The sequence below is a fragment of the Prunus dulcis genome, chromosome 1, assembly GCF_902201215.1.
Source record: "Prunus dulcis chromosome 1, ALMONDv2, whole genome shotgun sequence".
In the NCBI taxonomy this organism is placed as follows: domain Eukaryota; kingdom Viridiplantae; phylum Streptophyta; class Magnoliopsida; order Rosales; family Rosaceae; genus Prunus; species Prunus dulcis.
Genome location: NC_047650.1, coordinates 30,217,779 through 30,350,871, shown reverse-complemented (window position 1 = coordinate 30,350,871; position 133,093 = coordinate 30,217,779). Strand labels below are relative to the sequence as shown.

At 38.9% G+C, this 133,093-nt stretch overlaps 25 protein-coding genes, 4 non-coding genes and 1 pseudogene across 41 annotated transcripts in view; 16 read left to right on the top strand and 14 right to left on the bottom strand.

Moving 5' to 3' along the window:
* Positions 1–3,580, bottom strand: part of LOC117617954 (protein ACCUMULATION AND REPLICATION OF CHLOROPLASTS 6, chloroplastic-like) — a 3,628-nt gene extending 48 nt beyond the window's left edge. Inside the window, exons 1-6 of the mRNA XM_034347598.1 lie at positions 3,074–3,580; positions 2,275–2,499; positions 1,856–2,116; positions 783–1,761; positions 336–472; positions 1–243 (exon numbers count right to left, since the gene is read on the bottom strand). The exon at positions 1–243 is cut by the window's left edge and continues 48 nt beyond it. Coding sequence (XP_034203489.1) covers positions 1–243; positions 336–472; positions 783–1,761; positions 1,856–2,116; positions 2,275–2,499; positions 3,074–3,580 — 2,352 coding nt within the window. The remainder of the gene's footprint in view (positions 244–335; positions 473–782; positions 1,762–1,855; positions 2,117–2,274; positions 2,500–3,073) is intronic.
* LOC117612985 (protein ACCUMULATION AND REPLICATION OF CHLOROPLASTS 6, chloroplastic-like) overlaps positions 1–3,687 on the bottom strand; it is a 3,875-nt gene extending 188 nt beyond the window's left edge. The window contains exons 1-6 of the mRNA XM_034341622.1: positions 3,074–3,687; positions 2,275–2,499; positions 1,856–2,116; positions 783–1,761; positions 336–472; positions 1–243 (exon numbers count right to left, since the gene is read on the bottom strand). The exon at positions 1–243 is cut by the window's left edge and continues 188 nt beyond it. Coding sequence (XP_034197513.1) covers positions 1–243; positions 336–472; positions 783–1,761; positions 1,856–2,116; positions 2,275–2,499; positions 3,074–3,580 — 2,352 coding nt within the window. The 5' untranslated portion in view covers positions 3,581–3,687. The remainder of the gene's footprint in view (positions 244–335; positions 473–782; positions 1,762–1,855; positions 2,117–2,274; positions 2,500–3,073) is intronic.
* A 117-nt stretch (positions 3,688–3,804) lies between these two features.
* On the top strand, positions 3,805–3,877 carry TRNAE-CUC. Its single transcript has one exon. It is a non-coding gene; the product is annotated as a tRNA-Glu (tRNA).
* Positions 3,878–5,283: 1,406 nt separating this feature from the next.
* LOC117612970 (probable LRR receptor-like serine/threonine-protein kinase At4g36180) lies at positions 5,284–9,044 on the top strand. Its single transcript, XM_034341600.1, has one exon. The coding sequence runs from the start codon at positions 5,529–5,531 to the stop codon at positions 8,955–8,957; it is 3,429 nt and encodes a 1,142-aa protein (XP_034197491.1). The 5' UTR covers positions 5,284–5,528; the 3' UTR covers positions 8,958–9,044.
* Positions 9,045–10,252: 1,208 nt separating this feature from the next.
* Positions 10,253–13,710, bottom strand: LOC117612993 (1-acylglycerol-3-phosphate O-acyltransferase-like). Its single transcript, XM_034341632.1, has 9 exons — positions 13,342–13,710; positions 12,801–13,037; positions 12,235–12,281; positions 11,964–12,082; positions 11,715–11,875; positions 11,213–11,322; positions 11,030–11,129; positions 10,792–10,915; positions 10,253–10,670 (listed from the first exon to the last, which is right to left on the bottom strand). Exons 1-9 carry the CDS (start codon positions 13,548–13,550, stop codon positions 10,545–10,547), a joined length of 1,233 nt encoding a protein of 410 aa, XP_034197523.1. The 5' UTR covers positions 13,551–13,710; the 3' UTR covers positions 10,253–10,544.
* On the bottom strand, positions 10,545–13,523 carry LOC117617947 (1-acylglycerol-3-phosphate O-acyltransferase-like). Its single transcript, XM_034347587.1, has 9 exons — positions 13,342–13,523; positions 12,801–13,037; positions 12,235–12,281; positions 11,964–12,082; positions 11,715–11,875; positions 11,213–11,322; positions 11,030–11,129; positions 10,792–10,915; positions 10,545–10,670 (listed from the first exon to the last, which is right to left on the bottom strand). The coding sequence occupies exons 1-9, from the start codon at positions 13,521–13,523 to the stop codon at positions 10,545–10,547; spliced, it is 1,206 nt and encodes a 401-aa protein (XP_034203478.1).
* Positions 13,711–14,609: 899 nt separating the features above from the next.
* On the bottom strand, positions 14,610–15,917 carry LOC117612998 (V-type proton ATPase 16 kDa proteolipid subunit). Of its 2 annotated transcripts, none has more exons than XM_034341645.1 (3): positions 15,730–15,914; positions 15,350–15,635; positions 14,610–15,050 (listed from the first exon to the last, which is right to left on the bottom strand). In XM_034341645.1, the coding sequence occupies exons 1-3, from the start codon at positions 15,809–15,811 to the stop codon at positions 14,918–14,920; spliced, it is 501 nt and encodes a 166-aa protein (XP_034197536.1). In that variant the 5' UTR covers positions 15,812–15,914; the 3' UTR covers positions 14,610–14,917. The 2 variants fall into 2 exon arrangements, with proteins under 2 accessions (XP_034197536.1, XP_034197543.1); XM_034341652.1 differs by having other exon boundaries at positions 14,615–15,050; positions 15,350–15,631; positions 15,726–15,917.
* LOC117617937 (V-type proton ATPase 16 kDa proteolipid subunit) lies at positions 14,918–15,811 on the bottom strand. Its single transcript, XM_034347575.1, has 3 exons — positions 15,730–15,811; positions 15,350–15,635; positions 14,918–15,050 (listed from the first exon to the last, which is right to left on the bottom strand). Exons 1-3 carry the CDS (start codon positions 15,809–15,811, stop codon positions 14,918–14,920), a joined length of 501 nt encoding a protein of 166 aa, XP_034203466.1.
* Positions 15,918–18,510: 2,593 nt separating the features above from the next.
* On the bottom strand, positions 18,511–27,361 carry LOC117612963 (lysine-specific histone demethylase 1 homolog 3-like). Its single transcript, XM_034341592.1, has 9 exons — positions 27,127–27,361; positions 24,836–27,011; positions 24,257–24,398; positions 21,862–24,078; positions 21,620–21,713; positions 20,683–21,173; positions 19,777–20,493; positions 19,598–19,672; positions 18,511–19,217 (listed from the first exon to the last, which is right to left on the bottom strand). Exons 2-9 carry the CDS (start codon positions 26,683–26,685, stop codon positions 19,152–19,154), a joined length of 5,652 nt encoding a protein of 1,883 aa, XP_034197483.1. The 5' UTR covers positions 26,686–27,011; positions 27,127–27,361; the 3' UTR covers positions 18,511–19,151.
* LOC117617929 (lysine-specific histone demethylase 1 homolog 3-like) lies at positions 19,152–26,685 on the bottom strand. Its single transcript, XM_034347562.1, has 8 exons — positions 24,836–26,685; positions 24,257–24,398; positions 21,862–24,078; positions 21,620–21,713; positions 20,683–21,173; positions 19,777–20,493; positions 19,598–19,672; positions 19,152–19,217 (listed from the first exon to the last, which is right to left on the bottom strand). Exons 1-8 carry the CDS (start codon positions 26,683–26,685, stop codon positions 19,152–19,154), a joined length of 5,652 nt encoding a protein of 1,883 aa, XP_034203453.1.
* A 10,084-nt stretch (positions 27,362–37,445) lies between the features above and the next one.
* On the top strand, positions 37,446–42,593 carry LOC117614330 (protein DECREASED SIZE EXCLUSION LIMIT 1). Of its 8 annotated transcripts, none has more exons than XR_004583854.1 (16): positions 37,448–37,638; positions 38,001–38,120; positions 38,215–38,445; positions 38,553–38,615; positions 38,707–38,778; positions 38,887–38,943; positions 39,039–39,250; positions 39,634–39,692; positions 39,781–39,874; positions 40,002–40,068; positions 40,401–40,483; positions 40,577–40,668; positions 41,094–41,200; positions 41,348–41,411; positions 41,640–41,836; positions 42,058–42,593. XR_004583854.1 is itself a non-coding variant. In XM_034343109.1 (16 exons), the coding sequence occupies exons 4-16, from the start codon at positions 38,339–38,341 to the stop codon at positions 41,736–41,738; spliced, it is 1,176 nt and encodes a 391-aa protein (XP_034199000.1). In that variant the 5' UTR covers positions 37,449–37,638; positions 37,763–37,909; positions 38,001–38,120; positions 38,215–38,338; the 3' UTR covers positions 41,739–42,370. The 8 variants fall into 8 exon arrangements, 7 of the variants coding, with proteins under 7 accessions (XP_034199003.1, XP_034199002.1, XP_034199000.1 ...); XM_034343109.1 differs by adding an exon at positions 37,763–37,909 and having other exon boundaries at positions 37,449–37,638; positions 41,640–42,370; XM_034343110.1 differs by adding an exon at positions 37,744–37,909 and having other exon boundaries at positions 37,449–37,638; positions 41,640–42,370.
* Positions 42,594–46,062: 3,469 nt separating this feature from the next.
* On the top strand, positions 46,063–48,275 carry LOC117619303 (aldehyde oxidase GLOX1-like). The gene has a single exon (XM_034349226.1). The coding sequence runs from the start codon at positions 46,312–46,314 to the stop codon at positions 47,914–47,916; it is 1,605 nt and encodes a 534-aa protein (XP_034205117.1). The 5' UTR covers positions 46,063–46,311; the 3' UTR covers positions 47,917–48,275.
* Positions 48,276–50,593: 2,318 nt separating this feature from the next.
* LOC117615970 (aldehyde oxidase GLOX1-like) lies at positions 50,594–52,854 on the top strand. Its single transcript, XM_034345163.1, has one exon. The coding sequence runs from the start codon at positions 50,794–50,796 to the stop codon at positions 52,432–52,434; it is 1,641 nt and encodes a 546-aa protein (XP_034201054.1). The 5' UTR covers positions 50,594–50,793; the 3' UTR covers positions 52,435–52,854.
* A 2,215-nt stretch (positions 52,855–55,069) lies between these two features.
* On the bottom strand, positions 55,070–56,174 carry LOC117615573 (histone H3.3). Of its 2 annotated transcripts, XM_034344675.1 has the most exons (4): positions 56,031–56,174; positions 55,829–55,935; positions 55,641–55,717; positions 55,070–55,544 (listed from the first exon to the last, which is right to left on the bottom strand). In XM_034344675.1, exons 2-4 carry the CDS (start codon positions 55,898–55,900, stop codon positions 55,283–55,285), a joined length of 411 nt encoding a protein of 136 aa, XP_034200566.1. In that variant the 5' UTR covers positions 55,901–55,935; positions 56,031–56,174; the 3' UTR covers positions 55,070–55,282. The 2 variants fall into 2 exon arrangements, with proteins under 2 accessions (XP_034200566.1, XP_034200565.1); XM_034344674.1 differs by having other exon boundaries at positions 55,829–56,104.
* A 10-nt stretch (positions 56,175–56,184) lies between these two features.
* LOC117615575 lies at positions 56,185–57,489 on the top strand. Its single transcript, XM_034344676.1, has 3 exons — positions 56,185–56,690; positions 56,821–56,991; positions 57,240–57,489. The coding sequence occupies exons 1-3, from the start codon at positions 56,595–56,597 to the stop codon at positions 57,321–57,323; spliced, it is 351 nt and encodes a 116-aa protein (XP_034200567.1). The 5' UTR covers positions 56,185–56,594; the 3' UTR covers positions 57,324–57,489.
* A 2,584-nt stretch (positions 57,490–60,073) lies between these two features.
* Positions 60,074–62,730, top strand: LOC117615600 (protein BASIC PENTACYSTEINE6). 2 transcript variants are annotated; one of them, XM_034344706.1, is made up of 3 exons: positions 60,074–60,279; positions 61,013–61,191; positions 61,348–62,730. In XM_034344706.1, the coding sequence occupies exons 2-3, from the start codon at positions 61,123–61,125 to the stop codon at positions 62,290–62,292; spliced, it is 1,014 nt and encodes a 337-aa protein (XP_034200597.1). In that variant the 5' UTR covers positions 60,074–60,279; positions 61,013–61,122; the 3' UTR covers positions 62,293–62,730. The 2 variants fall into 2 exon arrangements, with proteins under 2 accessions (XP_034200597.1, XP_034200598.1); XM_034344707.1 differs by having other exon boundaries at positions 60,107–60,279; positions 61,115–61,191.
* Positions 62,731–63,037: 307 nt separating this feature from the next.
* On the bottom strand, positions 63,038–63,119 carry LOC117616897. Its single transcript, XR_004584240.1, has one exon. It is a non-coding gene; the product is annotated as a small nucleolar RNA R38 (small nucleolar RNA).
* A 130-nt stretch (positions 63,120–63,249) lies between these two features.
* On the bottom strand, positions 63,250–63,339 carry LOC117616905. Its single transcript, XR_004584248.1, has one exon. It is a non-coding gene; the product is annotated as a small nucleolar RNA snoR20a (small nucleolar RNA).
* Positions 63,340–63,501: 162 nt separating this feature from the next.
* On the bottom strand, positions 63,502–63,579 carry LOC117616904. Its single transcript, XR_004584247.1, has one exon. It is a non-coding gene; the product is annotated as a small nucleolar RNA snoR64a (small nucleolar RNA).
* A 2,473-nt stretch (positions 63,580–66,052) lies between these two features.
* On the top strand, positions 66,053–70,012 carry LOC117613887 (transcription factor RF2a). The gene is made up of 5 exons (XM_034342497.1): positions 66,053–66,241; positions 66,424–67,705; positions 67,794–67,926; positions 68,033–68,117; positions 69,423–70,012. The coding sequence occupies exons 2-5, from the start codon at positions 66,468–66,470 to the stop codon at positions 69,683–69,685; spliced, it is 1,719 nt and encodes a 572-aa protein (XP_034198388.1). The 5' UTR covers positions 66,053–66,241; positions 66,424–66,467; the 3' UTR covers positions 69,686–70,012.
* A 1,011-nt stretch (positions 70,013–71,023) lies between these two features.
* LOC117615590 (protein RCC2 homolog) lies at positions 71,024–76,165 on the top strand. Of its 2 annotated transcripts, none has more exons than XM_034344692.1 (16): positions 71,024–71,676; positions 71,797–71,858; positions 71,943–72,010; positions 72,177–72,298; positions 72,784–72,901; positions 73,004–73,055; positions 73,203–73,320; positions 73,443–73,473; positions 73,570–73,593; positions 73,756–73,880; positions 74,347–74,428; positions 74,756–74,878; positions 74,970–75,023; positions 75,124–75,193; positions 75,358–75,391; positions 75,527–76,165. In XM_034344692.1, the coding sequence occupies exons 1-16, from the start codon at positions 71,475–71,477 to the stop codon at positions 75,901–75,903; spliced, it is 1,662 nt and encodes a 553-aa protein (XP_034200583.1). In that variant the 5' UTR covers positions 71,024–71,474; the 3' UTR covers positions 75,904–76,165. The 2 variants fall into 2 exon arrangements, with proteins under 2 accessions (XP_034200583.1, XP_034200584.1); XM_034344693.1 differs by having other exon boundaries at positions 71,074–71,676; positions 72,784–72,889; positions 75,527–76,143.
* A 3,340-nt stretch (positions 76,166–79,505) lies between these two features.
* LOC117638061 (protein IQ-DOMAIN 32) lies at positions 79,506–84,407 on the top strand. The gene is made up of 6 exons (XM_034373151.1): positions 79,506–79,879; positions 80,617–80,991; positions 81,076–81,279; positions 81,983–82,063; positions 82,167–83,796; positions 83,976–84,407. Exons 1-6 carry the CDS (start codon positions 79,799–79,801, stop codon positions 83,993–83,995), a joined length of 2,391 nt encoding a protein of 796 aa, XP_034229042.1. The 5' UTR covers positions 79,506–79,798; the 3' UTR covers positions 83,996–84,407.
* A 965-nt stretch (positions 84,408–85,372) lies between these two features.
* On the top strand, positions 85,373–90,404 carry LOC117614105 (zinc finger CCCH domain-containing protein 6). The gene is made up of 4 exons (XM_034342798.1): positions 85,373–85,789; positions 88,750–88,959; positions 89,089–89,213; positions 89,301–90,404. Exons 1-4 carry the CDS (start codon positions 85,730–85,732, stop codon positions 90,229–90,231), a joined length of 1,326 nt encoding a protein of 441 aa, XP_034198689.1. The 5' UTR covers positions 85,373–85,729; the 3' UTR covers positions 90,232–90,404.
* A 467-nt stretch (positions 90,405–90,871) lies between these two features.
* Positions 90,872–92,079, top strand: LOC117620682. The gene is made up of 2 exons (XM_034350832.1): positions 90,872–91,372; positions 91,771–92,079. Exons 1-2 carry the CDS (start codon positions 91,016–91,018, stop codon positions 91,798–91,800), a joined length of 387 nt encoding a protein of 128 aa, XP_034206723.1. The 5' UTR covers positions 90,872–91,015; the 3' UTR covers positions 91,801–92,079.
* Positions 92,080–92,143: 64 nt separating this feature from the next.
* Positions 92,144–95,305, bottom strand: LOC117620676. Its single transcript, XM_034350819.1, has 7 exons — positions 95,085–95,305; positions 94,378–94,989; positions 93,919–94,106; positions 93,302–93,540; positions 92,988–93,187; positions 92,642–92,767; positions 92,144–92,549 (listed from the first exon to the last, which is right to left on the bottom strand). The coding sequence occupies exons 1-7, from the start codon at positions 95,238–95,240 to the stop codon at positions 92,451–92,453; spliced, it is 1,620 nt and encodes a 539-aa protein (XP_034206710.1). The 5' UTR covers positions 95,241–95,305; the 3' UTR covers positions 92,144–92,450.
* A 105-nt stretch (positions 95,306–95,410) lies between these two features.
* LOC117620689 lies at positions 95,411–97,059 on the top strand. The gene is made up of 3 exons (XM_034350843.1): positions 95,411–95,669; positions 95,756–95,821; positions 96,710–97,059. The coding sequence occupies exons 1-3, from the start codon at positions 95,622–95,624 to the stop codon at positions 96,755–96,757; spliced, it is 162 nt and encodes a 53-aa protein (XP_034206734.1). The 5' UTR covers positions 95,411–95,621; the 3' UTR covers positions 96,758–97,059.
* A 281-nt stretch (positions 97,060–97,340) lies between these two features.
* Positions 97,341–101,627, top strand: LOC117620667 (annotated as a pseudogene). Its single transcript, XR_004584832.1, has 2 exons — positions 97,341–100,237; positions 101,009–101,627. The product of XR_004584832.1 is annotated as a probable pre-mRNA-splicing factor ATP-dependent RNA helicase DEAH5 (transcript).
* A 222-nt stretch (positions 101,628–101,849) lies between these two features.
* Positions 101,850–103,905, top strand: LOC117616576. Its single transcript, XM_034345933.1, has one exon. The coding sequence runs from the start codon at positions 102,184–102,186 to the stop codon at positions 103,447–103,449; it is 1,266 nt and encodes a 421-aa protein (XP_034201824.1). The 5' UTR covers positions 101,850–102,183; the 3' UTR covers positions 103,450–103,905.
* A 52-nt stretch (positions 103,906–103,957) lies between these two features.
* Positions 103,958–110,149, bottom strand: LOC117616575 (auxin response factor 5). The gene is made up of 14 exons (XM_034345932.1): positions 109,058–110,149; positions 108,738–108,850; positions 108,387–108,485; positions 108,219–108,275; positions 107,963–108,115; positions 107,774–107,858; positions 107,509–107,599; positions 107,050–107,214; positions 106,807–106,929; positions 106,469–106,544; positions 106,200–106,335; positions 104,802–106,123; positions 104,520–104,710; positions 103,958–104,432 (listed from the first exon to the last, which is right to left on the bottom strand). The coding sequence occupies exons 1-14, from the start codon at positions 109,167–109,169 to the stop codon at positions 104,291–104,293; spliced, it is 2,865 nt and encodes a 954-aa protein (XP_034201823.1). The 5' UTR covers positions 109,170–110,149; the 3' UTR covers positions 103,958–104,290.
* Positions 110,150–121,864: 11,715 nt separating this feature from the next.
* On the top strand, positions 121,865–123,091 carry LOC117614104 (auxin-induced protein 6B). The gene has a single exon (XM_034342797.1). The coding sequence runs from the start codon at positions 121,959–121,961 to the stop codon at positions 122,409–122,411; it is 453 nt and encodes a 150-aa protein (XP_034198688.1). The 5' UTR covers positions 121,865–121,958; the 3' UTR covers positions 122,412–123,091.
* Positions 123,092–133,093: the final 10,002 nt, after the last annotated feature.

Here is a 133,093-nt window from a genome sequence, read left to right as displayed (position 1 = left end):
ACAAGACATCTCATATCTGGTGGTGTACGTTCTGTTGTTTGAGGCATTGTGCTCTGGATGGAGGACATCAGTTAACTGGGCCAACTCTTCCAGAGTTGCTTCCACCACAGCACGCTGCCCATCTAGCGATACAGTAACACTGTCAATGCTCAAGTTCAACAGGGTGTAGTCATAGGACCAATTAAGCTGTGCAATCTCAGTCGCGCGATCTGTCCATATCTTCAACATCTCACCGTCCAAAACCTGGCAGTTTTTGCAATGTCAGGACAAGCATTATGGCTGGTGACCAGCTCGATGATATGGTTTTTCATCCACAAAACTACCGAATTTCTTACCTCAGACAGGCTTTCCACAGAATGATTAGGCCCGAAAGCCTGAGATTTTATGTTCTGCCATTTGCGAACTAGACCTTCTGCAATTCTTGCATCCATTTTGGGTAATTCCTCTGCAGATTTCTCAACACCTGGTAGCCCTGCATGGTTACATGCATTAATTTTCCATCTCCATCTTGCATTAGCTGTAAAACTGTATGCTTATGCTGTGAAATGGATTGACCCAAAGGAAATCAGAAATATGCCAGTACCGCTAGCTATCAGGAGATTCATAAAAGCTCTTTAACAAAAGCTGGTGAAATATTACAAGGGACTTTTTCGATTGAGTGAAATAACATGTTTCATCAAAATCAAACATGCGGAAGTAGAAAAAGCCAAGAGACCAAAAATATCAACGTTTCAGACCTTAGTAGGTGGAAAGAAGGCTTTGTTAGTTGTTTAAAATCATACCTGCACTTGCGACATCAGATGCAGTCACTGAACTAAGTTCTTTGTGCAGATTGGATGAACCTTTCCTACCAGGTAAATACCTTAAACCACCAGCTAACGTCATTAGTCCAATTACCACACCAGCACACATAATCTTCACACTCGCATCTTTGATTTTGTCAGTAATCAATTCTTCTTCACGTATTCCAACAGAATCATCTCTTCCAGAAACCTCAGCTACATGGACAGAATCATCTCCATCAGATTCTTCCAGAGACTCTCCAGTTTCTACAGGGAGAGGAGAATAATTCATCTCATGATCTTCTTGACGTTGCACATTCTCATCCCTGTAACCCAGAGGAAACACCTTCTGCAATGCCTGAAGTGCACTGGCCTTGAAATTATCAAGAACTGCAGTAGCCTCAGCTCCAATCCTCACTATGGCTGCAGCAGCAGCTAAGGGTGAACCATTAGTGCCATCCAGCCTTTCTAAGTATCTCAAGACTGTAGGATCATCATAGTAGTCTCCCAGTCTGAACTCTATGTCTTTGGTGTCTCTAAACCTGGGGAATACCACCTCCATCAACCACGTCTCCAATAGCTTGCAAAGTCCAGGAAGATCATTGTCATTGTCATTGTCATCGTCATCCTTTGAGTTCTCCAAGACAAAGTCTACAACAGATGGATTTCTATATGGTGAATCATTACTGTCTAGGCCCAACCATGAACGACTGTCATCAAGGTCCCCTAGAAGAAGTGAACAGAGTCCCCTCTCCAAAGCAAAGTCTATCTCACTGTTTTCTTTGGTTATATAGTTGTCAAGAGAATGTCCTACAGCTGTTACCTTAGACTGCTGAAGTTTCTGGAATAGGTTTTCAGCATCTTGAATGTGATGAGGTTTTTTACCAACAAAGGCTTGAGCAACAAGCGCAAGAGCCACCCCATAAACTTCAAAGCTTTCTGCTGGGATATTACTGGGGGTAGCTACAAATAAATCAACCTTTTAAGAGAGAAAAAACACAGAAAAAAAGTTAGAAAAAGAAAAGAGATTAGATGATTGAGCATAAAGGAATTGACAGTAATAAGGGATCTACCTGCTCAGCTGCAGTCATATGCAAGAAGGTCTCGTTCATGAAATTTTCACGAGTGAATCCCCCAGCAATTGCAACTGCTCCTCCTCCTCCAACAGACCACAATATGTTGCGCACACCGTGGAGGCCCTCTTCCCTTCTTGATCGGTACTCATCACCAAGGGGTAAGGCTAGAAGTTCCAAAATGCAGCGTGGGGTGATCTCTTCCAGTGTCTCGTCAATTTGTGCTTGAAGATCAGGTGCAAGGCTACTGGCACCTTCCTCCTACATGTAGAAGATCAGTCTTAATGAAGCATGAAAGGATGTAATGCAACTGAAACAATTATCATCTTATGCATCTTAACCTCCTCGTGCATAAAAAGCCACTTAGTAATAGGTACCCAAAATTAAGAACTTAGAGAACTTGCTCATGAAGAAATTACCTGCAAGAGCTTCAAAGCCCTCTCCAGCACTTCACAACCTCGAATAAAATCAGGTGGGGATAATTCCATTGCATCCCTGGACATGTCAACGTAAGCAAGTGCCATCACCAAAACGACATCTTGCTTGAATGACTTGGGCAGCCTCTCTCTTAGCAAACTCTCCCCAATTTGAAGAACAAGCTCGGTCTTTCCAGCTTCTTGCAATACGCACAGAGCTCCGGGAACCTACAAATAGCTCAACATGAGTGAATACCACATTTTTCTATTTGTTTACTTAGAAAAAGCAGTAATGCGGATGAAACAAATTTTAAAAATCAAACTTTAAAACCACATTCTCTTAGGGCCTGATAACCATTTCAATTTTAGTTTTTAGTTTTCATTTTTTGTGCTAGAGTACAGAGGAAAAAGAGGGAGAATGGAAGTGAGAATGAGAGTGAAGATGGGATTGAGAGGGAAGATGAGAGGAGAGGCTGGGAGGGAGGCGCAAAAAAAAGTGAAAACTAAAACTAAAAACTGATATCTATTTGAAATTGTTTTCAAATTCAAGATTTTGTTTTCAATTTTGTTTGCCCTCCCTCTCTCTCAATCTCATCCTCACTTCAATTCTCACTCTCATTTTCCTCTCATACTCTAGCACAAAAAATGAAAACTAAAACTAAAATTGAAATGGTTATCAAACAGGCCCTTAATTTCTCAACAATTTCTTTCACTTTTTCACTAAATTCTCACAGCAACCAAAGAGAACAAAGCAGAAGTGAATTATGGACTGAAAGTAAGAGTGCTAACAACACAATTAAACCTTGTCCCAAGGAACTTGGGTGAGGATGGTTCCGTCTTCGTCTTCAGCAAGACCCTGATTGTACTCTCTCCTGGACCTAGGGTCGGCTAGGGTTTCGCAAGCGGCCAGAAGGATCTGCCTCCGGCTGAACAATGCTTCTTGAGTGAAGCCGTACTGCGGTGGCTTGGAAGCCCTAGCCTCGTAAGCTCTCCTTATACCGTCCCCGAGGAAATGTTGCTGGGCGCCCAGAACCTGGTAGAAGTCGATGGGGATGGACACGTGGCGCTCGGGGGAAGCGATATGGGGAGGCAGATGAGGAGGAGCGAGAGTGGCGGTGGCTGACGATAGGGAATGGTGGTTTTGGTGGTCTGAGGAGGAGTCGCCTAGGAATTGAAAGTCGGCGAGGAGGCGCTCCGCCCATTTGCTGGCGAAGCAGGTGGGATTGAGCTTTTGAGGTCTTCTTTGGTGTCGAAAAGGGACAAGACTTGGAGTGGAGAAGCCAATGCCAAAGTGTTTCAAGTTCTCCATTGCAGAGAGCGTTCACTGCGCTTAAACCCTCTTCAGCTTCTTTTCTGGGTTTGAAATCCCAACTTTTTATTTCCGTTTTCCTTTTTATCGTTTTTTGTTCACTGTTTGCAGTTTTAAACGTCAGATGATATTGTAACCATCCGGTGTACGATAACGCGGTAAACCCTATTCTCAGCAAGGTCAGGATCAGTTATATGTTTCCATCTGCCAAATAATATCACAAATCCGTTGTAGTCTAGTTGGTCAGGATATTCGGCTCTCACCCGAAAGACCCGGGTTCAAGTCCCGGCAACGGAATTTTTATTTTTATTTTTATTTTTGCCACTTACTACATGCCCACCTCCAGTCCAGATAATCAAACGATTACGTCTTTACATGGGCAAGTCATTTTATAGTTAGGGCCTTATATGTAAGATCTTATCTCTTAAATGTTGAATTAGGATAAAAAAAAATAAACTTTTAACATTATCAATAAGATTTAGTTAAAGCGTGTTACTTGTTTTTTTGTTTGGATAAATTACTCAAATAGTCCTCAAATTTGTACGCGATTTATATTTTGGTTCCTAAATTAAATTATTAGTCCAAATGGTACATAAACTCTATTTTAATCGCCCATTTGATCCAACCGTTACATTTTCTGTTAAATGTAACCAAATTTTAGGGGTAAATACGACTTTTCATAATTAACAAATAAAATAGGGTTAAAATAAATACAAAATTAGAAAATAATTGAAGAAAAAGAAAGGAAAAAATCATGAGACCCAAACCCCCTCCCTTCGATTTCTTCTCCCCTATTCCAATTACTGAGTTTTTATTTTATTTATTATTATTTTTTTATTTTAACGTACAAAATGATCAATTTGCCCTCATATTTAACAGCAATATTGACAGAATGTAACGGTTGGATCAAATAGGCGATTAAAATAGAATTTATGTATCATTTAGACTAATATTTTAATTTAAAGATCAAAATATAAAACGCATACAAGTTTGAGGACCATTTGAGTAATTTATTCTTTTTTGTTTTTACTTATATGAGGAGATAAAGAAAGAAAGAAGCATCCAAAAATGATTCACTTTACAATTTTGCAGCTTTTCTGAAAGTCATGATTCAAAGGGCCAATAATTGGGTATTGAGATTATATTTTATAGTTAGGCAAAGCCAAGGAGATTTTTTATATAAAAAAATTCAATCATCTTAACCAATGAATAAGGAAGAAGATCCATCTTATTTATTAAAGGGGAATTTGATCAAGCTGAATCACTTTATGAAGAATAATAAATAATAAAGAAAAACTGATAACAGAATAATTATCCTTCCTTACCCCACATTGTTTTATAATATAGTGAAGCGATGAGGCCATTCCATTGGCATATAGTCCAAGACAAGGAAATAAATAAGCTAAAGTGAGAAAAATCAATTTCCCAGGAAACCAGTCAACATGTCTTTTGGGGGGTTGAGGGTGACATTATCAAACTCTCCCCACATTGACAAAAACTCGGACAAGTTCGTGATTCCGGACCCCATCACAAGTTAAGAAGCCGCAGCAGAGACCTGACAGAAAATTAAAAACTCTCTTTCTTTTCGTTCGTTATATCATAAACAAATAAAAAGACTTTCGTCCCTGAAAAAAAAAAAAAAAAAACAAATAAAAAGAGTTTTTTGGGGAAAAGAGGGAAAGAACCAAAAGGCAAAAGCAACACCTGACGTTGGGCGCAGAGGAGCAGTATGATATGGCGTCGTTTCTCTCAAAACCTCTTTCCCTTCCCCCCCTTCTTCATACGCTCCCCAAAACTCCCACCACCACCACAAAAACCCCACCACAGACAAAAACGCCACTCAACCCACACTGCTTCTAAATTAATCAATAAGTAAAATATATTGCAATTCCCTACAGCCATTTTCACTTCTCCCCAGTTTTCTTTCTCCCTCTTCTCTGTCTCTCTAATGGCAACGGCTACTTTCTTCTTCTTCTGCTTCATCATAACAACAATGGCTATTTGCTTCTCATCCACCACCACCTTAACGTCCGCGCTACAATCCGAGGAGATCCAGGCGTTAACGTCCTTTAAGCTTAACCTCCACGACCCGCTTGGCGCTCTCGACGGCTGGGATGCGTCCACGCCATCGGCCCCCTGCGACTGGCGTGGCGTCGTCTGTTACAACAACCACGTTTACGAGCTCCGCTTGCCTCGTCTCCACCTCGGCGGCCGCCTCACTCACCACCTCTCCACCCTCCGCGACCTCCGCAAGCTCAGCCTCCACACCAACAACTTCAACGGCTCCATACCTGCCTCTCTCTCCCAATGCGCTCTCCTTCGCGCTCTTTACTTGCACGACAACTCGCTCTCCGGGACTCTCCCCGCGGCGATTCTCAACCTCACGAACCTCCAAATCCTCAATGTCGCTCACAACTTCCTCTCCGGCAAAATCTCCGCCGACATTCCGGCGTCCCTCCGGTACATTGACCTTTCGTCGAACACATTCTCCGGCGACATTCCGTCCAACTTCTCCGCCGACTCGAACCTCCAGCTCATCAATTTCTCATTCAATCAGTTTTCCGGCGGAGTTCCGGCCACCATCGGAGCCCTTCAGAACCTTCAATACCTGTGGCTGGACTCGAACCAGTTGTACGGAACGCTGCCCTCGGCGATTTCCAACTGCTCCTCGCTCGTACATTTAAGCGCGGACGACAACGAGCTTAGAGGTTTGGTTCCGACGACGATCGGAGCAATGCCGAAGCTTCAGGTGGTGTCGCTGTCAGGGAACGAGTTGTCAGGGTCGGTCCCCGCGTCTTTGCTGTGCAATATTGCCAACTACGACTCCTCGCTCAGAATCGTGGAGCTTGGCTTCAATGCGCTCACGAGCATTGCTAAGCCGCCAAATATCGCAAGGTGCTCGAGCGTTTTGGGGGTCCTGGACCTCAAATCTAATCGCATACGGGGCCCATTTCCATCTTGGTTGACGAACTTGACAACAATTATAAGAGTATTAGATCTTTCTGGAAACTTGTTTTCAGGTGCATTGCCTGCTGAAATTGGCAATCTTTTGCGGTTGGAAGAAGTGAGGTTGGCCAATAACTCGCTGAGTGGTGAGCTTCCTGGTGGGATTGTAAAATGCAGTTTGCTACAGGTTCTTGATTTTGAAGGAAACAGATTTTGGGGTCAAGTTCCTTCCTTTTTGGGAGGAATTAGAAACTTGAAGGTGTTATCTTTGGGCGGGAATTTTTTCGCCGGTGCCATTCCGTCGAGTTTGGGGGCACTTTCGGAGCTCGAATCATTGAATTTGAGCAACAATAATCTGACTGGCAAAGTTCCAGATGAGCTCGTGATGCAGCTAACCAACTTGACTATTTTGAACCTGAGTAATAACAAGTTTTCTGGTGAGATTAACGTTGGGGAGTTGAGGAGCTTGCAGGTTTTAAATTTGAGCAACTGTGGGTTTTCAGGAGGCATTCCTGCGACTATTGGAGGTTTGATGAAGCTTGAAACACTGGATTTGAGTAAGCAAAAGCTTTATGGGGAGATGCCGATTGAGATTTTTGGGTTGCCGAGTTTAAAAGTGGTTGCTCTGCAAGAAAATCACTTGTCCGGGGATGTTCCTCAAGGTTTTAGTAGCTTGATTAGTTTGCTCTATCTAAACCTCTCCTCCAATGCCTTTGCTGGTGATATTCCTGCAACTTATGGATTTCTCAAGTCATTAAGTGTTCTATCTTTGTCCGAAAATCGTATTTCCGGTGCGTTCCCACAAGAGCTTGGTGATAGTTTGAGTCTTCAAGTACTTGAACTTCGTTCGAATCAATTAAGGGGCAAAATTCCAGGTGATATCTCTCGCCTATCTAATTTGAAAGAGCTGGATTTGGGTGATAATAAATTGACAGGTGAAATCCCAGAGGAGATTTCCAAATGCTCTTCTCTAACTTCTCTGTTGTTAGATGGGAACCAACTTTCAGGTCACATACCAAACTCGTTACCTAAGTTATTGAACCTTACAGTGTTAGACCTTTCCTCTAACAAGTTGAGTGGGGCCATCCCGGAAAATCTCTCGCTCACCATCCCTCGCTTGAAGTACTTGAATGTGTCTAACAATAACCTTGCTGGTGAGATTCCGAAGCCACTGGGCTCTCAGTTCAATGATCCTTCTGTGTTTGCAATGAACAGGAATTTATGTGGGAAGCCATTGGATAGAGAATGTGCAGATGTGAGGAGGAGAAAAAGGAACAGGTTGATTTTATTAATTGGGGTGGCTGTGGGTGGAGCTTGCCTTCTGGCATTGTGCTGTTGTGGCTATGTCTACAGCCTCTTGCGATGGCGTAAAAAGCTTAGAGAAATGGTGGGTGGGGGGCAGAAGAAGCGCAACAGCCCTCGAACAAGCTCAGGAGGAGACCAAAGGAGTCGGGGAAGTGGCGAAAATGGAGGGGGGCCGAAACTTGTGATGTTCAATAGCAAGATCACGTATGCAGAGGCAGTAGAAGCAACAAGACAATTCGATGAGGAAAATGTGTTAAGCAGGGGAAGATATGGGCTGGTATTCAAGGCCACATTCCAAGATGGAATGGTGCTTTCGATTAGACGCCTTCCTGATGGTTTCCTTGATGTAGGCGGTTTCCGCAAAGAAGCTGAAGCGCTTGGCAAGGTGAAGCATCGGAACCTAACAGTTCTGCGTGGCTATTATGCAGGCCCTCCTGGTGTGAGGCTCCTGGTATACGATTACATGCCTAATGGAAACCTAGGCACTCTTCTTCAGGAGGCCTCTCACCAAGATGGGCATGTACTAAATTGGCCAATGCGTCACCTCATTGCACTTGGCATTGCTCGGGGGTTAGCTTTCCTGCACTCTGTCTCAATCGTACATGGTGATGTGAAGCCGCAAAACGTTCTTTTCGACGCTGATTTCGAAGCCCATTTGTCTGAATTTGGTCTAGACCGGCTAACCATAGCCACACCAGCAGAAGCCTCCTCATCTTCTACACCAATTGGGTCCTTAGGCTACGTGTCCCCTGAAGCTGCATTGACCGGTGAAGCGACGAAAGAAGCCGATGTCTACAGTTATGGGATTGTGTTGTTGGAGATATTAACTGGGAGGAAGCCGGTGATGTTTACTGAAGAAGATGAAGATATTGTGAAATGGGTGAAGAGGCAATTGCAGAGAGGTCAAGTTTCAGAGCTGCTGGAGCCAGGGCTGCTTGAGCTAGACCCTGAATCATCGGACTGGGAAGAGTTCTTGCTGGGAGTGAAGGTGGGGCTTCTCTGCACGGCTCCTGATCCGCACGATAGACCATCCATTGCTGACGTCGTCTTCATGCTCGAAGGTTGCAGAGTCGGCCCTGACATCCCGTCCTCAGCCGATCCAACCTCACTGCCTTCACCAGTCTAATTCTTATTTATTTATTAGAATATTAATGTTCGGGAAAAGAATGACGCATTAATATTTAAAAGGTTTGATTAATTCCAATTTCTTTAATACTTTTGCTCAACTACATAACTTTCACCTGATGGCGGCAAGGGAGAAGGGAGGGACCCTCCGCTCCGCTCCATAGTCAAATTAAGATATTCCATTTATTTATTTCTTTTTTCCCGCTAAAACACTAATGGTAAATCGGGATAAGCCACGTGTCAAGTTCTAAAGAGAGAGGAAGTAGCCGTTACGATATGACGTCGGCCTCTTTTATCGGGAAAGGCAACGGGGCGTCAGATTCTTTGGGCCGTGCACGTCGGATTGATTAGGGGAAAGTGTTGACCAGGACGTGGCCCCTGACCAGTCCAAAGCACTTGATGTGAAACAAGACTATTTTTCTTCCTTTTTTATTTCTTTTAAAATAAAAATCTTGGTGGTGCTTATGTTTTGGGGAAGCAAATAATTTGATGGTACACGGGAACTTGAAGGGTTCTGGGTTGTGGGTCCTACACCCACACCCACACTGCATCAGGAGAACTGGTCAGTAGTAACTCACAAGTTCAGAAATGATAATAGGAAGTTGCAGAGTACGTGATGAGAAAGCAGGAAGCGGAAAGTGGAGAAGTTTTTTAGGGTAAAAATCCTTGTGACTTTTAAGTGCCCAATAACTGAGAACGATGCCGCATTCAGTCGGGGTCATGAAAACGAACAGACCATTCATTCAATTGCAATGGTAGCAGTTCCACTCACTGTTCAATTGGAAGACATGTCATTTTCACTATTTTTGTTTTTATTTTTGAGATACGATTTCCCCACTCTTTTTTTCTCCACTTACACTCTCCCTTTGTTTTTTAATACATTTTAATCAATTTTGTTCATTATGTTTCCTATTCTACCCTTACTCTACATCAATTTCTTTTTACTTCGCTTTTATATTAGTTCTTTTTCTTTGTACTTAATTTTCCAACTTCACTCCATTTTCAGTTTTTTTATTTTTTTTATTTTAATCGAAAATTAAGTTTTTTTTCCCCTTTAATATTGAAAATGGAGTGTAAGTTAAAAAATTAAGTATAAAGAAAAAGAAATAATACAAAAGTGTAGTAAAAAAGAAATTAATTTAGGGTAAAGATAGAATATGAAAAAGAAAGAACAAAATTGATTAAAAAGTATTAAAAAGCAAAAGGAAGTGTAAGTAGAGAAAATGAGAGTGGGGAAATTAGCTCCCTTATTTTTTTCATTTCAAACATCTCAATAACTACTCACAAAAAGACAGCTGTCCACTTAAATATTTGTCTACCAGAATGAAAGGTTAGTGTCCACTTAAATGTTTGTATATCAACTATAACATACTACTGACAGAATGTGTAAAGAATAGTGGTAAAAGTAAATCTGCCGTTGTTGATGTAGAGACTTACACTATCTGTAGGTATTTATGAATACACGAATATCACAAATGCACTTGAAAGAATTGAAAGATTTTATCTGTGAAATTTCCATGACTCCTATTGACTACCGGGGACTCTTTACTCTGTACAAAGAAAAGGAGAGAACGACTAAATAATCTTTTCAGGCAGATGTCAAACCTTCAGGTAACGATTCAACGTCAGGGTCAGGAGAAAGAAATCTTCGGCAAGCATACAAAACAGCTGAATGGAAACGATCCGGTTGGTCTATGAATACGAAGTGCCCAGCCTGCAGTTATTTATCAGAAACATGTTATTAATTGAAGCCAGTTTATCGTGTAATCGAATTAATAAGAAGCAAGAGAGTAGAAAAGAGAGGGAGAAGGAGCAAGAGAAAGTGAGAGAGTCACCTCAGGAACCCTAATTATCTCACACGGAACCTTCATATGCTTGCCAGCTTCTTGAGCCCCTTGGTAGTTCATCCAGTCTAGATAGCCATAAATGAAAGTAGTTGGCACTTTCCAATCTGGTGCACTGTACATAAAAGAGGAGGAATACATGTTTACCCTTCACTAAAAGCAATTTTATTACAACAATCTTCCCACTCTTCTATGATATTCGGAAAAGATTAGTATCATCGAATCGAACCTGTGAATAAGGGGACTCCTAGCAAACGCTCCAAAAGAAAATATATACTTTAAGCACAGCTCCCCACTAGCTTTGGCTGCTAAAGTATGGTATACATAATCTTCAATTGGAAAAAAGCAACCATCAGAATCTTGGAAGTAGGATATGTATGTTCTATACACAAACAACTGTATGTAAAATAACCTGTTAACAGTCCGGATTCCTCTTCAGTAAGCGTGGTCCCTGTTGAATAAGAACCGAATCTAGTACTGGTGTAACTCCGAACAAGATTTGGACCCAAGGGCCCTAACCCTCTGCATGGTAAACATATACAAACTTCAGAACTAAAGACGGAACAATATGAACCACTTCTTTCCCTGTTTCATCTCTAACTCATCACTAATCTTTGGACGAAATGGAGACATGAGATATAAGGTCTTAAGACCTTCTGAAGGAAGGTAGGCATACATTAACATAGATGCAAATGTACACACTGATTGTATGGCTGCAAACATGCAATGCTTGCAACACGTGTTGTAAATGTTCAAAGTGTGCAAATACCAGATGAACAAGAGACAGAATCCATAACTAGAGACAGGTGCAATGGATAACTTAAATGAATGAAATGGATACACTTACCATGCATAATACCATTGTGCAAATTGTATTGAAATTTGGGAGAGGGAAGACAAAAATATGTATTTACCTGACTAACTTCTGAGGAGTAAAATTAGACTCCCACAAATGGTTGAAAATTGCTCCTTTCCATGTTGCTTTGAACTGGGTAACCCACTGAAATTTTGTGTCTGACTCGGATGAAAACCCAGCAGGCCCCACCAAAATCAAATGCTGAACGTGCTCGGGATGCTATTACATAAATATAAATCAAGATCACAAATACAGAAACTGCCACAATCATTCCTAGATTCAAAGATCAATATGGAATAACAAATACCTTCAAAGCATACTTAGATGCAATGTACCCACCAAATGAATGCCCAAGTAATATAAAGTTGCTGAGGTTCTTGGCTTTTCGCCATTCTTCAAAAGAATCAATGAACCATGCTTCAGTTTCTGCATTGCCAATTGCAAGTTCAGAAACAAATGGAACATATTTCATTGGCATTCTTGCAAAATTATATCAAAAAACTTTTGGCAATTGGCATAGTGAGTAACATTATAACTTGTGGCACAAATATTAATATCTAATGACAGTGTAAAACTACCTTCAGTGCTTTTGCATGTAAAATCAGGCCTGCTTGAACCGCCCCAACTGTAAAGAAGATTAAACCAAGGATTTGAGAACCAAATGTCTCACAAAATAGACCCCAGAAAGCACTACCCAACATGGTACAAAAAGTTAATAATGTTTAACAGTAAACTTAAAGGGAAGCTGTGTGTATTCATGCAGTTTTTGACGTCGGAAGGAAAAGAAACCAAAGCAGGCAAAAGAGTAGCTAATTTTGATGTAACTCTAAAATAAAAGCCTGCAAACAGAACATCAGGGAGGGAGGTCTTTTACATACTAACATCAACAGAGCTAGAACAATTTGTATCCCAATAAAGTCCATAGTAGTTACCGACAACTTCGAATTGTAAAAGTTATGTTCCCTCATCATGGTGGCATAGATGTTTTAAGTTTTAAAAGTACAACCGAAAACAAAGAAGGTCGGCTGCAAATTACGGAATGAACTTAAAGCATGACAATGTTAATAACAGCTCTGAAAGAAGGGTTACAACAAAACAAGGGAACATAGAATAAATTCCAAGCATCAAGATAAAAATAGCTCACCCAAGTTGATCAATGGCAATGACCCTGAACCGACTGGCGAGGGCATCAAAATTTCTAAAGAAGAAACCTTGAGAAGCACCATATCCGTGAATCATCACAAGAGTAGGAGAACCCTCTTTGCTGTCAAATGAAACCGTGTTGATACACCTTTCTTCATTGCTTTCAGATCGAAACCACCTCACTTTGGAGCCAGGCGGTCCAGATCCTATATTCACCCGTTCTTGAACGTAAGGGGTCCTGCAAAATTCAATAAATTCGCACAATTTATCAAAATTCAACTTTTGAACCGTTCAAAAGATTGAAGAAGTTGCAACGTCAGAGCTTGATCAAACAGAACTCGTAAGAAAGTTGAGAAATTAGGCAACTTCAACTTCAAATTAGGGTTGTTAGGAAAGAAATTCAGAAAATTCATGAGGGTCATGAAACTAACAAAATCACTAGTTTCCATTTCAGTACATTTCCAACCAAAAAACAGACAAATCTGCAACCAAATGAACATGGAGGGATTGAAAGGAGAGAAACATATGTGGGTTATGATTACTTGACAAGAGAGAGGAGGCGCTTCTCGGCGGCAATGATCTTATCGGTGGAGGTGGGGATCCAACGGAGGACAGAAGGCCAGATGGATTTTGATTTTAATTTTGCATTTTCTGCAGCAACAGCAGCAGTAGAAGAAGCAGCGGAGGTTTCTCGTTGGGCGGACCTGCTAATTTCGTCGGCCATTCTCGACGAAAGTCTACGCAGGTTCATACGCTTTCAAATGACTTGTAATTTGGATTTGTCTGCGATTATAACCAACGACTTGTTTTTATATATGCCCCGCTTCTTTGCTAATTTTCGCGACTCCGACGGAGTCGGGATAGAAGAGCTTCGATTCTTCGAAGGCGGCCTGGCCAGTGCCACGTGTTAGGATCACTTACGCAATCAGTGACTATAATTCAATCAAATAAGAGGGGACCATGCCGTAGGCAACAGAAACGAACTTACCAAGTTAGCTTGTTAACGAAATGCGGAAAATTTAGCACCCAAAAAAAAAAAAAAAAAAAGGCGGAAAATGTGTAAAAATATTTTTTGGGTCCAAAGTATAAAACCAAAATTCCACCTATTTGTTGAACGTTGAAGCCATGCCGTTGGGTTCTGCTATAGAAGAACACAAGAAGAATCTTGGTTGCTGATTCCTGTTCTTGAAGATCCATCATTTGGGTTTTGTTTTCCAAAAGTTATTTTCTTTTGCGGCCCAAAATCTTGCAGTAGTTGAATGCTGGGCTCGATCCAAACACTTTAATGCACTCTTATGTTTTGTTTTGATGGACTACTTGCAAGTTCCAAACAACTTCGAAGTGACGGAATTTGTCAACTATCCTGTTTTGTTGATGTATTTAGTTGGTTGCAACTTAGTTCTGGGACGCAAAAGAGACAAAAGCATCATATTCCTTAGAAAACCATCCAACAACCAAACAAGAACAAAATCAAATCTCCAATTCTGATCATCAGTCCTTGAAAAGTCAATCATGTTCAACAATAAATCAAAGACACCCGATCCAATTTTGCATCTCAATAATTTGGATGAGAGATTTAAGTTTGGAGAAAAGGTCAACCAAGAGATCTGAGATCAAGGATGTAGGAGCAGCTTCAACTCCCAAAAATGGCAGAAGATTGAACTGAAGATTGGGATACAAGTCCCACTTAAAAGTTCCCTCTCATTTTCAAAATTCTGTTTTAGATTTTACTAATCAGGTTAGTTACATCATATGGAACTTTAGATTCAGCATAATGCCAACAAATCCAGAGAGGTAGAATACGAAGAAATGAAATTAACACAATGATACAGGCGGTATATATAATTTCCAACAAATTAATGTCAATTCGATTTCTCAATACAGGCATGGACTCATGAAACACAACTCAAACTTATTCAGAAGTACAACTAATTGCTAGCCCTATATCTACCTTTGGCGCATAACCACTACCAATTAACCTGGTAGACATCGACGGATCACTCACACCATACAAGAATCTGTAATGCACCTCCCAAAAAGAAACTACAACTTCAAACAAAACAGTAAAGTAGCTCTTAATAAATAGCAGCAACCCAACAAAACCACCTAGCACACCTTCTAGTCGGCTCTTGACTGACCCGATCGAGAAGAGAGAATGATGCCAACAATGAGACCGTACAGGGCAAGTGCTTCGGCAAAAATGAGAATGAGGATCATCCCAACAAAAAGCTTTGGCTGCTGGGCGTTGGCTCTGCATAGTACAAAAACACATTCAGAAGAGGAGACTTCCAACAAAAACGTGACAAGACACCAAAATTGGTAATGCAATACTTTCAAAACAAATGTCGTGCAAAACTAAAAACATGGTAGTAAATACTACGCTTAGCACCGAACAAACTGCTAATATCATGAACAATTCAAGCAAAATAAACCACATCAAACTCGGTTCTCAGACAATCAAATCGATATTCGCACTCTCAAGCATCTTAAACCAATACAAAACCTTTAATAACGGAGATTTGTATGTATGCGCAAATGTAGAGAGTTTACCTAACACCAGCATCACCGACAATGCCAATAGCCATACCAGCAGAGAGGCCAGCAAGGCCACAAGCGAGACCAGAGGAGAGATGGGCGTAGCCATCGAAGAGGTAATAGGATTTGGCCTTGGGATTGATGCCCGTACTGATGATGACGGCGATGATAAGGCCGTAGATACCCAGCACACCAGCCATAACCACCGGCACGATCGACTTCATCACCAGCTCCGGCCTCATCACTCCCATCGACGCCACACCTACTCCGCTCTTCGCTGTTCCGTATGCTGCTCCCATACCTGTAGAACATGCAAAGAACGCACTGGATCAAATCCCTGCGTCCGCATCAACAAAAACCCTAGATGGCTAGATCTGAACCAAATGAAAACATACATGAGAAGACAAGGGCCGCGGCGGCGCCGAGGAACCCAAAGAACGGTGCCGTTTCATCGCCGCTGAACGTTGAAGAAGACATTCTTCTCGATTTACGGACAAGATATTCTTGATCGGATCTGACCTCTGGAGTGATGGTATTCTTTTTTTCTCTCCTCTCCGCATATGCCTTTAAGCGTATGTGTTTCGCTTTCAGCCTCACAGTACGTAGGTCACGTTATTACGATTTTACCCCTGCTGTTAGAGGGCTCACTTGCGAAGAGGTGGCTGCATATCACATTGGAGAATGCTAACAACCTTCTCTCTAACTTCTCTTTTGGACCTTCTCTATATTTTACTTGACATGTGTCATTCTCCTTACACTTAAACTAATGTCATTAATATATTATACAAGCTAACTTTTGCTTTCTAACTTTACCCTTATTAAATGTATTCAATTTATCCAAAAAAAATTCACAACTTTCTTACCATCTTATTAATTATTTTTAAAAAATATATGTGATTTTTTCAAAAAAGAGGAAATGTCCCCTTTTTATTTAAACACAAAAGAAATTTTTTTTTTTCTTTCTATCTAAACCCTTTGTGTTAAAAATAAAAAAAATTGGACATTTCCTCTTAAAAGCATATATTTTCTTTAGAAAAAATAATTGATGTTAGAAAAATATCAATAAGATGATAAGAAAGTTGTGAATTTTTTTTGGATAAATTGAATACATTTAATAAGGGTAAACTTGGAAACCAAAAGTTAGCTTGTATAATATATTAATGACATTATTTTAAGTGTAAGAAGAATGACATATGTCAAGCAAAAAATAGAGAATGTCTAAAGGAGAAGGTTAGAGAGAAGGTTATTAGCATTCTTCTAAAATATTTTGGGCAACAATATAAAATTCTTGCGTCATTAATGAGTCATTCTATAATAAGTGCCTCATATATGGTCTTTAAGCAAGATTTTATCTCTTACTCATTGAATTAGACTAATAAATTTAATTTAACAATTAAGAAATAAGACCTCACCAAAGGGCATTAACAGTATGGCTCAAAAATAGGCTTTGTCAATGGCCCTACACAATTTAAGATTTACCATCTTAAAAGTTAGAAAATGCTTACTTGGGCCCAATTTTTGGGATTTCTTGTTTTTTCATATTTTATTATTAATAATTATTTTTTTGACACAAATAATGTTCTAAATTACACTAATCGCCGGGGAGAGTGACTCAAACTTGGGAATAAAAAGGTAAGCACTACCGTAATGAACTAGCCTAACCCACCGCTGCAACACTTTTTGGATTCTGAAAAAGCTTTTAACATTCCTGTTCCAATTTTTGGGTACTTCAGATGCACATTTCAAATGAAATCATTAAACCTTATTTAATATTTTTATGCAAAACATGTTTATTATTTTAAAACTCAGCTCACTTTTTCTTTTTCTTTTTTTCAATTTACGGTTGATTTTCACGAGAATTCATTTATTACAAATTACATGGCTATTGGAAGACTCCTGCAAGTTGCAACCCCATACGAGTTATTCCACACAAAGCACCAAATGATTTGCCATCCGTCAGCTGCACTAGTTGTGAGACCAACAGGAGCAAATGAAGGTTTTTAAGTGAAGAAATGGCATTACACAACTGAAGAATGAAATGATGATAATTCCGGGAGAAAAAGGTTTTTGAGTGACATGCTAGGAAACAGCAAAGAACATGTTTCACCTAACAGTATTATAAGATTACAATATGCAATAGGACGATCATCAGAAGACAGTCACTAAAGAGTAATTTTTTTTTAAAAAGGCACTAAATAGCTATCTTGAAATCATCGGGGCTGCATATAGAATGACAAATTTCAACCTCATCCCAGATGCACAGGAAGAGAGGATCATTATATTTATATGTGATGTCTTCCACCACTTGGTAACGACTCAAATGAAATAGATCCCATTACCAACTTTTGAAAATTGGGTTGAAGCCATTGAAGAAAAAGCTCATGCCAATTGTCAAAGCAACAAAGTATTAAACACATGCATGCATTCCATGGCTATGCTAGCTCCAGTAATGCCATATGGATATTAGGACTCGTAATTGAGAGAAACTAGACCTGAATCTCCTGGAAAAAGAACATCTAATGTGTGAAACAATAACATCCAGGCCATGGTCATCTGCCAACAGCTAGGCATATTAGACATAAATCAGGGACTGGATTGATCAGAGAAATGTCAAACATGTAGTTTTACACCAAAATATATTAGCATCAACATATAAGGAGATATAGAGGGCATACCTCTGTCTTCCTCTGAAGAACCAAAAATATTTTTCCCAGCCTAGCAACAACCAAAAAGAGGTGTAATCAGAGAGACTTCAAATAACAAAATCGATAAAAGTGTAGAGAATATCAACTACCTTCTGATTGTGAGACGTTCATGCAATATATGACAGATGAAACCTGGCATTCCATTGTGCAAATCCCAAACATAATTGAAGCTAAAACTGAATACAGCCTCTGTATACATGCATATTCTTAGATGATAACAGAACATCTATCACAAAATACCTCCACTTATTTTCTGGATGTCCATGTAATACCCCAATAATATGTATGCTTTCAAGTTAATCACTACTTTGGAAGTTGGAAAAGACAAGTTGAATTAATAGAGCATGCATTATGCACAGACAAGCCTCCCCAGCCAGGTTGAATTATACACTCAGAGAAGACAAAGTTCATAAAGCAGATATTTCAGCCCAGAAAGGCTGCTAAAATGCAACATGCAACTCCTCTGCTCGATTTAATGGAGAAAAAAAGTGAAGTTAGTGATTTCTGTTAGGTGAAAGAGTAATCATAACATATCAAAGTACTTTGGCTACCATGGAAAAATGTTCTGTATTCTTGTTGCACTAACACAATCCTACACTGTACACATTGGAAAAATTGATTTAAAAAAAAGTCAGGAATAATTAGTCTCCTCGTTGAGGATCGCTGAATGAAAAATAGGGTCTTAGGTCTTAAATTTCCAGCCCTATAAATACATCCTCGATGTATGACAAGCCAATTTCTGAGAGCAATCTGCTATCATCTCCATACCACATTGATGCCCGAAACTGAAATGTACAAAGCAACTTGCTTCGAGCTATACTCCCATTTGCACCAAAAAATGGTTACCCCTGTTGCACTGGCCAATTATAAGTGAATTTCAAGAATCCACCAAATTTGATTTGAAAGGCAACAAACCATGCCCGTTCTTCCATTGCACCTTCAAAATCATTAAAAAGCTTATTGGCAGTTTGAATAACAAACCGATTCGATACCATCTGTGCCCCACCACTGCCTGCTTATGCTGTGAATTCATCCAGGAACAACAGAAAGACTTCTGCATGTGTTGTACAGAAGTCCATGCAAAAACACAGGTCAATCATCCCAAAGGACAATCAAGATTTCACAGCGGGCTTCACTGCCATGTGCCTCTCGATCAATTTGTCCACAAATGCACGAATCTGCATGTGTTTTAAGGCATTGAAGAAAACTTGGTAAGAAGAAGCCAATGATAAAACATCACAAGATACCATAAAAAGATAATAGCAGCAACATTACTTATAGAAAAAACTTTCTTTGTTTGCCAAAAAGTTGATGTACAAAAATTTCAATTAAAATATTAAGGTGCCAATGATATTTATTTGTTCTTTTCTCTACTGGCTGAAGCAACCCAATCTCAGTTGGAAAAGGTTTCAAACCTCAGCCAGGAAATTCACTTTAGTGACAGATAAAGCCCATGTGGATGACTGCTTTAGTCACCAATAGAAATCACTGAAAAAACCTCATTGGATTATATGGATAGACGAATATGATGTTTACCAACACACTAATGGAAGAGTACCTTGTTTCTGCGCTTGAAATCAAGAAACCCAGAAACAGCCATGGCTTTCTCTGCGTCTGTGGCCTGCTCCATGACCTGAAAATTGAATTCCCTAAAATGTTAAAGACTAAAAAAAAAAAAAAGGGGAATAGTTGCGAACAGGAAGGAAATAGACGTAGAAGTGATGGAAAATAACTAACCTTGGTAGCACTTTTCTTCATGATTGACTTGTATCCATCTCTATCTATCTTTTTAGCTTTATAAAGGGGCATAAGCAATGATGCAACATAATCAACAACGGCCTGTTTGATTTGGTCTGCTCCCCGATGATGATTTTTTAATGACTCCTTGTTTACAGTAACTTGCGAAACAGAGCTCTCATTTACTATCCCTTCATGCTTCCAGCTGAGTTTTTTTGAAGTCGTATTTGAATCTTCCTCGTCATTTATATACGGTGCTGGATGGAAGAAATCAGGGTCCGCTGCAGCTGCTTGAGATTGCCACATCTCAATGGCATGATAGTCCTTTATCCCGACACTACCAGCTGTATCAACCCATGCTTTTGTATAAATACTGCTGTCGACAGCAGCGCTCTCCCCTGAGTGCTCTCTGAAATTCAATTGACTAGCAGTCTCATTTGGATGGCTCCGCTGGGAGAGGTTATCGACTGACATTCTTGAACTATCAAGATTGACACAAGCAGCGGAGAAATCAACAGACCAGTTCCTAACTTTGCAGTTCCTTGAGTCTATTTCTGATATACAGTCTTGTCTACCCAAATCACCGCCAGACCACTTCCTCCTAAAATCATACTCATCTATTTGAGGGTACTGATCTCTTCGAGCAAACTTATGAAATGAGGGGATCTTAGGAAGATGAAGCAACGTACTGCTCTTGGCTTCTGAAGATGCATATGCCTACAGTGTACAACAATATGTCAACAACTGAATTCCTATGGAACAAAATGCACAAAGAGAAGCGAGAGGTAGAGGGAGAGGAGGAAGGGAAGGGAGAGAGAGAGAGAGAGAGAGAGAGAGAGAGATTTGCAAATGAGAAAAGCAGTAATATTTCCCACTACATTGACTAGAGCACGAAGAGCGACAAACCTCGGCAGCTGCAAGTGCTGCTGCACGGGCTGCTTCAGCGGCAGCAATGGCAGCTCGTTCTGCTTCTGTCATAGCAAAGTTGTTCACCTCTGGCTTAGTATCTGGTCTGCCTGTTGAACCTCGAGACCTTGATGAATTGATTTCCAATTTTGAGGAATTTACTGCTTCAATTTTGATGGCTTTGCCATTCACTTTCTTAACAGCATTCAAAGGCAAATGGTTTGCAGTGGATGCTGAATCCTGCAAGCTTCCTTTGTGCTCCAGAGCACCATGAAACGTATGTAGAGGTGGCTTTCCAGAAGATGGATCTCTGATTGGTTTTCTCTTAAATGAATCTACTGCAGCTGCTTGCCTTGACAATTTCAATCCACCATTAGAAGCTTTTTCCTTGCGAAAAACTTCAAGCCACACACTGACCAGCTGACTTGCTATCGCACGTATATCACGGCTAGTATGTACACAAACTTTTTCTTTTACAGTTTTACCTATGCCTGCACCAACAAATAGAGAGATTAACTGACTTTAAAGAAACACATTTTCAACAACACATTCTTCAACAAGAAGAAAAGTTGACAAACTTATTTTTATGCAAGGATTATGCATATGTATCTGCATTCACATGTGTGTTGTATACAGTACACGTGTATATTATGCATATGCAATTGAAACTTGCAATATACATGATTTTCAGATCTTGAACTAGACTCTGCAATTCTACACCCGTGAAATGAGCATGCACTAGTTTGACAATGGAAGCACAGATAATTCAAAGCATCCAGTTGAAACAACCTACAACCACCATGGTTCAAAAGCATAAAGAAGCAGAAAATAATTTAACTATTATTTTCAACACACACTCGCATTTAGCTCACTGGGCACACTTCTTCATGCACATAGGAAAGCCAGTAGATATATATCCAGAATAAGGAGATGATACCAGACAAGCGCACAGCCAGTAGGTCTGTTGAAACAAGCACAAGGAGCCTAACACAATGCCGCAATAGTTGAGTTCCGGCCTTCCCCATCGAGTCCTGTTATAATTACAAAATTTATATCCTCAGAAAATTTGTCTAAGTAAACAAACATTAGATGCTGTCAACGGCTAAGAAAATATACATGAACATATTTTAAATTCATCTTCATTGAATGATAGATAATACAGTATAAATGCAAAATTACCAGTATCCACGAGTTGAGTGTAGTCAGCCCTTCTTTGGTTCCAGCAACGGACTTCAAGGTTTCAACAGGAAGACTCAACAACTCTTTGACCAGATGCAACCTTCCTTTAGTGGTTTTTGAGTTAAAGAACATGTCCTGGAGAAGGGCTTCCCTGTTCTTGTAAAGGACATTGGAAAGTTCAACTGCATCTAGTCTCCTTGTTATGTCCCTAACTTCATCCCTTTCAGAGTCTGACTGTCTCTGTATAGCCTCAATTGCCTCTACTTCTGCTGTGTGATCATTTCCAGTAGTCAGTATGTCAATTATGCGCACTGCCTCCCGAAGTCCACTCATCATTGCACCACCAACAGTGTCAGGATGCTCCTTGCAGGTAGCTTCACCAGCAAAAAATAAGCAGTTCTCAACAGGCTTCCCTAATATATCATAGTCTTCTCCAGAAGCTCCAACAGCAACATATGAGTAGGCACCATAGCTGAAGGGATCCCTACCCCAATCTGTCACAACTGATGCAACAGGGTCAGGTACTGAAGCTTCTCCAAACAATTTGCGAAGAACCACTAATGCATGGTTAACATGATCAGAAGAGCTCATATTTTGGCCATCAATAGCTGCCTTACCAACCAATAAAGCTATGAGAACAGGAGCCCCAACAGTTTTCCTGATATTCCAGAACATAAAGCACTGTCCCCTCAGGTCTGTTTCCTCAGCAGTAGCTCCAAAGTAATCGACGGAGTCATCCCAAAAGACATCCGGAAATTCCAAAACTACTTTATTAAGAACTCCAAACCCAAGCTGCTGGATGGAAGAATGTTTCCAATGGGGCAATGGTGGCGAAAACTTTATGGTTTCTGCTTTTAAGCACCCAAGAGGTACTGTAATCAAGACAGCATCACCTAAAAAATCATTGCCATTTGATGTGGAAACTTTGACTTTGTTACACTGGTTAGTATTTAATCCAGCATTCTTGATGCCATATGAAATATCAGTAACTACATGATTCAAGTGAATGCAAAGTCCTTCTCCAAGAGACTCAACAACAGTGCTGTAACCCCCTTTAATCATACAATGAGCTCCTCCAAAGCCACCATAAACATCATCTTGGTTCCAGTTGGGGAGAGATACTTCCTTCAGCAGAGCAGCACAACCATATTCCAAGTTAGCAAAATGCCAATCCATAACCCTTCTCTCAAGAGGACTCAAAAGCTCTTGCTCATGCAGTTCTTTTTCTTTAACACTAGTCCCTGTTTGTGCCATACGCCGCCTCTTAAGGGCATATTCTAAACCTTCCTCTAGAGACATTCTCATGGCATGTTCCCCCTCCTGGGCAACAAGCAATACCATGTCATCAAGAAGGCTGTTGAACTCTGCTTCCAAAGCTTCATCCAGATCGGCAGGAACTTTTGCACCAGTTGTTATATCATAAAGAGGGCAATCACTATTTAATACAGTCAATTCAAGGCCCAACTGAGCGCAAACTAATGAGGATGGATCTGGTCGTCTTTCAGTTGCCCAATCAGCCTCAACACCAGTTATAATGCTAGCACCAAGATCCACTGGAACTGATAAAGATGACCGGTCTGTGTAAACACGACCCCCTATTCTACTCCTAGCTTCCAGTATAGTGACGGAAAAACCCTGGCGTTGCAAGTGGCGTGCAGCAGTTAAGCCAGCAGGACCAGCACCTATGACAATGATTTCCATTCTGACTTCTGGACCACATTGCGGATTACTATTCCTCACTGCATGATCATGTGATGCAGACTGAATACTATGCGATACATTCTTCATCTCTGGAGTAGCAACAGGGACAGCTCCACCACCCAATGCCTCACCAGTTGGATCACTACTTGAAAAATCCATATTGTCTAATCTATTTTGTAGCCTTGCATCACCACTACTGTTTTCCTGGTAAGCAGAATTGCAATCAACATGGTTTGTTGCATTCGATAATGCCAATTCCACAGCTGTAATAAGTCCATTGTCATTTGTGGCTCTCCGCGTCACGTTTTCGTTCTCAATTAGAACACCATTCTTCACATCAACTGAAGTTTTTGAACTCTTAACCTGGCCAATGATAAAGGAAACTCCATCCTCTGAATCAGCAACTGAAACTCCAGAAATTTCCTCGAAATTTTTTTCTCTTAAAATTTTGTAGTCATGTTTAGAACCAGGTTCTGCTTTATCCTTCTCGCAAGCAATTCCAACATTTATATAGCCCTGTCCAAGTTTTGATACATTTAAAAAACGAGACAAGCTGATACTATATGAAATGCAAGTATAAGAACTAATGAAAAAAAGAAGAATAGAAAAAGAATGAGGATACTGATCAATCTTGGCAAGAAATGAGGGTACAAGGGAACATACAAAAAATCCATAGATTACGTGACAAACTTACACTGAGATCAAGAAATGCATAAATATCCCTAATTAGGGAAGCACGAGGTGGTTCACCAGCACAAGCCGTATCTGTTACCCCACAGTCTGTGAGAGGCAAAATTCGACTAACATCTTTACTCCACAGAGCAAGGATCTGATTCCTGTATTGCACCAAGGAATAAATTACCGAACTACATAGAGCTTATCAAGGCAGACAACTAAACCACAGGAAATTAATTTGGGATCTTCATTGAAAAATGGATGAGAGTTTCATTCAAATAGAATAGAAGACCAGAACTCAAAAAATTGGACAAGATGACTTAAAGAAGGAACAAATCTGAAGCAACTGCCAATAATGCAAAAAAAATAATAATAATAAGCAGCATCAAAATTTTATAAGAAAAATCAGACCCTCTAAGGACAAACGGAACTTTTAACATTAGTAGGATGTAACAGAAAACCAAAAGATTTAAATATTAGCAAGAGTTTCAAAGTAAAATAAAAAAAATTAGCAGCTAACATTAGTGTCTAGTAAGATACAACTCAAATGACACACCCGGTGTTATTTTACAGGAGGGTCTCAGAATTAATAACTAACCTGCATTCCAAATAGTCTTGAATCCCACCTCTACGCTTCAAGATCTCCTTGAATTTGATCTTCTCAACAGGACCAACTGCATGAGCTTTAAGACCAGCAGACACTGCTGCAGCCTCACCACTTTCAGCCTCTGTACCAATACTTGAAGAGGAATCAAACTTCACTCTTGTTCTAAATGAATTGTCACTATCCAGACCTTGATCATTTATCAAGACCTCCCAATCAGCATCCCCCTCATAAGCCATGTCTCCATGCCTACGCTTTCTAACATTGCGCACTACACGCTGGACAGCTGATAGCTTAGTGTCTTTGTTTTCGACATCAGGTAGAGATACTGTGTCTTCTGGGCAACTCTCATTTTCATATGTACACAGAGGCGGAGAGGCTCCATCAGCTTCTTCATCAATGATGAGATAATCATGATTTGGACCATTTCTCTCTTTGGATGCTTCATCAGAGGATAGATCTTGACGTATAGCAGAGCTGCCCTTCTGGATGGGAGCAGTAGATTTGTTTGAATGGACACAGGTTTCAAAGGATTCCTCTTGGTGATTCAACTGGTTAGCATAGCCAAGTTTTTGGGCTCTACTAGAAGTGATATCAAGTGAAGATAACCGACTATCGGCTATTACAGCCTTTTCCTCCGGTAAAGAATGTGAAGCAAGGCCTGGCTCCTCAGTGCAAGAAATTAGACCATTACAAATATTGTGAGTTTCTTCCATCTTCAGTGTGCCAGAAGCAAAGCTACACAACGGATGTTGAGTATGCTGGGAAAAGTTTTGACATCGATCAGAATCAAGCTCATCTTCCATCTTCACATGGTATGTCAAGGAATTCTGTGGTAGATGTGATGAGGACACCAAGCGTTTGTCCTCGGACATATCCAAAACATCCTTCGACTCAATGCAGAAGGCATCAGTAAAACCTCCTTTGGAGTCACGGTCACCAACCCCATGTACATCTTCCATCTGTTTTGGACAAGGAATCGAATGATGCCTTTCTACATCATACTTCGTCAGAGTACTTAAGTCTACCATAGAGCAGTGCTTCAATCCGTCCTCAAAAGTTTGTGTTTTATGTGTCAAATGTTTGCTGTCTCCATCATTAACTTTATCAGAGTTGCATGGCCCCTCTTGAAAATTTGAACCATAAGGATCCACTATGGCTTCATTGTTCATCACAGGCATGGTGTTTCCTGTAACACCTTCCGAACTAGGGTTCAATCCATCCTCCAAAACCTGAGAACCATTATTTTCTTTAGGACTCGAAGAGGTACGAGACTTTTTAGTAAAACCAGATTGTGCCTTCCGGAAAATTGCTGATAATGAATCTTCTGGATGATGATCCAAAGAGCTATTAGAACCTTCCCCATATCCCCGAGACTCAGAAACTTTGGGTCTCTTTCCCTTTCCCTTAAGCTTGTTTTCTACCTCCATATCGATAGTCACATCAGATCCATCATCAACCATGACCGGACCTTTCTCTAGCACCATTGACACTGATTTTTCATCCAACCCCCCATCCTCCACAGGCCCATTAGAGGACCGGTCCAAAGACTGTACAACATCCCTTCCCCTAATAGTTCCAGCCCCAGAATCTTTCTTAGGACCCTTCAACTTCTTCCTCAAACTTGCCAAGGTATCATCCAGCCCCCCCAAATCCTCTTCTTCGTCCTCAACCTTCCTGCTCCTTTCGCTGACACCCTCTAACCGTGGCTTAACCTTCTTAGGGTTTCGCTGCCTCTTCAACTTCAACAGTGACCCAATTGGCTCATCATCATCTGAATTAATATTAGCCTCGATTAACTTAGATCTTCGCTTAAATCCAGACTTCTTCTCCTCTCCGTCCATTTTGTTAACCGTAGCTTTCAAGAGAATACAGTCTTCCGTAACCCTAGCCCAGCTTCAGTGCCCAAATCGGGGAAACCAATCATCACCTTCCACTTCTCTATTCTCAAAAAATTAAAGCTCATGTTTCGCATGCACTCTCCCCAAGCAATTCAACTACAATAGCGAAAATTTGAGACCACGCCTAGAAATCCCAATACCCATCAAATCGCAGATATTCACAAATATGATGCCAAATCAAATCCTTGATAAGTTTCTGCCAATGAGTACGCTCTTATCCACCTTCTGTCAATGGCTTGTCTCTACTTTAAGTCCTTTATCGATAAAATCTAACATTGAAAAAAAAAAAGGAAAAGGAATTAAAAATACAAAATCTACCTAGGGTTTTTAATATAGATACTAAGCCCTAATGAGAGGAAGGGAGATGGGTTGGGGATGTCAGACCTGTGCGCGCCGAAGCTCCAGCACGGTGGCGTTAATGGATTTGTCGAAGAGTGTGAGGTGCGCACGTTAGCTTCTCGCCGTAGAACTGGGAAGGTCGGCTCTATAAAGTGCGCCGCGGGAGAAATTAAAAATTGTGAAATAAAAGGAAATATAAATTATAGAAAAGAAAAAAGTATTGACGAAGGCTTTTTCGCGACACGATTTGTGCGTGCGAGCGACGAAACTTTGGAAATAAGAAGAGACTACGGAGAATGCGTTTGGAACCACTAAAAACGTTTCATATAAATTCGAGTCGAATACTACTTTGTTTGTTTTTCTCTGTTCATATTAAATTTTAACACGCAAGCAATGATTTGCAAATAAAGAATTTGAGTTATATTTAAAATCCTCATAAAAGAAAAGGGGTTATCTTTGAATTTTTATATATTTCAGTAAACTATTAAGGTATGGAAAATATTTTTCAAAAGCCATAGAAGGTACTTAAAAATCTCTACTATTATGAAACCATGTTGAAACTTCACCACCACCCAAACAATTGGAAAACAACATATTTCAAACAAAACAAAAAATCAAGAACTAATGTGAAATTTATATTTAAAGTTCACAAGGGTATTATGTTAAAAAAAACCATTGTGCAAACTCATGTATTACTTTGGATCAATATGTCATTAAACTAAGTCTTACGTTTGAAACCTTCATACCCATTCATTCATAGTTATACGTATACATTGGCGTAATACCAACTCATATGAACTTCCGATCGTTAATAATATAGTTTAGGATCAATAAACCCTAATTATATGGTCGTGACACTTTTGGATCAATAATATTTCAATCATTAATTACTATGCATTTTTTTTAATTTATACAAAAAATCATTTATTCTCATGTATGCTTTTACCTATTAGGCAGAAGTACAAAACTTTTACTATATTTTTTCTAGCTTCAACTCCCCTCAATGATTTTATAAGGGTCAGTTTGGCATTACTGTGTTGTGAACATAATTGCTGTCAAATTTGCTGTGAGAGAGTAGTTTGGCGTTTGGTAAATTTTTGTTAAAAGTGTTGTTGGTATTGATTTTACTCATAATCAGAAAATGATTGCCAATTAATCATTAAATCCAGCTCCGCTTCGAAATTGATTCATGCATAATCAGAAAATAAAAGCACCACATTAGCTGTTTTTCCTTATAGCTTTCTCTCACAGCAATTTTTAACAATAAGTGATTTTCTCACAGTTTACCAAACAGGTTGGGCTTCCCAAATTTTTTAAAAAATCACTTATCACCCCAAATAAGCAATGTCAAATGGGCACTAAATCTTTTTTTATACAAGAGCTATCCGAGGGAGGGAGATTTGAATACATGACCTTAAATGAATGGGTAAATGCTCTTAATTACTTCAACTATAAAAAAAATTTAAAAAAATCTCATCCTTTTTTACTAGGCATGGATCCAATTAATGGGCTTTTTCAAATAGGGTGTATTGATCATAGAGATGGCATGTCAGTTCTCCAAACAATTCTAAGTTGTCACATTACAAAACATATCCAAATAGTCATCTTTTTATTGGGCCTGAAAACCAAACAGCCCATTAGAGCACTTCCACTCATTTGTCATGGCAAAGGACAAGGGCAAGGCAATAGTTGTTACTATTCACGTGAATAGTAGCAGCACTTGCAAAAGACAAGGTGCGTTTCCACCTATTGCCATGGCAAATTGCAAATACTATTCACTTTTAGTTTTTTTTTAAAATAATAATAATAACCTAAACAATTAATTTGGAGAAGATTTTCGGTTTCCACATGTCAATATTTATTATAAAATTCATAACTCATAATTCGAATTACTTTTTCGGATAAGATTTTCAAATAAGATTCTCGGTTGTCACGTGTCGATATTGATGATAAAATACAAATCTCAAATTTCATATAAGATTTTAGGATAAGATTCTCGGGTGCCACGTGTCGATATTTATTATAAAATACAAATCTCAAATAAGATTTTCACCCTCTAAAATCGCCCCACGTGTCATCTCTATCTTATAAATCTCTCTATAAAACCATAGGCTCAACTCATACCTCTCACACCATATCTTCTCTATCTTTTCATTTCTCAAATTTTAGATTTCATACTTCACTCTCAATGTTAGACATGTGGAGATGCTTTGAGAAGTAAGAACGAGAAATTAAAGAAAAAAGGCGTAGGCGAGCTAAAGAAAAAAGAGTGCAGCAAGAAGAAGATGAACAAGTTGCTATTGCAGTGCGTTTGCTCGATCTACCAAGCCAAGGTCGCCGCTGTGGTTCACAAGTAGGTCGTGGCCCGAACGTGGACAGACTATGGCTGGCCATGGTACGGTACGGTATGGTATTGAGCTCGTACCGCTATAGATATCGGAAATAGAACCGATATGGTACTGTATATGACAGGACCCGCCCCGGAATTCCCGAAAACCGGAGCGAATCCAGTCTCGTTACCGACATCTCCCCGATGTCGGGCCCACTTACTAAGAATCGAGACTTTCTACCAAAAATTTTGGCAGAGTCTCCCCTGTAAATTGAGCATTTCCCCAAAAATTCAACCTGCAACACAATTTAAAGTACTCAACCAGCAGCATGCTTTAAAGCAATTAAACAGTTTACAACAAAGACCTCCGGCCTCAAAGATCAACCCTAGCAAGGGCGATAACAGAGCATATCTAAGGAGTTTAATAAACCAAGCAAGAAAATCCGAATGCATCCCAAATCATCAAAATCAAATAAATATTTATATAGGTCAAAACCAAACCAAAGCCAGATGCCAAGTCCGAAATCCAACAGAACACTAAACAAACCCACCAATTAAATATTATAAGTCCCAAACCAAACTCTCGAAAGCGTACCCATTGGCACGACCGGCAAGGAAGTATCCTCACCGAAAAATAAGAATAAATGAATAGTTATATACATATGTAAATTTATATATAATAAGAGATATATATACATATATAATAATAATATAAATATGACCAACACCTAGTTGTACCGGGGAAACAATCCAACCGGGGGATTGTTTGACTAGTCACCATGGCAGAGTCCCCATGAAGAGTCCTCAATTCACCATGTAACTAGGGAACGAGCCGTCCAACCGGGGGACTAACTCTCAGCCAGCACGTACAGTCGATACCCTCAAAACTTGTACGTCTGTGACCAGTCCTACACGCGCAGACTACCCAATCAAGGGTCTACAGCAACATCCCGTCAAGGATGCCCCGAGTATCTCAAGTATCCGTATCCAAGTTCCAAATCAGGGGAGGTACATAGGGTAGTGCTTATAGCACTCCAAACTGACATTCTATACTCAACACTTTCCAAAATCTCATCTCAACAACCCAAGTACCCCACACATAGCCAAACATATATATAAATTCTCAAAATCCATATACATACTCAAGATACTCAAATATGTCAAAACCCAAAATATATTTCTAAAGCCTCATAAAAATATCACTTTCAACAATTGAATAAATAATATATCCAAAATACCATTTAAAACATCATGCATAAAATTTCCCAAAATCCTTATAAAATATACTTTCAAAATCCAACTATGCCAAAGCGCTAAACAAACATCAAATTCAATCCACGAATATAATATATTCAATAAATCATTAAAAACGTTAAGCATAAATCTTTCATCCATAAAACCATGCATAAGATTTGAAAACAAAGTCCACTCACAAGTAGTCCCACACTGCCTGACCCTGAGAGGGTCCCGCCTGCTGCGAATGGGTGGTCGGAGTACCTATTTCAGAATACAAATACGGGATTAATATAAAGGGTTTCGAACGAGAACTTGAATTAAAATCCTAATTTCCCGGGTTTCTAGCGAGTGTACGAAGAACGGAACAAACTGGAAGTTCCTAAGAGTTCCACAAGGTTTAAGACACAAGTCCCGTAAGTTTGGTCCAAAAAGGACGGTTAGATCGCTCACGATCGAACGGTTATCGAAAAATCTTCAAACTTTAAATTATTGAATCGGAACATCCGGGGCTCCGATTCATGATCCGTGAAATCCTACTCGTTCCTAGGAAAGTCTAGAGTAACATAAATTGGAATGGAGTCGATCCAACGGTCGGAACCTATCGAACCCGGATAACGCATACTATGCGAAAATCCGTTCGATAGTCAAACGATGTCCGAATTGAGATCCGTAAAATCCTACGCACTCGTGACAACCAGGAGATCGCATTGGGACAAAAATTCACGTTTGCTACAGTGCCCACGCGCCGCCACACGCGCTGGCAGCGCGTGGGTGTCCAAAGCGATAACCCTTCGCCGGAAAAACTCAACACCTCGGCTCAAGACTCCTACCCTAGGTACAACACCCTATTTGGAGTCACTTTTGTTCTTGGGCTTACCCCAAAAACTGACCGGAAGTGGCCGGAATCGGAAACCCAAAACCGGCCAAAACCTAAGTTGAAATTCAGTTAATCTACGCTCAAAATTAACGAAATCCTACCCAACCATCAGCTAGAGCATGGAAAATAGGTAGAAAACCATACCTTACTCGTCCAATTTGGTGGAGAAATGAGAGAGAACGAAGGGCCGAAAGTTTTGCAAAAATCTGTCCAAACCGCTACCTTTCGTGGCTGATTCCGGCGTGCACGGCGGCGGATCGAGGCGGTGGTTGGGTGGAATGGAAAGTAGGGAGTGTGGTGGTTCCAACGGAACCGGTGCCGCCCCAAGTGGCGGCGTGTGGTGGCGGTGGTGGAGGCGTGAAGGTGGGGTCGTAGCAAGTCGAAACTGAAAAAAAAATGGGTCTGGTTTCGCAGGAGAGAGAGGGAGAGAGAGAAAAAGAGAAATCTGGTTTTTAAAAACAACTACTTCGAAATATTTACGGTTTTGCCATTGTCGATGTTTTGATCGTAACTTCTTCGTTACAACTCCGAATCGAGCCCACTACGTGTCTACGGACTCAACTCAATACGATCTACTCAAAAATACCAGCCACTGCCCCAAAATCTGTTCGGGTAATAAAATGACCAAAATACCCATACCCCAAGGGTAAATTCGAAAATTAACTTGAGAAATTTAATTTAGGAATTTAGTTTAGAGTCGGGATGTTACAGTATAAGATTATCGTTTGCCAAAGTTGGTACCGTACCATATCATGCCAAATCGGTATCAGTATGAAACGGTACCATTTCGGTACCAAAATGACACTATTTTGCAGCTTTACAAAGTAACTTCTCTCTCTCTCTCTCTCTCTCTCTCTAACCCCATTCACTTTCCAACTCCTTCAGCTTGCGGCTACTTCAACTGTTCTTTAACTCTGCTCTCACTCAGGTACTCAAAGTCTCTAACTTTTCTCTGTCTCAAGCTCTTTATGCTTTTGTTGTTATGGGTTCTTCTTTGTTTGCTCTCTGAGATCGATTTCTTAGATTATCTGTTCATTTCCGTTGTTTTAGGGTTTTGAGTTTCCTGAATCAGGATTCCCCTGCTCCCTTTAGCTGGGATAATTAAAATCCTTAACTTTTATGATGAGTTTAATTCAAAGTTCGAAGCTTTTGTTGTCATTTAGGTAGTTATTGTTATATCTCATCTTTAGGGCATCTGGGTTATCTATTTAGATTTGCTTCTTTATTATTTGTCTTGTTTTCTATTTTGATTTTCCTTTCCACCCCAAGCCCTTTTTTTGTCTCTTTCGATTTCTGTTAATTTTCAACCAAATTTTCATGCATGTTTTACTATTTCACATGAGTTTTATCAGAATTTGATTTCTGTTTTTAGTATCTACTTAAAATAATGATTTGCTGCCAAATTATACTTTTACTGATCAAGTTCTCATCTTCAGCTGCTATCCACTCCCTGTATTTCAATTGTGATTACAACTAGATGAGATAATGCTTTTTCTGCCAAATTATTCTTTTACTAATCAAGTTCTTCTTCAGCTATTGAGAGAAAGAGACAGAGAGCTTGAATCGAGTAAGATTGAGAGAGAGACAGAGAGCTGGGCATGGAAGAGATAAGTTATTCGAATGGTTTAAGAGAGTCTGAGAGTGAGATAGCATGTCTGAGAGATCGAGGTTGAGTCGAGAGAATGGAAAAAATTATACAACTTAAGGTATTCGGTATGGTACTGACCGGTACCAAATACCTGGAACCTCTACCATGCCATACTCCTATGATACGATACGGTATCATACCGAATAATGCCTAATCCCAAACGAAACGGTACGAAACCGGTTTGGTACGGTATGGTTAGTGTTCGGTTTCGGTTTCGGTAGTTCGGCTTTAGATGCCTAGCCTTGGGACAGACATAGGTATTTTCAGGGTATGAATCTTTTGGAAGATTACTTTATCCCAAATTATGTGTACTCTGATATTAATTTTTTAAGGTGATATATAATGCAACCCAATTGTTCAATAAAGTCATGCATGATATTTGCAATTACGATGCATACTTCATTCAAAAGTATGATGTTGCTGGGGTTTTGGGGCTTCTTCTAGAGCAAAAGCTTACAGCTGTCATACGAATGATGGCGTATGGTTCATCTGCTAATCAGGTGGATGAGATTGCTAGGATGAGGAAGTCTATTACTCTAGAGAGCTTGGTCAAATTCTATGATACAATTGAAACTTTCTACACCAGGGACTACCTCCGCAAACCTACGCCTAGGAACCTCCAAAGGCTTCTACAGAAAGCCGAAGCTCAAGGTTTTTTCAAGCATGATTGGAAGCATCGACTGTATGCACTAGCAATAGAATAATTATCCAACTGCCTGGCAATGAGATTATGGAAATAGGAAAGGGCAAAAAAGTATCATCCTCGAAGCCATTGCTAGATTTGATACAGGGGTTTGGCATGCCTTTTCGGAGTTGCCGAATCGCAAAACGACTTGAATGTGTTGGGTCAATCACCGATATTCAACAATGTCTTGAGAAGTGAAGCCCTGAATATCTCATATGAAATCAACAATACCGTATACTGGAATGGCTATTATCTACCAGATGACATCTACTCGAGGTGGACCACATTTGTCAAATCAATTCCGCATCCCCGATGCGAGAAGGAAAAATTATTTTCTGTCTATCAAGAGGGTTATAGGAAAGATGTCGAAAGGTATTTTGGTATCCTCCAAGCTCGATGGGCTATTATTAGGGGTGTTGCGCATATAATGAGGAGGTGCTGAGGAGCATCATGATGACTTGCATCATCCACCATAAGTGTTCGAACAGAATCCCATGAACACGGCCTTGACAAGAATTTATGAAAGGTCCATAGGCCCAAATAGACAACTAGTGGAGCATGAACCATTGGTTAGGGATGGTCGTTTCATGAACCGTATGATTGATTGATATGCGGAGATGCAATCGTTTTATATCCATGAACGACGTCAAGTTGACTTGATAGAGCATTTATGGGCGGTGAGAGGCAATGCAAGTGAATGAAGTGAAGTGAAGATGCTTTGTTGAAGTTTTATTTTTAATTATGCTTTGGTTGTGGTTTATTTTTATTTATGCTTTTGTTATGGTATATTGTTATTTATTTTTTGGTTGTGGTTTTTTGTTATTTATGCTTTGGTTGTGTGTTTTTTTTAATTATATTTTGTTTGACGTATGCAATGTGTTGAATAAAAAGGTATTTTATTAAATGATTTCTTTATTCATTCAAAGAAAAGCAATACAACTAATTAAATAAAAGACAAGAATTGGAACTACTTTAATACAAAACATTAAAATACAATTAAATAAAACACAAGCAAACTAACTTAATGGTTTTGATCATTTAACAAATCGGTGTTGCTAGGTCCATCGTCACGGAAAAGTCTCCTTCTCATAACATCCCTTCGTTCTAGCTTCCAAAATTATTTTGTTTCAGGGGACATATGACTCGTATCCATGGTCATGGTTTCCCGATCCTTCTTCTTAATGTCTTGTTTGCGTACATACTTCCTTTCTCTTGCATATTCTTCATTCATTACCTTCTCGTCCGCATCTTTTTTCATGTATAATTCAATTCTCATGGTGCCGTTCCTTACAATTTGCTCCAAATATTTTGCCGTATCATTGTTGGATATACTCCCTCTCTTGGCATTCGCCGCCTTTCTCCCAATAGGCCTCGGGACCTTTTGGATTGGTGAGTCTTGACTCATCGGGGAATCCAAATGCGAATCCGATTGCGTTTAATCATGGAGTGGCATCTCGTTCAACACAACGGTCGGACCCGTTGGAATAATTTTGAATCTCGAACAATTCTTCACCACCTCCCAACATTGGTCATGGTTAAAAGATTTTTTGCCTTACCCAGTGGCACCGAACCACATTTGTGCTTGCATAATCTTTTTAAAAAAATTGAAAATGCAAGAAACATTTAAAAAATATTAAAAATGCAAGAAACATTAACAAAATATTGGAAATACAAGAAACATTAACAAAATATTGAAAATGCAAGAAACAATAAATAAAAAATTAGGGCATTCAAATTAATAAAATGGAAACTACAAATAATTTACCTCATTGCTAAGATTTTTCCCGTTTATATGGTTGTCCTACGCCTTTGCCAACGCATCTCTCCATTTCCCAAACTCTTTATTAAAAAAATTTCACCTACTGGATAAGGCCATTTCCATACAAGCCGAACCTGATCTTTCACAAAATTCCGCATGAATTTTTCTCCACATATGAGATAATTTCATCTGATTGCTCATGATCGGACAATGACTAATTTGGACCCAACACTCACACAATTGAACATCTTCCACGGTGCTCCATGCCCCTCCGGTTTCGATGGAAGATGCCATAAGATGATGAAGAAAAATAAAATTTGAAAGTGAATAATAGTAGAAGGAGAAGAAAATGTATGAGGATTTGGTGTTGAAAGTGAAGAGTATTGGTAGGTATTTATAGAAAAAAAATTTCCTGAATTTTTTAAATATTTTTTCAAATATTTTTCAAAATTTTATTGCAAAAAAAGGGGAGCCATTGGATTGGAGGAGAAAAATCGATCGGAGCGCCCAGAAGCCGCCATGTGGCATCTAGCTGTTGGCAGAAAGGAACAGAATTTAATTTTTTTTTACCATTGGCGCATGCATTTCACGTGCCAATGGTAAAAAAATTTAAACCACGCGCTGATGTCAGGCTGGCGTCAATCATGACGTCAACTCACCTTCGAGCTTGGGCACGAGCTCGTTCTCCCTTCGGGCCAGTCTATTTTCGTGGAACCCACGGGCTGCCTGGGCAAAATGGGTCCGCTGGAAGCGTGTTTTGGGGCTTGGCCCCGCCCTGGCTTGGGCTCTCTGTTGGAATCGCTCTTACATGTAAAATCGTTGTAAACATATTAAAAAAACAAAAACAAAAGGAGCTTGATAAAAAAAAAAGAAAAAAAAAAAAAAAAGAGGAGAAACCTCTTTCAACCCCGTCTAGTCGTGTACTCAGCACCTCCCTCTAGTGCTATAGCAGCAATCTGTGACTGCGCATTGCTTATTGAAGAAGCACGTCCAATGAGCAAACAGAGACCGTCATCGAACCCAGTGGCTGTGCTAAGAGGTCACCGCGCCTCTGTCATGGACCTCTGTTTTCATCCATCCCAACCTCTCCTATGCACCGAGTACCAGTTCAATATACGTATTCTCCAGCTTACCCTCTTCTTCTACTATTTCATCTTTAATATTATCCAATTTGATCAAATCAAGTACCTTTTTTTCGTTTTAGTTCCGCAGACGGCGAGTTGCAGATTTGGGACACTATCCAGCATCGGACTATATTATCAGCAGGGTACTTCATGTACACACTTTAATTTATTTTATTATAATTAATGAGTTGGTGTTTGTTGTTTGGAAATAGAAAATAAATACAAAATATGCAGGGTGCATAATGCTGCACAGGGGATTGCTTCTTATTATAATTGTAATTGATTTACTTTAATTCCTGATTTCCTACCGTAAATAGAAATAAGAATTTATTATTTACTTGGCCACTAATACACATAAAATTCATACAAACAAATATTCTCCCATAATTCTCATATTTTAGCAAAAAATACTAATTTTTCCAAAGTTTGACATAAAATGTAACATATGACTAGCTAATAAAAGTAGAGTTGAGAAACTACGGCATCTCTTTTTCAAATTCAATTACCAATATAGAAATCGAACATGAAGTTAAGGACTATTGCTACAATTAAGTTAGATGCTAAATAAAACCCGCTCATGTGCGCGTAGGAGACTAATAAATACCAAATAAAACCCGCTTTATAATTTTTTTCAATTTATTTAGTAGACAGAGGGAAAAAGTATATAAAAAAACAAAAAGAAAAAAAATGTAAGAGAGAGGTAAAACCCCACCCTCACACCACTAGTACTCTGATACAAGTCTGTCTACATCTACATCCTCTCTCTGTGTGTCTGATGAGAGAGCACAAAAAGTTGAAAATTATTCTTCTATCTGACTATTTTCCCCTTGCACGGGTTATCATCGTCTTCCGCGAAAAACAGGGTTTCTCCAAACTCTTTCAGTCTCTCGCCGTCTCTGGTAAGCTCTGATTTCTTTCTTCCTCTTCTTCCATCCCGATTTTCTTCTTCGTGGATTATGTTTTGGTCTCTTTTGTATCCATCACAACCGTCTTTAGTTTTTCAGTAATTGAACGTGGTTTTAGGTTGTGCTTTTAGAGCAGCTTCGAATTTGTGTGGCGTCAGCCGCTGTATGCTTGATTTTGGTTGCGATTGTCTTTTCACTCTGCAAATGAAGCTTGCTGTGTGACCGGATTGGAGATTTTGAATTTCTAGGGTTTTTAGTTCTGCTGGTTAGGAACTGAAGTTTTTTGAAGCTGCATTTCTTACGGATTTTGAATATTTGATCATAGTCTTCGTCTAAGAATTGATTGAATGTTGCAGAATCGGTTTGTGTGTTGACCAGAGGACGAAGTCAATTTTAAGTTCGTTCTTCTGTCTTGACTAGTCCAATGGAACGTTGGTTTAGTACAATCTGTAATAGCACCTCCTCTTGAATAAGTCGTAAGAGTTAAGTTCATTTTAAGTGCCTGCGATTGATCAGTATGTTCTGTGACTTCCTGTTCTCCAATTTGACGTTCCTGTTCTTGAATTGCAGATAACACGAAGAAACCCCTTTCAACCCCGTCGGGTCGTGTACTCAGCACCTCCCTCTAGTGCTATAGCGGCAGTCTGTGACTCTGTCTGTGACTGCCGCATTGCTTATTGAAGAAGCAGGTCCAATGAGCAAACAGAGACTGCCACCGGACCCAGTGGCTGTGCTGAGAGGTCACCGCGCCTCTGTCATGGACCTCTGTTTTCATCCATCCCAACCTCTCCTATGCACCGGGTACCAGTTCAATATACTTATTCTCCAGCTTACCCTCTTCTTCTACTGTTTCATCTTTAATATTATTACCAATTTGATCAAATCAAGTACCTTTTTCTTCGTTTTAGTTCCGCAGACGGCGAGTTGCGGATTTGGGACACTATCCAGCATCGGACTATATTATCAGCAGGGTACTTCATGCACACACTTTAATTTATTTTATTATAATTAATGAGATGGTGTTTGTTGTTTGGAAATAGAAAATAAATACAAAATATGCAGGGTGCATAATGCTGCACAGGGGATTGCTTCTGTTGCTTGTAGTTCTTCAATTGGAGCCAATAAAGTGATCAGGTGTCTGTTTTAAAAATTAAAAAAAAAAACCTTTTTCCTATTTTTAATTCGTTTATTGGCTATGGGTTTTGAACTAAAGTTGGAATTTGAAAATGTTGGTGTATGTAGCCAGGGTAGGGATGGAACAGTGAAGTGTTGGGATATTGAAGATGGAGGTCTGTCCAGGTTCTCAGCTAATTAGCTATTAGATATTTTTGTGACCCACATTATATTTTAGCTAATTAGCTCATCAATCTTGCACTTTGATATCATCTTGGCAGGACACCTTCTGTTACAATCAAGACAAACTCTTACCACTTTTGTAAACTTTCCTTGGTGAAGAGACCTCATTCTAGTTCTAAGCGAGTTTACGGGACTACGCATAATGACAGTGATGAAACAAGGGTTACGGAGAATGCTGATACGGATGCTCTAGACAATAGCAGAGAAAAGTTTCAAGAGTATCTGCCTGAGCAGTCCAGCACCTTTGAAGGTTTGTTGAAATTGATGTTCTGACCAGAAAAGTTGTACATGCACTTTAGCTACTTTCTCTCAGGTGACAAGGGACTTAGATATATCTATTAGGGAAGATTCTCCAATAAGTATTTTATGTTAAGGATTGGTTACATATTTATAATCTTGACCGTTAGATTACATTTATATTGCATTTTAAATCTACCAAAATGAATGCAATCCAACGTCCGAAATTAGAAATATGTAACTAACCCTTAACTTAAATACTTATTGGAGAATCTCCCATCTATTAGTATTTGAGTTTGTATACTGGTTTCGTGTAGATTATACTCTTGATGTTGTCTTTTTTGCTTTGAGGTAATTTAAAAACTAGAATAATGATAGACAAAATTTTTGAAACAGAAAATACTCAAGTTGAGGGATCTAAATGTGTCGCTGTAGCAGGGGAGCAGCCTTCTGAGGTCTATATGCAACCTTGATTAAGTTTACTTTTGTTTTCATTTTTAAAGTTTCCAATTGCTCATTATATTCGTCGGTTGATTTGCAAAGGTTGAGATTTGGGATCTTAATACTGCAGAAAGGTTTGCACGGCTACCTCAAAGCTGCGTTGCTGGTTTCTCAGGTATATCTACCACAGAGAGAGGTAAGTTTCTGATTCCTGAATTTAGTTGTGCTTCAGTTATAGACCATGTTGTTTGGACTATCTCTTTTCTTCCATCCATTCTGGTCATTTCATCTACTTTTAACATATGGACTTTGTTTCTTGACAGGAATGTGCATGGCGGTTCAAGCATTCTCACCATCCGAATCACAGGGATTCCTAAATGTCTTGGTGGGGTAAATTACTCTTTTCTTATTCTCTTCTCATTTTCTACGTCTTATGAAACTGAGTACCTTTAGTATCTCCGTGAGCTTAGTTGCTCCAGAGGTATTTGCCCCAAATAGTATACAAAGGTACATTAGTCTATGCTAATGACAAGATTTATACAATTTGATATCTTGGATTGAGATGTTTGACATGCACCCATATTCTCAAATTTGATAATCATTGAAGCGGGATTATTCTCTAGTGGGTTTCGGGAATTGAAATTCGAGGCCAAAATTTTGTGATTTTTCCTCAGTTTGGCTTGTGTTTTGTGATTTTTGTTTCTTTATTCTATGTGGTACAGTTATGAGGATGGTTCCATGCTTTGGTGGGATATTAGAAATCCTGGGGTTCCATTGACCTCTGTCAAGTTTCATTCAGAGCCAGGTGTGGACATAGAATCTGAAGTTCTAAGTCTCTATGTGTTTTTCCTCCTCATTTTCCATTTGAAATAAGGCGTGTTCTTCGTGTTATCTGCAGTTCTAAGTCTATGCGTTGATGGGTCATGCAATGGTGGTGTCTCAGGAGCCGCAGATGACAAAGTTGTGCTGTACAGTTTGGATCATTCCATGGTAACGTATGCATGTTCATAAGTTTGTAGTACTAGATGTGTTACAAGCTCCCTGCCTCTGACCATTAATTAGAGGCAGTTCCTAGATGTTTAAGTTGAACTAACAGACAAATGAAAATGTTAACTTTCACGTGCCAATCTTTAACTGGAGGCTGTATGCCAAATAAAATGTAAATAGTGTTCGCCATATGTTTGTAGTGTTTTTCCTTGATCTAATAGTTATTATTACAAAATTAATTGCCTTCAATATTTAAACAGAAAGCTATCAATTATATGAAGAATTGGTGTGAAAGTAACTGACTGGCTACAGCAGGCAACCAATATATGCATTCTTTGTTGGCTGTTTGTTGTTTCGGTATACTCTAATAGAAAAACTAACTCTTATTTCATATCTCTTTTTCTTTGATGTTGTGCTCTCTAACCTAGGGTACATGTGTGATCAAGAAAGAAATTAGTTTGGAACGACCTGGCATATCGAGCACTTCTATTCGACCTGATGGTAAAATTTTTGCAACAGCTGGCTGGGACCACAGGTTGGGAACGGAACCTTCAGTTTGAGATTTGAAGGATATCTTGTATTTCATTTATAATTGTTAGTCTTAATTTACAAAGACAAAAGCTGATCTGCATTCTTATGTCTTTTCTTTTTGCCCCTTTTTCATTTTACCTATTGATGGCAGAGTGAGAGTATATAACTATTGCAAAGGCAATGCTCTGGCGATATTGAAGTATCACCATGCAACGGTATAGTGTTCCTATTGGCATAAGATATAAATCCAAAGATTCTCATTCTCGGCATTTTTGCATTCGTTTCTCTAATTTGAGTTACTAGGTGTGGGAGAAAAGAAGTGTAGTCAGCGGGTACATAGCCTACTATATATGATTAAGGTGTCTAATTAGAGCTGCTTCATCTTTCTGAGGGCCTGATTATTTGCAATTTTCCTTTCTTTTTTATGTTTTTGTTTTTGGCAGTGTAATGCTGTTTCTTATTCACCCGATTGCAAGCTAATGGCATCTGCATCAGAAGATACGACAGTGGCACTGTGGGAACTTTATCCTCCTCGAACTTGAAATGATATGGTAGTCCTGAAGTGGAAATGAGTTTGTGTTCCCTATAATGTAATAAAAGAGCATCAATAATCAATATCATTACCGTTTGTGTGCATAAGGTTAGATTAAATTCATTTAAATTATGGATTATTGCTTCTTTAGGAAAAAGATAAGATGTTAGACCTTCAATTTAGCAATAAGAGAAGATGTTACTCGCCTACAAGAACCGTGTGCTGGGATGAAATATGTGTTCTCCTTGTGTAATTTTCAGTTGTTTCAGACAAAGCCTAAGAAAAAATCGACATTTTGGACTGTTATGTAATTTGATGGCTGCCTGCAGGTTTGTAATTGAAAAACAGAACCAAACTCGCAGGCTTTCAGACGCAAAAGAGAGGGCCAAGTCGCGTTGATTTGATTTGGACATTTAGTTTGGTGGCCAGCCTCCAATCCAATGGTATCGAATAGAGGTGCCACATTCTTAGCCTCTGATCTACAAAGCAATGATTGGCTTGGCTATGCCGGGGATTATTGCTTCAAAGCTCCCAATTTGATCTCTCTTACTTTGCACTAGAAAAAGATGACCCGTTGTTGACTTTATCAATTACTCTTGAAATATTTTTCAATATAGCAGCCGGGGAAAGAAGTTGCACCTAGATTCTGAATTTTTCATAGCCAGCTTTCTTTACTTCCTCTTCTTGATCTCTTTAGGGCTGCCCCTAAAGTTCAATTTCTGCCTCAAGATTAGGCCCGTTTTTCCAAATTGTCGGTCGGCTTTGCTGCAATATTTATGTAATAATATTACTAACTCCCTCGTGATTATGACTAATTAAGCCATTGTATATTTTTTAATGTAAGCGACAGTCTAAACTACTCTAAGTTATTCTGATCTATATAGTAGAGGATATTCAAATTTGAGTGTATGAGCGTGCAACATGGGTCGTCCTTTGGAGCTTCAGAAATCTGAACCATGTGGTTTTCTATTATTTTTGGGTACAAAAATCATGTGGTTTTCAGATCATATGCGCCTAAGCTCTTGCCCTTTTCCACACGAGCATGGCCTTGTTTTGATTAGTTAATGCTGTATATCTCTGCTAGCTGGTTTTGTTGCTTTGTAACATCGTAGAAGAACAGATGGTCTGCCTGAAAAAACTTTGTCCCGGTTTGTTTTGGTAAGCAGTCATTTGCATTATTGATGTTGCTTGGGTGATGATGGGGTCGTCATTCATTACCATGTGCTATTCAATATCATTATCTTGTTTTCAGGTATATGATTGAAATCCGATTTCGTTTTCATGGCCTAAATATAATAAAATTTTCAATCATCACTTCCCTTCTGGATCAGAATATTCTATATTGCGTTGCGTGTATAGCTTATTGTTTTGACAAAGGGTTTAGGGATGATTAATTTGGAGAACCAACTAAGTAATGTGGATAAGCTATACATAAGTAGAAATTAGAAGATAATTAATTAGGAAGTAACCATCACGAATTAAACTACATCTATCGCCGGACGCTTTTGACCTTAGTGGTAAGACAATTTCTTTACAGCCAGATTGCAAAAGTTGGACTCTCGTAGTCCTCGTTTTTCCTTAAACCTTAAGATTTTTCTTGAAGGGGAAAGAAAATGAAAATGCTTCTAGTATTCGAGTTTAACAGTGATTAAATTTAAAAGGTCTTTTTAGAAACAGCGAGTCAGAGAAACTCCATAGGAACAAGTCATATTTCACATAAGATACGGCAGGAAGATAAGACGTCTGGAACCTGCTTTTGTTATATAATTAATGTTAATTACTCCATCAAGTTGAACCGTGTTGCTTGGGTGGAAAAAAGAAAATAGAGTGCCTACCTAACTCTTTTCTAGCTAATCTAAAAAACCTTCTAATCCTTCTTCTCATCTTCAAAGCGAAAGCAAAGTGAACCAATTAGAAGAGGGAAAAGAAAACCAGAAATGTTGACTTTTATTAACAAATTAATTGACGAGCTGTGAGAGAATTGGATGTCCGTGGTCTGTGTTGGAAACGTTTTCTAGGGAAGGTTTTAAAACAGCAGATGTTTGTCTTGTCTCCTGCTGGTAAACCAGAAATCGTTTAAATGCCTCTGGTGCCTGTAGATATAGGTTCATGAATCAAAGGTTTGACTATACCTTGTATAATTTGGTAGTTAACAAGCAGGCATGGCGGCTAATATTCATTCTTTCAGGTTCATGAATTAATCGTTTTTTTTTTTTTGGACGAACGAACATGAATTAATCGTTTGGTTTGGTTGATTAATTAATTAATTAATTTGGTCCTTGGAATTAATAATTAATTAAAAAAGAATGATCAGCAACAAAATAAAAATAAAAAGGAGGGAAGGAAACTTCAACGATACCCAAACTGAGAATATTCAGACACAGAATATTATATATATACTTCAAGTATAACGTGCAGTTTTCTTATTTTACTTGTCCCAACCAATTTGAGTTATTTATTGCGGGAATAAGATCACGAAAATTCTAAGTTTAGTGATTGAAAGAATGTGTCCACCAACCGCATCAAACAATTTATTGATTGACTCATTTTTTGTAAAAATAAAAAATTGAATCCTGTCTTTTTCTAATTGAACCAATCTATTCGACGCAAAAATGGATAAACATTGTCCTCTTTTTTTTAATTTAAAAAAAAAAATCAGAAAACATATACATTTCTGCAAAATACTTTCGTATATCAGAAGCTCAACATGTACAGAGATGCATGCTGTGTTTAAAGAGAAAAACAATTTGTGCAGAATCTGTTTCTTTACAGTTTGTCATGTCAGTAGCACCGAAAGAGATTAAACTGATTCGAACCAACGTATGCCTTTGTAGACAAGATTGCTGTAATGAGTCGAATTCAAAGTCATTTTTTCATCATGTCTTAGTAGTAATTAGGTCAGAAAACTACTTTTTACATATATAGGAATTTCTTTTTGAATTCTAAGTTATTTGTCTTGCCTCATTGCGAAAAAGAGTAGCGTCCGCCTCTAAATAATCCAATATTTTTAAAAAGAAATTTAATTCATATCTGTCGATAATCAAGCAAGAAACCAGTATAATTTATTTCGTAATATAATTAATATTAGCATATAGTTTCAACATCCACCTGTTAATTAGTATTTATAATATTGATAATTAAACCATAATTAAAAGCAAGGGCATGAGCGATTGATTATCCACTCAATTAATCTAAAACAATTTGAATGCATCATCAATAAAATAAAATAAAGCCCGAGATTATCACAAAACCAAGTATTTTTTCCATAATTCTGTAACATTTTCCGCAGAGCCTGAAGTACGTAATTAGATTCTTCATTTTGTAGGCCAGAATTGGGACGAAGGAACTACCATGTTGCCGGCCCGTAGCTATATAAAAAAACCTCGGCATTGTCGGCAAAAAAAATGCCATTTTAATTAGGTTCTCATGTATCTTCTTCGTTTATTTACAACATATGGAAACCAGATAGAAAGAGACTAACCCGTTACCCAACCAAACTATATGTTAGGTCAACACGTACGTATCCATTGGTCAAAAACAAAACGAGTGCAAGTAAATCCATGAGTACCAACAAATTAAGAATGAGTTAATTAATAACAAACTGATTAAGAACGAGTTAATTAATAACAAACAGACATAACAAAACCCTAAAGCCATTAATTAAAGAAATCGAGGTAAAAGTTTGGCCGACTAAGCAGACGCAGGAGAATCAAGTCAGAGAGAAAAGCTCAAAAAAAGTGATTAGAGGACAATTTAGATACGATTTGAGTATATATATATATATATGGCTGTTCATGCTAAACTAGCTGAAACTTAAAAGCCTCTTTGTGGCACGTGTATACTGGGCATTCAATTGAGATTCAGCATGAGATGACCAAAAAGTAAGATTGATTATAATGTATAAAACGGCAACGTTCTGATCGTTGGGAGCTTTTACCAAAATATAGGGCGTTATATTATATATAGTTACTGCAATATGGTATGTATTTTTCTTTATCATTCTGTTAAGTACCTAACCATATATTAATTATATACCAAATGCAATGGATACAAACCATAACCTATATAATATGCCTTAAAATGAATATTCACATTTACAATAAACAGAAGAAAAAAAAAAAAAGACGAAATAAGTTTCATCAACCAACCAACGAATCAAATGAAATTTTTTTATTTATTTATTATTTTTATTATTTTAAGGACATTTCCTATTGAAATGAACGATAGCATATTAAACTCACACACATAACACATATGCTAGGACTCGAACCCAAAAATGGAAGTCAAAGCAGACCTAGCTTAGCAAGCTTAGCTAGCATTCCTACTCAGTGAGATGAGATAGATTTTGTGTTTGTGTGTTGCTTTGCTCTCTTCTTCAACTATAACAACAGTCGTTTTCATTAAGCCCAAACCTTGTGGGTCCCACTCCTTTGCATACGTCATGCATGCGATGCGGGTGGCTCTGTCTTCCCATTCCGTCGAGTATTTAAAGACGGCCAGCCATTGAGACAATTACAAGCAACTTACAGCGCCAAAAGCACCCTTTAAGAGATACAAAAACACCAAAACGCAAGAAACAAAGAATGAAGCACCCAACTCTCATTCTTTCAACGTTCCTCCTCCTCCTCTCAATCTCTCCTCCGGCCCACGGCGCCGGAGGCAAATGGCAACTGTTGCAACAAAACATCGGCATCTCCGCCATGCACATGCAGCTCCTCCACAACGACCGCGTCGTCCTCTTCGACCGCACCGACTTCGGCAAGTCTAACTTGTCATTGCCCGATGGTAAATGCGTCGGAAACGACTGCACAGCCCACTCCGCAGAGTACGACGTCACCACCAACACCTTTCGCCCCCTCACCGTGCTAAGCGACGTCTGGTGCTCCTCCGGCTCCGTTGCCCCAGACGGCCGCCTCATCCAAACCGGCGGATTCACCAACGGTGAGCGCCGAGTCAGGATCTTCGAGCCCTGCACCGGTTGTGATTGGAAGGAGATAGAGAACGGCTTAGCCGCTCGCCGTTGGTACGCCACCGATCATATTCTGCCCGATGGACGCCAGATCATCATCGGCGGAAGGCGGCAGTTCAACTACGAGTTTTATCCCAAGAGCGCGTCTACAAACAAAGTCTTCAGTCTGCCGTTCCTCGTGCAGACCAATGACCCAGACGCCGAAAACAATCTCTACCCTTTTGTTTTCCTCAACGTGGATGGCAACTTATTCATTTTCGCAAACAATCGTGCTATTTTGTTCGACTACGTCAAGAATAACGTCGTTAAAACTTACCCGCAAATACCCGGAGGCGACCCGAGGTCATACCCGAGCACGGGCTCAGCTGTGTTGCTGCCATTAAAAAACTTAAAGGCTCGGTCTATTGAGGCCGAGGTTTTGGTTTGTGGTGGAGCCCCCACAGGGTCTTATATCAAGGCAACAAAGGGTACTTTTACGGGAGCTCTAAATACATGCGCTCGGATCAAAATAACCGACCCGAACCCGCAGTGGGTCTTGGAGACCATGCCACAACCTAGAGTCATGGGTGACATGACATTGCTTCCGGACGGCACCGTTTTGCTCATCAATGGTGCCTCAAATGGGGCAGCGGGTTGGGAACTCGGGCGGAACCCGGTGTTGAACCCCGTTGTTTACCGACCCGATAATGCAGCCGGGTCAAGATTCGAGCAGCAGAACCCGACCACCATCCCGCGTATGTACCATTCGACAGCGGTGTTGCTACGCGATGGTAGAGTGCTGGTTGGAGGCAGTAACCCTCATCCTAATTACGAGTTCACTAACGTGCTTTTCCCAACGGAGTTAAGAGTAGAGGCGTTTAATCCCGATTATCTGGACGCTAAGTACGGAAATTTGCGTCCCAAAATCGTCACACCGAAATCACAAGCTAAGATCAATTACGGTAAAAAATTAACCATTCGGTTTTCCGTGACGGGAACGCTAGCAACGAATTCGGTGTCAGTGACGATGGTGGCGCCGTCTTTTACGACACATTCGTTCTCGATGAATCACAGGTCTTTGGTTCTTGCTTCCGAGAACGTAAAGAGTGTTGGGAAGTCCGCGTATGAAGTTGAGGTGACGACACCGGCTTCTGGAAATCTTGCGCCCTCAGGATATTATCTTTTGTATGTGGTTCATCAGCAAATTCCAAGTGACGGCATCTGGGTCCAAATTATGTGAATCAAAGTACATTCGACCAAAAAAAGATCGAAGTACATATACATGATATAGGTATAGTTGCTTCCTCCTCTTCTTTTAAGTTTTAATCACAAGCCTCTCAATTAATTATTATCTGTTATAAAATTAAAAATCTTGACAAACAGATATCACTAAGGATTTCTGTGTCAATATTATTTGATCGATTACATTTTCCATGTTGTATTTTGTTTTTTTTTTTTTTGTTTAAACGAAGATTGCAAGTTGTATTATAAACTGATTGATCGTGAATAAAGTCGGAGGATAAGTTGTCTTCATTGAACCTTTTCGCGCCAGTGCGTAATCATACTTGGAATAGTACTCCCGGCCGTGCATTGTTTCAACACGTCTTAAAGCAAGTCATTTATATTATTATTATTCTTTGATATGTTATTAATTTAAAATATATGACACTTATTTTTTTGGTCAAGCAAAATACATGACAGTTTGATAATTAAGAAATTGAATATTGTGGAATATTTGGCATTTATGGCATGTTTATTAATCTGTAATTGTAATTGGATTGAGATTAATTGAATTGATGAGAATTAAATTTCGGATTTCTATTGAAGTTGTTTATTAAACCATATAGATTTAGGGGAGTTAGAATCCGGATTCCTATTGAAATTGTTTACTAAACCATATGGAATTGGGTATGATTGGTTCTAATTACTAAAATGTCATCGTTGTTTGATTAAAGTATATGGGAAATTTGGAAATTTGAAAATTGTGTGATGATATAATGGGTAAAAAAAAAAGAATTTCTAATGGATTAGTTCTATAGGAATTAGAGTACCACATCTCACTCAAGAATTGAATTCCTCAACAATCAGGAATTCAATTCCTAATTTTATGTGAACCCCACTTACTTTTCAATTATTTGATATGAAGTAAACGCAGGAATTCTCCACATGTGGAATTCAATTCCTGAAATGAATATATATCTTTTGCAACAATGTGATTTTGTCTCTCTTTCTTTATTTTATTTTATTGGTTTGAGAAACAGCTATCATTTACCCTGTCAACTCAATTTGCTAAGCCAAATTGCAGTGATGGTCTCCTACTGAGTCTGTAGGCGAATTTGATTGAACGAGGCGGCCCATTGTTAGTACACAGAAATTAAATTTAAGTGAAGAACGAAACAAAATTCAGATAAAAACAATTAACCCCACAGAACTCTAACGCCAAATGACGAATGGAGGCAGAGAAATTGATCGTGGAGTGTTGAAAAAAGGTTTGCACACACACAATTATCAACACGGAACTTGTTCGTACGTATCTCTGAAAAGTCAAGCAGAAAACCAATTGAATTGATTTCGAATTATATATAGTTTTCATTTATCTTCTAAGTTTCAAAATCCTGTCCAAAGTTATTTATATTGTTGACCCAAAAATTCCAGGCTTGCGATTGACTATGAAGTCAGTATGAAGTTCATGACAATTGCATGTCATCAAAAATAAAATAAATTAAGTTGCCATACACGTAGATCATCAGAAATTATGTATCTACCAAGTATGAATTTTTCCTGCAGTCCAAAGAAGTACTGGAAAGTACGTTTTTTTCTGTAGGTTGACTGGATTAGGCGAGGGTTGGCATTAAGGAACGACCTGCTGCCGGCCCATATCCATACAAAAAAAAACTCAACATTGTCGGCAGCAACTTTAGGACATACTTTACCTCACATCAATTGGTAAAAACATAACAAGTGAAGGTAAATCCATGTGTATCAGCAAATTGAGAAATTCATTACTAAACATTAACAAAGTTCTCTTGACAACATTAAAGAAATTCAAGTAAAAGTTTCGCCAACGAAACATATGAAGAATCAAGGTAGAGAAAAGAGCTCAGAAAAGTGATTGAAGGACAACTCAGATATAATTTCAGTCTGGCTATTTGTGCTAAAAGCCTCTTTCTTGCACGTTGTAGTCAAGCAATTGTTTATAGATTATGAGCTCTATGCTTATTGCTTGTTAATTAAAAGGACGGAACTTTTCTCAAATTGGTGAAAGTGAATTTAGAAATGGCCCCTCTCTGTCTTTTCAGATATATGATTGAAAAACCTAACCAAATAGAGCTATCATCATGCTAACTACCTATTAACCATAGATGATTGAAACCCTACGATTATTATGTTGCAAGAACTTGCAATTTATTATGTGCCCAACGTTCACCTAATTAAAAGAGAGTGCAATGCAATGGATATTATACCAAATCATTTATGTGATTATTGCTGATTAATGGTTTAATATTAATTAGAACCATGCACGATCACAACGCACGCAAGTGATGATCAATTTTAATGAAATGAAATTAATTATATTCAGGTATTGATTTAAGATGGTAATGTTAGAGAGACACATTAGTTGTGGTGTAATTCGGCTATGAACCTAACCAGAGCATCTCCCAAATTGAATCCCACCTGTGTGCATTAAAATGATGAATTTCACATTCACCTAACATTTGTACTTTAAAAAGAGGAAATAAGTTTCATCAATCAACCAACGAAAGAGTAAGCAATTAAGAAATAGAAAAAAAACAAAACAACACAAATCGACAAGGGAATTTCAAAGCGAAGCTCAACTAGCTAGCTAGCATTTATTTTATATCAAATTGAGAAGAAGGATTGCTTGCTGGTGTTGAACTACAAGGGTCATTTTCAGTGATGACACACCTAGTCTGCCCCACGCGACGCGTTTACATGCATGTGGATGGGTAGTTACTCTGTCCTCTCTCTCTCTCTCTCTCTCCCACTCGATCTCCACACAATGCCAAGGCAAGCAAAGGATTTAAGAGACCAGCCAACAAGCCAAGTAAAACATTAATATTACACCAACAGACCAAAACACAACACAAAGGAAAGAATGACGACGCACCCAAATCTCATTCTTGCCTTCCTCTTCTTCTTCTTGTTCCATTTCCTCCTCATCTCCCTGACCCACGCTGCCGGTGGCAAATGGCTGCTCTTGCAACAGAATATCGGCATTTCCGCCATGCACATGCAACTCCTCCACAACGACCGCGTCGTCCTCTTTGACCGCACCGACTTCGGCAAATCTAACTTGTCCCTGCCCGAAGGCCAGTGCCGCAATGACCCCAACGACGCCGTCCTCAAAGTCGACTGCACCGCCCACTCAGCCGAATACGACGCCCCCACCAACTCCTTCCGCCCTCTCATGGTCCAGACCGACGTCTGGTGCTCCTCCGGATCCGTAGCACAAGACGGTAGCTTGATCCAGACCGGCGGCTTCAACGACGGAGAGCGCCGCGTCAGGATTTTCCAATCCTGCACCGGCTGTGACTGGAAGGAGTACGACAACGGCTTAGCCGCTCGCCGTTGGTACGCCACCAATCACATTCTGCCAGATGGACGGCAGATCATCATCGGCGGCAGGCGGCAGTTCAACTACGAGTTTTATCCCAAAAGCGAGTCGTCTAGCAATGTCCACAGTTTGCCGTTCCTCGTGCAGACTAACGACCCCAAAGTCGAAAACAATCTTTACCCTTTCGTTTTTCTCAACGTGGATGGCAACTTATTTATTTTCGCCAACAATCGAGCTATTCTGTTCGACTACGTGAAGAACGTCGTCGTTAAAACTTACCCGCAAATGCCCGGCGGCGAACCGAGGTCCTACCCGAGCACCGGGTCCGCAGTGTTGCTGCCATTGAAAAACTTACAAGCTCAGTTTGTTGAGGCTGAGGTTTTGGTCTGCGGTGGGGCACCGAAAGGATCTTATGCCAAGGCCGTCAATGGCACTTTCGTGGAAGCTTTAAAGACATGCGGTCGGATCAAAATAACCGACCCGAATCCGCAGTGGGTAGTGGAGACCATGCCTCAAGCTAGAGTCATGGGAGACATGACATTGCTTCCGGACGGCACCGTTTTAATCATCAACGGGGCAGCGGTTGGGACTGCAGGATGGGAATTCGGGCGGAACCCGGTTTTGAACCCGGTTATATATCGACCCGAAAATGCAGTCGGGTCCAGATTCGAGCAGCAAAACCCCACCACCATACCGCGGATGTACCATTCCACAGCGGTGTTATTACGCGATGGCAGAGTGTTGGTTGGGGGCAGCAATCCTCACATTTATTACGAATTTACGAACGTGCTTTTCCCAACGGAATTAAGATTAGAATCATTTAATCCTGATTATCTGGATGCTAAGTACGTTAATTTGCGTCCCAAAATCGTTGCACCCCAGTCACAAGCTAAGATTAATTACGGACAAAAGCTAGCCGTTCGATTTTCTGTGGCGGGAACGGTGGCGCCGAATTTGGTATTGGTGACGATGGTGGCGCCATCGTTTACGACACATTCGTTCTCGATGAACCAGAGGCTGCTTGTACTTGCGGCGGAGAGCGTGACAAATGTGGCCAAATCCACGTATCAGGTTCAGGTGACGACGCCAGGTTCGGGTAATCTTGCGCCTTCCGGATATTATCTCTTGTATGTGGTTCATCAGCAAATCCCAAGTGAGGGTATTTGGGTCCAAATCCTGTGACAAAATACGAAGGTATATATATAGATGGAAAATGTTAGGCTTATCACATTTTTATATCACATTATGTATCACATCTGTAATAGAAGTGGACCTCATTTATATTGGTGGGCTCTACCTCTATGAGATAAATGGTATATAATATGGTATAAAAATGTGGTAAGCTTATCGTTACCCTATATAGATAGTTATAGTTATTTTCTCTAGCTTTTTTTTTCCTATACATTTTTTTAATTTTATTTAAAAAGGAATTAGTTATCAGTGGAGAAAAATAAAAACCTGCATTGACAGACTCAAGCTAGGAATACAAAAGGAATTAGTTATTGTCAAATGCAATTCGATTTTTAAGTTGTTGTATATTTTTATTTTTATTTTTTTGGAAGGAGCATCTTACTTTTTTTAATACGTAATCATACTTGCAAGTTTTGCCCCATGCATTGTTTCAACGTCTTAAATTCAGCTATTGTCTCTGTCACTTACTTAACATCATATAGAGCATCGGCTCAAACAAAACAAAAAAAATCAATGATTAGGCAAATTATTAACATCCTATCTCTTTTTCCGGATGAAAACATATGTTAGAGTATTCCACACGTTAATGATATGTTAGACCTACTCACATTTTAATATAATATTAGAACAAGTTATTTGCGTGTAATCAGTCGCATATGATGATTTACGTGTATATCGAGTGTGTGAATTCAGAAAACCAATGACATCTAAAAGCAAGGAAACTTCTGGGATTTTGTCCATATTTCTGATACTTTTGGTTTTTCATTGGCCCGGTCCTTTTTATTTTCACACAATATCATTATCACTACAGAATGCTAGTTTGAAACAAACACCGCCCAATATTAAATTGATTCTTGTCTATTAAATATTTTTAGTTGCATTCAATTCATTGCATGGGTTGGGTAAGGCATGCATCACCGTGTCACACTGACGATTGATGTATTTGTATTAATTTGAAGATTTTTGGCATCTAATATTGTTAAAAATATGCATGGGATGACGGGACCATGGGAGTCATTTTCACCCCTCAAATGTCAAATTACACTGTACACACCAAGGCTACGATCGATATACCATCAGATCAGGCCATACCCATTTGTCAGTTGTTTCAACTTATATATCTGATAATAAAAACAAGAGGCTCCAGAAGTATTATTCCTGCAAGTGGGTTTTTGTTCTTGTGTGTTGTGTTCACATGCAAAATAAGGCTGTGTGCTCTTCCACAACATTTCATTTATCAGCCAAGACTTCCAGTGAGTATGATCTATTTTTAAGATCAAAACACAATCATGGGACAGATAAAACAGGAGACAACTTCCTTCTCATGTCTTGTCGGTTTGCTGAGGCAAATTGCAGTGATTTGTCTGGGTGTGCTGCGTGCATGTAAGATTGAAGACGGCACATGTAAGCGTAATGTACAAAGAAATTAAGAGCCAAAACGAGATAATAAAACAGTTAACCCTATATGCTGTAGAAATCAATCGATATATTTTATATTATACAGGATGGAATAAATTCCAACAGGAAGCTCGTGTGTATGTATGACATTCATGTGACTAATAAGATCTGCGTCTCTTCTCCAATGCCTAAAGATATATTGGTAATTGAAAAATTGGTAATGAGAGAGAGAGAGAGAGGTGGGGATGAGGTTCTGTCTCTGACTCTGAGAATAGATGGGTAATTGAAAAATTGTGCAGCCGTTTACAGAACATGACGATTGTCGATTTCGAAAGGAAAAAAGTGATAGGTTTGTTTGTCTGCAAATAAGAGACTAGCTAATAACTAGTGGATCACGGACCGGTAAATGACGCCTTTTCAGGATTCGCACGCAACACAGGTCACGGGTGAGTGTTCATAATCATATGGGCCAAAGTTCCATTGTCGTTTCAAATTAAGGCCACCTTTCACTTACCCCAAAACCCAATAAGTCATATATAATATAATATACAAGTCATTTCCTATTTCGTTCATTATCAAGGGCTGCATGTGAAAAATTTCACGAGTTAACTAGGAGACAAGAGCTTCAATTATCAGGACTAGTTCGTTCATCTACCTAGTTGTTGTTGGTCCATTGTGGTCTGCTAGCTGTTTTAGATGAATTATCGCGTTGTATTGTAAAATGAGTCCTATCTAGCTATGGATGGTACAAGTCCCATCTTATCGCTGCAAAACAATCACTACAAGCCATCTACCTAAACTCGGCCGCGTTTTCTCTATGAACTTGGGTCCGGTTCCTATAATGGGCTCAGTAGATGACAATAATGGAGTCCTTCTATATTGAGAGCCTAATATACACTCCTTAAACGAGGTCCTAGTTCTTAACCATTAGATCATGCAACCAATTATCTAACTAATTTGATCAAACCGCTAAGAGATAAGGCCTCACAGGATGATCAATTGGGCTTTATGAAGAACCAGAAATTGGGAGCCTGATCAATTGGGCTGACCCATTAAGAATGACTTGCTGCAAACACAACGCTTCAACTTTCACCAACCCAACAGATCTGTGATCATAATTGCATTTGGTTTCTGGATAATAACGATGGAAATTACAACAAAACAGGTGTAATTCCAAACAGCACACGTTTTCTGCAACGCCGATTGACATATCGAACACGCAAGCTCATGAAGAAAAACAGAATAGCATATTGATGGGCAAAATTATAAAGTCATATATGTATCAACAACCTGAAGTTCGAAAGCAAATACAACAATTTGGGAAGATTTATGCCCAAAAGCTCATAAATGCTTACTTCTATACAGAAACAAGTATCAAATGGCTGCTGCTCTAAAACACCTAATTATCTAAGAAATTAATATGAAAACAAACTAAACATATTTAAGCACGTTCGCCACGGATGCGCCTAGCAAGCTGAATGTCCTTGGGCATGATTGTCACCCTCTTGGCATGGATGGCGCACAGGTTGGTGTCCTCAAACAGACCCACCAAGTAGGCCTCTGCAGCTTCCTGAAGCGCAAGCACAGCATGACTCTGGAACCTGAGGTCGGTCTTGAAGTCTTGAGCGATTTCACGAACCAGGCGTTGGAAAGGCAGCTTGCGGATCAGAAGCTCAGTACTCTTCTGGTACTTGCGAATTTCACTGTGTACATCAAAACAGAGGATTTTAATTGAATTAGGGCACGATTCAGATATTGAAATTCAAGAACAGGAACGTCAAATTGGAGAAAACATTTACCGAAGAGCAACGGTTCCAGGGCGGTAACGGTGAGGCTTCTTGACTCCACCTGTTGTTGGTGCTGATTTCCTAGCAGCCTTTACAAAATTAAAACGAAACACAACCAAAATTAGATCCAAGAATTTGATTATCAATTATAATTTTCCATCTAGCCAAACAGCCTACTTTGAAACCATAACGAAACGCACCTTGGTGGCGAGTTGTTTCCTCGGAGCCTTACCACCGGTTGATTTGCGAGCAGTCTGTTTGGTACGAGCCATTTCTTCACAAATTAATCACAAAATTCGCAGAGAATCTGAAATCAGAGTCACAAAGAACCGATCAGAAACGAAAAAAGGGTGATGAGAAGTAGAAAGGAATTGGGGGATTATGTGGCTTTCGAAATCGAACCCTTCGAAATGAAGGAGGCTAGGGTTTTAGATCTTCACAATTATCAGGAGATTTGAGGGGACAAGATTCAAATGATGCGAATGAGAGAGAGAATGGAAGTACAGGTCTTTATATATGTAGGACGTTTGATCGGGAGAGTCGGTTGAAACGTGGACTTGGGAGTTTTCAACATTAAATCCGATTTGGAGAAGGAAAAGGTCTAATTACGCGTGATTTGTCCCTGATTGGCTGGTTTATTGAGGCACGGATTGCCAACGTGGACGGGTTGTGTTTCTCTTCTGAGAGTATTTCAGAACGAGTCTTGGGAAGGAAACTCGGACGAGTTGGTATAACAGTCGCAACTTACAACGGCTTGTTGTTTCCGAAAGTAAAGTGTTTGTTTGCCCACGCCTCACGTGACTTGTCCACCGTCCACTTTTGTCGTCCACTAGGCGACTTTGTCAGCAACAAACAAAGGACATGCCGTTTAACGATTAGGCAAAACGACATCGTTCGCTCCCCACAGTCGAAATCTTCTCGACCCAATTTCCTTCAGCCTGCAAAATTGAAGAGTTTGGTGGCTTGATGGAGGGTAACAACAAGAAGGGGTACGCGTGGGCAATCTCAGCCGGCCTGAACGCCGCTCTGGCTGCCGTTTCGGCGAAGCTCATCACTCCTCAGGTGCCTTTCCCTTGCACACTTGATGAATTTTAGACCGTTGGATTTACATGGCAAAATCCTGCTTGATTTGTAATTGTTTTGTTTTGGGGTCAACGAAAGCTTGATTTGTAATTGTTATTGGTTTGAACAGATTGTTAGGTATGGTTTGGTGATATTGTTCAATGCGACAATGTGGGGATGTTATGTGAACAGCCTCAAAGCTGTGTCTTCTCTGCAAGCTACTGTCACAAATTTTGCTGCAAACTTCCTGTCTTCTGGTCTAGCTGGATACTTTTTGTTCCAAGAACCCTTATCTTTTCAGGTAAATCAGTACATGCGGATTTGTTTATTTTCATATGCTTTCTTAGTATATGCTTCTGAGTCACTTATAGGATGCATTGCTTTTGATTTTGAATGTGAAGCAACGAATGACATTGTTAAATGGTGGTTTTCATTCCGGTTTCGGAGCACTACAAATGTGATTGCTATTATGCATTTCTGTTGCTGCATATAAATTATCCTTGACTTGTTTCTTTTGCATATCTGATGATGAGAAGGCTTGTTTGACAGTGGTTTGCAGGTGCCCTGCTCATTGTAGTTGGTTCATTCGTACTTAGTAAGTCAAGTATTGAGAAGAAGGCCCATACGCATTAACATTTCTGCATTTCACTTCACCCTTGTAGTTGAGATATCAGATAACTCTAGATTTCCATTTCTTTCCTCTTCCGATAAAACTAAGGAGACAGAAGAGATTTTCTGAGAATGAGTTTTATGTACGTGTATCTAAACAGTGAAAGAATGAGTTTTATGCTTATTGTCATTCTTCTTCCCTCCAACAGAAAAGTTGCAATCCTTTCAAATTAATTGGTTTTATGCAGTCCCATAAACATATGATTTTGTTTCAATCTTATACTTAACAACATTATTTCTTTTTATACTAGTTTAAGTTTTGTGTGGGTATAATGCTATGCCAATCCTCCCCCCACCACAAAAAGAAGAAACAGAATCACACGTATACATTTGCCATGTCACATTTCTCCTTTTACCACACGAGCAGACGAGCCCATGAAAATTAATGATGACGGTCGAATCTCTATGCCACGCCACATTGAATTGGACGGCACCTTTTGGGTTAATTCAAAGCGAAAGAGCTCTTGTTTTTCTCTTGGAGACATCAAACAGTAAAATATTTAAGGCCTAATTGTAGCAATAGTATTTGAATATGTGTTCGATTCATATTTTGATCATTGAATGCGGAAAGTGACTGCTCTTGTCCAACCACTCTTATTTTGTTAGCATCATGGCCCTATGTTAGATTTTCTATTAAATTTTGGAGCAAATTAGTCATTTCAAGTCCAACGTGCCACCACCCTTTTGTACCCAAACGAGTTCACAACATCCACGGCCTCCTCCATCTTCCTTCCCTTACCTCACTCAACCTCAACTCCACCACCACCCATCCCCCTAAACCACCTTCGTTAACAGCCACAATCCTTCAAAATCCCACACGACCCCACTCCATTGAGACCATTCAATTCCTCCTTGACTTATGAACCATATACCCATTATTGATCTCTCGACCTTCAAATCCAACACAAAGAGGAAAACGAAGGAGGTGGTGGGCAGCAAAGTGGAAGAAGAAGACTGCGCATGAAAATAGGGAGACTTTGGAAAAAACTAAAGGAGAGAGAATTTTTAAAAGAAGTCAAAATGGACAAAATTGCCCTTATTTATTTTTTGATTTCCTAAGGAATCCTTTACATTTGTATGTCTTTGGTTTGAAAGTTGAGAGATTTTTCTGTCCTTTTTGAAAAAGCTTTGGCTTTTTCCAAAAGTGAAAGTTTTTTTATGGGCAAAACTTAAATTTACTATGAAAATATGGTTTCTCCCTTGAGAAATAACATAAAAATGTTAGCGTGTATTGTGGACCATTGACTTACTTTCCTTACATACCAAGGATTCTTATTAGAATTGTAATTGATTTACTTAAATCACTGATTTCCTACTGTAAATGGAAATATGCATTTATTATTTACTTGGGCACTAAAGCTCCGTTGTATTATAAATATGACCTCTTACAAGGAGAGTAATATACAAAAAATTCCTACAAACAAATATTCTCTCATAGTTCTTATATTTTAGAATGGTATCAGAGCGGCAATCTTGGGATTGCTGACTCTAGTTTCTAAACCCTGGCAGCCACCATGGGGGAGGATGACTTTCCTAATCTTCATGGCGATAGCACCACTGCTTCCTCTTCTCTTTCTGAACCAACCATAGCCGAGTTGAGTGCCCAAGTGGCTCAATTCCTAAAGATGCAAACTCTACCTAGACGACCCCGAACTTAACTCATATGACGACCTCGAACTCAACCCAGATGACGACCCCGAATCAGACTCAAACGACGATCCTATCGGCGATTACTTATGAAGCTTTCGTTGCACATATTGGCATCAAGTTGGATGACACTAACTATGCCCTATGGTCCCAAGTTTCGAGATGTATAACTCCGGAAAAGACAAATTGGGATATATTAATGGCGATCTTCCACAACCCCCTCCGACTGCTCCAACATTTTCCAGCTGGTGCACCGAGAACTCCATCGTGAATGGATGACTCATCAAATAAAACTCACTTGTGCACCATTGACTTACTTTCCTTACACATGAAGCTTCTGTTGCACATATCGGCATTAGTTGTTGGATGGCACCAACTATGCCTTATGGTCCCAAGTTGTTGAGATGTATAACTGCGGCAAAGACAAATTGGGATATATTAATGGAAATCTTCCACAACCTCTTCCGATCGCTCCAACGTTTCCCCGCTGGAGCACTGAGAACTCCATCGTGAAGGGATGGCTCATCAAATAAAAACCCACTTGTGAACTATTGACTTTCTTTCCTTCTACGCCAAAGATTTTTATTATAATTGTAATTGATTTATTATAATTCCTGATTTCCTACTGTAAATAAAAATAAGAATTTATTATTTACTTGGCCACTGATACACAGAAAATTTATACAAACAAATATTCTCTCATAATTCTCATATTTTAGCAAAAAAATACTGATTTTTCCTAAATTTGACATAAAATGTAACATATGACTAGCTAATGAAAGTAGAGTTGAGAAACTACGACATCTCTTTTTCAAATTCAATTACCAATATGGGAATCGAACATGAAGTTAAGGACTATTGCTACAATTAAGCCAACATTTAAAAACTCTCAAATGCTCTTGGTTAATTGATGCGAGTTAGTGCGTGCAAGAGGCTAATTAGATGCTAAATAAAACCCGCTCATGTGCGCGTAAGAGACTAGTAAATACCAAATAAAACCCGCTTTATAATTTTTTCAATTTAATTAGTAGACAGAGGGAAAAAGTATATAAAAAAACAAAAAAAATGTAAGAGAGGTAAAACCCCACCCTCACACCACTAGTACTCTACTACAAGTCTGTCTACATCTACATCCTCTCTCTATGTGCCTGATGAGAGAGCACAAAAAGTTGAAAATTCTTCTTCTATCTGACTATTCCCCTTGCACGGGTTATCATCGTCTTCCGCGAAAACCAGGGTTTCTCCAAACTCTTTCAGTCTCTCGCCGTCTCTGGTAAGCTCTGATTTCTTTCTTCCTCTTCTTCCATGCCGATTTTCTTCTTCGTGGATTATGTTTTGGTCTCTTTTGTATCCATCACAACCGTCTTTAGTTTTTCAGTAATTGAACGTGGTTTTAGGTTGTGCTTTTAGAGCAGCTTCGAATTTGTGTGGCGTCAGCCACTGTATGCTTGATTTTGGTTGCGATTGTCTTTTCACTCTGCAAATGAAGCTTGCTGTGTGACCGGATTGGAGATTTTGAATTTCTAGGGTTTTTAGTTCTGCTGGTTAGGAACTGAAGTTTTTTGAAGCTGCAGTTCTTACGGATTTTGAATATTTGATCATAGTCTTCGTCTAAGAATTGATTGAATGTTGCAGAATCGGTTTGTGTGTTGACCAGAGGACGAAGTCAATTTTAAGTTCGTTCTTCTATCTTGACTAGTCCAATGGAACGTTGGTTTAGTACAATATGTAATAGCACCTCCTCTTGAATAAGTCGTAAGAGTTAAGTTCATTTTAAGTGCCTGCGATTGATCAATATGTTCTGTAAATCAATTGAAGTAAAAAAGTCATGACTGATTTCAAACAAGGATATTGATTTCGTAGTTGATCCATGACTGTCAGAGTCGGTTTAGACTTTATTCTGTAGTTGATGACCTGTTTTCTGAAAATGTATCTTGTGGGCTTCTCCTACATATTTGTGCTACATCCGAAATCTGAACTTTTTTTCTTTTGGACATCAACTGCAGGGTATGTAGCCACAATGTTGGTTTCGTGTTAAACCAGCTGAGCTGAGCATTATACTTGTGTTGGAGGTGTAAAACTATTGTCTGGAACTGTTGCTATTTGCAGATTTCAGATGGATGATAGTGGGCATCGTGAAAATGGAAGAATCAAAGCAGAGCAGTATAAAGCAGCTCAGGGTCAGGTATCCGCAAACAATTTTCTGAACACAGCTACATAAAGATAATATGATGTGAACTAGCACATATAAACTCTTTCATGAAGTATTCAGTACTCAGTATATACAATTTCACTTGAGAGGCATATCTGATGAAATTTTGTATCTCTCTGTTTGTTTTAGTGGTTGATGCAACATCAGCCATCAATGAAACAGATAATGGCCATAATGGGCGAAAGAGATGCAGCTATTCAAGAAAGAAATTTGGCATTTTCTGAGAAAAAAGCTGCCCTTCAAGAGCGAGACATGGCATTCCTGCAGCGAGATGCTGCAATTGCAGAACGGAATAGTGCCATTATGGAACGAGACAATGCCATTGCAACTCTTCAGTACCGGGAAAACTCCTTGAATAATGGAAATGTATCTTCTTGTCCACCAGGATGCCAAATTTCACGTGGGGTCAAACATATGCACCACCCGCAGCAGCATGTGCATCATCCTCCTCACATGAATGAAGCTTCTTATGGCACAAGGGATATGCACACGAGCGATTCCATCCCAATGCCACCTGATGCTTCTTTGCCTACAAAGTCACGACAGCCCAAACGACCTAGGGAACCCAAGACAATGGCACCAAATAAGAAAACCTCAAAATCTCCCAGGAAGGTGAAGAGGGAGAGTGAGGATTTAAATAAGATGACATTTGATAAATTACACGAGTGGAAGGGCAGTCAGGATATGGGTGGCGGAGGTGATGATGTTAACAAACACTTGGTTGTGTCAAAGTCTGATTGGAAATGTCAGGACCTGGGATTGAATCAGGTTGCATATGATGAGTCAACCATGCCAGCACCGGTGTGCTCATGCACCGGTATCCTGAGGCAGTGCTACAAGTGGGGGAATGGGGGTTGGCAATCCTCATGTTGCACTACTACAATGTCAATGTACCCATTGCCGGCAGTGCCCAATAAGCGACATGCCCGAGTAGGTGGCCGAAAGATGAGCGGCAGTGCCTTCAACAAGCTACTTAGCCGGCTTGCAGCTGAAGGCCATGATCTGTCAAACCCAGTTGATCTCAAGGATAACTGGGCCAAGCATGGAACAAATCGCTACATCACAATCAAGTAGATCTGGAGAAAGTTTAAATTCAGTAGAGGTACAGACAGGTAGGGGGAGGGGAACATAGTGATCACATCATGTATGCATTTCAAATTTTCTTTTCAGCTCGGTGGCGGGGAAAATAATGATTTGATAATCAGCAGTTGAAGTAGTTGGGTTTGGGAACGTTCAATGCCAGCTATAGCCTCTTCAACGATGATAAAGGATTTTCTCTTTTCTTTTTTCCACATTAGAAATGGCTGAATGGGTTGATAATGCAGTGAGATTTTCTGGAAGGCCTTGGTAAACAATGGCCATTTCTAATCGTCTTGGTTGGTTAGCGTGAGAACTTAAATCTTGCCCCTTCAAGTAAATTTAGGGGGCTTCTGTCCTGTATTTGTAAAACCTTATTTCAACAGAACAAATTATTTTTCTGTTGTCAATTATCTAAGAGCACTTCGTCCATAATTATCTTCTTTTTTTTTTTTTGCATATTTGTATTTCTTTTAGGTTCTTTACAGAGTTCTCATTCCAGTAGGTGCTTAATTTTTAGGCATATTTGGTAATTCCAGTAGAACTGTTCCTTCCATTACTATGTGAATTCTCACTTTAGTCCTTGGACGGTCGGGCCAATGTAGCAATTTGCTAGGTTAATTTAGACCAAACCCCACAAGAAAGGTACACCAACTTGGTAGCAAAGCAACTATTATATGAAATTTGATTTTTGCAACGAAATTTTATGCAAGGAAAAAGGAAAATAAGAAAAACTTTTAAGAGCTGTGTCAGATAACATTTCTTCAGCATCCAAAAGTCAGACAGGGATAACTGTTAATATTGTGATCTCATCATACACAGCACTTCATCAGAAAAAGATTACAGAAAAAAAACAATGAGTAATTCATTCAAAATATAAAAATAAGAAGTAAAAGCAATAGTTTTTTTTTTCTATCATAAAAAACTACAACAAAATTCAATAACTTGAACATAGCCTCAGACCGTCCTAGTTCATGATAATTTTTATCAACATAAACGCAAATTTTTATTTGCTTCTGTCAATATAACATAGTCATCACCGGCAAAACATTCCACGAAGAAAATAATGAGTTAAAAACGCCTTTCAAAACTCGGAAAGAAAACAGATGTTTAAAACTTCTTACACCTATGAACAATCGGCAACGGAAGATTAAAGGTGTGAAATATAAACGAAGAGAGTGAGAAACGCGAGAGAAATCGAGAGAGGCATCAGATCTTCCTATTCAATTAAGAATGAATCAAAATGCCCAAATCGAAATCCGAGCATTCAGCAACTGAAAATGTTCATCAATTGGCCTCACTGATTTCGTTGAATTACAAAATAGAAAACCGACAATAAGAAAAGAGATAATAAGGCGGAGCAACAGAAGAACACAAAAAATACACAACAGCACCGAGAGAAACTCGAGGCTGAGGAGCGAGAGAATACGGCTACTGTGAGCCCTAGGGTTTTACAGTTCTACTGAAAGCCACCCCCTTCGACTCGTTTATAAAAGATTTCGGGAGAGGGTTTGGGTTTGGGAACTTCGATCGGACGGCTGCGATTTAAGATGTTTTCAGTAGTGGGCTTTGAACGTCTTTTATGGAAATGAGAATGATTGGGCCACGAGATACAAGGTTCATTGGTAAATAACTGAACGTCATTACACTTAGGCCCAAACAGATACCACGCACCCAAATTGAAGTATATTTTATAAGCCCGAAAATATTTTATATTTTATATTTTAAATACAGCCCGAAAAGAGTATTTGTTTAACGAACGAAGATCAAAATGTGTTAGGCACTTCAAATATATACATTTTTTTTAAAGAAAAATTAGGTTTTAAACATAATTAACTTTATTAATTAGTTTGTAAGATATTGGATATTTTGGTTTTAGTTTTAATACCTAGGAAAAAACTACTATTTTGGATTAGCCCAAAGAGAGGCCCAGATTCGTTGGGCCAGGTAAAAAATAACAACTGATAAGACAATTCTACCCTTCTGATAAGACAATTCTACCCTTCTGGTACAATTCTACAATGGCACATGTAGTAATTTTAGGGTTGTTGGATGTCCTTTTGGTAAAATTAGGTGGCCTTGGTTTTATATTAATTAAGCAAAATTAATTATCTTTCTTCCAAATTAGTTAAGTTTTTTATGGGTTAAAACTAAAGAGCCCTTTTTTTTATCAATCAATTTTAATAATCCAACGTATGTGGTGAGTAGTGTTCGTCTGTTAAAATTATATTGCCTGACTCTGCATTTTCAGCTCGTATTATGATAAAAATATAATTAATCAAGGGCGCGGTTCTACCCACATGGCAGGGTGGGTTGCTACCTAGTTCAAAATTTTCAAAAAAGACAAATAGCTAGATATGTTTAATCCCGTAAAAAAATTTGTTGAAATTCTATCTTTATAAAAATAAATAAATAAATCATATCTTTATCTTCATTGTACTACAGAGTACGCTTCACTTGTTCTATTGAAACTTTTCTTGTAGACTGAAACTTTCCTTTAAACAATTAACATTTTCTCTTTTTTCTCTTTCTCCCCATCACTTTTCTTATTTTTATTTTTTTTCTAGTAATCTTCTTCATGATTCTCTCTTTTTTATGTGATGTGTCTCTCTTATAGAATTTAGGTTGTTTGTTATAAATTGAATTTATGGCTTGTCGAATTAGGATTTCTGAATTGAATTGGGAGTTGTGAAATAAGAGCTTTGAATTGTGAATTAAGTTCCTCAATGTTGGAGAAATTATCTGATATTTTCTTTTAAGCCCAAAAGGAATGATTTTTTCTTTTTCTTTTCATATGGTTTTGTTGGGTTCAAGTGAATGTATGATATTTTCTAAGCCCAAAAGTGGTCTTCCTTTTCTTTTTAAAAAATTAAATATTTAGTATTGAGTGTATGTACAGTGGGGGCCACAATTTAGAATATGTCCTTGGCCCTTAGAAAACTCTTATCGGCTCTATTCACTTATATCGTTGAGTTTAGTGTGTAAGTTTCGTCCAGCTAATTATCAAATCATGAAATTCCCATTATAATTAATTATTTAAATTCATAATATTATGACAATTATAAACATTTTAGGTTTTTTTAATTATATAATAAGCGATGGAGGGAGGATTCGAACATAAAATTTTTGATGAAGGGATAACACTTGAATTACAAGCCCCTTAATAAACATCTTATGTTTACTTTAACAGTTTGACAAGATAATATTTATATGTGACATTCTCACCTTGCACTAGAGTTTATTTTTAGGAAATCATTCTCACATTACACGTTTTTCTTGTTCTAATTTTTTTTTTTTTTTAAAAGATATGATCTATTTAAAACCTTGATAAGTACTTTTTTGGTAAATGGAATAACTTTCCTTATGTTTGAATGAAAATTGCGGTGAATTCTTGCAAGATCAGAAATATAGATTAATTTCTTGATCAGTTTTTTCTTTTTGGGTATCCAATAATTGTACAAAATATTTGAAGGGTTTATTTGGAGGGTTTATTCGATGGTGCATATCATTTTGTTTATTTTTCGGTGACCTGCTAAATTATAATTTTTTTTTTCTTGTGCTGGTGACTCAATTGTAAATTGGTTTGCTTGTGGCTTTAGATTCTATCATTTCTTCACTTGATTGATTTGATTAATAAAATAAAATCTTTTGTTAATATCGTAAATAATAAAATAATCACGCACTTGTCCTCTCCTGAAGACAAGGAGAAGGAGAAAAGCCGGTGATAAAGGAAGGAAAAAAAAAAGAATATATAAAAACGCGTCTTGTAATTTCAGGCCTTGTCTGAAGTCCTGCTATGTTTACTGTCCGTGCCAAAACATTGTATTTGTAGTCAACAAAAACAAGCCAAAATCCGTGAAATCACCGCCTTTGACATTTTGATCATCGGTTCCTTGCCATTCTACTGAAACAAGCTTGGCCAGCTAGGGATTATATAACCAACCAGGTAACCAACACTAATCTGCAACCATAATCTCTCTCTCTCTTTTTCTGTCTCTTAAATCTTTATCCCATTTCAGATTTTCTAGGGTTTCATTTTTAAGTTTTGGGTTTGAGCTTTAGAGGCTTTTGATTCACATTTCAACTAGTTGGCAACTTAGCGCATGGTTTTTGTTTTGATGAATCAAGGTTTTTAGCTTTAGAGCGAGCACAGGAAGCTTAGCTTAAGCTTAATGGAGGGCAGTGATGAAACTGGTAGTGTCAAGCAACGACCCAATTCAACATTTGGTTCATCATCTTTTTCGGTTCCTAAACCAAACAGCCATTTAGAGATACCCAATTTCAATTCAGCTCAAATGGGTTTGCCTATGCGCCAATCATCCCCAAGTTTGAGTCCTGAGAACAGTAAGAGGCCTGGTATACCTCCTTCACACCCCAATAACCACAATTCAATGCCTTTTTCGCATATCATGAGGCCTCAATCGGGTTCTTGGCAACTGGGTCCTCAGAATTTGAGCTCAGTGCCCTCCCATACAAGATCCTTATCTCAACCTTCGTTTTTCTCACTTAATTCTTTGCCCCCATTGAGCCCTTTGCCTTACCGCGAGCCCTCGTCTTCTTCACTCTCTGACCCAAATTCCGTTGATGTTTCTATGGATGAAACTGTTGTTAATTCTCATGCCCCGCTTCGTTCTCCAGTTACTACTGACAGCAACGCATTTTGGGCTGGTGATGGCCTTCCCCCTCGTAGAGGCCACAGGCGCTCTAACAGTGATATCCCATTAGGATTCTCAGCTGTCATTCAGTCTTCACCTCAGCTGATTCCCATTGGGCGTAGAACAAGTTTGGATGGATCAGCTTCTGGAAGAGAAAATTTGGGGATTGGCAAGCCAGTTCAGTTGGTGAAACGGGGATCAAATGGGGATAGGGATGGTAACAAAAATGCTGAGGGAATGGATGAGAGAAAATCAGGGGGAGAGGTTGTGGATGACTTGTTTAATGCATACATGAATTTGGACAACATTGAGAAAATGAACTCGTCTGGTAATGAGGATAAGGATTTGGATAGCAGAGCCAGCGGCTCAAAGACAAATGGGGGTGAGAGTAGTGATAATGAAGTGGAAAGTGGTCTAAATGGAAATCGTTACAACGGGCAGAGGCCAGCTTCTGGTTTTCCGAGTGAGAAGAGGGAAGGAGTCAAGAGGACTGCTAGTGGAGATGTTGTACCAAATGTCCGACACTGTAGGAGCATTTCCATGGATAGTTATATGGAAAATTTGAATTTCGATGATGAACCACTGAAGCCCCTGCCAGCAGGCCAACAATCACCTTCCGCTTCCCTAGATGGTAACTCAGGTAAGTTCAGCATGGAGTTTGGAAGTGGTGAGTTCAATGCAATTGAGCTGAGAAAGATAATGGAAAGTGAGAAACTAGCTGAGATAGCCCAATCAGACCCCAAGCGTGCAAAGAGGTGTTGTGTTTTTAACTTCTATCCTATATCTATTTTTTAATGGATAGCTTGTTAAGTGAATTTTCTCATATGTGATCTTTTCATCCAGGATCTTGGCGAACCGTCAGTCAGCTGCGCGTTCTAAGGAAAGGAAGATGCGATACATTGTAGAATTGGAACACAAAGTGCAAACACTGCAGACAGAGGCAACCACTTTGTCTGCTCAGTTTACCAAGTTGCAGGTAGGTATTTATTTGGGGATTTCTGATTCTAAAGTCTAGCTCTTCCCTGTTTGAAATTGAACTTCATCATATGTTCCCTGACTCTGTTTTATTTGCTGGTGTCCAGAGAGACTCTGTGGGTCTTACTAGTGAGAACAATGAGTTGAAATTTCGTCTTCAAGCTTTGGAGCAACAGGCCCAACTTAAAGATGGTATTATGCCTTTTTCTTCAGCTCTTTATATGTCTGTTGGAAACCACAATTATCATTCCATATAAACTAATTTCTGTAGATGATTTCACATGAAAAATTATCAACCAAAACACATGTTGAAAGTTCAGAATGCATACATAATTGTGTTATTAGCCTTCACTAGGTTTTCCGCTATTGCATTTCTAATTTGGTTGCATATAAAGTTAGGTTTGGCCAAACAGAGGTTCCTTTGTATCTTCCCGTAGCTTATATGATTGATGTTTGAAAAACTAACAATATTGTTTGAAAAACTAACAATATTGTTTGAAAAATTAACAATATGGTGGTTAACTTGAAAATAGATCTATTTGAATAACTACCCTTCTTCTTCTTGTGTCTCTACATGTAAATTTAACTTTATCCAGCTATAACCATTCTATTCTCATGTCTGTGATAGTCCACCTCCTTGACTATGGATTTTCATTTCAGTTCTACGAATTCCTGAAAACGTAGAAACCAGTAAACTTTTCAGTTAGTTTTAGCAATTATAACTGTGCTGCTGTATCTTGAGGAAAAATATAAATGCTGCTGTATCTGTCTGCTTGTGCTTTTCATTGTGGAAACATATTTCTACTGATCTTGATGAATGGAAGCAAAGTGAAATTTTATTCCTCCCACTTTTGTAATTATAAATGTTTCATATCAGGTGGAATTCCTAACTGTATAGATATTCCTGTAATCTGTCAATACCAAGTAAAAGAAAAACAATATTTTCGTTGAATTTTCTAGATAAAGATGCAGAATTTGCATATCAGTATCAAGTATTCTTCCAGGCTTGTGATGAAAGCGGTCTAGGATTGAAAGGAGTGGTCAAGCTTAAACGTTAAGTGAATAGATCTAACTTAAGACATTAAATCCAAGAGATTCTTCAATGACTTGATGTATTCACACAATCCTGTAGGGCAAAAGTCGATATTTTGATAGGAAGACAGAGGTTACAGTCAAATTTAACTCAGCCCTGGCCCTGGCTGTTTGAAAGGATTGAGCTTGATTAACACTTGGGTCTCTTCACTCCCTTCCCTTTCTCAAATACTTTGGTGGGTGGTAGTCAGCTTTTAGGTCCATAATTTTGTGATAGTTAGATTGCCTAAATGTTTAACCGCGGAGCTTGATTAATTATCACTTTATAAATGCAACTTTTTTAACTATTAAAAAACCCTCTAATTCGTACAGTCATATTTCATTTATGGCATATTCCTTCTTCTGATGTAGATGGGATCTGGACTGATTTTATCTTTAAATTTTCTTTGGTCTTTGATGTTGCAGCTTTAAATGAGGCCTTGACTGGAGAAGTCCAGCGGCTAAAGCTTGCTGCTGCAGAGATCGGTGGAGAAGGGCACCTTTCAATTAATCAACAAATGCTCCAACTACAGCATCTCAACCTTTATCAAATGCAACAGCAGCCACAACACCAGTCTCAACAGCACACACAACAGCAGTTCATGCAGCCTCAGCAAAACAGACAACCTTCCCATCAGCAGAATGGCAATGGCAATGCTGCTGCTGCTAAGCACGAGTCAAGCGAATAGGTTGGCCAACACATACGTTGGCTTGTATTGGTTCAGTAGATTATGGGTGACAAAATTTATTTTGAAATGATGTCATATAAATCCATATATATATATATATGTCTAAATTTATTGACATAAGTATTATTGTGAAATTTATATAACTTAACCATTTTTTGGTTCATTGGGTTGGTTACTTCTGTTGTATTGAAAGTTTTACTTGGGGGAGAATCAAGTCTTGGTTAACTGGTTGTTTGTAATTTTATAATTTTGTTTCAAATGTGGACTTTGATGTTTAGAACATATACTATATATATCTACAAGCTGGAATAACTCTAATAAGCGCAATTCAAGTCCAATTGACATTTTTAACCATCAGTTTTCATCTGAGTTACAAATTTCAATAGAAGCAATGTATAATATGAATATTTTATGAATAATGATACGTATTTCGTTGAGTTATTTACACAAGCATCCCTTTATGTTTTTGGCCTTTTCATAAAACTCTCCAAGGTTTCAGAAATTATACAAACACCTCTTGAGGTTTCAAATTGTTTTCACGAAACATCTTTTCGTTGATTGTTTGTTCAAAACTTGATGATTTTCATTTTAAAAAGGGTATTGATTTTCCTACTTCCCTTTTATTTACTTACACTCCTTTTTATCTTATAGTAAAAAGTATTAAAAAAACAAAATGGAGTGTAGGTGGATAAAAGGAGAGTGGGAAAATCACTACCCTTTAAAAAATGCATGCAAATGACAAAATCAACCTCAATGAGTGTATATGCAATATAATCTCAAAGGCTAACTTTGTTATTTTGAGAATTTTATATATATAAAATCATCAATCTTTGGATGAAAAATCAACAAAAATAAGTTTTGTAAAAACAATTTTAAACCTCAAAGGATATTTATGTAATTATTGAAATCTCAGGAATTTTGTGAAAAATACGAAAACTTGAGATTGTTAGAGATTATTTTAATAATTTCATATGAATACACGAATCGAAACCAACATATGCGGACCGAAATGGAATTTTGCAGATTGGTGGAATTATGTCGGGGTTTCTAAATTGAAAGGTTAATTCTTTTGTCACATAATTGAAGTATTTAGTTAAATCATCGAAATCATGCAAAGCTTCAACTGCTCAATCCATAAACAGAAGAGTAGTACGAGTAGGTTCATTCATAAAGGCCACAGCAACCGTCTGAAAGAATTCCACTGCAATATTAGATTTATTCAAATGAAAAGTATTTAAAATAGAAATGAAATTAGGTTAGCCTCACGGGAAACATACGATAGGAGCCTTGATGAAAACAAAAGCAAAAGTAAAAGTTGCGAAAATGAGCGGATTAAAATACGAATAAATACGAGTAAAAGAGAAAGGCAAGCTGAAGATTTTGAGGAAAGAAAAGAAGCAGCAGAAGAAAATCTAGGGACTATTTTATTATCTACATGGCGTGCGTTCCCTTTTTATTTTATTTTTCTTTCTTTTTAATTAATTAAGCCCTGTTCTCGTAAACCCAACCAAATCCCTCCCTTTTAATATTTTCCTTTCCCATTTTGAATTAGGGTTCCATTCCTCATCCATTTCTTCCACCGTTCCTCCACACCCCAAAACCCTATGCCGTTCCCGATCTCTTTAAACTAGCCGTTGTCTCCGTTTCCCGCCAATCTCACCTTCATCCCAGCCGTTCATTATTCACCTTTTGAAAACTAGCCGTTAGATCCACCGCTTCTGGAGCCATTCCGCTGTATATTTTCCTTATTGAAGTCTTGACCGTCGGCTTTGCCGGATTTTGACCTGCAATGTCTGCGGTCCAAGTGGAGAAGAAGGTCGAGGAGGAGGAGAGTAAGAATGTAGAGAAATCGGGAGAGCTCTTGTTCTGTGGCGGTACGTCTTGGGATGTCATTGGTCGGCGCAAAGGCGCCGTCGAAGGCAACTTGATTTCTCCCACGCGCCTTCGCCCTCTTGTCGGCATCGATATCCGTTTTGTAGCCTCGGGTTGCTGTGAGTTTCCTTCTCACTGCTTGTCTAACGCAGTTTGAATTATTTTTTGGTGGTGAATGTGATAATGATTGGTGGTTTTTATTGGAATTGATTGTTTTGGTTGTGTAAATGTTGGCTCAGCTTCCTGCCATTGTGTGGCATTGGATGTGGAAGGGCGTTGCTATACTTGGGGACGCAATGAGGCATGATCACACTCTACTTTTGGTTTCTTTGTTTATGCTTGTGGTCTATTTCTTTTGTATTTAAGTATGAAGTTATGTTTGCAGAAGGGGCAGCTGGGTCACGGAGATTTAATTCAGCGTGATAGGCCGACTGTAGTGTCTGAACTTTCAAAGTATGTTGCTTCTCTGATGTTGAACGCAGTTGTATTCTTGATAAGATTAGTTAAGAGTTAGTGTTATAGCAATGAAATATTTTGATGTCGGTGCCCCATTGTGAATCTTCAAGTTCATCATCTTTGGAGAACTCTTCAATAATTTTAAAGAAATTCTCTATTGCAGGCACAAAGTTGTTAGAGCTGCATCAGGGAGGAGTCATTCTGTAGTGATTACTGAAGATGGGTATTCTTTCTCCTTTGGCTGGAATAAGCATGGACAGCTGGGTTCCGGTTCAGCAAAAAATGGTAGGTTCTGCTTTGTAAAGTTGGTCTGATGAAATTTTAGGAACTAGCAATGAGAATCTGATGACAATTAGTTTTCTGGGATGCTTAATTGAATAATGCTTCACTAATTAAAGACATCCATATTCCCTTAGTTTTCATTATGTTATACTATCTGGAACACACTATCTGGAAGAGTTTGTTTTCTGCTCTCTATGTGGACATTATGCGATGCCAATAGAAGAGCCAAATTTACTTTACAATTTGGTATTGAGTTTGTTCTGTTGAGTCTTGGATTAATGCTAAGTGTTCTGTTAGTTCTAACTGTTGTAATTTCTAGTATTCAAGTCAAATTTCCACTGAGAAATAAACAACAAAGCGATCCTTTTTAACACACTATTCCTTTTTCATGGCTCTTAATTGTACTTGGCATATTTTGTAAATCTTTGACAGTACGTATGTGTATAACTGACAGCCTTTTGGTTACATACTTGCTTTGTGTTCTGTAGAAATTGAGAAATCCCCTGTTCGCTGTCAAGTGTCTGATGTTAAAAATACAGCTTGTGGGGCTGACTTCACGGTGTGGTTATCTTGTGTTGAAGGAGCTTCTATACTGTATGGTCTGCAGTTATGCTCGAGTTTCTTGAACTTTCGGTCAATTGCTTAATTGTCTTGGTTCTCAATTTGTTATGATTACTGGCTGAATTACAAATGTCTCTTGATTTCCAGAACTGCAGGTCTTCCACAGTATGGGCAACTTGGGCATGGTACAGATAATGAGGTATGTTTTAGGGTAGATTAATAGGTGTTTTTTGTGCATTTCTTTACACCTTTATATCTTTGGACAATGTGGCCTTTACTGGTAATGGAATGCCCTGGCAGTTGTTTATGAAATTAAGCGTGAGATAAATTATGGATGTCCTTGCAGTATAATACTAAAGACAGCTCAGTGAGGCTTGCGTATGAAGCCCAGCCACGCCCTAAAGCAATAACTTCTCTGGCTGGGGAAACCATTGTGAAAGTTGCGTGCGGAACAAATCATACAGGTTATCACAATGCCTGCCCTCTCTCACTTCCCCCTTTCCGCTGATTGCTGTGTGTGTGTTTTCTGTCTGCAATATGTGTCGTTATCGTTTGCTTAATTCTTTTATTTGTCTTGGGAATACAGTGGCAGTGGATGCAAATGGCTATGTTTATACGTAAGGGCTTTTATATGGCATTACCTTTGTCTTGCTTCCAAATATTTTGATATTTGAATGTCTGCCTAACTTGCAATAATTTATGGTGAAACTCAGGTGGGGCTTTGGTGGTTATGGAAGGTCAGTACTCACTATTCATTCCCAAGCATTTGTTTTTGTTTGTTTTAAATTTTTAGAAGTGGACGAATGTTTCTTATGAATTTGCCTATTGTAATCATCTTTGTTGTCATTTTTAATTTTGATCGTCTTACCCTGCATATGACTCTGGAGTGCTGTTTATAGGCTTGGACATAGGGAGCAGAAGGATGAATGGGCTCCTCGTCGTGTTGATGTTTTCCAAAGGCAAAATCTTCTGCCTCCTGATGCAGTTATATCAGCTGGTTCTGTGAACTCTGCATGTACTGCAGGTACCCAATTAATGTGTTACCAAGGCTCTTTCTCTCACTTGTTCTTGCTTTGGTTGCTATATCATTGTTCACGCACCTTATTAGAATACCGTTCTTATATTCTCTCATAAATTCTTATATTTTCATGAGATGTTTCTTCATGTCAATTTTTGCTCACATGTTTGCTTGCATAATTGGATTATTCGTGGTTTTCAAATTCTCTTAGCTTATAAGCATTAAGCATAGGCCTTATGCTTTGCATAGTCACATTTGGAAGGTCATGGCACCTTACCGCATGTCAAACACCAAAACACATTTATAATTTAAATTGAAGTTAATGGAGGAGAACCTTTTCTCTTTATCAAGAGTTGATAATTGATGATTGATCTTTGTGATCACAGTAACTGCTATAATTTTTATATTTCACTACAGCCAATCACTTTTACGATCTGGTGTTCCTCCTGATCGTCTATATTCTTTTTTCCAGGTGGAGGGCAGTTGTATATGTGGGGTAAAATTAAGACCACGGGTGATGACTGGATGTATCCTAAACCACTCATGGATTTAAGGTTTGGCTCTCATCATTAATCATCTTTAATTAGTAATGCTTTTCCTGCTCACTGTAGAAGCTTCGACTCTTCTATATCTAATGCTTGCCATTTCTGTGGTATTTAATTATAATTTATATCTCCTGACTGTCATCGTTTTTGGGGGAGGGAAAGCAAACTATTTAGAGTTAGCTTGGAAGTTGTTCCTTTTCTCTTGGATTATCTTTTCAACTTTGATTTTAATTTTTTGTTGTTGTAGGGATTCATAAAAACTAAAGTTTTTGGTTCTGTTTGTGACTAATGATGTGACATAATTGCTTAGAAATTTTTTCTCATCTTTGTTGACAGTGGCTGGAATTTGCGTTGCATGGATTCAGGCAATATGCACCATTTTGTTGGTGCTGATTCCTCCTGCATAAGTTGGGGTCATGCTCAGTATGGAGAATTGGGATATGGTCCTAATGGACAGAAGTATGTGATGGGTCATGATATGATATATTTATTTGTTTTGAGGTCTCTTTTCCCTTTCTTAATCGTTGGTTTTTTTGTTTTGGCTGCTTAGGTCTTCTGCAGTACCCAAAAAAGTGGAAATTCTTGACGGTATGCATGTTATGAGGTGTGTATTTGTTTTTGTATTGTCTTGTTTACATTCTTAATGTACCATAAGCTTCAATTACAAGTTCCCGTGCATAATGATGGAGGATTCTACAATGTAGTGTTGCATGTGGTATGGGCCATTCCATGGTTATTGTTGACCGAACAAATGTTGGTGACCGACTTGACCAGGTAACTCAAAATGGGTCGTCTTTTCTTCTTCTTGTTTAATGTGGGATTCCAGTATCTTGAATCCCAGTTATATGCAGAATGTAGAACTAATTACGACTGAATTCCATCTCCATCTTGTTTAAGTTTAATGCAAGGCCGCTCTCTAACTTATATCTTTTTGGCAGCTTGATGTATATGATGGCAAAGCTTCTGTTGAAGGTATGCTGACTTCAGTGGTTGCAATGTGTATTTCATTCATCCTAGATCTGTTGGTCCCAGAAGAGTTGGTCCAAACTCAGTGAAACTGTAAAGTTAAACCTTGTTTCTTGATTTGTTGCATTAATCTTGTTGCAGGGAGTGAGGAACCTTTGAGTGGCCCTCCAGTTTCTAAGCAAACTCCTAAAAAGGGTGCTTCTAAGGCAACTCAGAATTCCAAGAGGAAGAAGTCAAAAGATTCTTCTGATTCGGAAGATGAAGATGACAATGATGGCGACAGTGAGGACGAAGACAGTGATGAAAGTGATGAACAGGTCAACGGCAGGACAGAACCTAAAAGGCAACGGGGAGGGAAGGCTTCTGGTAGAGGTCGAGGCAATGGTGCTAAAAAGGCAGCACCAGGAGAGGGAAAAGGCGCTGGGCGTGGACGGGGCCGCCCTCCTTCCGCAAATAAAAGCCCAAAGCCCGCACAAGGGAAGACTGGTACGGGTAAGAGAGGAAGGCCTCGCAAGTGATAAGTTGTATTCTCGCAGTGGCCCAGTCAAAACCGGAAATTTTGTTCTCTCAATGTAGAGAAGTATACTTTTATTGCCATGTGGCGCGCTCTTTATTTGGCGCCACTTTCAATTGTTTAAATGTTTTTTTATTGTTTGCATTCACTTCAAATATTATGTGATTTAACTGATTGAAAACTGTGGACTGAAACAAACACTCTGCTTTTTTAACATCCGGCTGAAATGAAAGAACGTGAGTGATATATCGTCCCAAATTTGTATTTGATTGACACTTTCTCTAATCTTGTTCTTCTTGTGCAGTGTTTTGTTTAAATAAATAAATAGCTTATCAAGTGTAAATAAAATTTCTTTTAAAAAAATAGGGCTTGATTAGGACGAAGATCAAAATGGGCCATCTGTGAATTCGGAGAAAAACTTTCCTGGCATGGGGATGCCACGTCAGAAAACCCACTTCATATCCCAATCCAATAAGATTGTGCCATCTGTCCAATATGCACAGTACATCTCTTCTGCCGGTGCAATATATGTTCTTTTTCCCCAAAAACAAACCTCACGGCTGTCACCGCAAGATTGTAACCACTCAAGAAAAATTCAAGAATTCATCTCAATCTTTCATGATACTCAAATTTTCAAGTGTACAAAAGTTCATTTGAATGAACATAAATTCAAAACCTTTTAATTATTCCAAACCCTTGGTTCAAATCCAAGCTAAATCCCCAAACTTACACTTGGATTTCCCCAAACAAAACTTAATTCAAGTTTCCGTCTAATTTCACGTCAACAAGAAACCCATGGTAGAACTTTCATTTTAATCATTGTCGACCTGCTGGTTTGCATGACCACCTTGATTGCATCCATGGGAACAACAGTGAGGAACCACTGGTTTCTCTGGGTTTTTTTGTTTGAATGTGTTGAATTCGAGTGGGAGAGAACGAAAAACTTGGACCTTTTCTTGAACAGTTTCAGTTGATCTTACAGTGGAAGGCCGGATTCTGCGAGTGTATGAGGAGAGAGAATGAAAAAACTGAGCTTTGCTTTCAACCAGCAGGAGAGAGATGGCTTTGGGAAGATTGGGCAGGTGGCACAATCTTATTGGATTGGGATATGAAATGGGTTTTCTGACCTGGCATCCCCGTGCTAGGTAAGTTTTTCTCGTGAATTTGGTCTAATTATTTTGACACGTCATGGACAAAGGGAGTTTGTGGTGTGATGAGCTTCTAGTCTAAATAATGTTTTGGCTTAGAATATTGAGTGGAGAGGGGAGGGACCATCAAGCACTCATGTTTGCTTGTAAAGTCAAGGAATGAGAAAGCTGTGAGCCCCCAAGCATCAATAGCCTTCAACGTATTGCAGAATGCTAAATACTGACCTCACTCACTCCATATGTTACAAAGCTTGTTGGGCATGGATTAAAGCTAGAGGAGCCTAACAGGCCCCATCTTTCATAATGATTGCAACTTTATGTCCATATAAGAGGAAACAAATGATGAATAGTTCAGACCCAAGAAACCCTCAAGATCCCACTCTTTTAAGCTATGTGAATTATCCAAGGCCAAAATCGATAGACGTGACTAGACCGCAAAGAGTTTATAGCTTAAGTGATTAAGAGTAATTATTCTTACACTTATAATTACTTGATCGAATCTCCTATTTCTTAATATCACTTGTATTAAAAAAATAATAATAATAAAATAGACAATCAGTAAGCATGCCCAAGGAAGGAAAGCTCATGGCTTCGACAGTCAGTCCCCTAGACCTGTATAATTAGAAACAATTTCAATCATTTCCCCGTCGGCCATGTGACCAAGGGCTCCACCAGACTTTCTCAATAGAAGAGAGGACCACGTGGTGGAGAGTCATATATGCCGTTGTACCTAAAAATGGGTACAAAAGCTGATTGCTGAAATAATTCCCCACCCAAGATTAAAATGATGGTTTAATGCCTAAATGGGTATGATGCCTCATCCTTTCTGACTGCGACTCCTAGACTTACTCTAAATCTTAATTTATGGGTAAGAACGCTGTTAAGCCATCCAAAACAATAATTTTTGAGTAGGTTGGTGCCATTTATGTACATCTCAATGGTAAAATAGATAAAGGGGATAGAGACCACACAACTAATATACAATTATTGAACCTTACGTGTTCTAGCATGGATTAGGGTTTGTTTTCAATGATCACGCTTGGATTGGATTATCAAATTTGCTTTTTATAACTTTACATAATTTTACAGGACGACAAAGACTGTCATTTTTGGAATCCAATTTTTTTTAAACCGTACGGCGAGACGTTTGGGTTGGAGCAGAGCAGAGCAGGTCGTCTAACCGTCCAACCACCAAAATCAGAGAGGTAGCAAGCGAGAAGAGGTTTCTAGCAAATGCCTTGGTGGGGCCGCACATGACAGATTCATGGCAATGGCAACCCATTTGCAGCTGCTGAAACATGGCATATCCCTTGTGCAAGCATATAATATCATTGTGGATGGGATATACATACAGTATGCAACTCAGACTCCCATGTGCTCACACGTGTCAATTAGGTGGACAACCACGTGGCACGTGAGGACGAAAAAAACTCTCAATAATAGTTGTTGGTCGACTCGTTACTGGCGTGGTCACTTACTGGGTTGGAAATGGGAACTGGAACCCAATAGGCCAACATTATTTGTCAAACAAAGCGTACAAAACAAATACAAGACAGCCTCCGTTGTTAAGACACCACCGTTTTCATTTATTCTTCTTCTATCTCTCTCCTCACAGGAAAGCCACTGTCGGGCCCACCCATAGCCCACCGTCTGATTTATCATTCTTATTTCTCAATCGTCACGTTATTCTCGTGATAAGCTGATTTTTGTCGGGCCCATGTGTTGGGTTTGAATTGTCTAATCGTACGAAATTTTGAGCAATTTGCCTAATAAAGCTCATCTGATCTGTGTACTAAAACATTATCGGCACATCACATAATATTAGAGACCAATGGAAGTATTGATTTTATGTTTAATTGATACTGGCAAGTATAAGTCGATATAAACGCTGAATTGTGATCACTTATTTATATCAATTAATTTTTAGTATAATCTTTACGTAATTAATAGAAATTTTAAATTTAACTCACGTGAATGCAAGAAGAATTCTATCCAAATTAAATACTAACAAAACATATTACAAATATAAATTTCTTTTTAAATTTAAATGATATTTTTATCCAACTTGTACTATGTGATCAATAGCATCTATAATTTTTTCTTTACAAATTATAAATTTCCTACCTTATTTGAAGAAAATTGCATAAACTCGTGAGACTTACACTAAAAAATTATCCCATCGTTATCATAGTTAGAAGTGGATTGTAATAGAGAAAACTATAATTAGGGGTGGGCCAAGTAACAAAGCAGGAGTGCGGGTAAACAAACAAAACCGTCATTAGCACAAAAACAAATGCACTGAATCTAACGTTAACTTTTCCCTAATCCGATTTAGCTTCGACATTTACCCGCTAAACGCAATTTCTCGTGACAATCGGCTGGACTGGTGGATAAGATATTTTGATTTTCCAGTTTTCATTAAATATTATAAAATAATTAAAAGTTGGACGTCTGACAGTTTTTCTTTTTCTTTTTCTTTTTAAATGATATTTTCACCTCGTCCTCTTTCAACGGACGGGCGTATTGTGCAACGGACCTGATAAATGGCGGACTCCACATAAGAATTTAGCCGGATTTAAGGAGTGTGTTGAGGTCCGTGTTCTTAAGCTACATTTGTCACAATTTGCAACACCGCACCAACATAGGCGGTTTTGTCTCTTGAGAGAAAGAGAGTGTCTGTGTCTGTGTTTGTGTGTGTGTTTAAGAGAGAGAAAGAGAGAGGGTCTGGGTGTGGGTGAGAAGTGAAAAACAATGGGGAAATCTACCTCTTGCTTCAAAATTATCACATGTGGTAACGATTCAGCGGACAAAGACGATCTCGAAGCTCCTGAGGTATCTGATTGGTTCACAGTTTCTGCATTGTGGTTTTCTTTGACTTTCCATTTTTGGCTTGTTTCCGTTGGTTCAATTTTGTTGGGTTCTGCTGTGCTCTTTTGATTTGCATTTCATTAATTTGTGATTGTGAGGGCTGAGATTAGATAGTTTTGTTTACTTTGTTGATTTGGTTAATGAACCTATGAGATGCTGTGGAGCGTTACTAAGAAACCGCTAATGCTCTGTTTGGAAGCTCAGAAAAGGAAAAAAAGCTGTACTGAAGATAAAAGAGTTTCTAAACTAAGATCTGACAAAATCTAGGATCTGTATTTAACTGGATTTCTATTCTATACAATCCTAGCATCGAGTGGAGGACATGCTTATTAGATTAGGAATGGAGACACTTCTAATATGTGATTTTCATATCATGAAAAGAGTGAAGTAAGGACAACCAAATGGTTTATATTTGAAGAGTGTGTAACTTTTGCTAATATGATGTAATTAGGCTAAATGCATTCGTAAATTTTCTGAAACCCATGTTACATGCAAGAACATTTGGTTGATCATAACCGCCATCTGCATTTCGTAATTACTGTCAACTTTTGATCTCATGGTTAGCTGATATATGGTAATAGGCGTAGATTTTTCTTTTGCGATTCATTTAAAATGCTTATTGCATGCACGTAGTTGCTTCTAAGAGCACTTTGTTCTATGTGTGCTCTGTATTGATCATTGTTCTTTCCATTTCATTCTAGAGCAAGGGTTCAAGTGACAAACGTGGATGGAGTTTCCGGAAGAGGTCTGCACGGCATCGAGTGCTAAGCAACACTGTGATCACAGAAACCCCCACTTCTGGACATAAGGAGATCCCAGAATCTGCCACTCTTAATTTCCAACCACCAGCTAGCACTACTGTGCCAGAGAAAATATCTGTAATACATTGCAGTGACGAGAAACCCCAGTTGTTAACTCCTGAGAACCCAAAAGTATCCGAGACTGAACCGAAAGTATCCGAGACTGAAGTGAAAGTATCTGAAACTGAAAATACCGCAGAAGATCAAAGTGCAGTTGAGTGCAAACTCGATGAGTCTGTTGTTATTGTTGTCCAGACTGCTGTCAGAGGATTATTGGTAATTTCTCTTTTGGATAGACATGAATTTTGAGTTTCTAGTTAGTAGCATTCCAACTAATGTTTTCATTGAATTATTTGCCAGGCTCAGAGAGCATTTCTGGAGCTTAAGAATGTCGTTAAGCTGCAAGCTGCTGTTCGTGGGCATTTGGTCCGTAGGCATGCTGTGGGAACTCTACGATGTGTCCAAGCCCTTGTTAAAATGCAAGCTTTTGTTCGTGCTCGCCGGGCTCGTCAGCTGCATCGAGGTGGGGAGAATGAGAAGGATAACCATAATTCTAAGATCTTGGTAATGCTACTCTAACTCAAATTTGTATAATCTGATCTCTAAAGGGTCATTATCCAAATCTATTCTTGCCTTCAGTAATCTTGTTCATAATAGTTTGATGGTAGTTTGTATGGTGGCTAACACCTGTGTCAACGATGGTCAAGCCAATAAGAACAACTCCAAGTAACAGCAGTGCATAATTTGGCATGTTATGTAATCCAAATGTCTAGGCACCATTTGAGATGGAGATAGCCTTTCTCCCAAATCTCATGTTGTATTCAACTTTTGAAGGAAAGGTCATGGTTGGTTAGTCACTTTGAGATGCTACTGTATTGTACACAATTCATACGTCCAGGCACCATTTGAGATAGATATAGCGTTCTCCCAGATCAAATGTTGTATTCACCTTCTCAAAGAAAGTCATAACTGGTTATGTGACCTACAAGGAAAGCTCAGCTCATTATATAATGAATCATTGTTTTAAAAGTTCTTTGGCATTGGGAGGTTAGTTTAATCGCATTTGAATGTTAAAGTTTTGCCTTGGTGTATGATATTTAACTAGTATTTGCATTGGTTTATTTTTGCAATTGTGTTTATAACTTATTTTGTTATTGCTATTATCAGTGGTTTCTGTCATAATGGCTGTGGAAATGTTCTTTGAGACAATTTATTAGTGTTGTTACTTGTTCCTGACAAATCTTCCCGAACATTTTTCATGTTTCAGGAGAAGGAAAATTTGGTAGCCAAATCAAATATAACATACACTTCAATTGAAAAGCTACTTACCAATAGGTTTGCCCGCCAGGTATACTAGACAACTTTCTGTCCTGTGTTCTGTAACTGCAGTGCAGTTTAATTTATCTTTCATTCGTATATCTGAACTAAACTGATCTTTTTTGAAATTAAAGTTGTTGGAATCATCACCGAAGACCAAACCTATTCATGTCAAGTGCGATTCTTCTAAGCCTGATTCTTCTTGGAAATGGCTGGAGAGGTGGTCGTCAGTCTCATCAGTTGATACTCCAGAGTCAAAAAAAGTAGTGCCAGAAATAGAGCAACAGGAAAGAGAAAAGGAAGAAAATTCTGAGTCCCCTCTGGAATCTAAAATTCAAGATGATGTTCTTTGTGAGATATCAGACTCAAAGGCTAGCATCAACGAATCGATTTTGCCCTCCGAAAGTGAAGAGAATCTGATTATCTACGATGCCGACAACTTCAACTTTCAGGCAAGCCATTCTACCTCTTATTCTGTTCGAGGTAATATTGAGCAGCCTCAGGTGGAGAACACCAGTACATCTGATGTGAAAGAGATCTCAGCAGAGATAAGTTTTCTCCCAAATCAAAGTATACAACCAGATGCAGATTCTCAAATGGAGCTCAAGTCTTTATCTGGGAAGCCTGGAATGGAATTTGAACAACCTAAACGTTCTATGAAAAGATTAGCCTCAGAACAACTAGAAACTGAAGGGAAGAAATCTGTATTTGGATCCAGGAAGGTGAGTAATCCTGCATTTGTTGCTGCTCAGTCGAAATTTGAAGTGCTGAGTACAACAACCAATCCAGGTAGATCGATCAGTCCATCCCATCAAGATGATGCTGCAGTTGAATTACAGAGGGACACATTCTCAGCTGGGGTGGATACTGAAGTCAGGGCAAAGGAACTCAGCGTGGCAGAAAATCCAGTCGTCCATGGATCAAAGGTTCAAGTTGGTGGATCTGAGTGTGGCACTGAAATCTCTATTTCTTCCACTCTTGATTCACCTGATAGATCTGATGTTGGAGCTATGGAGCATGAACATGAAGCCAAAGTTTCAGTTGATGGGATTTGCAATCCTAACACTGATGTAGATGTCCAAGCCAGAGATGTGTCCACAATCCCATTCTTCAACTTATCTGACCCAGCCTTGGATCAGCCAGAAAAACTTGATGTTGTTAATGGTGAGCCCATAAATTCTGTGGTTGCTATGGAGTCTCCAAAAATAGAGTCTGAGCCAGAGAGAACGTCTGATCTGCAGAGAGAACAGGACACTGATGCTGGTATTCAAACATATGGGACATCCCCAGAAGCTTCTCCAAGAAGTCATTTAACTGTCCCAGAATCCCAAGGGACACCTTCTAGTCTGATATCAGTGAAAGCTAAAAGGAGTAAAGCTGATAAGAGTGGCTCCAACCAAAAACGTAGGTCTGGGTCTGCAGGAAAGAAATCTCCCTCTAATCCAAATCATGATTCTGGATCAAGTAAAGATCAGAAAAATGGGAAGAGACGGAATTCATTTGGTTCAGCACAACCTGCGGAACACGGTGATCAAGAACCAAGAGATAGCAGCAGTAATAGTTCTATCCCACATTTCATGCAAGCGACAGAATCTGCTAGAGCAAAGCTTCAAGCAAATACCTCCCCTAGATCAAGTCCAGATGTGCAAGACAGAGACATTTACATCAAGAAACGACATTCCTTACCTGGTGCAAATGGAAGGCAGGGGTCTCCGCGCATCCAGCGGTCAATGTCTCAAGCACAGCAGGGTGCAAAGGGAAATGGTATGCATGCTTTTCCTATGATAACAATTTGTGCATCCTTAGCATGCCTATTTTCTGTCAACAAAGTTGTCTGTAACATATAGAATTACTTTTGTCAGAGTAGTTGGCAATAATTCCATATTAGGTAGAGTCGTTTGCACTCTATCATGATTTCTTACCTTGAGTTCTGTTTCTTTCAGAGAGAAAATGGAACAGGTGAAGAGTTGAAGTAATCAGACATCTCAAAGACAACGGTGGCAGACGACCAGTTCTTAACAGGAAATTTGGAGTCTGTTGATTACATGACTGGTAGCTACTTAAGATTGTAACTAGCTTTTTTCCACTTCGATAGCAACTTAGTTAACCCACTCTAGTTATTGGGTTTTTTTTTCCTTTCTATAAATATAAGAAAGTGAGTGACTTTTTCATGTACATTTTTTTTTTTTTGCTGGTATAATTGTTTTCTGTAACTTGTTCCAAATGGTATAATCTGCGTGTGATATTATTTGGGTCTAGTACAGGGATGCTTTGGCTTGGTTATCCAAAGTTTGAGGCAAGTATAAGGTAAAAGCTTTTGAAAGCTTTTTGCCAGGTGTGGTGTTATTGTAATAAAACTGAATTTTCTTTATTTCTTTGTTTGCATTATTTCGTAATATTATTACGATTTTCCAAATCCATTTCTACAGAATTTCCATAGGCATATCCTAGGTGGAATTGAGAGAAATATTGTTAGCGTCATGAAACCGTTAACTCAATAACAGTCTATCAAACTCAATGTGGATTTTTCTTCAAAAGTAATCGCTTAAATCTATTGAATTGAGGTTACAAAAGTCAATAAGATTTTGTGAACTATGTAAGAACAAAAAGCTTTACCAAGACCTATGAATTTCCTCATCCCACCCGATTTAATTGTTCTCCCAGAAATTTAATTTTACCCCATAATTGCTGCTGCTGGCTGGTCGACCATTATGAAATTTATATTTGTTGGGGACCTGAGGATTGCATTTGCTTGAGAGAGCACAACTGTAAAGAAGCACTTGATGATACGATAGGGGTAGCTCCACTCGCCATCATCATTTAGCAGAGAGTAATCCAATGCGATCCAATTCTACTTTATAATCCAATCCAATTTAATTTTCAGTAAGAGAACACAAAGATTGATGAGAGTTAGAAGAATTTGCAATCATTCACCACCTAGTGTATGCCTGCCCATATAAACAAACACATGTGCAAATTCTTCTAACTCTCATCAATCTCTGTGTGATGAAATTTGGATTGGGACCGTTTTGGGCCGAGCTAGCTTCCCTTGTTTCTTTTAGTTTCTGTCGTGCGGGGCGGGCTGTGCTTCTCCTTGTCGTACGAGTACAACACCAACACTGCAACTGCAAAGCATCATTCTCGTACTCAAAAGGCTGTGGTCAAAAAATCTTAGCCCACCCGAAACCTAGTTTAAAAGAAGATATAAAAAACCCCACTGCGCATTATCAGCGCGTTAGAGGCATGTTCGCAACAGACAGAAATATCCGTAACTCCACGCGCTCATTTAAATAACAAAAACCGAAAGGTGGTAAAATAACCCAAAAAAATAAAAATAAAATTAGGATAATAAAAGGAGAGATATATAGAAAAACGGCGAAGCCCAAAACCAGAGGGATTATAGGGTTTCATTTTGATTACTTTGTGGCATCGTAGAGATTGCGATCAGCGTTCGCGAACACAGAGTAGCTGCAATTGGGATCTCGTCGTAAAACCTGCAAATTAGGTTAGGTTAGGTTAGGGTTAAGTCATAAAAGGGCTTTGAGGCTGTGAACCACACAGTAAGACTAGGGTTTCGAATCTGAGAGCAGTAGGGGTTTACCTTTTGATCGGACCCAAATTGGTTGCTCAATTTGAACCCGTAACTAATACTGGGAATCGAAGCAGGAAAAGAAGGTTTCTTGGTATTTTATTTAATATGCGGGGATCGCACAAACTCAAAAGGGTTTCTTGGGCTTCAGATGTTAATCTTTGTCAGGTAAAAATTGCATTCAGTGACCAAATCTAATAATCCATTCAGTAGTTTGTGTTTGCTAAATGGAAAATGAACCCAACAAATCATCTATGTGAACTGAACTTCTAAAAATCGTGCCTTTTTGTTTAATATGTATTTATATTAATTGGTTTGCTATGATGTATTCTTCCCTTTTCCCCACTTTGGTTTATCATGTTACTCTGAAGCATAGATTTGAATTTATGATATGGGTCTGGCCTCTGATATGGACCATCTGGAACACATTGCATCATTTCAAATGGTCCAGTCTATACTTTCATTCATTTGAAATTGTTCAGTCTATACTCTCAATGTCATATGACAAAGAAATATGAAAAAGGAAAGCCTTTTCTTAAATACTAGAACTGGAACTGGTAATGATATGCAGACTACAAATTTTAAATGAATTGTTCTAGTGGTCTTTTTTCCTTGAAGCAATTATTTTTGTGTTCAGTAGCCAATCAATATGAAGCAAAATAGATTAATGTTCGAATATGTAGCCTCTGTAACTCATTTAGTCCCATGTATCATTAAGAGTTAGTATATGCTTATTTTTTAAGCTTATAAATATATTCATAAAAAGGAGAACTTGAGGTGATGAAACAAGGTTAGCTCTTTTCACTTAATCTCCTTTCCATCCTTCCATAAAGCTTATTGTCTTAAATTTGGGGTTGTGTCGATGAATTAATCAATTGGCACAGTGCTAAAACGAATTGGATCACTTAACATATCTTTAGAGGAAGAATGAACATTGATCTCAGTCGCTAGATTATTGCAGCTATCAATCATTCTTTGAGAAAAAAGTGACTTAAAGGTTTGAAATTTTGGCAACTCTTGAAGAAGAATCTAACTATACGTGAGGTTGGATACAAATGCATTCTTATCTGCAAAATAACAGCAGTGGAACTATTTCTGAAGACTTCTTGAAGATAGTGGCCCTTTCTCCAATATAAAAAGAAGTGAATATGAAATGAGGATTAAAATCAATATACATGAACGCAAAAGACATACCATATAATAGCATATGATTTGTAGTTTCATAATGTTGGAGCTTAATGGCATGAAGGTTATCGTAAACCTGGTCATGGTGTGTACTTTTTTGCTGGACTTTGTTTTTTAATAGCCTTATTGATTCTATGGTTTAGTTTTTATTGGAAGTGGCATTAACCTGATTTTCTTGTGGGTATCCCGATGTCATACTTTTTGTCAAGCTCTTTGTGATTGGAATGCATTAGAATACTGTTAACATTTCTGCATTTCTCTTTCTGAATTATTTGCCTTGGTAGTCTGTGCTGTAGTCGTGTCCGTTAATGGATAATAGTCTTGGTGTCATAAAATTTACTTTTTATTCGGTGTTTTCTAGTTAGTGTTTTTTTTTTTTTTTTTTTTTTACGTTGCTGTTAAAATGCTTGCGAGTGTCATAATTTAGAAAAGGATCTTTTGTTTGGGAAAGGTTGAATCATTAGGTTATTTATGTTTAAAGTTTCTTTGGTTCTATTCTTACAAAAGTTTAATGTGCCTTTGCATCAGCATGGAGTTAAGCAACTCAGAATTGCGTGCTTTGTTATCTTTTTCCTTCTAAAGTTGCTCCTTTTCTTTTTGTTTGAAGAGGAGAATAAGCCCAAGACTTGAGCCACTTCCAACGTGGGAGGGCCAAATCATAAGGATTACTTCCACATTCTCTGCTGGGACAAGCAAAATTTCCAAAGCAAAACGTCGTTGGGGTCTTGGTTGGCCATCCATTTAGTATGAATATCACCTCCTAGAGTGTGTGATATGTATGCATCTGTAACCTTGAGAGGATACAAGTTTTTGTGTACAGCCCTTAGTTATGTGATGTTTTAATTGAGAGGTGCAGGGTCTGGCTTGAGACTTAAAAATAAATAGCTTGGACATAGGATATAATCTTCAGCAGTGCCAATATGCAAAAAAGAGTCTCAAAAACCTGGTTTGAAAAGTGTCAATCCTCTCTCAGCATGTCCATTTCTCTTTTTCCTTAACTGGATCACCATCTAATATTTACCTGGTGGAAGAGACCTCTAGCTCATCTACTATTGTATTTATATCATGGAGGGGAGGTTTTCAAAAGTAGTCTGGTGTGAGCCCTATGCTTGGCCATGGAAGATCTGCATTATGTTGGCAAGGAACTGGGCATGCACTTTTTTGTTTTTGGATTCTGTTCAAAAAGACTAAATGTCATGAGAGAAATCAAGATGCAATGAACTGTCTTCTTTAGAAATGATGGGGATCTAAACCAATTGTCTAGAGATTGGGACGAAAAGATTGCTTGTTGCTCCTTTTTCCTTTTTTTCCCTTTTGTCTTTTTTGGTAGTTGGGGTTGGGGTTCAACCTTCAAGTAAATGATTTAGTCAAACATCACTCACGAACCATCAAACTACATTCAGAGAGGATCCCTATCTCTTTGACACAGCATGAACAGTTTCTATTTGAAACTATCTAGATGGTTACTTTGACCTGTTCAACAGAGGGGCTTACGGCAATGTGTCTTCCACTTCTTCCACTTCTTTACTGTTAAGTTGTTGTTTGATTGTTTGGTAAACTTTCTTATATTAGAGTGCGTCAAAATTTGTTGCCCTTCTCTTGTTTCCTAAATCTGAAATGGAGTGCGTATATCATTGGCCTAATATTAGTTTTGCAAAATTTTCCATCCTAAATCTGTGTTTGTTGAAATATATAAGATGGGAATGGGAGTAAGGAATGCACTGATCTGCACTCATGTTATTAGTCGATTTTCTCTGATATTTAAGATTTCAGTGCTATTATAAATTTAAAATAAATGAGACATTAGGCAAAAGATTTCTGAAGTTTCCCTGTGTATATATGCTCAGTATTCGGAAGGAGTTTGTAAAAAGTGATGATCAAGCATGATGATATGTCACTATCAGCGTAAATGGTTATTGTACTGATGCTTCTCTGTTAAACAGGTTAAGCTGTTTCTGTTGGAGGAATCTCCTTCACAAGTTGGGTTGAGTGCTCAGGATCACCTCCAAGCAAAAGCATCGTGGTTGTCACATTCATCTGGCACAGGCTCGGATGACATTCTGCCCCCTGGATTTGAGGGAGCGTATTCGGCAAATCAGCTGCAGATTAACGTGTCTCAAATTCCCCTAATCAAATGGAGATGCCCTCCTAGGGTAAATTAATCTATTGGTTTAGATTTTAATCTTGACTAATTTACATTTGGCTGAACTAATGGCATTGAAGATTCAGTTTGAAATTTTGGTGCATAAAATTTTGTTTTCAATAATACTAAATTTTCACAGGTTGTGCTGAACTTCACTTGGCAAGTGGTTTGTGGGGAAGAAAGCAAAGAGGTGGAGATTCAAAATCAGAGAGAGATAAGAGTACTGGAAGCAGTTTATCCACGCCCATCTGCCATTCCTCTAAAGTTCGACACTTACTTTGCTTTCTACAACTTTGCTCTTGGGTTTCACCCACTCCTGAACTGAACAATTTTACTTTTTTCTCGATACAGCCCCTCTGTTTTGGCAGATGTTGAAGACTCTGGTCATAATGTCGTGCAACCTCCTGTGATACCTATCACTTCCATTGAAGATGAAGATGTAGGAGTCGACACATCATCTGCATCCATGGCACCGTTTAACATTCACACAAGCACACAGTCCTTTCTATCGGTTCAGGGAATTGCAGCTCCATCTCAGAGCGTTGTACCTAACAATAGAAACCACCCTACTTCAAATAAGCCAGTAGCTGGAATTCCTGTTGGTGTAGAACCGGATGTTGTAGCTGCTGCCTCTGCCGCCTTTGGTGCAATTGTGAATAGCAATGAGCATGGAAATATGATTGACCATGAATTGCTCATTAAGATTCTGAGCAACCCAAAAATGATTGAGAAATTGGTTAAAGATCCGCAGCCAATGACAAGGCCACCTCAAATGTCCATAGCAGATCCACCTCCTGTTCACATTAACCGGACAGAGAGCAGCAGCACACCCTCATCCACTGCTCTATCAAGCGGACATTTCTACCCTCAACCAAATGTTGCTGGAATGGGACGTTTTCCTGATGCACGACCACCTCCCCATGCAGCAATTTCAGTTCCTTCTCCACCTGCTGTTGGACCTCCACCAGCAAAGGACATCAACTATTATAAAAGCTTGATTCAGCAACATGGAGGAGATAGGCATGACAGCTTTCCACCATTTGGTAACCGTCATAGCGACCATTCAGCTATAAACCAGGAATCCAATAATGGCTACAAATCAAGAGATTCAAAACCTAAGATAATGAAGCCATGCATATACTTCAATAGTTCAAGGGGATGCCGCCATGGAGCGAATTGTGCATACCAGCATGATGCGTCGTTCCAGCCTCGGGGTAGTAGTAGTGCGCCAGAGGTGCACAGTACAAAGAGAATGAAAGTGGATAGGGAGATTAGCAGTTAACATAGCTCCTTCCTGTATGTACATTTTTCAAATGGAGAGCCCCTTCTGTGTGGCTCAAAATTCTCTCTGAGCTTGGTTTTGTCAAAATTTGTTTAATTTTATTGTTATATTTACTCACCCTGATCTTGGAGCATAAAGAGTTTCTTCTGAGTGGAAGCCTACATCATGTCATACTCAATTGCGGCAACTTCTTTCTTCATATTGCGTTCCTATATCGAAATGGTTATATTTTTACGCCTGCCTTTTGATTTCGTTTTATAATAATATTTATATTCTTCTCTGTTCTTTGTTTTTGGCCCACTTTATCTATAAGTCTATATACGTAAGTTTACCATATTTTTATACCGGAAAATGCTAGGTTTAATAAAATTTTATATCACATTCTTTAATAGAGGTGAATTCTATCGTATTGGTGGACTTTACCTCTCTAATAAAGGTAATACACAATGTGGTAAGTCATCATTTTCCATATATGTAAAGCACCACAAACGAATTCTATTTGTTATGATATGTTGAACAATACTTTGATTCGAGTCTCGGCTAACCTCGCTTGACTCGGACGAGTCAACCACGTGATGGATAATCTGTTTGGGTTGTGGGCACCCCAAAATTGAGCCAAACGGATTTATTTATTTATGGTCCGCCCAACTTACTAATACTGAGCCCAGACTCTAGCTCAAGGCTTTAAGCCTCAAAATTACAGCATCAGACCCTTACTCGTCTTCAACCCCAGTATCGTCGAAACCTGTACTGAGTTAGAGTGTCAGTCTAAAAAACAAACACAATGTTGAAGTTCCTGTCGAGAGTGAGGATCGAGTTTAATGCCTTGGACCCGCGTACGGCGTCTTGTCTAGAGTTCTTGGCACAGTGCAACGCCCGCAAGGCCAAGGAGTCCAACCCCTCCTGCGCCGTCCAAGTCAAGCGCCGAACCGACGACGAGCCGCCCAAGATCACCGTCACCTTCGTCAACGGCGTCGAGGAGGTCTTCGATGCCACCGCCACTCCCGCCCAGGACATCAGGAACATGATCCTTGAAAAGGGTCAGAGCCTCGAGACCGAGCAGATGTTCCGCGACGCCGGCGAGCCCTGGCCCGTCATTATCCCCGCAGAGGAGCTCCACCAACCGGCCCCTGGTACCAAGGTGCGTAAAGGTTTTTACATTTCTGTGATCTTTTTTGCCTTCGCTGGGTTTTTTTGGGGTGAATCGTCAGCGCGGCATTTCGTCGAGCATCTAACATGCAATGAATAAAAGGTGGTTGGATCCGATTTTATTGTTTTTCAGTACTTACTGGCACTGTTGAAACTTTCTGTCATACAATTTGTTATTGGTGTAATCACCCTTGTTGCAGTTGCTATATATTCATATCGATTTGTTCTAATCGAAATCCCCATGTCTGTCAAAATTTATGGCCATAGAATGTTTTGAAGATATCTTCAATTGTTTTGTTCATATCCTCTTGCTCTTTCTGGTTGAGGCCTAGAAGGATTTATTTGTTATATATTGTTTTTCTCACGTTGCCAATGTGTCGTTTCTTTCAGCCGAGGAAAGCAGAAGAGAAAAAGCAGTAACCTGTTGTCGTTTGATCAAACATATTACTGGGGAGCGCTGCTTATATATTCATTCAGGTCTGTTAGACTTCCATTCGGTGTTTCATTTGGAAAAAAAGAGAATTCTTGTATTGGAGTTGCAATTTAGACAACTCTGTCTTGTTGTGTTTTTGCTTCACTGTAGAAGCTTTTGATATGAATGATTAGTTGATGTTGAATACTCGGAGTATGAATTGTGGTGGAAGCTCTGATTGGTTCTTGCAGTCGTTATAACATCAACCAAAATAATTTCTTGTTTAATCTATCCAGCTCATGCATACAACCATAGACTGGATGGAATAAACTGGGATAGAAGCAGCAACCATACGTAAAGTAAATTTATTTTTCGATAAAACAGCATTAACCAAAAGTATATCAAGGCGAATTTATGTTGCTCTCTTTTACATCATCGCCTACATGCAAATCAACATATATCCCCACTGATGACTAAGATGAACCTATTTCAAGTCTAGGTCAGATGATTCTTTATGAGTTTATTTACACCCATCATTTAGAAATACAGAGATACAGACGACATTTCTCCACAACTGACTTCTTTCTTCTAAATACAATCACAAGTTGACCAGCCAGGAAGCAAAATACAAAATTACCGCATAACATATGCAGTCTATTCAGCGATCTTCCCGTTGAACTGCATTAGGGTCTGAGACCATGTCCATCATCATCTTCTCCGGTGAATCCTCCCAATTTGCAAATGTTTTCAAGTCAACCTATGAGGACGAGGGCCAAAAAAAAAAAAAAAAAAAAGCATTATTAACTTCAAAATGCAAACATTGCCCTTGTCTGATGTAAGACAGATTACCTTTCGTCTTTGATCAGTGAAAAGTTGTTCCCTCTTCTTATATGAATCTTGCACATCCTTGGCGCTTCTCCCACCAAGCCCCCAAACTTCAACTTCTGAAATCAAAGCTTCAACAGGTAGGAAGCCCTGATTGCACCAATTTAAGCTCAATTATTATTACATTAAATTAACCCAGCATACCCTATAAGTTATAATTTCCAGTCACAGTTGCTTAAAATTGAAAAAAATAAAAATAAAAATTTGTATCGGAAGATTTAGATACTTAAGTTAAGTCCATACTTTTTCTTTTTCTTTTATAAAAATCGCAGTTAATAACTTTCAACTGCTTGCAACATAACTTTTATACCTGATCAGGAAAGAGGGAGCCAGGTTGATACGTTTTGTCAGCTGCATGGTGGCGGATAGTAACTTTGGAAAAATCTTCATCAATAAAAATTCTTTCATTTCCCAAACTTCCGCCAAATCCTATCCCCACAGGCTTTGGTTTCGGCTCATATGCCCTACCAGTGGGATGCAGATGGCTGTAGACAAAGTTCTTTTCCTTTCCTGTCAATGATCATAGTTCATATACGGTTAGTTTCAGAGACATCTAGTCAGCAATTTTGAGAAAGGAAAATATTCTGAGTATCTCTCCTTCCATTTTCCCTCTACGTTACATACCAGTAGGTGGATACACATGAAAGACTGGACTTATAGCATATAGATTTCCCGAACTTCCATAAAAGAGATCCTTATTTTCAAAACCCTGATTTGTGAGTGCACCTACAGTCCATTTTCTCTCGTTGGCTCTACCATCACTGGCATCTCCTGAAGTTGCAGAAAACAGCATAAGCAGTGGCCCTTGGTAACCTTCAATGTTAGACCAGAATCTATTCAACCCTCTGCCATGAAGAGATGACCTGCAAATTAGTATGCAATGAAACACATCAGACAAATAATAAAGAACTGCTGACAAAATTTAAGCCTCGATCCTACTGGAATTTGTCATCAAATAACAGTAAGGATGCAATGGAAGAAAAACTAGGTATGCGGGAAAGATTAATGTAAAAATTTTCCATAAACATAACACGTCAACTAACTACCTTTGGACTCCGAGACCGTGAAAACAATAAAATAAATATTTCAGGATATTATGGTTGTATATATTGGTAGTACTGAGGTTATATTCATGAAAGGACTAAAATTTAATAATACCAGAACAGAGACGAGCGACATGGAATGCGATTGCGCAGGAAAGAATTCAAATAACACGAGATCAAGGGGATAAAATGACACACCTGTAAAGTAGGTTCTTGTCTATTCCATCAGTCTCGCTGGGGAAGCATGCTTTTGATATCTCTTCACTTATTGTGCCTCTCAATGCAAGGGAAATCGCCCATGCCATTCCACTAGACAAAAGATGAGAACTGTATGCCATGGTTGAAGCATTCTCTACCACTGATGAAGTTGAGCATTCTAGTCCATCCTGCCATCAAAATCCGTTTCATTCTGGTAATATAAATTTCCAAGTTCAAAAATAACTTGAGTGATCTAAAAAAGCAACTCGTTCTATAAGTAAGTGCCTCAATACATAAAAGGTTCTGACTGAGTGCACTTCCCATTATGTCTTAACGAGTCCTTAACCCATAAGCTCAAATACATGATATCGTATTGGCAAGGCAACAAGATAATGAAATATAAGAGAAATGGAAACATGAAGGCTTATGATTTTGTTCAATTGAAAAGATGTTAGATACCTTGTGAGAAACACAGTTTTTGAGAATTGCATACACAAACTGTGAAAAGCAATCTGGGAGACTAGGCACTGTTCTCACAACCCAGGAAAGAAACTTCCCCACAGGAAGTTCAACTTCCAAACCCGAGAGCTGGCAATCCCACACATTCAAGCCACTGCCAACGTCAGCGCATGAAACAATAGCCGACAAAACAATCTGATTAATATCCGGCAGAGGTAAATCTATTTTCTCTTTGGAAATTTTCGAAGTCCTAGAATTCCAGGAAATGGCCCAACACATCCAAAGAAGCATAAGCACGTCCACGGGCTTAAGCGACCCGGTTATCTTACACTCAACATCATCAGATTCAAATTCCAAGTTCGAAGGCGAACCCGCCTTTTGAAGTGTCACAGCAAACACTCTGAGCAATATATTAAGCGACATAGACGCAGACATTCTTGCACAGCACTTATTATAGCCTCTAACGAACTCAACCCAGCTCACTCCGCCTTTCTCCGAGATGAAAATCAGGTCCAAAATTGACGAACCAAGATGATCCAACAGCATCGGAAAAGAATCAGGCACTGTAAGAGCTTCACATACTGGGTTCTTGTAAGTTAAAGAGAAGCATTGCTGAAAATTTGAAACGCAAAAGCTTCAATTTCTGGTTTATAGAGGCATAGAATGAAAATTGAATTCGAGGAGTTTAGTTGGCATTTTGAATCTACCTGAAGAGAGTTGAGGGGAATTGCATTAGAATCAGGATGGGCGAGGCTGGAGAAAGATTTCTGAAGCATAGAAAGAGCTCCAGTGGAGGCTGCTAGGGCTTCCGCCTCTCGTTGCTCGATCGAAACTTTCTGCTCCGTCGAAGTTGATGCACCCATTTTCGCTGGATTTTCTCCGCAACCGGTTCTTTTCTTTTCTCAAGATATTGCGCCAACTTACCGACCTATCTGCTGCGTTTCTTTAGTTAGAACGATCTCACAATACGGTGTCGTTTTATGCCACGTGGCAGGAGTGATGCTTAAATCATGCCACGTTTCGGGTAACGGTTATTGACTGGATGTTAAGCGCATTTCCAAATCCAGCAACCCGACCTTTTTTCAGTTCGGGTCCAAGATACAGATACATTATACATCGAAGAAACTAGTGGAGTGGAGTGGAGAGCAGACTGAACCACCGCTCAAGCTCAGGGGTTGCAATCTGATTAGGGTTTTGCTGCAAGCACTCGACGAATTAAGCTGAGATTTTCATCACCGAATCCAATGGCACCACCTCCAGGCCCTTACGCTGGCACCAGCACCCTCGCCTTGGTACACTCCTTTCCTGTCCCGCTCATCTCTTCTGCGGAGGAATGTGATCGTAAAGTTTCTTTCTTTAAATTTTGAATGTTTGATAGGTTGCTCGTGCATCGGCCTTCACTTTCGGTCTGGTTTATGGAAGCGTGAAGCTCAGGGTTCTCAAGGTGCTTCCTGATCTCCTTCGATTTGACTTCTTATTTCATATTTATATTTGCTAAAAATTACGGATGTATAAGTATAGTTCGAACTGATCGGCGATCCTGTTTGCGCGTCTGCTTATGCATTCTTCTTAGCAATACAATGCTATGGGATTTAAAAATGATTCAACTTTTGTATACAGATTTGCATACAGAGCATTTTGTCCCAAACCCATGTTTTCTTGTTGAAAGCAATCTTTGTTCCCTTAGTCATTTCAACTTGTCTATTGTTTCTGTGGTTCTGTTACTGATATATATTATAATATATATGTGGTGTGGTTATTCTTACTGATTACATGCCATGTGATTATAACCAAGTCCCTCATTCGCAGATTTAATTTTATATGCTTCAGTTTGGTTGTTCTTGTTTGATTTTTAGGCCGTTTCATGTGAGTAGATTTCTAGGCAGCACTGCATTTGATCTTATGGCCCTTTAATTGCTTTTGCAAAGTAAAATAAGCTGGTGGTTGATAACTGGCAATTGCTAATATGCCTCTGTTGCATAAATCAGTCTGTTTCATAGTAGTCAGGTCCCGAGGCCTGAGTGGGGTCTTTGAAACTACTTTCAGGATTTCAAATGTGCTTTTGATTTCGACTCCAAAATTTGTAGATTCCAAGATGCCAATTCAATTCCGAAGTTGCAGATTTTTCTGAAATCTAGGATTTTTAGTTTTGAAGAAGTGTTTTGGAATTTTCAGATACTTTTGAAAGGAGAATCGTTGAACTTTTCCTCTCCTTCATTTGCTTTGCCTTGTGAAAAAATTAAGAAAGAGAACCTTAACTTGCTTTTGTACATCATACATATTTTTCTTGCATTGTATAGATGTTTATTTACTTTGTTCTTTTGATTATTAGATGAAGGCCAAGTCACATAAGAAAGCTGAAGCCAAGGCTAAACATTGACGGGCTGAAGTCGTTAGCAGGGCAAGATCATTAGAAATTTTTGCCAGAAGAACGTTTATTTTATGATTAGTTAGTAATATTACATTGACCAACTCCTACCCTTTAGAAGCTTCAACCATAGGCTGAGTGCCAGCCTTTTCGGATTGTTGTTTTGTAGTTGCATAACTAGTATCCTTGAAGAAGCTATGTGTAAGAGTGGTCTTTGCTCCTGTTTCACTCTTTTATTTTTAGTTCAATCGTTGGCATTTTTTGTGTAGTCTTGATTCTTGAAAGCAAATTTTTTATGTTTTATTACTTTTGTACCATAATCTCTTCTCATCTTTCAGCTCCAAAGTGTATCGAAACAGAAAATTTGGGATTTATAATTTGGTGGTAGAGCATTTACCTTCGCAACTACAGCACAAAACGTAAATTTTTGTTTACACTACATTATGCAACTGTAACGCGACTTCTTTTACGACAGCAAAAAGGACAGGTTATGAGCAGTTGAGATTTTATGTTCGATTTTGTTAAATCATTGGCCAATATTTTTTTTTTATAGGAAATGATATTCTACTTTAATCTAATCTAAACTACGGGGAGGGGGACTCGAACTCATATGCAGAGTGGAGAGCCTTATCAAGAAGAGGGCGTCAAGGACATCAAGAAGGAAATTGAGTTGGAGACCAAGGAAAAGCGAAACGGAAGAGAATAACAACACAAAGAGCAAGAATAAGACAGGCGTAGAGGTAGGGATAGATATAGGGAAGGAGATAGAGATAGAGATAGACACAGAGGAGGTATAGATAGAGATGGGAGGGAGAGGCGAAGGGAAAGGTATGATAGAGATGAGAGGCGTAGAGATACACATTATAATGATGATGGTGATGACAGGGGAAGGCATACAGATCGATACAATAAGCATAAGAGAGATGGGTATGAAGACGATGGAGATGTTAAGGAAGATGGTGATGATAGGAGAGGTAATAGGGATCGGCAGAATGGCCAGAGCCGTTCGGATGAGCCCAAATTGTATCAGGTTTATAAGGGCAGGGTTTCCAGAGTGATGGACACCGGTTGCTTCGTTCAGTTGAATGATTTAAGAGGGAATGAGAGTCTGGTTCACGTTTCATAGATGGCAACTCGGCGAATTAGTAATGCTAAGGATGTGGTGAAGAGGGATCAGGAAGTTTATGTGAAGGTGATTTCAATTTCAGGTCAGAAGTTGAGCCTTTCGATGAGGGATGTTGATCAATATACAGGGAAGGATTTGCTCCCCTTGAAGAAGAGCTCAGAGGATGATGCTCTTAGGACGAACCCATCTTTTTCAAAGGATGGACCTGTGACTAGGACTGGTCTTTCCGGGATTAGGATTGTGGAAGAGGATGAGGTTGGCCCATCACGCTGGCCATTGAAGAGAATGAGTTCGCCAGAGAAGTGGGAAGCCAAACAGTTGATTGCCTCAGGTGTTTTGGGTGTTACAGAGTATCCTATGTATGATGAGGAAACCGATGGGATGCTTTATCAAGAAGAGGGAGCTGAGGAAGAGCTTGAGATTGAGCTCAATGAGGACGAGCCAGCCTTTTTAAATGGACAGAGCAGGTATTCTGTTGATATGTCACCTGTGAAAATCTTTAAGAATCCAGAAGGGTCACTGGGTCGTGCAGCTGCACTTCAGTCCGCACTCATTAAGGAGCGTAGAGAAGTGCGTGAGCAGCAGCAAAGAACCATGTTGGATTCTATCCCAAAGGATCTCAATCGTCCCTGGGAAGATCCAATGCCAGAGACTGGTGAGAGGCATCTTGCACAAGAACTTAGAGGTGTTGGTTTATCGGCATATGATATGCCTGAGTGGAAGAAGGATGCTTTTGGGAAAACCATCAGTTTTGGGCAGAGGTCAAAACTCTCAATCCAGGAACAGAGGCAGAGCTTGCCTATCTACAAGCTGAAGAAAGAATTGATTGCAGCGGTGCATGAGAACCAAGTGCTTGTCGTCATTGGTGAGACTGGTTCGGGTAAGACAACACAGGTAACACAGTATCTTGCAGCAGTGGGTTACACGACAATGGGTAAGATTGATTGTACACAGCCACGTAGGGTGGCTGCCATGTCTGTGGCCAAGAGGGTTGCTGAAGAGTTTGGTTGTCGTTTAGGAGAGGAAGTCGGCTATGCAATTCGTTTTGAGGATTGCACTGGTCCAGACACTGTCATCAAGTACATGACTGATGGTATGCTTCTTAGGGAGATTTTGATTGATGAGAACCTTTCTCAGTATTCTGTGGTCATGCTTGATGAAGCTCATGAGAGGACAATCCACACAGATGTTCTTTTTGGACTACTGAAGAAGCTTGTGAAGCGGAGACCAGACCTTCGTTTGATTGTCACATCTGCTACCTTGGATGCGGAGAAGTTTTCCGGTTATTTCTTTAACTGTAACATCTTCACTATCCCTGGGAGAACTTTTCCTGTAGAGATACTCTACACTAAACAGCCGGAAAGTGACTACCTTGATGCATCTCTAATAACTGTTCTACAAATACACTTGACAGAACCTGAAGGTGACATTCTTCTTTTCTTGACTGGACAAGAAGAGATTGATTTTGCATGCCAGTCTCTCTATGAGAGGATGAAAGGTCTTGGTAAAAATGTCCCTGAGTTGATTATCCTACCAGTGTATAGTGCCCTTCCTAGTGAAATGCAGTCAAGGATATTTGATCCTGCCCCACCAGGTAAGAGGAAAGTAGTTGTGGCTACTAATATTGCTGAGGCATCACTGACCATTGATGGGATATTTTATGTCATTGATCCTGGTTTTGCAAAGCAAAATGTTTATAACCCAAAGCAGGGGCTAGATTCACTGGTCATAACTCCAATTTCCCAAGCATCAGCTAAGCAACGAGCTGGGCGTGCTGGGCGTACAGGCCCTGGGAAATGTTACCGCCTCTACACTGAGAGTGCATACCGCAATGAGATGTCCCCTACTTCAATTCCAGAAATCCAGAGGATAAATCTTGGGACTACTACACTTACGATGAAAGCTATGGGGATAAATGATCTCTTGTCTTTTGATTTTATGGATCCTCCTTCACCCCAAGCACTCATTTCTGCCATGGAACAATTGTACAGTTTAGGAGCACTGGATGAGGAGGGGCTGCTCACCAAATTGGGTAGGAAAATGGCTGAGTTTCCTCTGGATCCACCCTTGTCTAAGATGCTATTGGCCAGTGTGGACCTTGGATGCAGTGATGAGATCTTGACCATCATTGCAATGATTCAGACTGGCAATATTTTTTACAGACCTAGGGAAAAACAAGCCCAGGCAGATCAGAAGAGAGCCAAGTTTTTCCAGCCAGAGGGAGATCATCTGACTTTACTTGCAGTCTATGAGGCATGGAAAGCTAAGAATTTTTCAGGGCCATGGTGTTTTGAGAACTTTGTTCAGTCTCGATCCTTGAGGAGGGCACAGGATGTCAGAAAACAGCTTCTCAGCATCATGGACAAGTATGTTCTTCTAATTTATCTTGATGTGTATTCGTGGCTGCATGGATTTTTTTTCTGGTTTCACATGTGCATGAATGGTTTTAAAAGATGTAGATTAATGTTCTAGGTTTTCTCATGTTTGGTACATTGTATTTTTGCAGTAGTCGCGAATTAGGCACTCCTTTTGCTGTCTGTACTTGATGGAAATGCTGAAATGTTGTTCAGGCCTAGTTTGTGTTTTAAAATCTTGATATATGATACCTGAGCAGCGAATAGGTCATTACGAGTTGTCATGTTGATGTTACTACATACACTGTTTTCAGAGCATTATTAGCAGAAGTGCTTTTTTCCCATTTTTTCAGTGGTTAAGTATAGTATCTTTATAAATTATAACTACTCTTGTGTATAGCTAAATTGCCAGTATATGCTCTTCAAATGTGCTCTCTTGTGCTGACATGTTAGTCATTTTGATACCGGAATTGTTTTTCTTGGTAAAGTGTGTGTACAAAATATTGCAAAACTATTTTAAAAGTTGATATGAAAATTCAGGTGGCATATTACACATCGTACCATCGCCATTAACAGATTTCATTGATTGACATAGCATTGTCATGTAAGGTCTAGGATAGATTATTAGAAAGATTGTGTATAAAAACCTAGCATAAGTTTGTCATGCCAATGTCTCTACTAGCACCCCCTTGGTTTAGTTTATAACAGTGGTCAACGATTTCTAAGTTGAGTATTCTGATTTGAAGATGAAATTGCATTCTGACTATAGATTGTGAATTTCAGGTATAAAGTGGATGTTGTCAGTGCTGGAAAGAATTTTCCAAAGATCAGGAAGGCAATTACGGCAGGGTTTTTCTTCCACGTGCTAGAAAGGACCCGCAGGAGGGTTATAGAACCCCAGTGAAGAACCAACCAGTTTATATACACCCAAGCAGCGCCCTCTTCCAGAGACAACCAGATTGGGGGATCTACCATGAACTGGTTATGACTACAAAGGAGTACATGCGCGAGGTGACGGTCGTCGACCCCAAATGGCTCGTGGAACTGGCACCCAGGTTCTTCAAGGTGGCAGATCCCACCAAGATGAGCAAGCGCAAGCGTCAAGAACGTATTGAACCGCTATATGATAGATACCATGAACCTAACTCTTGGCGTCTTAGTAAGCGATGTGCTTGATATGTGTGTCATCTGGTGCTATCAGCATGAACTCGTCTTGGTCTTGTATTGGTTTTTCTGTCTTAATGTAATATGAATATCTTGTAATTCCTTAAGCTAATTTTTTGACATTGAGAGCGGGAGATCCTGTATGGACTATGGAGAAACTTTTGCCAACAATTTTAGCTCAATGGTCGTTAGCTTTTCAAACTTTTGTCAAAGTCGTAAGACTCAAGTTGATTTTGGACTTTTTTGGAGTGATGGGTAATGATATAGGCCTTATGATATCCGCATCCTTTGCCAAGGATCAAATGCAGACTTTTATTATGGTTTAACTCGCTAGGTCCATGATTCATAAAGTGTTTTCCACGACCGCCACCCCCCAATCCCTCCAAAACAAAAGAAAAGTGTCTCTAAGAATGCCATGCTATAATAATTAGGAAAGACATTAGATTTTATGGTTAAATCTGATCTCAAACTACTTCTCCTTGTACAATTCAATTAAAATTTCTCCCTTTTTTCCTGAAAAACTAAATTACGTTGAACAAATCCGGAGATTTTGTTGAACTTGAACCACATATCATTCCCCTTTTCACTCTCTTTACACGTTACAATCGCAGCCGACAACAATGTCCTGACCCTTGACAAAGTTACGGTGTCTTAAATTCACAAATCACTCCAATCTTTTACTTAACAATTGTTTAATCATTTCTCCACCACTACACTCAACTTGTTCAGTGAAGTTGGTACACAATCTCACTCGCTCAGAGAAGTCCCTCGTTTGGAGAAGAAGCAGAACCAAGATGGGCTCTGTTTCTCTGAAGATTGGTGATGGAACAGCCAGATTCAAAAGAGCAACGCTATGTTCATCAGCCGTCAATCTTCTCATGCTCTTCTCTGTCATCACGACTAATCTCTTCGCTCTCTACGCCTTCACATCCTCGCCAAAAGACCAACAAACCTACCATCTCCTTCACCACACCCAGAAGAACATCTCTCTCATCTCAGAGCAGGTCTCTCTGATCCTCAGAGAGATCGATTCCTCACAAAAAAAACTAGCTCAGATGGAAAAGGAGCTCCTTGGCTACGAAAGCATCGATCTTTCGAGATCCAACGTTGCACACGAGCTCAAACTCTTCCTTCAGCATCACCAGCTCCCTCTAGGCAAAGATTCGAGAACTGGGATCACTGAAATGGTGGCTTCCGTGGGTCATTCCTGCGAGAAATCTGCGGACTTGTTGTCTCAGTACATGAATTACAAGGTCTCCGGGCCTTGCCCTGACGATTGGAGTCTTGCCCAGAAGCTGATTTTGCGTGGATGTGAGCCTTTGCCCAGAAGGAGGTGCTTTGCCAAGACTCTTCCCAAGGTGGGTCTAAACCCTTTTCCCATTTCACTTTGGAAACCTGTTAGTGATAAGATCGTTACTTGGAGTGGTCTTGGGTGTAAGAGTTTTGAGTGCTTGAATAGTAAGAAATTGAGTAGAGACTGTGTTGGCTGCTTTGATTTGGTTAATGGGTTTGAGAATCAGAGATTTGTTAAGGCTAGAGGCAAGAATGATTTCCTTATTGATGATGTTTTAGCTCTGGGAAGTGGAGGAATCAGAATAGGGTTTGATATTGGAGGTGGGTCTGGTACCTTTGCTGCTAGAATGGCAGAGAGGAACATGACTGTGATCACTAACACTTTGAACATTGATGCCCCATTTAGCGAATTCATCGCTGCAAGGGGGCTTTTCCCTCTCTTTTTGAGTTTGGATCATAGATTTCCTTTCTACGATAATGTGTTCGATTTGGTTCATGCGGCCAGTGGATTGGATGTTGGTGGCAAACCCGAAAAATTCGAGTTCGTAATGTTTGACATAGACCGAATTTTGAGGCCTGGAGGTTTGTTTTGGTTAGACAACTTTTATTGCTCCAATGAGGAAAAGAAAAGGGATTTAACCAGGTTGATCGAGCGTTTTGGATATAAAAAACTGAAATGGGTTGTTGGGGATAAGGTAGATGCAGCAGGATCAGGAAAGTCTGAAGTTTATTTGTCTGCCGTTCTGCAAAAACCAGTTAGAGTATGATGATCGGGTACTTGATGCTCTATCTAGCTTCTTCTGCACAAAATTTGTTTGGCTTCATTGCTTTTTAACATCCTCGTGAAATTTCTTCCACGTCGCAATAAGGGCATCACCAATTGCTAATTTTCCCTACTGCAAGCTGGGGGTAGAATCTGTTCCGTAATTTGAAAGCTATTTTATTTCTTGATTTGTACTTTAGGGGATATTAGTTGTTCTGTTCTCTGGACAGTGAATTGTTAGGGAATGAAAGAATCTTAGTGTATTCGTGAATGTATTTAGGGTTTTGGGTTTAGCATTCAAATATGCATGCCCTTCTCTGATCCTAGTTAGTTAGCATGGTCTGGGTTTTCCCCCAAGAACTTGAAGAATCAGTTATTTAATATCTTTGTACTGGTAATTTCAATTCTGTGGTTTCAGGCTTTAAGCCAAGAAAAGTATGATAAATTAACCATTTAGATTTATAACCTCTTTCAGAGACCAGAGGTATCTATATCTTATGTCAATATTCTGCTTCAACTATATTAATGCTTCAATATATAAGTTTCAACTATGCCGTGTTTAGTAGATATAAAAAGCTACATCAAGCACAAATGTTCCAAGTACACTAGTACAGTTTCCTCATCTAGTTTCACTTCCTGCTAACTAATGTCAGCTATTAATGCATCAAATCCACCTAAAGCACAAAAGCTAAAGTACACTAGTAGCCACATCAACTGACCTAGCTTGAGTTTTCTGAATGCATAGTAAGATCAATACATCAGGCACAATCAAGCTGGAAACAACTCAACAATGCATCCTAGTTGCAAACCTATCGTGCAATCTGGCACGGTCAGAGGCAGCCATCTTAAGTACGGCCACCTTCGGACGTGGTGCCATTAATCCCTTGCATTGCAGCACTATTCAGAAGCTTCATTCCCTCCTCGCTCATCTGCTGAACTTCTGTAGGTGAAAGGATCCTGATACAGCGAACACAACCAACGAATTCCCTGCAAAAATATCCACAAGTGAAAACCATCAAAATTCAGAATCTGGCAGTATAATCTAAATTAATAGCAGCAAGTTGGTTTACTTACTCCCAAGGATCATCCCCAACAAGTAGAACGTCATTCTCATAATCCACATAAACCAATTTCCACCCTGAACCTTTTGGGTCATTTAGCAGCCCCTCCAGTCCAAACATGCATTCAATTGCAGAACATAGTTCTTCATAGTTTTTGAAACTAGTAACATCAATTGACCTTCCAACAGATCCCGTCTTTTGTACCTGTCAGCCAAAACCAAATCCATTAAACTCCGTTGAAACAACAGATAACCTCAACAAAATCATAAATTTAAGGGATCGAAAAAATGCATACTTTTGTATAGGTTCGCACAGGTGGAACCACTTGATGCCATGAACCGTTGTTCTGCAGTAGACTGCTCTCATCAAGATCTATATTGCTTGAGGATGTACCGCCTGAGTTGTCTGCTAGGTCTTGCCTGGAGAAAGCCTGGGAGTCTCCTAGGCTTGCAGAGGTAATCTGAGACTGAAGATCCTGGCTCGAGCTCAAGTTACCAAGCAAGCAATCTGAGGGGTTGTGGAAATCTGCATTCTTTAATGTAGAAAACTCATCCAGTATGGTGCTTGAAACAGAAGGGTCAATAACAGTGCTTACACCACTACCAACATCAACGTTTGGACAACCATATATCCCACTTTGATTGTTGCTCTCATCTGACAAATCTCTGAGACTGCTTGAGTTAGAAATACAATTAAGGCTACCAGGACCTTGATGGGATGAAGTGAGCTGATCCACTTGGGGTAAAAGCCTACAATTATTCAGGCTATTATCCCACATTTCCTGACCAATTGAAGTTAGGGAGGAATTATTTGCTGAAGTTAAAACAGCTGAAGAATCTTGCAAACCAAACACAGACAAAGGCCCCTGTGATCTAAGTGTCCCGGCAAAGGGTTGATAAGACTGGTAAAATATGCATTCATCATTGTCTAGGAATGGAAGCGAACCATTTGTGCTATTGAAATCTGAATTAGGCATATCAGTTTGTTGGGAGTGGTAAAGTAATGATTCCAAAGGCGGCTGCATAGGCCGTGGGCTAGTTTGTAGTTGCGCTGCACTTTGGTTTTGGTTGGCAAATGTCAGCTGGTTCACAAGGTTATAGGGACTAACAAACCCTGCAGCCAATTTATCTTCAATTCCCAGTCCTGTAGAATTCAACTGGCTTAACTGATCGGCAGAAAAATCAGTTTCTAATTTTGTCTTGTCAGTGCTATTTCCAACTGGTGCTTGACTTCCAAACTTTGTTAGGTTGTTCAGCTTTCCTGGTAGAATTGCATGAGATGTTGTATTCACGTCTATTGTAGCAGATTGATCCAGAGATGATTGGGGAGGGTTTTGACTCTGTAGAGATGTACCTTCTGAAAAGACACCCGGATTCTTTTGGTTGAGTTTGGCCTGCATGGCCTTCATATCTGCCATTAGATCTCCATTAGCAGGTGATTGCTGTTGTAGAGCAGCTAAAGTTCCAGCATGATTAACAAGTTGAGGTTTCAGTAGCATATTGACTAGCTGTTCCGAACATAGATTTGAAATCGAGTACGGAAATGAGTTCCCATTTCCAATCTCAGGAACACGGATAAATGGTCTTTTAATCAAATTTCCCCACTCAGTTTCTGCTCCTGGTAGCACAAAAAAAAGTCATAAAAAAACATCTAACAGACTTTCTTGCATGAAAACAGAAAAAAAAAAACTTACCCAAGAATCCAGTGTGTAATGGCCGTTTAAGACTCGAAGTCAGAGAAGGAAATATGAAAAGATTTTCAGGAGTCTCAATTTCCCATGAACTAACCCTGTTCTGTTTATCACAACACCCTGGCTCATCCCACTCTACCTGTTAATGAAGTGAATGTAGAAGAATCAACAGTTGAACATTCAAAGAAAACAGAAAAACCCTTCATTATAATATTGATTAGGGAACATAAAAGCAAGATCACTTAGTAAAAGCTCAAAGTAGCTTAAGCCACCTGAAGATTCCGCCACTTTGAACCAGGCCATCTCAGTGGATCTAAATCACTAGTACTGACTATTGTACCCATATACCTGCAGAGAACATGCAAAAATGTTAACCTCTGGCCACGCATTAAAGCAATGAACATAACATTATCACATTGATAATGATGATGTTAATGTATCATGCAGAAAATATTGAAACCTGCTGCATTCTATCATCATTGAAAAGATTAAGAAAGACCAGACAGATATCTGGAACCATTAAAAGGGTTTACTACACCAATCACTGCTGTTTATTTCATCATGACATGTTGTGGCACATAATTAATATACAATGCAATTCGGCCATTACCTGCGCTTACCCGACTCTTCTGTCTCGAACATCATTCCAAACCTCATTCCAACTGAGAGCTGGGTCCCATATATGGCCTTTTGGTATGTAGCCAAAGGTATGACAAATTCTGAAGGGCATGCCCTACGGGAGAGTAGAAATAGTAGCACAGTCAAGGAAAATTTCGCAAAATACACATATAGAGTAGAGTCCATATATATGTGCGAAATACAAATCAGTAAAAGAACATGCATTCATGCAAACCTTGGATTGTAGAATATAGTGAATGGACTTCGATTGGCTGCAGCATGAGCCGCAGCAGCAAGGACACCAATGTGCATGCTATCAGCAGATAGAACTGATGACGGCAATGTTGTTTGCTGACGATTTGCTCGTCTCACACCAATCATTAGCTGTGACCTCTCATCCCTTGTGATAGTGACGCAAATATACAATCAGACAACAGACAGTGGTAACTGACAACGTAATTCCAATATATGTGTGTGTGTTGTTTAACAGGCCTAACACAAAAATAGTAGAGATTTTAAACAAATTGGAAAACATTGTATCTGCAATTATTCGGTGAGCATAGCACCAAAGTTAATGGTTACTCATATTTGGAACTTTACAGCATGAAAACTTGGAACTCATTTCAACATCAATGTAGGCAACAATGTTTACCATAAGGACTGCGAGAAGTACAAGCAGGTAATTACTTTGTACCTGATAAACAGCACCGAATCACCCGCTCTAAGCCTCTTTGCACCAACAAACAAACTCCATCCAGTTGTGAGAAGGTGCCGCTTCGGCTGCCCTACATGGAAGGACAAAAATAGGATATACTCAACAAATATTTCAACAAGAAAAAATAGTATTTATGGGGAAAATATATCAAACAAGAATTTATCTTCTACAACCATAACCAACAAGTCGACTTCACATCACTTAACACAACATAGGATAGAAGCAACTACTTAAACATTCTCACCGCGATAAATATGGCGAAATGTCCAGCTATTATCATGCAAGTCTCGGACAACAAGTTCTTGGCTTGGTGGTTGCATTGTGAAATCCTGCAAGACATGACAAGAACAATGTGAATCCACATCATCCTGTTCCATATAGCATGAAGAGGTTTCCCAAACACCAAAGAGACAGGAAATCAAGAAAGCCTCACTAGTGGAGGGAAGAGCTTTTCTGCTGCTCTGCGCGGCACAGAGAAGCCCCCATGTGTGCTTGTATCACTTGCAGTCAAAGTTTTGCAGAAAAATTCACTTGGATGTTTGCTAGGCTTTAGTCCAAAGTCTGGTACCGGGAAGACATCCTTTTCCTGATACAACAATAAATTATTTACCATAATTCACAACTTTACTGCTAAGAATAAATAAAAATGTGATAAATTTAAGGCATATGTAAATAGTAACTAAGCTTACAGAGTTCACTGGTTTAAGACTCATCTGTGCGTAGATTTCATCGGTTTCTTTGTCTGCCTATTAAAAACATAATACAAGAGTGAAAAAAACATAAGACATTCTTGCAGAACTTTTTGATAGTATGTTCATATGTGAAGGGAACAAGTAATAGTCAGCCAAAACACATACATGCAGTGTAACATTTTGAACTTGGCATAGCAACTGAGATGGGAGATTCGGATAGTTGGGAATCTGTGAGGTTGCCGTTCTTTTCGTGGAAACCGCCACCTACATTTACATAGGAAATGTTCATCAGCAGTCACATAGCGTTGGTATAAACAGAAACAGATCAACTTTGAAGCTGTGACATATCTTAAAATGTAGCATATTTATTTTATAAGCTTCTTAAAGCGAATGGTAAAACAGCCTAATCCCCTAATCCCCTACCCAGCAAATATCTTACTATAAAGCTGTCTGATATGTAAAGATGCTGGACTTATGAGTGAATCTTACTAAAGAGGGTGAGAAACTAATCCAAACCTGTTCGCTGTGTCCTTGAGGGAAGTAATATGAAAGACTTCCCACCTGAGGCAAACAAACAAGTGGGCCGGCGCAGGCATGCCATAACTCTGAATTTATAGCCTTCCGGGACCCTGAACGCAATTATCCCAGGAGCAAATGTAATAAGACACAACTTTTAATAGTTTCGCATAACAATTAACAAAGAGGACATCTAATTAAGAAGTATAAAAAGGGGTTATTAAGTGTGCTCAACGTGCTCCATTCTCAGCCCAGACGTTAAAGATTCAAACTTCTAAAATGAAATCAAAGAAGGCAGAGTTTTTATGAAGGGAACAAACCAGAATGATCCTGAAGCTCTTTCAATAGCTTCATCTCATCAAGTATGCTTGGTTGTGCACCACTAAGCAAGCCCCCTGCTTTAATCTTCTCCTCAACTGAGCCCATTATCATGAGTTGCTTCGAGTCCCTCTCTATCTCAGCCAAAAGAAGCAAACTTTATCTTTAGTACAAAACCGGGAACCGCAATACAAAAAGCCGTTACATCCCAGCAAGAAATCTCTCATTTTTTCATCTAAAAATCCAAGAATTGCTCTGTAGATGACCCAGCAGATCCGTTTGTCGCATATGATCTGTTCAAATTAAGAGTGACCCATTTCTGAGAATCCCATATTCTGAGAGAAAACAAACAATCCAATCCAATCCAATGTTTGGGCACAAAAGCAGAAGGCCCACACAAAACCTTTCAGAGTAGAACCAAAATCAAGGAACAAAAACTGAACAAAGGCACTGCAGTGATCTTTTTTAAGAAGTAGTGGGGCTTTAATTCGGAACAAACCAAGACCCATCAGTTTTCATCAAAGCACGCGGACCAAAGCATGAGTCTTGAGTACCCTCTCTCTCTCTCTCTCTCTCTCTCTCTCTCTTAATCGAGTGCTTGTTTTTACCCTCCAAAAGAAACCGACCTTTCGATGAACCCACTTATCCTACTGATTGTATCTCTCTTTCACAATAAACAAAGGGAACAGAGGATCTCTATCACTATATCTTAGTAAAGTTTCTCTCTTACCTTTGGTTTGCTTTGTTTTGCTTTGAAACTGGAAAGAGTGTGTGTGCATGCTCCAATCCTACGCACACACTTTCTGTATAGGGGTGATTCCGTTGCAGCTTTAAACTGTTGAGCAGAATGATAATATAATATATTTATTGTTATAATAGTAATGTTTTTAAGAGTTCTCTTCTTCTACAGCATTTGCGTCCAAGTGTGATAATAAAGAAAAGAGCAAAAAAAGCAGAGCAAGACTAGCTGAACACGAAAATAGTACAATACTGATTCAGTACAGTAACCTCCTCTCTCTCACTCTAAGAGAGGGGAGAGAGAGAGAGAGATTTTCAAAAAAGGAGGGACTAGGGAGAGCTATTTCAATGTGAAAAAAAAAAAACAAAGAATGTCAATATAGCGTATTTTAGCACGTGGATTACGAGGATTTGCAGGGTCCTATTCTCTGTCAGCTTTTGCATATATAGCTAAAGATACTACCCACTTTTCACTACTCTCTTGTAAGACTTGTATTCTATTTATTTATTTGTATATGAAGCTGTTCATATATAGATAAATAATTAATAATTAGGGTTTGTTTTTTCTTTCTTTTTTGTTGGTTTTGGAAAGAGGAAGAGAAGAAAAAAGAAATAAAAGAAAAGCTGCTTTCTGACTCAGCTCTTCTTCTTGCGTCTGGTGTTTTGACTGAACTGATGAACATCACGCGTGCCGTTCACGACAAAAAATAATCAACAGGGCGAGGCGCACGTTAATGTAGGTGCCACGTGTCAGATTCCTGTCTGATCCGTCGCGGCGCCGTTTCTGCGTTTCACACGTCTCGTTTGCACTTGACGTCTTTTCTTTCTTCTTTTAAATTCCGATCCGTGTCTCCCCGATTTTAATACACACCACTAGCTTACTTTCTCAATTCTCACACTTTTACCATGATTAAATTCTTTAATTATTAAATTATTATTATTAATAAATGCTTCTTCTTTTTCTTTTTTAAGAATAGTTTTGTTGTGTTTTAGCAAAAGAAATCGTCAACTTACTTAAGATAGGAAATTATAAACTGGAACAAGCCATTGTTTTGTTGTGATTTGGTCCGAATGTCATATTTGATGATATTAATATTGATAGAGACTAGAGTTTGACCATTTATATCGGTAAATAGGTCGGTGCGTATCATTTCAACTTGTGACTTGTATTTAACGATGTGATCATGTGGGTCTCCAAAATGGGAAATTGGCAACCTTCTTTTTTTTCTTTTTTTTTGGGGTAGGGAAAAGCTGCTGTCACGTTTCCACATAAACATGGCTCCATATTACGGTTTACATGATTACAAAATCATCCACTGCGGCACTGCCTATTGTTGCATTCCATGGTACCAGCATATGCATGGGTAAAATCGTCACCCTATGCAATATTATAATTAACTAAATATTTTATAGAGAGTTGATTTTCTCACTTCTTTTTCGGATACTCTTTTTATTGACTAATATTTACTTTCACTCACTCATTTTTTATTCACTTATATTTATTTTTTTGTTATAATAAAAAGTATGAGTGTAATGAGCCAAAAAGGGAATGAGAAAATTAACCCTTATTTTATATTCTTTTTCATGATTAAAAAAAAACGTAAGCTTTTGAATATTTTGACCATGCAATAAATCCAATCCTTTGGAATTGCGATACAGAGGCCCACCTCCGTTATTAATTTAAAACATTAAAAACAATTTGATTTAGAGTTGGTCGGTTGGTGGGATTGGATCGCGAATTCTACAATACGACATCGTATTCTCAAGATTGGTTGGGTTGTGGACTTGTGATCTTTTTTATTTTTTTTATTTTTTTGGTCAATTGTGGACTTGTGATCTATTCGGTGATTTTTTATCATGAAAATAGTCGACATGGGACGTTCTATCTTTGACGCTGAAATCGAGTGTGTGATAGTAGCTACTTTCTCTCTTGCACTCTGTTCAACAGCGCTTTGGAACTTAAACAAGCCGAATTCTGAGATAATCCAGCACTTAATTTCTAGTTTAACTTTGAAACGCTCAATAATTTGTATATTCCAAACACCGCTCGATATGTGACGCGTGTCACACATGCATGCACCTTGCTTAGATTTTCTTACAACCTTCCTTCCTTCATTTCTTCATTCATGAGACGAGATGAGATGCGATGAGGAAAAGAAATAATAATTCCCATCTCACTTACTAATTATATAAAGATTACTGTGTCATCGCGCCACCACCACCGCGGAGTCTTGATGGTCCTCCTACCCACTTCTTTCTTTTACTTCAGTCTCAACTCATCAAGCCATACAAGACAAGTTAATTAAGCTGTGAATAATAATAATAATAATATTATGCTGCTAATACAATTTACAAAGCCTGCACAACATATTCTCAATGGGAGTAATAATGGTGTGTGGAACCCACTACGACTCTGAGCAACCATCCGATGGAATTGTTGACTGGCCGTGCTGAGAGCTACTAATTAGAGGCTACGACCATTTTCATACCTCCAACATATTGCAATAGCTCCCACTTATAAAACCAACTTTCCTATTTTTCGTTTATTACTCTATATTCTCTTTATTTCTCTTTTTATGTCATTTATCATAAGGAGAGAGGAATCGAGAAATAGGCAATAAAACGGACATGAAGATAACCAATACCAAGAAATCTATCATGAAACCATTGTATACAATAAGTATATGATATATATATCTCACCCCCAACATTTTATAAGGTTGATTTTGCAACTTGCTTTGCAAAACTAAAGATGGAGAAAGAATAATTATTTAAAAGAAATGATGATTTAAACACAGCACTTATGACGCGCATTTGCATTAATGCAGTTGAGAGGGGGGATTAAGAATGTCATCCAATGGGAATAGTATAAGTAAAAGATTTTAAGACGGGTCGGGAGAGTGTGTGAACTTTAGAGAACAAGCAAATGATTGAGATTGTAATTGAACATTATAATTAAGCCTTCCATTATGATTATGAGTTACGACCGAAACAAAAGCAAAATTAAAAGGGGATAGGATCAAAATCATAAATTTAATAAAGAGAATAAGACCAAATATATGATGTGGTGGGGGTGTTGGGTCCACTCTCGAGTACAGTGATAATTGAGAGTGAAAGAAGCTAAAAAAATGAGGCGTGGTATGAGGGGAACATGGAAACAGTGTAGGTGTAGGGATGCAAGGAGACACTGGGTCTGAAATATTATCATGAGAGAGAGCTCCGTTTTGTCTTTACACTTATTTACAGTCTAGCCTCTCTTTTTCTCTTTTCTCTACCCTAATTTTAATTTTGTACCAATGTTCATCCGGTCCAGTGTCATTATCCTCTCCTCCTCTCTTCGGTGCTACTTTTGGGTATGTGGGCCGAGATTCTAGGCAGCTTTGAGGGCTTTTCTCTGAACCAAAATAGAAAAGGCCCTTTATATTGCTATAGGTCATCACTCTACTGATTGCTCTCCCTTTTTTCAGTCCTATTGCAAATGACCCACTATTGTAGTGGCTCAGGAAAGGTTCTCGGTTAGAGTTTTAATATTGTAGAGTGTAAATTTAGTATGCTATTATCACTCTCAATAAAAAATACATTAAAAAACATCAAACTGACATCTCTTACATAGAAAAAATTTAACAATCAAGTTACATTGTTTGATTTGTATTTAATTTAAAATATGGAAATATCAATTCACGGTAATTGTTGATGAGGTTTCTCAATATATAAAATTCCTTTTCTCAATGAAATGAAGAATCTGTATGGACCACATTGCTGTTGTTTTTCTTTGGGGACATTATTATGGAAATCATTTCAGTAATACTACACATGGAGGCCGTATATAAATTCCAATCAATTTTTACCAACAATATTAAAAGAGCCGCGAGAAAAAGTGAAATGCATTCATGTTTTGGTGGAAGAGTTAATGTGACATTAAAAATGCAATGCATAATGCATCAGTACCCAGTTGCCAATATTGTGCTTTTGTTTTTTAAAAATCGAATTTAGGGCTGGAAGGGATGTGAAGCCCGTCCTCAAAAATGTACAAAACATATAAAGGGTCGAAGCCCATGTACGTGATCCATTGGGACCAAAAGCCCATTCTCTTCTCAAACTGTTTTCCAGAAACAAGCAAGGTAAAAGGGAAGGAGGGACAAACTTGTCATACAACAGGAGAGAGTATTTGTGGCAAGGCTATACTCAAATATGGAATTACTCGTTGCAAAGTTCCAATTGGGTTTGGGTGGAAGGATGATTAATTTTAAGTCATTCGGCAGCGGGCACTCACAAAATTATATATATACTAGTTTCACCATCTCTTCTATTCTCTTGTATACTTGCGTATAATTAATAAATAAATTCATAAATTTCAAATAGTTGTGTTTCTTATTTTAAAATTTTCAATTTTTATTTATTATATTATATTATATGAATAGAAAGGGGTGGGAGAAGATGGTGGTTTCCAGGTAGGTGAATGATTCTCAACTCCCCATGTGCGCCGTTGTTTTTGTAAATGAGAAAAATACACAAAGGGTCGTGACAAAGTCTTCCACATAATCCGGCATTGTAACATGCTTCCCCCCAAACCTCTAATTTATATCTTTGCTTCTCCACGGGCTTTACTTGACACTACACTTACGAGTTACACCATCCATGTGAAACCAAAAATAAACACATACATATATAAACTTGTTTTAATTAGAATCTTTGTTTTTCTCGACCTTTTATTATCTCACTGACCCATATCATATTCTTCGCACTCTTTTTATCATCTTTCATTCCATATTAAAAGTGAATTACGTACAAATGCTTTTTCTACATCCGGATATATATATATAAGAAAAAAACATTTGTGTATCATCCGCTTTAAAGTTCTTAACATAAGAAATTATGTCTTGTAGTAAGCTCTTACATAAGAAATTGTGTCTTGTAGAAAGCTCTTAACATAAGAAATTAAGTGTTGTACAAGATTTAGAGAAAATAAAAATAAAAAGTGACAAAGTCCTGTACCTAGATAGAGATAGATTATGAACTCAAAATCAATATTAATTCTAGATAACAACTAACATGATCTCATTGATTGATTCGATTGCTAGATAACAACTAACCCCCGTAAACCTCTAACCACCAAATCCTATTGCTAAACAAGCCAATCATTTCCAATCATTTGTTGTAATTTCAAAGGATAAAATAAATAAACAGCTGAGGAAGATTATTGATTAGGGGTTTAAGTAATTATGTGCCAACCTCTCTCTCTCTCTCACACCCACCACTACACACTACATTACATCCTAATATATATTCTTATATAGTATAGTGGACTAATGAGGCCCTAATCTCTTGCAACAAGTGTGTACTTAATTCGTAATCTACGAGTCTACGTCTACGTACGACCATCCTCTCAGTCTTTAGAAAGGTAGAATATATATATGTGTGTGTGTTAAGGCGGTTAGAAGAATCAATGTCCGAAGACAGCTAGGACTTAATTGATGCTTTTAATATTATATATAGAAAAGTTATTCGACCTCTTTTAGTGAAGTAATATATTATTATAGCTACATGTTAAATAAATGTCTGCGAAATACGAGTTATAAATTTATCCCGGGTTGCTATTATATATGATCCAAGTAAAGACGGAATGAGTTCGTGATTGGAAGGCAAGAGTGCGGCGGTTAATGCATGAGAACTTGGAGGGATACGGCCTATCTTTTCGACTATGGATTTTCTCGGGAATGATCATTGTATATATGCACATGCATTATCCATATAAGTCTATAGATATAGATATAGATATAGAAATAAATAGCTGGCCATTTGCTTATTTGATTGGCGTTACGTTAAGTAGAGCCATGTCAAGAGTGAAGACATGTGGGTGTGTGGCATCATGGCATGTGAGAATCAGATTCAGATGGATAGAATTGAAGATTGCTCGTAATCTCTCTGAGTACGTAGAGGACTTGAGAATGATCGAGAAGAGAGAATCTATTTCGTACCAATGAGTGATGAGATGACAAACAACAATTGCAATGAGGGAGAGGGAGGGAGGAATAATATTAATTAATATTATCGATTGAAATTTGAAATGAATTGAGCCCAGGGTTAATTGATGAAGAATCTATGGCTCTCCATTCGTTCCATATATCAGATTCTTTTCTTGTGTGTTCACCGTCCAAGAGATGGCGTGATCTGAAAAGCTGGAGCAACAAGAGAAGCTTTTTTTTTTTGGTTTGGTTTGGAGCGTGGAGGTGGAGCGTGCGTTTGCATAATAATTATAGAAGAAGCTCCTCCTTTTAATGTTGTTACGTCGTAAGATGAGAATATGATAGATGGGCATGGGCGCATGGGGCACATAATATATTGCACGTACGTGCACCGCTGTTACGCTTTAGGTAGGGTGAGTGCACTTCTATCTGTACTGTCTTCTCCTTTCGGTTGCACAGTTGCACAGTTGCACTTTGCACAGAACCCAAATCACTCATCATCCCATCTTCTGCCTGACCATCTCTTATCTCAAAAGGTTGGGCTTCCCACCTGTATCCGCACTCTGCTGACTGGCTGCTGCAAACTTTTTTGTTCTTTCTTTTGGGTCAAAATCAATTAATCTATGCATATCTTTTACAATTTTGTTCCTTTACAACACATTACATGGATGATATGGCCAATTGGGTCCTCAAGTCAAGACCCATAACATGATGCAGGTTGAATATCGCAAGGTCAGGTCATAATTTACAGTATTTGTTATATGGTCCAAAATCAATTCCGGGTCAAACATCCAGAGAGAGAGAGAGAGAGAGAGAGAGAGAGAGAGAGAGAGAGAGGTGCTAAAATCCAGCTGGTTAGACTTTGATTGCCACATACTCCGCCATATGATATCAAATGTATTTGGAGAGAGATGAGTGTGTGAAAAATGTTAGTCACACACACACACACGTCAATAAAAACAAAACTATCTGACTTCTCTTATATATTTAACAGGACAGGAGATCAACATGAACCCCGTTTCTGCATCACGCGGCGCCTATACAAATTACAATACAACTGTACATTCAGTGTACCTTTCAACCCTCCAGAATCCCAGATGCCATGCCACATTGTTTTCAAAATTAGCATTTTTCTTCATTTCATTTTTCAAAACGTTTTTGTTGGTGATATACTTAAACTAAATGTACAACCAAGCTTGAGATGTTGACTTAGTTCCCCCTATATTCCGTTTGCATGTTTCATTGGTTAATATAAGATATATGATAACTTGCGTCAACAACAATCACATGAGCTGTTTATATATATCCTCACTGTATTTTTATATATACATCAAATAGACGATTCCTCTTTGTTCTCTTCTTTTTCTTTTTTTTTATAATTGCCACTCAAATAGCCTTATGAAGGTGTTCTTGAATTGAAGATATATATATATATATATATATATAAAATGCAAACTAGGAAACGCTGTTTTGAAAATGACGTTGTCAAACACCTGTTCGTGCTTCAAACTAATATCATGGATAACGACATTCTAATTATAATATAATACTTAATTTAAAAACTTCAAGACACCTTTGTAATGGGGGGAATTAGCAGCGGTGGGTGAAGTATATTTGATTTGACACACTGGTGATGACATGAGATGAGTTAATTAATCACTTCAATTAGCATTACAAGATAGACAACTGTCTGATTGGTATTTCTTTAATTAATCACCAACTGTGTTATTATGATTCATATATTCACGCTTTAATCACAACACTAAGTATACTATAATATATTATCCAATAACTTCAACATACTAGTCTATAAGAGGTTGATGATGACTAAAACGTATCCCCTTAATTCATTTGAAAATTGTGGGATTATGAGAGATAAGTTTTAGTCATTGACTTCTTATGAATAGTCCTCATTATTCCTTCAAATTAGACGACAATATATATTCTTATTTTGTTTTGATTGCATATGAAATATAAGCACTTTATTAGTCTAATCATCACTAACAAACGAGGCATGTGCTTTTTATCAACTAATTATATCCAAATCGGATGGATTGAAAAGTATAGCATGGTGGTGGTGGTGCAGTGTTCTGACATTGGACGATATAGCATGTCTTAATTAGTAAATGCTAATTAAGCGGTGACAAATGAAACTTCTATTCACTAATCACTGTGTGTTGCATTGCGTGCCAGTCTCTGAACCATGTAAAAAGTTGCTTGCAGCTTGTTTCCAGTACGAGGCACACTATGTTGCAAAATCCTCCCTGATGTTTTGTATTAATCTGAATTACCTTTAATTAAACAAATAAGAAAACGACAAATTAATATCAAACAATTAAGCAAAACGTAACATCAAATTAAGATCCATTACGTGGCAGCCTATGACAACTGTACTAACTGTACCCTCAAAAGAAAAAATACACTTTACTGCGTACGTAGACCGAAAGTGGGTACAGTACACATCCAAAGCATTTGAAAGATATAAAAAAGCATAAATCTAAAGCACAAGTCGACCAATTAAAGAGAGACTGTTAATTAACAATTAGTTATTTACTAAGTACGTCACTAAACTAGCTTACACTTGTCACCCATCGTCCGACTCAATTGCCATGAAAAAAGCTTAGTTAAAAAAAAGAAGACATTCCCCCCTAAACAAACTGTAATCTTCCCCCCTTCCAAATGCAAATACCAACAAAAGTTGTCAGTTTTGATCAGTTAAACAAACTTAACTGCGTGCATGCTACAAAAGTGCCCGCGTCCGCATTCCACCGTCCTAAAGCTAGCCAGCTATTACTTTATTTTTCTTTTCTTTTCTTTTCTTTTTTGCATTTCTTGATGAGATGAGATGCCTAAAAGTTAGTACAAGCTTAATTTGTAGTTTCTGTTGCTAGGTGCTTTTTTAAACCTATTTTATACTTTATGTTATCAACAATGTCGCTCGGACTCGTGTCATGGTTTGCAAATTTACAATTGGTTGCGTAAAGTGATTTTATGCGATTTTCATTTCACGTTTTATTTTAAAATTGTGACAGCCCGTACGAGAAGGAGAGGACAGGCTCTCTCTCTCTCTCGCGTCTGTAAGAAGAGAAATTTCCGTGTAATAGGAATAACACTTTTTGCTATTCCCACCTAATAATACAATAACATATAAAATAATTTTTTTTCATATAATTATATTATTGACCGAGATAACAAATATGCAAGTTTTTTTAGCCCGTGAGGCTGGTAACAGAGTTGAGTGTACAGCTAAGCTAAGCTAAGCTTCCGAACCTGGACGCCCTTTTGAAAAGTACCACTAAGCCTTCCTCTCCAACTCCAACTTGCCTTGTAGCCACACAAGACCAAAGCTCATTGGCTAATTTGGGAGGCAGAGGAGGTCCCACCACAAGGCTGGGTCCCATCCAATTGGTGGATCAAGGGCCCGTTCATGCGTTCCAAAACTAGTGGCTGTGCCATGTCATCCCCTGACATTTACGTGGGATAACGATATTCATAGAGAACCGCGCACTCGGATATGGAACTTCGCCACGTCATCAGTTTGTGGGACCCGAGACCGTCTCCGTTGATGGTAGTAGTCGACATCATTTTACCAGTCGTCCAATTCCAGTCCCAGTAGATAATTGACTCCATTTATTTTTAAAATAAAAAATAGAAAATGTTGAAAGAAAAAAAAACCACAGCTGGTGGGTCTAATTTCAGAGTTACCCCTTTCCTTAAATCCTGCATATATTCCCCCAAATCTTTCTGAAATTGTGTCGTAATGAAAACAAAAGGGAGGGAGATACTAAAAAACAGAAAGAAAACAAAGTCGGGGAAAATTATAAATGTGCAGCAAATATTATAGCACTAGTGTATGTTGACAGGATTTGATTGAAGATGTGTTTGTTAAAAACAATGAACAATGATTTCAAAAGAAAGCCAAGCCATGATCCTCAAATCCTTACAAGCTAGCTAGTAGTGAGTGTGTGTGAGGGTACCAAGTACTAGCCATGCAAATGCAAATTAATGTGACGTTTTGGGGGGGATGCACCCTACCTCCCATAACATGCACGTGGACCCATTGGATCTCCATGGGCGCATATTAATTGATCCTATTTTTTTTGTTAGTGCATAGTTTAATAATGTCTTTTAGGCCTTTTAAATCTTTAGGGTGAGGTAATGGAAAATGATTGATGTTGATGATCACTTAAGTGCCAGATGTTGCGATCTCGCGCTCCTAATTAGAAAAATAAAACTGGAGTTTTGTTTAGGTCGGATGCTCAAATATGGGCAAATAAGTGATTAGGAGGGGAACATTTTGGCTCTTTGTTTTTGAGGCTATAAAACAAAGGGAAAGATGGGGCATCCTTGCACATGGGGCATGGTCAGATTTGGAGAATACAAAATCGTTGCCTTTAAGAAGAGGTTGCAGCATAAATAATTGAGATATTTAGTGATATACCCATTTCTAGCACTAATATTATAAATAAACCCTACACAATTGAATTCCTATAAACAAACCCAAAAAAAACCCAAAAAATGATAGCTAGCCTTATTGAATTTAATATTGATTATTAAATTACTTTGATGCCCTATTGAGTGCTTTAGGTATTTTTATGAGATTTTGGGGTTGGGCTTGTTTTAAGAAATTGATGGCAGTTTTGTAATTTATAAGAGCTTAATAGGGTATTTTTATAACAAAATCGTTGCCTTGGGTAAATAGTGAATCAGCATAAATAATTTTATGAGTTTGGAGTAGCCAAAGGGCATCTTCTTGCGTAGGTAATCAATGAATGTTATGGTAATACTAATAGCTAGGTCCAAGTTCAACCAGTACCTCTTGAGTAGAAAAAAACAACTTTCTTCTTTCTTTTTTCTTCACAAGTATTATCAAGTATGCATGTGGTGGTGGGTTCTGAGTTTCAGTTGTCTTCAACTTCGATTTCGATCGTGTGCAAAAAGCATAATGCACGGACATCATCACAATTTCACAAAGACTCTTAAACGTTTCCTATTTTTATTATTTTCTTCTTTGGCCTCCGCGGCTTTAAGATTGAAATAGTCAAAGTTGTACTTTAACAATTTAGGAGGTATGTTGCTACTCATTAGACTAATGAAAATAATTAATCACTCCAAAGGACTAGGTAACGCAATTGTACAAACAAACCATGATTATATTCCCGAACTTTTATCTTTTACATTACTATTATATTTTATAGAAAATAAGTGAGAGAGTGGAGATTATATTTACCATAAAGAGCAAGTGGAGTCCAATATACCTATTCATTTTGAAATAGGAAACATTATCTTATTGGAGGAAGTACGTATATTTTGAATACTTGGATGCCTACTCTGTTGGAGGAAGAAAATGCTAACATGGCTACTCCTTTGCATACTCTCTTGGAGATGCTCTTAGATATTATTTATGAACAATTTACTAGTTATTTTACGCACAAAGAATTAAGATGCTTCCATGGTTTGCAAATCTATACATGACTTGTACTCATCCGTATTGACCCCTCTTCTTCTACCTTGTTTTTCATTGTTGGTGTTATATTTTTATTGTTCGCTTACTTGGGCTACAATAGTTCATACTACAATCAACTTTTAACTTTCACATCTCCAAAGAAAGGTTGACTACCTTCCTTATAGTTTCAATAGCAAATATCATTAATGATTACGAATATGTATTTACGCGTTCAAATTATGAATGAGATATTAATATCTTATCAACTTATTATAATGTAATTTTCGGGTTAATAACCTTTATCCCTTATCATGAACCTATTAGGCAACTTTGAAATCAAATCCCTATAACATAATGAGCTAGGGATGAAAATGCTACATATTGAGCCTTAACTAAGTTAACTTTTATATAGCGTGTAAATAAATGAATTTAATCTGAATTACGCGTCAACTTTTGGACATTGTTATGTTACAATATCTGTATCCATCACTCAACAACAACGGCCTAAAATCTACTTACAATCAACAAGTCACTGCCTCAAACAATTGTGCGAAAACAGCACACAGCAAGTACTGTGTTGTAATTATCTCAAAAAATAAGGGCATTTCCTAAACCGCGTCTCTATAAGATTCTCCTCCCTCCCAAAAGCACAAACCCCCAAATTTCCCACTCACCCCATATTTGCAGCAAAGCAAACAGAACCCAAAAACCCAAAGCCGACCGAGTTCGCATTTTCCATCGCTTTCCAGCAAAATGTCAGCCGGACTGGGAAAATGTAGCAAGATCCGCCACATTGTGAGGCTCCGCCAACTGCTGCGGCGGTGGCGCAGCAAGGCCCGCATGTCAGCCAATCGCATACCGTCGGATGTTCCCGCAGGACACGTGGCCGTCAGCGTGGGCAGCAGTTGCACCAGATTTGTGGTGCGCGCGTCGTACCTGAACCACCCCGTCTTCAAGAAGCTCCTTGTAGAGGCCGAGGAGGAGTACGGCTTCTCCAACCAAGGCCCGCTCGCGATACCCTGCGACGAGTCACTCTTCGAAGAGGTGCTCCGATTCATTTCTCGATCCGAGTCGGGTGGGTCGACCCGGTTCGTCAATCTAGACGACTTCCAAAGATACTGCCACGCGGGCATCCGGAGTAACCTCGATTTCTGGGCCGATTCTCGACCGTTGCTTCGTGGATTTTCAGATAAAACAATTTGGTAAGCAAAGCGGAAAACCAAGTGCGTTTAGTTGGTAATTTTATTTTGGTTTCTGAAAATAAAAGAGGATATGTACAAAAACACGCTTCGGTTGTCTCACCCGGGTGGACTCAGTCCGAGTTATATCGCTCTCCATGGCTAGCAGCCAGCCATCAGTTGATTGAAGAGAGTAAACTGTTAATGATATGACACAAAGAGTTCGAGCCTAAAATGGGGCTCGGATGGATTAACCCAGTTGGGTGTACTTAGTGATTGACGATGGGGCCTTTTTGTTTTTGTTTTTTTTCCTTGAAAGTAATATGATTATTGGGCACTGAGTAAGAGTACATGAAACTTCGAAGAATGCTATGGAGATGGCAAATGGGTGGGGGAGTGATCCACCGCGTCGTCCCGGGTTCGAATCGGAGTGGAGGCAGAGAAGCGAGCTGCTCCTGCTGCTGCTGAGGAGAAAGATGAACAAACAAAACAAAATTACTGAATATTATTGGGTCTCGATTTTCCTTGTAAATTCTGTGATTTATTGATTAATTAAGGATAAATTGTAGAGAAATTTTATTATGATTGTTCACTATGGCTACATATAATATTGACAACTAACCGTTTGTTGGTTGTGTAGCTTTTGTTATGCCTTTTAGTTTTATATGAATTTCAATCATGGGAGTGGGAGACGAGACGTTGTGGAAATTATAGTGGCGCCAATCCACGTGAAACCAAAGCCAGAGTGTCCCTGTTTCCTTCGCTTCACCTCCTGCTTCAATCTTGTCTTTTTTTTTTAACCAACAAATTATTGTGTGTGTTCGTATTAAAAACCAAATTATATGGTTAATTTAACGCTAATGATAGTATATCATACAAGTCATCAGTGGTCAAGAAACGTTGGCAGCCATCGCTGTCCTGTGAAGCCATGAAATAAAGCGCAAGGCTAAATTCTGTGCTGTGTAGACTTGTTCATGCAGTCATAGTTGAGCAAGCGTAGAGTTGCAGAGAGAGAGAGAGAGAGAGAGAGAGAGTTATTTTCGAATTAAGACATTGAGAATAATTAAGCTGGTAGGAAAGGCAACAACTTTTTGATGGGCCACAGAAGAAGGGAAGTCCTAGAGAGATCAACCAACTAATCATAGAGAATAATGAACCTTTGACTAATTATTATGAAGCCTGTGCATGCATAATTGCGTTCCAAACTGTCCAAAGCTTTTAGACTCAGAAATTAATAGGTTCATTCATTCACTCATGTTAATTTAGGTTATAAATAAACAAACACTCAAGTCAACAGATGCAAGCCACTACAATTGCCTTCTGATGCTGACTTTTGACCTCCTCTCCCTCTGCCACCCATGTGAATGAATGGGCCTGCCATAGCTCTAAAACAATTCTTTTGCATCCCCTTCCAAATGGGCAAAACCCAACATTCATTTTTTTTGGGTCTCCCTTTTTTTTTCCCCCAAAAATAAAAGAAAGTAGCTAGTGTATGTATATATCTGTCCGTCATCACAAGTACCTAGGATAGTTTGCTTGACTTTTGGGGGATGGTTGAAACTTGAAACCTCTCTAATTAATCTTTTCTTTATTGTCCGTCATCAGTGCCTAGGTCAAAGAAGTGTCCAGTTTTGAAGAGCAAGTCAATGTTTGACATGTTTAAGAATTGAGAGACTTATTTGTTATTGAAGCTGCATATGTGGTCATGCATATGAGTAACATCTTAGAAATTCTGAAAGTACGTTGAATTAGCGCATGTGAAATGTACAGTAGCCGTGCCACCAGGTACAATCTCATAATATATATGTGTTGGAAAATGACATGATATGAGATGGTACAACAAAGAATAAAGCACTGCTTCAACACAGCAGCAGCATGTGAAACTGCTTTGGGAAATGGGTGTCTTAATCAGTAACCAGTCCATGCTTTAAAAGCCCCTATCTCAATCCTCAAGCTTTTTTGAGTCCAAGCAAGTACCAAATTCAAAACCACAGAATGGGGTGGGTGTTCATACTGAACTGAAAGCACTAGAGCCAGTGGTAGTTGCCAACATCACTTTCTCTTGGGAGCCTTTAAAAACACAAACATAAACCCCAAAAAGAAAAAAATCATGTGAATTAAAAATGGAAGTCAATTCATGGGGTTGCAAAAAGAGGGTTGATTTTTGGTTTTGAATCCATTTTGGTGAATGAATGGAAATACAGATTCCAACTTATGGGGAACGAATAAAGGGCCAAATCTAGTCGGGGGTGGCCTCGCTTTCATTTGGATTCGAAAATATTTGGACGGTTGGATAAGGGTAGGGGATGTGTCTTGACTCTCTTTAGAGTCATCCTCCCACTAACACAAAAGCAATTGGTTCCACCTAACCTAAAGGGCTTTCTGGAAGCTATTTTGGTTGCCTAATTAAGCCTGGGGTATGTTCACGATATAAATACCTACTTTGGTTTGGTTCATCAAGCAGAAAAAAAGTGTTGCTCTTTTCCTTTTTCAAATTATGTGCGTCTTTGCAAGGCGTAGATATACATCTTTTCAAGGCGTAGATAATATTTTGGTGGTGCATGAGATATTACATTCTTTGAAACAGAAGAGGGGGGTGAGTTTTGTGAGATGGCGCTGAAGCTTGACATGGCAAAAGCCTATGATAGAGTGGAGTGGTGTTTTGTAGGTGATATGTTACACACCCTTGGCTTTGCCGAGAATTTCTGTCATTGGATAATGGAATGTATCTCCACAATCACGTACAGTATAATGATCAATAGGGAGGCTACGGATAACATTGTGTCGTTGAGAGGGCTCGTCAAGGATGTAGAACTGTAAGTAATGAGCTGATTTGCATAAGTATAAGCCTAAAACTATAATAGTGAATGCACTTAGTCTCTTAGAATGGCAGGTGTAAGGCCCCAAACTGTAAGGCTCATTTAAGCCACGTGTAGAAATCTTAGAATAGCTGAATGCATGGCTGAGATACAATATGATGCTTGTGTGTATCCAGCTAAGGAAAACTGTCATGTAGTATACGCTGTGTGTGTTCATGTCAAGATAAGAAAAATATACTTTCTCTCTCTAGATTCTCAACGAGAGAGAAACAGAGCATTTCTTCAATCTGCATTTTTTCTCATTTTTTCTATTCTTCTCATTTCATCTTGAGCATTTCATAACCCAGCAAGAATACAAAAACACTAACATGGTATCAAAGCCAGGTTCGTTCTATTGAGTGGCGTTCTAAATCTGTGCAATCGAGCTACATCAGAGCTCAATCGAAGTTCTGTGAAATTGCTGAAATTCGTTGAAACCCAAAAATCAGCTTGTTCGTGGCTTACCTGAGATCAGAGATGGCTGGATCTGGAAGTTCAGAAGTAAGAAATCCGATTTTCTCCAGTGAGAACTATGAGTTCTGGAGAATCAAGATGGTAACCATATTCAAGTCATATGGGTTGTGGAATCTGGTTGAAAAGGGAATTCCAATCCCTGATTCGAAGAAGAAGAAGACAACTGAGGAAGCTTCAGAAGATGACGATGATGGAAAAATGGCAGTCATCTTCATGAAGGATGCGAAGGCTCTGGGCATCATTCAAAATGCTGTTTCTGACCAAATCTTCCCCCGTATTGCTAATGCTGACTCTGCTAAGATGGCATGGGAGCTGCTGTATGGAGAATATCACAGCGGTGACCACGTGAGATCGGTAAAACTCCAAAACCTCATACGTGAATTTGAATACACTAGAATGCGTGACAATGAATCCTTATCTATTTATCTTACTCGGTTGAATGAGCTGATTAACCAGATGAAAACCTTTGGTGAGACTCTCTCTAATGAGAGGCTTGTCCAAAAGGTTCTGATCAGTCTGAGTAAGGTTTATGATCCTATCTGTCTGGTGATTGAGAATACAAAAAGTCTAGAAACTGTAGAACTGCAGGAGGTTATTGCAATATTGAAGAGTCAAGAACAACGTTTTGAGCTGCATAATGTTGATATAGCTGAGAAGGCATTTGCCTTATTCTCTGTAAGTCTTAAAGAACAGAACAAGGGTGGCACTCAGTCTGGTTCGTCTAAATTCCAGAAGAATTGGAATCCTAAGGGCAAGCCATGGGAATCAAAGTCCAAGTTTCAGCAGACTAGCTCTGCACAGGGTTCATCACCATCAGTGAATCAAGAAGGGGCAAAACCACAATGCAAAGTGTGTTCTAAGTTCCATTTTGGTGAATGCAGGCATAAAGGAAAGCCTAAGTGTTACAATTGTGACAGATTTGGACATTGGGCTAGAGAATGCACTGCAAATAAGAATGTGCAGAAGGGTAATTGTGCAAACCAAGTGGAAGTGACAGGAAATCTATTTTATGCCAATAGTACCATCTCTGGAGCAAGTGCTAATGGTGAATGGTATATAGACAGTGGTTGCAGCAATCACATGACTGGAGATAAGAAGCTGCTAGTTGATATAAGAACAAACGTGATTGGCAAGGTACAAATGCCCACTAGAGAGCTTGTGGATGTAGCTGGAATGGGAACTCTAGTGATTGACACTAGCAAAGGTAGAAATCACATCAAAGAAGTGATGTACCTACCTGGATTGAAGGAGAACTTGCTGAGTGTGGGACAGATGAGGGCAAAATATGCAGCATCTTTGACATTTCTTCATTAAACAGTCTTGTCATCAAAGTGGAGATGAAGAGGAATAGATGCTATCCTTTGGCACTATTACCTAATGATCATATTGCTTTGAAAGCAAGTGTATCACACTCTACTTGGACTTGGCACAAAAGGCTAGGCCATCTACATCTAAGGGGGCTGAACCAACTTAAAGAAAAGGAAATGGTTCATGGACTTCCATACTTAGAAAAGGTTGATGAAGTCTGTGAAGGGTGTCAACTTGGGAAGCAACATAGAGAGTGGTTTCCAAATAATCAAGCATGGAGAGCAAGCAATCCCCTTGAGCTAATTCATGTTGATTTGTGTGGGCCTATGAAAAATGAATCTATAGCTGGTAACAAGTACTTCATGCTTCGTATAGATGATTGTACAAGAATGATTTAGGTATACTTTCTCATATACAAGTCAGATGCATTGAACTGTTTTCGAAAGTTCAAGTCCATGGTAAAATTGCAAAGTGGCTTCAGAGTGAAATGTTTGAGAAGTGACAGAGGGGGTGAATTCACATCTTGTGAGTTCAACAAGCTGTGTGAAGATAAAGGTATTCAAAGACAACTCTCTATGGCGTACACTCCACAACAAAATGGAGTGGTGGAGTGAAAGAATAGGACTATGGTTGAAATGGCAAAAGCAATGCTTCATGAGAAAGGATTACCTTATTATTTGTGGGCAGAAGCTGTACACACAGCTGTCTACATACTGAATAGATGTCCTACAAGAGCACTTGGAGATATGACTCCATTTGAAGCATATAGTGGGAGGAAACCGGGGATTGCACACTTTAAAATCTTTGGTTGCTTGTGCTATGTGCATATACCAAGTGAGGTGAGACAGAAGCTAGATGCAAAGAGTACCAAGGGGATATTTGTGGGTTATGCAACCTGCGAAAAAGGGTACAGAGTGTATGATCCAGTTACTAAAAAGCTCATACTCTCAAGAGATGTTGTGTTTGATGAACATGCAGCTTGGAATTGGAAAGCAATGCCTGAGAATCATGTATTTGTGTCCAGCCATGAATAGCAATCCAAAGTACCTGAAGCTACATCACCAAAGACACCCCTTGAGAGTCATGATCACATTCAGACACCAAGAGTACTATCTCCTCATGAACCATCAGGTGGCATAAGTGGCAGCATGAGGAATTCTCAAGCCTTTGACACTCCACTAAAATGGAGAAACTTGGATGATGTTCTAGCAGAATGCAATCTTTACATCATGGAACCTGAGAAATTTGATGAAGCTTCCAAAGATGAATCATGGATGAAAGCTATGGAAGATGAACTGTCAATGATTGAGAAAAATGCAACATGGAAGCTAGTGGATAGACCAACTGACAAACCTATAACTGGAGTTAAATGTGTGTTCAAGACCAAGCTAAATCTTGATGGTTCAGTACAGAAGAACAAGGCAAGACTAGTAGCCAAGGGTTATGCTCAGAAACCTGGTGTTGACTATAATGACACTTTTGCACCAGTGGCTAGACTTGATACAATTCGAACACTAGTTGCATTAGCAGCACAAAAGAGTTGGAAATTGTATCAGCTGGATGTTAAATCTGCTTTCCTAAATGGTGTGTTAGAATAAGAGGTTTATGTAGACCAGTCAGATGGTTTTGTGGTCAATGGGAGTGAAGACAAAGTGTACAAGCTTCATAAAGCTCTGTATGGCTTAAAACAAGAACCAAGGGCATGGTATGGTGAAATTGACACCTATTTTGATCAATGTGGATTTGCAAAGAGTCAAAGTGAGGCCACTCTTTATACCAAAACCAGAGGAAAAGCAAAAATCCTAATCATGTCTATATATGTGGATGATATTGTGTATACAGGGAATAGTCAACCAATGTTGGAGGAGTTCAAGAGAGATATGATGGTAAAGTATGAAATGACACACTTGGGGCTCCTACATCACTTTTATGGGAATGGGAGTTATCCAAACTCACACAAGTATTTTTATTCATAAAGAAAGTATGCTGCATCTTTGTTGAGTAAATTTAGCTTGAGTGATTGTAAACCTGTTTCTATACCCTTAGTTACAACTGAAAAGCTGAGCAAAGATGATGGTAGTGGTCCAGCAAATGAAGAACAGTATATGAAGATTGTGGGAATTCTGTTGTATCTCACAGCCACAAGACCCGATGTGATGTATGTTGCTAGCCTACTTGCAAGATTTATGCATTGCCCTACTAATAAGCACTATGGAACTGCAAAAAGAGTTCTTAGTTATGTCAAAGGAACACTTGACTACGGTTTGGAGTATGTGAAAGGATGAAATGCAGTCTTAATTGGTTACTGTGATAGTGACTGGGGTGGCTCAGTTGATGACAGCAAAAGCACCTCAGGATATGCCTTTTCTTTTGGCAGTGGAGTCTTTGCTTGGGCCTCAGTTAAACAAAACTGTGTGGCTCTCTCTACTACAGAGGCAGAATATATCAGTGCATCATAGGCAACTGCACAGGCAATTTGGCTCAGGTTTGTGTTGGAAGACTTTGCCGAATTTCAAGCTGAGGCTACTCCACTTCAGTGTGATAATACTGCTGCAATTGCCATCACAAAGAATCCTATGTTTCACCAGAAAACTGAGCATATTGATCGAAGGTATCACTTCATCAAGGATACTCTGCAAGAAGGAATCATCGACTTGGTTTACTGTCCTACAAATGAGCAACTAGCAGACATCTTCAAAAAGGCATTGGCTAAGGATCGATTCTGCTACCTCAGAGATAAGCTAGGAGTGAAATCAGCTCAAAACTTGAAGAGGAGTGTAGAACTGTAAGTAATGAGCTGATTTGCATAAGTATAAGCCTAAAACTATAACAGTGAATGCACTTAGTCTCTTAGAATGGCAGGTGTAAGGCTCCAAAATGTAAGGCTCATTTAAGCCACGTGTAGAGATCTTAGAATAGCTGAATGAATGGCTGAGATACAATATGATGCTTGTGTGTATCCAGCTAAGGAAAACTGTCATGTAGTACACGCTGTGTGTGTTCATGTCAAGATAAGAAAAATATACTTTCTCTCTCTAGATTCCCAACGAGAGAGAAATAGAGCATTTCTTCAATATGCATTTTTTCTCATTTCTTCTATTCTTCTCATTTCGGCTTGAGCATTTCATAACCCAGCAAGAATACAAAAACACTAACATAAATATAAACATACCCTCTCTCCCCTTTCATTTTTCTTATTTGTGCGGAGGGTTTGATAGCTTTGCTTCGTAAATATAAAGAGGACAGGTTCATCCATGGTTTTCAGATTTGACCAGATTGGGTGCATATTTCTCATTTATTATTTGCCGACGACTCGGTCATTTTTTGTAGAGCTGAGGAACATGAGGTATTAAGTGTGCGGCAGGTGTTGAAATGCTATGAGGAAGGGTTGTGCCAATGCATTAATTATGACAAAAGCTCTTTACTCTTTAGTAACAATTGTCCAAGACGACGGCGCCGACAACTAGAAGCAATCCTACAAATAAAACAGAAGAAGGAATTTGGGAAATATCTAGGTATAAATGCTAACTTTGGGCAGTCGAAGAAAAAAGTTTTTGAGAATGTGCGGGTAAAGATCTCCCAATGGTTGCAAGGATGGGCAGAACAATATCTATCTGTAGTCGGAAAGGAAGTGCTTATTAAAGATGTCGGCATGGCTATGCCTACCTACAGTATGTCATGCTTCAAACTTCCCATTGGCCTATGCAAGGAGCTTGAGCGGGAGATCACAAACTTTTGGTGGAAAGGACAAAAGGATACCAAAGGAATACATTGGGTGGCATGACAAAAAATGACGCAACATAAAATAAATGAAGGTTTGGGTTGTCACGATTTAATCTGCTTTAATCTAGCTATGCTAGCTAAGATTGGTGGCCATTAGTTCAACCCTCCGGCTCACTTTTGGTACAGCTTCTTCACAATGAATACTACCATAGAGGGAGGAAGCTTTCTATCAACTGGAACAGTTCATGGTTCATCTTGGGGTTGGAAGGGTATTCTACAGGGTCGCAGTGTTCTAGTTGTAGGTTTAAGATGGAGGGTGGGCAATGGTGACAACATTCGAGTTACAGAGGATCCATGGTTACCAGTGCCGTATACTTTCATAACCATCTCACATCATGCTGACATGCCGATATATGTGAAGGACCTGATTGACCTGGTTATGAAACAATGGAGAGGGGTCGAGGTGGAACGTTTGTTTATGGAGTCGGAAGCCAAGCTGATAAATGGACTGGCGATTAGTCGATGGGGTTGCCCAGACAAGCTCATATGGCATTTCATAAAGCATGGAGATTTTACTGTTAAGTCAGGTCGCCCAATATTTACAGATAAATGGGGAGTTGGGGAGACAAGGGCAAGGGGAGCCCAGTGTTAGGAATAACCACAAATCGCTTTAGACGAGAATTTGGAAGTTATAGGTACGGCCGAAAGTTAGAAGCTTCATATAGAGAGCTTTGAAACGCTCTGGCGGTTCACAAAAACCTTAAACGAAGGCATGTTGATCTTGAGGATGTTTGTGCTCTCTGTGGTTGTGAAGGGAAATCTCATGTACACCTTTTTTCCCACTACGAGTTCGCAATGGTATTTTGGTTCACTAGCCCTTCGCAATTAGATACGAGGTTGCTCGAAGGAGGGGATTTTCTATCATGTTGGCAGCTCATTCTTCAAAAATATGAAAATGAGGACAATCATCAAGATATTTTGCAATGGTTGGTGATTGGGTTATGGAGGTTATGGAAGAATCGAAATGCTACAATTTTCGAGGGGCATCATATACACCCACAAGATATTGCTCTGACATTTCAAAAGAAAATTATGGAGTTTGTGGCCGCAAGACATGCAAGTATACCGCTTATACATGATCAACCGAGACCTTCAAATATGGCAGAAACCGATTGATGGTTGGATGAAATTAATTGCGATAGTGCTTGGACACAAGCGCACACGAGGGGTAGAGCAAGATAGGTGTCTCCATACAGTAATGACTGGATGGAAATGGCAGTTTTTCGTGCTAGTCGGCTCTGGCTGCGAAAGCGGAAGTAGTGCGAGAAGTGGTGGCAGCGGGTTTGGAGGCACGAGTTACAAGGATGATGGTGGAGATAGACTGTAAACAGCTTGTTGCGATGTTACATGGTAGCATGAAGACGGATACTGCTATTGACGGCATTATTCATAATATTAAGTTACTGGGCTCTCATGTGGATCAGATATCTTTTACTTTTATGAGTCTTAGGTGCAATACAACTAGGCCTCATCATTTGCCCCGCGAGCTCATGGGCTGATTGGGGCCCGCCTGGCCCATCTAAAAAAAGCCATGTCCGGCCCGTTATGGGTTTTGAGATGGCCCGGCTCGCCTTGGACCGGGCTAGGCTTGGACTTGGGTGTCTGAAGCCCGGCCTGGCCCACCCACAAAAATCCGGCCCATTAGGCCCGCATACATATATAATTATGTATAAATAAGAGTTTAGGTTTATGATTATATCACTTAAATCACATATATAATTTGTTTCATTTCATTTACTTTTATTTACTTATTCCTAGTTTATAATTGGATGATTAATACATTAATTTGTGTCAATTATTAATTCAACAATTTTATATATATAAGATGAACAACATATCACATCACTACATATAATCATATCACGAAACATAATCGTACCATCAAATATAATCATGCTTTTCTTGAACATATCACCAAATATTTGCATGTTTATTCATACAATCCTTTATAAAAATATTTTTTTTATACTGATTATTTTTTAAAATTATTTCTTAAAACGTATTACGATCTAATTATGTAATAACCTAAAAAATAATACTTGGTTTTATTATTTTTGTGAAAAATCTTATAAGTTGTATGACTTTATTGGGTGTTTTATGAATTTGGTTTGATGTGAAAATATTGGAAGTAAGTGAGTTTAATCTCAAATTTGAACTAAAATGCCCTTATGATTAAGTTTATGATTTTTTTTTTAATGAAGTAGGGCCCATTTAAGCCCGGCCCAGCCCGATGGGCTTTCTTAAGCCCGGCTCATGGGTCGGACTTGGGCTTTGAATTTAAAAAAAA

Bases quoted from the DNA above. Each gene is read 5' to 3' on its own strand.
- LOC117615600 (XM_034344706.1), top strand. From the start codon at position 61,123: ATGGATGATAGTGGGCATCGTGAAAATGGAAGAATCAAAGCAGAGCAG. The intron at 61,192-61,347 runs GTATCCGCAAAC...TGTTTGTTTTAG, and splicing joins ATAAAGCAGCTCAGGGTCAG to TGGTTGATGCAACATCAGCC.
- LOC117615970 (XM_034345163.1), top strand. From the start codon at position 50,794: ATGACGACGCACCCAAATCTCATTCTTGCCTTCCTCTTCTTCTTCTTG.
- LOC117614105 (XM_034342798.1), top strand. From the start codon at position 85,730: ATGCGGGGATCGCACAAACTCAAAAGGGTTTCTTGGGCTTCAGATGTT. The intron at 85,790-88,749 runs GTAAAAATTGCA...TCTGTTAAACAG, and splicing joins CAGATGTTAATCTTTGTCAG to GTTAAGCTGTTTCTGTTGGA. The intron at 89,214-89,300 runs GTTCGACACTTA...TTCTCGATACAG, and splicing joins CCATCTGCCATTCCTCTAAA to CCCCTCTGTTTTGGCAGATG.
- LOC117614330 (XM_034343107.1), top strand. From the start codon at position 38,339: ATGAGCAAACAGAGACTGCCACCGGACCCAGTGGCTGTGCTGAGAGGT. The intron at 39,693-39,780 runs GTCTATATGCAA...TGATTTGCAAAG, and splicing joins CAGGGGAGCAGCCTTCTGAG to GTTGAGATTTGGGATCTTAA. The intron at 40,069-40,400 runs GTAAATTACTCT...TATGTGGTACAG, and splicing joins TTCCTAAATGTCTTGGTGGG to TTATGAGGATGGTTCCATGC.
- LOC117620676 (XM_034350819.1), bottom strand. From the start codon at position 95,240: ATGGGTGCATCAACTTCGACGGAGCAGAAAGTTTCGATCGAGCAACGA. The intron at 94,990-95,084 runs GTAGATTCAAAA...TCAAATTTTCAG, and splicing joins TTCCCCTCAACTCTCTTCAG to CAATGCTTCTCTTTAACTTA. The intron at 94,107-94,377 runs GTATCTAACATC...TTTTGATGGCAG, and splicing joins AAAACTGTGTTTCTCACAAG to GATGGACTAGAATGCTCAAC.
- LOC117615573 (XM_034344675.1), bottom strand. From the start codon at position 55,900: ATGGCTCGTACCAAACAGACTGCTCGCAAATCAACCGGTGGTAAGGCT. The intron at 55,718-55,828 runs GTGCGTTTCGTT...AATTTTGTAAAG, and splicing joins GGAAACAACTCGCCACCAAG to GCTGCTAGGAAATCAGCACC. The intron at 55,545-55,640 runs GTAAATGTTTTC...TGATGTACACAG, and splicing joins CCTGGAACCGTTGCTCTTCG to TGAAATTCGCAAGTACCAGA.
- LOC117613887 (XM_034342497.1), top strand. From the start codon at position 66,468: ATGGAGGGCAGTGATGAAACTGGTAGTGTCAAGCAACGACCCAATTCA. The intron at 67,706-67,793 runs GTGTTGTGTTTT...CTTTTCATCCAG, and splicing joins GACCCCAAGCGTGCAAAGAG to GATCTTGGCGAACCGTCAGT. The intron at 68,118-69,422 runs GTATTATGCCTT...TTGATGTTGCAG, and splicing joins ACAGGCCCAACTTAAAGATG to CTTTAAATGAGGCCTTGACT.
- LOC117614104 (XM_034342797.1), top strand. From the start codon at position 121,959: ATGTCAGCCGGACTGGGAAAATGTAGCAAGATCCGCCACATTGTGAGG.
- LOC117620689 (XM_034350843.1), top strand. From the start codon at position 95,622: ATGGCACCACCTCCAGGCCCTTACGCTGGCACCAGCACCCTCGCCTTG. The intron at 95,670-95,755 runs GTACACTCCTTT...AATGTTTGATAG, and splicing joins GCACCAGCACCCTCGCCTTG to GTTGCTCGTGCATCGGCCTT. The intron at 95,822-96,709 runs GTGCTTCCTGAT...TTTGATTATTAG, and splicing joins TGAAGCTCAGGGTTCTCAAG to ATGAAGGCCAAGTCACATAA.
- LOC117617929 (XM_034347562.1), bottom strand. From the start codon at position 26,685: ATGGACGGAGAGGAGAAGAAGTCTGGATTTAAGCGAAGATCTAAGTTA. The intron at 24,079-24,256 runs GTAAGTTTGTCA...AAACTTGGACAG, and splicing joins ATGCATTTCTTGATCTCAGT to GGCTATATAAATGTTGGAAT. The intron at 19,673-19,776 runs GTTAGTTATTTT...TTCAATTTTCAG, and splicing joins TGAAGAAAAGTGCTACCAAG to GTCATGGAGCAGGCCACAGA.
- LOC117612963 (XM_034341592.1), bottom strand. From the start codon at position 26,685: ATGGACGGAGAGGAGAAGAAGTCTGGATTTAAGCGAAGATCTAAGTTA. The intron at 24,399-24,835 runs GTTAGTTATTAA...GGTGCAATACAG, and splicing joins CAAGACTATTTGGAATGCAG to GAATCAGATCCTTGCTCTGT. The intron at 24,079-24,256 runs GTAAGTTTGTCA...AAACTTGGACAG, and splicing joins ATGCATTTCTTGATCTCAGT to GGCTATATAAATGTTGGAAT.
- LOC117616575 (XM_034345932.1), bottom strand. From the start codon at position 109,169: ATGATAATGGGCTCAGTTGAGGAGAAGATTAAAGCAGGGGGCTTGCTT. The intron at 104,711-104,801 runs GTATGCATTTTT...TTTGGCTGACAG, and splicing joins CTGTGCGAACCTATACAAAA to GTACAAAAGACGGGATCTGT. The intron at 104,433-104,519 runs GTAAGTAAACCA...ATATTTTTGCAG, and splicing joins GTTGGGGATGATCCTTGGGA to GGAATTCGTTGGTTGTGTTC.
- LOC117612998 (XM_034341652.1), bottom strand. From the start codon at position 15,811: ATGTCTTCTTCAACGTTCAGCGGCGATGAAACGGCACCGTTCTTTGGG. The intron at 15,632-15,725 runs GTTTTCATTTGG...TTCTACAGGTAT, and splicing joins GCCCTTGTCTTCTCATGTAT to GGGAGCAGCATACGGAACAG. The intron at 15,051-15,349 runs GTAAACTCTCTA...TGTACTATGCAG, and splicing joins GTCGGTGATGCTGGTGTTAG to AGCCAACGCCCAGCAGCCAA.
- LOC117620682 (XM_034350832.1), top strand. From the start codon at position 91,016: ATGTTGAAGTTCCTGTCGAGAGTGAGGATCGAGTTTAATGCCTTGGAC. The intron at 91,373-91,770 runs GTGCGTAAAGGT...CGTTTCTTTCAG, and splicing joins AACCGGCCCCTGGTACCAAG to CCGAGGAAAGCAGAAGAGAA.
- LOC117616576 (XM_034345933.1), top strand. From the start codon at position 102,184: ATGGGCTCTGTTTCTCTGAAGATTGGTGATGGAACAGCCAGATTCAAA.
- LOC117615590 (XM_034344692.1), top strand. From the start codon at position 71,475: ATGTCTGCGGTCCAAGTGGAGAAGAAGGTCGAGGAGGAGGAGAGTAAG. The intron at 73,594-73,755 runs GTCAGTACTCAC...TGCTGTTTATAG, and splicing joins GGCTTTGGTGGTTATGGAAG to GCTTGGACATAGGGAGCAGA. The intron at 75,392-75,526 runs GTATGCTGACTT...ATCTTGTTGCAG, and splicing joins TGGCAAAGCTTCTGTTGAAG to GGAGTGAGGAACCTTTGAGT.
- LOC117638061 (XM_034373151.1), top strand. From the start codon at position 79,799: ATGGGGAAATCTACCTCTTGCTTCAAAATTATCACATGTGGTAACGAT. The intron at 82,064-82,166 runs GTATACTAGACA...TTGAAATTAAAG, and splicing joins CCAATAGGTTTGCCCGCCAG to TTGTTGGAATCATCACCGAA. The intron at 83,797-83,975 runs GTATGCATGCTT...TGTTTCTTTCAG, and splicing joins GCAGGGTGCAAAGGGAAATG to AGAGAAAATGGAACAGGTGA.
- LOC117612993 (XM_034341632.1), bottom strand. From the start codon at position 13,550: ATGAACCTGCGTAGACTTTCGTCGAGAATGGCCGACGAAATTAGCAGG. The intron at 13,038-13,341 runs GTAATCATAACC...TGAATTTTGCAG, and splicing joins CGCCTCCTCTCTCTTGTCAA to GACCCCTTACGTTCAAGAAC. The intron at 11,876-11,963 runs GTATTTGTTATT...TTTATGTAATAG, and splicing joins CATCTAAGTATGCTTTGAAG to CATCCCGAGCACGTTCAGCA.
- LOC117615575 (XM_034344676.1), top strand. From the start codon at position 56,595: ATGGAGGGTAACAACAAGAAGGGGTACGCGTGGGCAATCTCAGCCGGC. The intron at 56,691-56,820 runs GTGCCTTTCCCT...TGGTTTGAACAG, and splicing joins CGAAGCTCATCACTCCTCAG to ATTGTTAGGTATGGTTTGGT. The intron at 56,992-57,239 runs GTAAATCAGTAC...CTTGTTTGACAG, and splicing joins AAGAACCCTTATCTTTTCAG to TGGTTTGCAGGTGCCCTGCT.
- LOC117617947 (XM_034347587.1), bottom strand. From the start codon at position 13,523: ATGGCCGACGAAATTAGCAGGTCCGCCCAACGAGAAACCTCCGCTGCT. The intron at 11,876-11,963 runs GTATTTGTTATT...TTTATGTAATAG, and splicing joins CATCTAAGTATGCTTTGAAG to CATCCCGAGCACGTTCAGCA. The intron at 10,916-11,029 runs GTTCGATTCGAT...TTTTATGTACAG, and splicing joins AGGAGTCCCCTTATTCACAG to TGCACCAGATTGGAAAGTGC.
- LOC117619303 (XM_034349226.1), top strand. From the start codon at position 46,312: ATGAAGCACCCAACTCTCATTCTTTCAACGTTCCTCCTCCTCCTCTCA.
- LOC117612970 (XM_034341600.1), top strand. From the start codon at position 5,529: ATGGCAACGGCTACTTTCTTCTTCTTCTGCTTCATCATAACAACAATG.
- LOC117617937 (XM_034347575.1), bottom strand. From the start codon at position 15,811: ATGTCTTCTTCAACGTTCAGCGGCGATGAAACGGCACCGTTCTTTGGG. The intron at 15,636-15,729 runs GTATGTTTTCAT...CATGTTCTACAG, and splicing joins CGCGGCCCTTGTCTTCTCAT to GTATGGGAGCAGCATACGGA. The intron at 15,051-15,349 runs GTAAACTCTCTA...TGTACTATGCAG, and splicing joins GTCGGTGATGCTGGTGTTAG to AGCCAACGCCCAGCAGCCAA.